This window comes from Eupeodes corollae, chromosome 3 (assembly GCF_945859685.1).
Source record: "Eupeodes corollae chromosome 3, idEupCoro1.1, whole genome shotgun sequence".
Lineage (NCBI taxonomy): Eukaryota > Metazoa > Arthropoda > Insecta > Diptera > Syrphidae > Eupeodes > Eupeodes corollae.
The window spans coordinates 58378165-58500060 of NC_079149.1; the positions used below are offsets into that span (position 1 = coordinate 58378165).

Below are 121896 nucleotides of genomic sequence, written 5' to 3' on the forward strand. Positions count from 1 at the left end.
GACTTGTAAAAATTTTATACCTGTTCTGGGCAGTTTTTTTAACATTATATTTTTCAAACCATCTAGTCCTGGACTCTTCGAATTTTTAAGTCCACCAAGTACAGTTTTTACATCCTGTACTGTAATTGTATCTTCGCTAAATTGAAATTGTTGAGATCTTATAATTTCCATTGATTGCTCTACAGCAATTTCAGTAGAACTACTGCTCGAAACGTTGTTACCTAATTGATGATTTTCAAAAAATTCATGAGCCAAAGCGTTGGCTTTTTCAAGATTTGTCAATAGAACTGAGTTTCCAGTTTTTAACGCTGGAATCTGACTGTTTTTTTTCTTAACTATTTTGACAAGGTTCCAAAATGGCTTACTGGCTTTATCTAATGTTTGTAGCCTCGCGTTCCACTTTTTATTTTTGTGCTCTTGAGTAGAAAATTTTATTAAATTATTAAGAACTTTAACTTCTGATAGATAAAAAGTATTTCTGGTTCTTATCCACAATAACCTAAATCTATTCCTTTTTTTAATAAGTTGCACAATATTTGCTGGAAGTGAGTTTGAATTATCGTTATGAACCCTTTTCTTTGGAACAGATTGTGCCACGCTTTCCAATGTAACATTTGTAAAATTTTGAATAGCGTCGTTAATTTGATCACGATTGACTTCATTGGGATCTATTATCGGTAAGTTTTCTAATTTAGTACGCATTTTATTTTTAAACCTACTCAAAAACATCTTGATTTCGAACAGTTGTTAGCTGAAAACTACACAATCTATTCGCATCCCTACTATGCAGCATTTATTAATGAACTTAAGACGAAAGGAGGAAACAGTCGTTACGTAACTCTAGGTGAATTTGAGAACTTAAGAACACATAGCAAAACTGTTAGGAAATATGCAATTTTTACCACGTTCCTAGAATTTTATAGTGCATTTTCTTCTGAGAATCATAATGATTGGATTTTTAAGACAGTCTTTGGAGAGCAAATGTGCATGTACTTCCCACAGCATTCAATTCTGGTTGCAAGAATTAATAGAAAGATTGGAAGAATCAAGAATTTTACATAAAATTACGGCGCTTCTGTAGGAGAACTTGGAGGTTAATCTTCAACCAATCAAGATATGGCGTTAAATTTTGAACGGTTTTCTTTTGCATTTTACACGTTTATTGCATTAAATGCTTTTGCATGCCTCGTTTTTCTTACCATTTTAAGGATTCAAGAATTAGCATTGTAAAAAAAGGGAGGCTTAATTCGAGTTTATGTATATTGAATAGTAAGTCAGTTTGTTATAGATTTAAGTGTTTCTATTAGTAAAGCAATTTAGTACTAAATTTGAACTTTTTGAATTTGATTTTAACTCGTTATCAAAATAGCCATACAATATAAGAAACTAAACTTAAACTTGTATGAAATTTATATTCTGTATTATTTATTTTTTTCCTTATGTTAATTAAAGTTATTTATATAAAATAAATAAACGCTGTTTTTTATATTCAGCGCTAAGGCTAAGGTCAAATAAATAGTTTCACTTAAGGTACTCAGTTGAAGTTTGCAGCTGAAAAATATTGAGGAATAAAATACAAACATTTTCCCAAACAGTGCGAAGTGAAACCAACTTTTTTCAACATCTTCTAACTCTTATAAAACTCGTCAAGCTTGTTAGTCTAACTAAATGAACTTACAAATTTCATATGTTGGAAGACTTTTTTTTGTTTATAGCTTGATTAATATTAGGTGAAAAAACTTGTCTCGAATTTAAAATGTAAAAGCACTTAACAACTGCATACCAAAAATATTTTAAAGCCAAAATTCAAAAATTGTGTACAAGTATAGAAAATTAATTTAAAAAAACGCTCTCAAATGACATTTACATTTTTGAAAAAAAAAAAACGAATTCGGAAGTACATTTTTGAATTTTGAAATATAGGAAATATTTTTAAGCAGGCTTTGCAAGTTCTAGCGATCCATTCGTGCAATTTATATTTCTTTCGAAATTCATTTTCTGTTAAAAAAAACTTTTAAGATTTTAATTTGAAGAATATAAATGTCCTAAAAATCAGACAAATTGACACATTTGTTAAACTAATAGCTAATTGAAAAAGAGAGTGCACGTTTCATATCTATTATTATAAAAGCCTTGAACCTCTTGAGAACTGAAGTGAAAAGAGATTCTGAAACGAGTAATTTGTGACTACCACACAGAAATTTCTTCCCAAATCATTTGTTTACCTTAATTCGTTTTTATTTTATGTTCTAAATTCAAGAACCAAACATTTTTCTTTCTACAATTTTTAAGTTTTGTTGACTCCTTTAAGATCAAAATATTTTCTAGCATCAGCTCCAATCTATGAGTAAGCAGACTGATAGCAATAGTAATAACAGACTCCAGACAATTCTTGGTTTCAGATTCTTTCTCATTTTCTGGGATTTTAAATTTCTGTAGTGTTTTTCGCATTAATAGAAATGGCAACAAATAAGAATACATATATACTTTTTGGAAAAAGCTAATTTTCAGAACAATTTGTTGTATTTATGCGTGAAATCAACAATGTCATATTTAGAAAATTTTTGGAAAGTCGGACAGGGCAGAATTTCGTATCGAGTCAATGCAAATTTTTAAGGTCTGGAATTTAAGTTAACAGATTATTTTATATACTAATTTTAAACAAAAGGTGACTTTTATTTCTCCATGTTTTGATAATAATTGCTATCAGAATTATAAGCATTTAAAGAGCGGCTTACGAGTACAGTGCAGTGTAATACTCACATATGAAAGACAAATTTATTTGTAACGTTTGATTATATGGCATTGTCCTCTTTGAGGTAAATACATTTTCCAACAAAAACCCTCATTTTACCATCAATACATAATGTGTAGATTCCTCTGTTTAATTTTTGTAATTATTAATCAAAAATTCAAACCATTTTCCATAAACACTAATTTTTTGACAAAAAGACCCCTACTCTTCGGGTATTTTTATGTATTTGTATTTAATATTACAAATTCTTAACAGTATTTTAAAGGCTTTACGGTAGTATCTTACCTGCTGCACTAAAACCGATATGATAAGTTTTTAAAAAAGTTTCTCTAAAAATGTTTCTACAGCAATGATTTTTAATTTATAAACTACAATGTACCAATGCAAATATTCTTTACATTTCACCTTGACTCACGTTTGCTGCAACGAATTTTGGGACACCATTGACGTTTCAAGCATTGACCCTATGAACATTGACACAGAAAATTTTTCTCGTTTTGTGACGTCAGAGTCAACGTGTTGACAGTACAATACTAGCTTGCATCTTAATAATTCTATTTCTATTTAACATACGTAGGATCTATATTTTACTTTATCATCTGCAGAAATGAATATACATACATTCATTTTAATCGACAATAATTTTAAATATGACTTCTAGATTTCTTTCCACCTGATAAACAAATAAAATCCCACAGTGATTATCCAAGCGTAAAATTCTTGGGTAATTGCAGTAAATAGCAGTAAGCTATTAACAATAATTTTAAATTATTAGCACGTTGATAGATTATCCCTTAAAGAAGTTGTTTTGGAAGAAAAAAATGAATATAAAATAATTAGTAACGTCATTCAATCGTATTTAATGGTTTGACGTTAATTAAATGTTGGTTCAAACTGACATCAACCTCAAAGTGAGGATAGTTACAATAAATAATTTATTTAAAAAGCATTTTCATGAATCAGGGCATTCTGTTTGAATATCTCTATTTATTCATTATAAAACATGGTGGCTATAACATCCATAGTTCTAACACTTCTCGTTCCTCAAGGATTCGTCGCACAAACCAAAACTATTCTACCTGAGGCAATAACCTATGCAGTTGCCAATTCCTTCAACAACACTGCTAATTTGGTTCATGTGGTCATTGAAACTAGTCTTGGTACCAGTAATAACAGCTTAGATTTCTTGGATGCACTTGACAATCTTCTGGGGGATGATAATTGGTCCTTCCGATTACAAATTGATGTTAACAACAAAAATATCAGACCCGCAAGTGATCACAATCTATGGTTTATCAATTCCTATGAAGCTTTTCGGTAAGTTTTTCTTCATTACATTAGAAATATGTATTAAAAATATTCGGTTTCAAGGCGGCTTTTTCCACTAATCGAAAACTACCACCGAGACTCACAGCTTTTCTTAATCATTGTTTTGAAATGCGCGAAAGCCGTTCAGGGGCATTTATTTGTGATGCAGAAAATCTTCTCAGATTTGCTAAGACTGATGATAGCTAACGTTAACATTTTAATTAAGGACGGCTCTAAAGGAGTTTCATTTTACACCTTCTATCCATTCCAGGAGTTTGCATGCCGTTCAGCAAAACCATTCAAAATGTACACTTTTCATCAAAACTCATTCCACAATAACAATGTTTTACTATTTCCTACAAAAACCAATAATCTGTATAAATGTTCGCTTCGATTGAAAACCAGAAATAACAATATTCTCAATTTGAAAAAGATTGAAGTCTTTGGCTTGGAAGCTTTCATCACAACTGAGTTGGCTTCCAAAATGAATTTTACATATGACATCATTAATGCGTATGATAAAGAACATTTTTTGCCGAATGAGAATTCTAGTGGGCCTCATCCATCGGTTGGTATTTCAATTTTCTTAGTTTCAATTTCGTTTTAACAATTAAATTTCTAGCTGAAAAATGGAGAAATTGATTTGATAATTGGGTTTTATGTAAATAACGCCATTATTAATCATTTTCTTTCAAAAAGCGTCACGTATTTAATGTCCCACATTGTAATCGCTTTTCGATATCAACCTGATGCTTTTCACAATTATAATTGGCTTCTATTTCCTTTTGATTCTTGGACTTGGATCTACATTTTACTGTCTATGGTTTTTATCAGTGGAGGCGTATTGTATGTTAAGAAACATGAACATGTGGGACTTCTGGAAATATTGGCTGTTTCTATTGGATCATCGGTTGGTCACTTGCCAAGGAAAAATTGTCTGCGTTTAGTTTTTTTGGTATTCAGCTTTGGAACTTTGGTATTACGGACCGCCTATTTGGGTAAACTTTTTGACGCATATCGAGGAATTACCATACCAAACCAAGATCGTGATTTTAACCAGTTGTTAGCTGAAAACTATACAATTTATTCGCACCCCTACTATGCAGCATTTATAAATGAGCTTAAGACGAAAGGAGGAAATAGTCGTTATGCTAAGCTAGCTGAAGTTGAGAACATAAGAGCACATAGCAAAACTGTCAGGAAGTATGCAATTTTCACTATGTTCTTTGAATTTTATGATGTTTTTTCTTCTGAGAATTGTAATGATTGGATTTTGAAGACAATTTTTATTGAACAAATTTGCATACTTTTCCCACAACATTCAATTCTAGTGCCAAGAATTAATCAAATTATAGAAAGACTGGAAGAATCTGGAATTTCATATCAAAAAAGGAAAAATTATGATATCATGAACTATCGTGACTCTTCTCCTGGAAAATTTGGAAGTAAATCTTCAATCAATCAAGATATGGCTTTAATTTGTGAACGGTTTTCTTTAGCATTTTACTTGTTTATTGTAATGAATGCTTTTGCATGTTTCGTTTTCATTATGGAGCTGTTTTTGAAACAAATGAAACTAAAGTAATCTACAATTTGTTTGTATTCAAAATCATCTTTTTATTCTTAAATTAAAAATATTCTCAATGGTATATGTTTAAATAAATGTCAATGCATTAAACAACTGCTGATATAAATTGTGGCCTACTTCTTTGGCTATGGCTCTTAACAATTGATTTCTAAATTTCCTTAATCAGAAAATTTAAGATTTAAGATTTATTTCCATTTCATGTTTACAATTATTGTCTTAGCAAAATAAAGTTTAATTATAATGATTGATAGCGCAATGGTAACAATAAGCATTAAATATATCTTGTACATAAAGTATTAACAAATTCATTATTTAAAGGTTAACAGTATTTAATTATGCATAATGTTTTATACAAATCATTACTAATTAAATTAAAATTATAAAAACTATAGAAGACAAAAGAGCGTTTGACCATGAATTATAAAATGAAAGGGTATCATGCACTTTGTGGTACGGATACCAGTGTAAAGTGCGTTTTCATTATATTTAGATGAAAAACCGCGTCGAAGTTATTGCTGTAAGAGAGTGAGAGAACACTACAAAAAAAAAGAGATATATTTTTGCATCAGATGAAGATTTTAGGATTGGGCAAGGAATTTGTGAGAGAGAATATGAATTTATAATGGGATATGAATTTTAAATTATGGATGACAATACATTTAAATAAAGCAAGTAAAACTATCTTTTTATGGTTTAGGTTGTCGTGGTATGTACAAGTGGTCAAGCTACTACACGCATTAAGTCTTCCACATCTGATTTAGAAAAGAGCCAAATTCTAAGATTTTTTAAGAACCTATGGCATTGGCTATTGCTGTTGCATATATATCTGCTGGAAGTTCATTATATATAAATGGAGCTATGACAGTACAGAAGCGTCTAAGATGCTCTGTTCTAGTTCTTTGGATAGTCACAGTAGACGCTGATGATCTCAACGAACGATTTATTTCATTTCTTCTTACTGTATTGTGACCACCCCGCAGATAGAACAGTCTCAATACCTTATAAACATAAAGATGACGAAGTGGTAATATATTGAGTGATTTAAACAACAAATTGGCAACTATCCGCTCTAATACTAGCTTGTCTCAGTCACTGACTTTCTACTTGTTTTAATCTAGCTAAATCAGTATTAGTAAATTAAGCTTTTACTCCACTTTCTCGATGCTAACCAAAACGTTACAATCAATTGTAGCCGTCTAGAGCGGCCATGATTTCTGACTTTTTCGTTCATCAATGGAACGACCATGAATGTGCAGGAGCTGTGGTTTTAACAAGACGGAGCAACATGTCACATACTCGTCATGTATGCCACAATTAATTTATTGAACAAAAAGTTTGGTAACTTTTGGACCCGTGAATTTGCCTCCAAGATCCTACGATTTAACATCCCTTAACTATTAACATATCTTAAATCACTAGTGTCTACGCCAATAAGTCCCAAACGATTGACCACTTGGAGGTGAAACAATCTCTACGTTTTGTTGCCGATATACGAAAAAGACGTCCAAAATTGGACCTTCAGATTAGAATACGTCATATTTAAATTGTAACACTAAACAAATATTTTTTGAATAAAATGAATTTCATGTCAAATAAAAAAAATCATCTTTTCTTATTCCACTCCTAGACCTCCAAAATCAAGACCCTTTACAAACATTTCCCCACACAGATTTGATTTACTTGAACATCCTCCGACTTTCATAAAACTCGTGACACACGTTAGGTAAACTTACAACCTTACAAGGTTTTTGCGTTACATCACCACATGACTTTATATTATTACTTATTCAATGAAAAAAAACTTTAAACTTCATTATTACATAATTTTAACATTAGCCTATCGTTTAGCTTGGGTTTTCCTTATAAAGGTTTAAAGTCAATTATACAGGGTGGGTATTTTATTTGTTGATTTTCAAATTTAAATACTTATGTCTCGTTCGAAATAGAGACAGAAAGTGAATAACATATTTTTGCAAAACGAAAGCTTGTAACAACGCTTCAGACACTTTTGATTCTTACAACGCCACATTAACACACTTTTGTTTTAACTAAAATTGAAAGAATACATTTTTACGAACTGGATTTGGCTAAGCTATGCAGGCTGATGCAAATGACAGAATTGCTTTTATCAGTTGTCTTGGTGATGTTGGAAATTGGAGTGACAGCAGTTTGTATGTGGTCCACCCTTTACTTTACATCTAACGAAAGGTTTTTCTTTTTTATATTTTATTTTCCCCTGCGGCTCGCACGATATCAATTATTTTCCTTATTTAATTATATAAGAATAATCGATGAATGATGCACTTGACATTGAGTTCTTGACAATATTTTATAATTATTTTTCGATTGGTTTCTTTCACACCTGTGTCAACCAAGTTTAGGTTAAGCCCGCACCTTACGGCTACCGAAATGAAATTTTATAAATTTCCTATGATATTTAAACCTCTGGTTTTTTTTATTAACACGAAAGTAACACGAAAATAATTATTTTTTTACATCAAAGTGAGAAATAAAAAGTGATTTAATTTGTTGTAATGCATCGAGTGTGAGAAAATATTGAATTGATTTGAAATAAAAATATCCCTTGAGGAAAGTTTTAAGAGTGTTCGGAAATTTGTTGCTCAGTCCAAATTGGCACTTGTTCTTTTAATATCAGTTATTTGTTTTTAAATCAACAATGTTACTACCAAAAGTCTTATTCTTGCTGCGGGTAGTTTGTCAAGGATTTATTGTGCAAACAAATTACATTCTACCGGAAGCTATCAAGTATGCAATTGATGGTTCATTTCGTGACTCTGCTAACTTGTTGCATGTTGTCATTGAAGCTGATTCAAATGAAACTAGGGAAAATTTCATTGATGCAGTTGATCGTATTTTGGCGGAAAAGTGGAGTTTTCGTCTACAAATCGATGTGAACAACAAGAACGGGAGAGCTGTTAGTGATCACAACTTGTGGCTTATAGACTCTTACGAAGCATTTCGGTTAGTATGTTTATCTTGAATGTGTGTAACAAAAATAGCATCAATACAATTTGACAGCTGATAGTTAAGCTTTAGTTAAAATATATCATGGCTTTTAATTCAAAGTGTCTTTATTTATTCAAATCATTCGCTAATTTTGGGACACCCTCTACCAAGTACTTATTCTCATCCTCTGATTTATACTTTTTGTCCCTTAAAGGCGTTTGCTGCTCTGGACCCGTGAAGATCATAACGACTCACAGTTATTTTATTTCATAGTTCTTGGAAAGACAAAATTCGAAGATCATTTGCTTTTCTTGGAGAAATTGTTCTCCGATTTTTTGACACTCATGATAGCCAATGTCAGTGTTATAATAGAAAGCTCATCTAGAGAGGTTTTATTTTACACGTTCTATCCGTATCAGGAAGATGCTTGCCGATCAGCTAAGCCTGTACTTACCCATCGATTTAAGAATAATTCCATGATGCCTAATTCTGGGAATTTTTTTCCTCCGAAAGCAGATAACTTTCACGGTTGTCCTCTTCGAATTCGAACTAGAAATGATCTAATCCTTACCAAGAGTAAAAATGAGATACCAAATAATCTTGCCAACTATAAGATGTCTGTTTTAGAATTCATCATGGTCAAAGAATTTGCTTATAGGATGAATTTTACACCTGGATATGACGATATCCAAATTTCAGCTCCTGTTTACGTAAACGAAACTTTTACTATTCCTCATGGCCCATATGAATTGGTAAGTAACTATAATTAATTTGTTCATTTATTAATTTCTATTTCCCTAAACATCTAGATGGCGGAAAATAGAACCGATTTAGCGGTTGGTTTTTACAAAAACAACAATTTTGAAAATCACTTCCTATCGAAAACTGTAACGTACTATTTCTCATGGCTAGTCATCTGCCTACGTCCTCGACCCAACACACTTCTCATGCACGGTTGGCTGTTTGTCCCGTTCAATACCACGACATGGATGTACACTTCCATTTCTTTTGCTCTCATTACTGGATGTTTGGTTTTAACAAGAAAAAGTAAAAAATTGCGAAGCATCTTGGGCATTAGAAGACATTTTCCTGGAGGTCTTGAGGTGCTTTCTCTTATAATTGGAACATCAGTGGGCCACTTGTCCACGAGGAATTCCATACGATTTGCATTCATAGTCTTAAGTTTGGGAACGCTGATAATTCGAGCGGTATATCTAGGGAAATTATTTGACGCTTATCGTGGCCGGACAATGTTAAAATCTCCGCAAAGTATAAAAGAACTCTTGATGGAAAATTACACTATTTATAGTCACTTGTCTTATCAATCAGCAATTAATGATTTAAATGGAGAAGAATATCCACACTTTGAAAATTTAGATCGTTTTCTACGAGACATAAACCTTTTCGATCCAGCTAAAAGAAATGCTGTAGTAACTTCGTTTATTGTCATTTACACATATTACACTGCTGAACAACTTAAGCTATTGCTATCGAAACCCATTTTCAACGAACAAATTTGTATGTTTTTGAAACAACACTCAGTTATTCAACCGAAAATCAACGAATTGATAATGCAAATGGAGGAAGCTGGTATATTGCATTATTTTCGAAAAAGCTATGAGAATATAGAAGATGTTGGATTGTATCGTGAAGAAATCGAAGATGGGCCAATACCTTTAGTTTTGGAACGATTGATTTTGACATTTTACATTTGGGCAGCGCTATGTGTGATTTCATGTTTTGTTTTTGCAGCCGAGTTGCGAAAAACTTAAAAATCATTTAAATACAATTTTTAGCCTCAAAATATACATAAGCCCATTTATTTATTTGAAGAGTAAATTATTTCGAAAACTGGAAATTGAAGTTTATTTCATATTATAAGATGAAGGCAAATGAAGGAGGTCGTAAATGACCATGTACGATGAAAAACAGATTCAATGTTTTTTTTTTCAAAATAGTTAAATTACTGTAATCGTAAAAAGAAATCCAAAGCGTTATTAAGTAGGATATTCAATGTTGACATTTAAAAATAGACTATATTTTCAAAGATCAAAAATCAGTGTTCATAGCTCATTGTAACAAGTCATTCACCATCAAATTACACCACCAGCCCAAAAACCTAACCAGTAAACGTTACTTTAACTGAACTTTAAAAGTTTTAAGATTGAAACCAAAGCATTTATGAAAAGTACCATGTAATGTTACTTATGGAGTACAAATTGTCGAATATTGAATGGGACCTCTGATTTTCGTCAACACTACGGGATCCATCAGCAATATTCTCAGTTGTTTTTGGGAATCAGACCGTGGCGTTATGGTACCCGAGGCGTGATGGTTAGTGCCTAGGCAATAAGACATTTAAATGCCGCTCTGACCAGGCCTTCGCTCTGACGAAACGGCTACTTTAAATCAGTCAGCTTGAAACCAGAGTGAAAGTAATTTTCTACATGGCCCTCATACGCCGATAATCGTCTATGGGCAGTGTTTACGAGGCTGTACTGGCTTATATCGAACACCGAATCTTCTTTTGTTCATTCCTATTCCAACGATAAAATTACTAAAAAACAGGGCTCCAATTTACAAAATTGTCAACTAAGTTTTAAAACTTGTTCGAGGTCACATTGCAAGAACAAGTCTTATCGACCAACAATTTAATTTTCGGGGCGTTCTATCCGAACGGCAAGTATTTTGAGAGTGCATGTCAGCAGCTTCATTCTTCAAGAAGCATCCCTCTGCTGAAACAGGATAGATTGGCAGTTTCTCTAATCTACCAGGTCAGACGAAGAACCGTGGATAGGGTGAAGTAGGAGAACAAGATTTGGTGGCTTTTTTTATTATAAGCACACACTCAAGGGAGTATTACTACCCTTATTATGCAGAGGCACAGTTTGAGCACTAGAAAAAGGAGAGAGGGTTTAAAAGGAGATATCGGTGCACATTGACTAACAAAGACAGAGTGTGGTAAGGCATTCCACTGCCGAAGTTGGTATACTGATGAGGATTCCTAGAAGCCCGAGTATTACGGTTGAACTGTTTAAGGGGATGAACTTATGATGATATTATCATCTATCAATTTAAATGCTCTACGTTCAGTAATATCCAAGAGGCTTAAGTAAGTAGCAGGAGCACCAGCCCAGAGTTGAGAGTCAAGCTTTAGACGTATGTATATAAGTCTTGTAGATAACAGCCAGATTAGAAGGGGTGAAATATTTCTTGCATCGCCTAAGGTAACCCAAACACCTTGCGGCATTTTTGGCCACATCTCGTATGTGATCGTTCCACAAGAGGTGGTTGGTGACACATATACCGAAAATATCGAGGTGTTCAGTCTTCTCGATGCAAGTGCCATCTATGGATAATGGCAATTAGGGTATATCTCGCTTTAACGATACAAGACAGCATTGCGTTTTTGAAGCATTAAATTCCAAGTGGTTTTTTAATCCCCATTGAGCAATGCTGTTTAGGTCGGAATTCGTCGTTGCAGTTCCACATCCGAAGAAGAGGGATGTGAGTCTGAAAACGAATATGAAAAGCTAAGAGTACTATCGTCAGCGAAACAATGCATTGAATTAGATGTTGCAGACAGGAGATAATTAATAAAAATGAGAAAGAGTGTTGGAGATAGAACAGAGCCCTGGGCACACCAGCATTTATTTTGTAGTTTTCTGACTTGAACCCATCCCATACAACTTGTACAACTTGTATTGAACGATTCGAAAGGTAAATTACTAATCCAATGAAGGAGGAATTCATGAAAATCGAAAGCACGCATTTTTGATAAGAGAACCTGACGCCAACCCCTAGCAAATGCTTTTAAAAGATCAAGTGCAATAATCTTACTTTCTCCAAAGTGCGATGTAAAGATTTGCTCCACTGTTCGGTGAGATGAACCATGAGATCACTAGTGGACCTATTGCTTCGAAAGCCGTCATTAAGAAGCTTTCCATCATCGTGATATTTCTTGACCTGATAACTAATCAGCGTTTCCATGACCTTATGGAAAGGAGGAAATTCAGTTTCCGGCTTTCCTCAGTACGGATGGCTTTATAGCAACGGAAATTTACCTCTTTGACCCTGATAACCTCTTTACAGCTCGCATCAAACCATGCGTTTTAATTAGGTCTGATACTTTTAACCTGTTAGGTATAAAAGTGCTCATTCCCAGGAGAATTAAACTTGTGATCATATTGGAGCAATCGGCACTTGGTAGGGATAAGAGAATAGAATTGTCACGCCAGAGGGCTTGGGTTCAACCCCTGCCTGTGCCACCTACACAAGTACTGCCTCTTACGAGGAATTGACAAATCTTCCAAGAGTTATTTTTGTCATGAAAAGTGCTTTCGCAAATAAGCCTTTCCGCTTTTGCATACAAACTGTAGGTAACCACCATCAATATCATGGAGCACACAGGGACGGTTGAGGGTTGTAAGTCACTAGGCCCTTGTTATTTTTATTTTTATGGTCACACACGATTTCTATTCTTCATATAACTACTGTGTTCCAAGATTTCAAGTTTTTCGACCAGTTTCACTACTGCCTTCCGGAAAGCAACTTCATGACAAACTAACATTTCTTCAGTTTTTTGAACTATTTTTGTAGTGAATTTTTCCTCACTTTTTATTGTCTTATATGGTTTTCCTTCTGTACCACTCAAGCAAAAGTTAATCTACTAGCATTTACCCCAGCTTCTGGCTTGATTTTATTAATGGAAAGCCTTGAATTTGCAGCAGCTCTCACTATCCTGAAATGATGTGGCTTTCTTGACTCTTCCTTTTTGGTTTTCCATGTGTACAACATTTGAACTTCTTCTTATTTTGCTGGCTATAAAACAGATCGTTTTGCCGGGATCCCTAAAAGCTCGAATTTGGCTTATTTCCTCCTTGGTTAGACCCTTACCTCTTTATATACTTCTTGATTCTAATTAATTAATACTTGTACTAAGCTCTCAAGCAATCGGAGTATCCTTTAATCTGGTTTAAAAAACGCAAAAGCTTAATTTAGACATTGTCCCCATCCATGTGACAAAAAAAAGGTACTTTTTTATTTGTATTTATCAACTTAATCCAAAATATGTTTTGAAATAAAAACTTAATACATACCTCACTCATTCCACATTAGGGTTTATTCAAAATAACCTTAGTTCCGTTTTTCCAAGGTGTTTCCTTAAGTTTTTCTTTTACTTTGATTATATTGTTGAGAAACCGTTCCTCTGTCTTTTTGTCTGCTTGTATCTATGATAAAAATAACAAATTTATCGTCAAAGTCGTTGTAAGTAATTTATGTCATTTCAATCAATTTCAATGATTAGAGTGATAATTTCATTCTTAACGACCGCGGTCAAACAAAAATAACAATTTATTACATGAAATGATTTAAATTTTAAAATCATGTGCACTAGCTTTTCTATTCAATATGTTGCTTTTAAGCTTAATAGTTACAACTACTGTGCTTCAAGTGTTTGTCATTCATGCGGAAACTGTCCTGCCTGAAGCAATTACATATGCCGTTTCCAATTCTTTTAACAAATCAGCTGATTTGGTTCATGTGGTCATTGAAACTGATTTCAACGAGAAACCCTTAGAGTTTCAAGATGCACTTGACAGGCTTCTGGTGGATAATCGTTGGTCTTTCCGATTACAAATCGATGTTAATAATAAAAATGGCGGGTCTGTAAGTGACTACAATCTTTGGTTCATAGATTCAATGGAAGCCTTTCGGTGAGTTTTGTTTTTTTTTTTTAAGTTCTCGGGCTACAACTTTTTTATTTAAGGCGAATTTGTTCGTGGGTCGAAACCTATCACAGAGATTCACAACTTTTCTTTATCGTTGTTTTAAAGCGTTCGAAAATTGACAATGAGCCTTTTTTTGTGATGGAAAAAATCTTCACACATTTCTTGAAGTTGATGATCGCTAACGTTAACCTTTTGCTTGAGGACGGCTCTGGAGAAGTTTCATTTTATACCTTCTATCCGTACCAGGAATTTGCTTGCCGATCATCAAAACCATTCAAAACTTTCCACTTTCATAAAAACTCATATCAAAATAGCAATATTTCACTATTTCCTGCCAAGGCCAATAATTTGCATCGGTGTCTAATTCGATTAAAAACCAGAAACACCAATATGCTTAACTTGGAAAAGTATGAGATTTTCTCTCTAGAACTTGTAATTTCAACTGAGTTGGCATTAAGAATGAATTTTACTTATGAAATCCACCAAGCCTTAGACGATGAGAATGCTATGCTCAATGAGAATTTTAGTGGACCCCATCCATCGGTTAGTATTTGGAAATTCTTCACAACAAATCATTTTTCAATTTCACATATACTTTTACAATTACCCCATTTGCAGCTGAAAAACGGAGAAATTGATTTGATTTTTGGCATGTATTCAAATGACGCCAAAATTAACCATTTTCTTTCAAAAAGCATCACGTATTTAATATCCCACACTGTGATTGCTTTTCGGTATCGACCTAATGCTCTTCACAGCTATGTTTGGCTTCTGTTTCCATTTGATTTTGGGACTTGGATCTACACATTATTTTCCGTAGTAGTTATCAGTGGAGGCATATTTTATGTGAAGAAAAAGAAATTTCTTCCTTTGAATGTGGTCCAGCTTGATCATGTGGGACTTCTGGACATATTGGCTGTTTCTATTGGAACATCTGTTGGACACTTGCCAAGGAAAAATTGTCTTCGGTTAGTTTTCTTTGTATTCAGCTTTGGAACCTTGGTATTACGGACGGCTTATTTGGGTAAACTTTTTGATGCATATCGAGGAATGACAAAGGAAAAACACCATCGTGATTTTGAACAATTATTGGCCGAAAACTACACAATTTGTTCCCACGGATACTATGCATCATTTGTAAGTGAGCTAACAGAATTTGGAAACAATAGTTTTCAAGAAATAACAATCAAGGACTTAAGTATTCTCTCTCATTATGGCAATGCTGTTTTTACAACATTCGTTTATATTTATAGCCTTTCCACTGAAGAAGAACGAAGGAATTGGATTTTTGAAACGATTTTTGGAGAACAATTTTGTATGTTCTTTCAACAACACTCGATTATTCAAACAAGAGTTAATGAAATTATTGAGAGATTGGAAGAATCTGGAATTTTGCATCATTTAAGAAAAGATTATGAAAATATAAATAGTGTTACATCTTTGGAAGAGCCAGATCAAAGACCTTTAGGTTTTAAACGTTTTTCTGTAACTTTTTATTGGTTCTGTGTGTTGAATGCATTCGCATTCTTAGTTTTTGTATCAGAATTGCTTTGGGTTAAATTTATCAGGATAGCTAACTAAAATTTTGTAATTTTAATTTGGTTGAGGCTATGAGAATCATGTATTTTTAAAATATACACGCACACAGTAAAAGGAGAGTTTTCGTTTATTATTTATTAAGTTGTACACAGGATTCATCTTTGAAACGTTAATTCAATAGCTAAAAATTTTCAAAGAAAGTTTTATTCTCTTATAAATCAGTCAAACATTTTTCAAAACGACGATAAAATAGTAATACCCTTTTGAGTTTACGTTTCGAGTATGTTCTCTTGATTTAATACGCCATTACTAAAAATAAAAATGCAACCATACACTCTTACATTCTATACATTTGGTGAAAGTTTTACTGTCACAATAGTTATTTAGTTTAGCAAGAAAAGCTTCCTGACGTTGTTATTCTTCGAAGAGGTGATTCCTTGTGATTTAACACCTTTAGAATTTCTTCTTCGAAGACGCTTTAAAAGTAAGGTTTTTTCGTTGTTAATAGCATAATTTCCTCTCACAATGAAATAAATTTTTTAAATATAATTGTTTTAATTATAAAATATTACATAGTATATTATAGCAATTATCATTGAAGGCAATAACAGATAGTGAATAATTGATTCCCAAAGTATTGTTTTTTAAAGAATAAGGTGTCTATTTTCAATTGAAAAAAATAATAAGTTACATTTTTCCATCAGTTTTAATTATGTAATTAATGTTTGTTTAATCTTAATTAATAAAACTCTAATATGTACTTATAATTTAATGTTTTTTCAAATGCATTTCCACATATAAGTGGTTTTCATTTCCTCATAATATTCTCTCTGATATTCTTCATTTGTTTGGTATTCAAAATGATTGTGTTAAGTTTGATAGTTGCAACTTTTATACTTCAAAACCTTGTCGTACGAGCCAAATCAGTTCTACCTGAAGCAGTTACATATGCAGTTGCCAATTCGTTCAACAACACTGCTGATTTTGTTCACGTGGTCATTGAAACTGACTTTGATGAGAACACCTTAGAGTTTCTTGAAGCACTTGACGGCCTTCTAGTAGACAATCGTTGGAACTTCCGATTGCAAATTGATGTCAACAATAAAAACGGCAGGTCTGTAAGTGACTACAATATTTGGTTCATTGACTCGATTGAAAATTTTCGGTAAGTGATGAACTTACAAGTCAATATCACAGACAATTGAAATATTTCTTTTTCAAGGCGGCTTCTTTTATGGATCGGAAGCTATCACAGAGATTCGCAACTCTTCTTTATCATTGTTCTTAATACTGAATGGCATTTATCTGCGATAGAGAAAGTTTTCTCAGGTTTCTTAAGGCTGATGATCTCTAACGTGAACCTCTTGGCTCAGACAACCTCTAAAGAAGTTTCGTTTTATACATTCTATCCATATCTGGAATTCGCATGCCGATCAGCTAAACCATTCAAAATTTACCAGTTTCAACAAAAAACGATCCAGAATAGTAACATTTCACTTTTTCCTTCTAAGGCTAATAATTTGTATGGATGTCCCCTCCGATTAAAAACAAGAAACACCCTTATTCTCAATTTGGATAAGTTTGATGTTTATCACGCCGAATATGTAATTGCCCAGGAGTTGGCTTCAAAACTAAATTTTATTTATGATATCTTCAAAAGTGCAGATGGTGACAATGTTTTGCTCAATCAGAATTCAAGCGGACCTCATCCATCGGTTGGTTGTTTTTATAAATAAATTTCAAACATTTTTTTATCAATTTTCATTTATACTTTACGCAGTTGGTAAACGGGGAAACTGATATAATTTTCGGTATGTATTCAAACAACGTTAATCCAAATAAGTTTCTTTCAAAAAGCTATCCCTATCTGTTGACCTATACTGTAATTGGTTTTCGGTGTTATTACAATACGCTTCAAAGATATGTTTGGCTTTTAATTCCATTCGATTTGAAAACATGGGCTTGTGTCTTGTTGTCTTTGGCAATATTCTATGGATGTATAGTTTACGTTGAGAAAACCAGAAGGCAGTTGGACGTTCCGAAACTTAAACACTTGGGATGTTTGGAAATATTAGCCGTTACCATAGGAGTTCCTGTCGGATGTTTTCCAAAGGAAAAACATCTGCGGTTTATTTTCCTAACAATCAGTCTTGGAACACTTGTTCTTCGAACAGTATATTTGGCTAAACTATTTAACGCATATCGTGGAAATTACTTTAAACAACTTATTTTTATTTGGAAAGACTTATTCGCTGAGAATTACACAATTTATTCACATGACTACTATGCATCTGTTTTAGATGAATTAACAAAACTCGAAAACATTAATTTTCAATTTCTACAGCTTTCAGACCTCGAAAGTATTTTACATAATGAAAATGAGCAAAAAACCGCTATTTTTACACAATTCCTATACATTTATACCTTTTCCCAAAGAGAGGAACGAAGAAATTGGATTTTTAAAACAGTTTATGGTGAACAAATTTGCATGTTCTTCCAAAAACACTCAATGCTTGTGCCTCGAGTCAATGAAGTTATTGAGAGATTAGAAGAATCTGGGATTTTACATCACTTTAGAGAAAATTATGAAAACGTAAATTCTATTCTATCATTCAAAGAACAAAATCAAAAAGCTTTGGATTTTAAACGCTTTTCTTTAGCATTTTACTTGTTTGTTGGATTGAATGGAATTGCCTGCTTGATTTTTTCAGCAGAATTACTTTGGCATAAATTAATAAGAATTGTTAAGTAAACCTTTGTATTAATTTTGTTTTTTATTTTTTTCTTATCTTTATGTATTTATCTATTTTGAAAATTAAAACGCATTCAGTAAAAGTTGTGTGTATTTTATTAACTTATAAGTGTTTTGTATTATTCATTTCAAATTTTATACTTAATGTAAAGGAAATGTGGCTACAATAGGAGTTTTATGCGATAGAATGAAATTTTTGAATTTCAACATTTTCTTATCTTAAAATTTTATTATTGTTGGTTTGGTAAACTCCAATAATATAATCTTATTTAGAGAAAAATTAAGAATGAAAAAGACAAATTATACAAAACAAATTTCAATTTGTTACAATCAAATTATAATTTTAATTTTATCAGTTCACAAATTAGTAATAAGCAAACAAAGATTAATTTAGCTTTACATTTTTTATCTCAATAAATAAATATTTACAATTAAAAACATAAATTAATAAAATTTCGTTTTAGGTGTAGCTACTTTAATAATAGTGAAATTAATTAGTATTAAGTTTAAATACGATGTTTTTAAAGAAGGATTCTTCCAAGACCCTTTGTCATGATATCAGCAACTTGGTTGTTAGTAGTGATGTATTAAAGCTTGATCTCGAATAAAGTTGTATTCCACATCCGTTATGTTTGCTTCAACCCATTTAGTGATACATATGTTTACAAAGTATGGGTTTATCTTTCTAACACCTTCGTTTATGTCTTCAATTAAGTTTCTATTTAAAAAAGAACATTAAACGTCCATCTAATGTATATCGTTATCACAAGTAAAATTCAACAATTCTATATATTGCTGAAAAACACTTAATTGTTAACGATATGATGAGCAGCACCAAAATCAAGTGACCCACACTGATAACTTCCCATCCCGTCTGTCGATTTGTCTTGCTTAAAAGGTTGTCTATATGTACTCGTATTATTTTTTCAAAATTTGCGTACTTTTTTTTCATATTTTGTTTTTTATGAAAAAACGGACTGTTGGATTTTTATATAAAAATTACTGCCAATATTTTTAATTTTCGTAAAGCATTTTTACCAAGTTTTAGTATTGTTTTTTTGTCAAAAAAAAATAAAATTAGTTGAAATAGTTTTTGAATATAAATGCCAACTTTTTTTTTATTTTACATACAATTTTGTTATTGTAAAGCTTTTAAATACAATACTGATCTCTCATTTAAACTAAATTTCTATGAAATAAATCTTGTAGTGCTACAGCTTGAGTGTGGTATCAGTATTTTTCCATTACAATTAAGAATTCCAAGCCAGCACCGGTAAAAGAACCTTTAAGGTGCATTGATTTTATGTACACTGACTTCTGGCATGATAGTCCTAAGAACCACTCATCAAGATACGGATACAAAAACTGTATAATCTAAACCTAAAATGAAGAATTTTGTAATACCGTACTATTCGTTGTGATTCGCAAAGACTAAGCTAAAATGGATTTAGGAAAATTAATAACTTAAAAAAAAAACATCTAAAAGCCTTATTTTGACGTCCAAAAGCATCTTTCCAGTACCTTAACCAAACAAAAAAAAAAACAAAAATTCAATCAGCTTATTCCGTCCGTTTTGAACGCGCTTTTGAATTCAATTAATATTTTTGTACGAAACGATAGCCGAGGTGATGCCGTTAGCCATAACACCACACCACTGTCTGTCAAAAACATACCTCTACGTATATTAACATGTTTTGCTCATACCTGAATGTATGAACGATTTAATCGCCTTGGGCGAAGAACTAAAAGTCTGAACGATATTTTGCCTTATTACATACATCTTACAATCCTGTCCCGAAATTGGCTATAAAAAAGTTTCTTATTTCATACTCTTGTACTCCCAACCCCTGAGGCATGTTTTTATATTTCTTCTGCTAGGTATATGTATTCCTCGACGCGGCGCGGCGTGTTTCCTTAACAATTAGGATTCGCAACAGTTCCTGATTGTCATGGTTTTTGTGAGAATTGGATTTTCCTTTTTTTTTGTTGTTGTGGTAAGTGGCAATGGTGACCAACCGAAGCATGGCAACAAAAAAATATATAAAAACATTAAGAGGTCCTTGATGGTAGGACATAGGAGTATTTTTTATAGCTTGTTGGATTTTTTGTTTTCTTTTATCTGTCCATCAGGAAGGCGTTTGTTGATTGTTTTGATTGAGCCAGAATCGTTTTTGCCAAAATAAAAAGGAACGTGCTTTGGTTTGAAAAATTCATGAGAACGAAAAACTTTTGCAGGTAAAATGATATTAGTTTTATATATTATGTTGGTAAAGGAATCAGATACCCACACCAAGATCTATCTTAAATGCTTAAACTCAAGCATCACAGGTACATAATACGATGTGTGGCTTTAATTCCCAAGGAATCAATTTGGTATTGAATAATTGCTCTATGGAGTCACATGCATTAGCTTTCCAAAAACGAAAAACAAAACAACTGAGGTTTCAAGTTTACCTTAAATTGGATTTTTTGAAACAAAATATATTTAGTGTTGAGGTGTTTAGTAATTTAAAACACACAAGGAAATATACCAACATACAAAAAATATGTTTACATTTACATTAACGTGTATCAAGCTTTTAAAATGTTTGAGCTAATATGAGCTCGGAATGTAAATTACTAAAGGATCACGCTCTAGTTTTTGATTTAACTTGAAGGTAAATAATATCGTATTCTAGGAATACTTTAAAACGTTTTAAGTAATATAAAGAACAAAACGAGTATTTTTAAAGAGAAATCAATGGATATCCAGGCAAAATAGACACCTCTCTTTGGAACAATTCACCTATCGGTATAAATTGTTACAGACAATAAGAATATCATTATTAAAAAGTCAAAACGTCCCAAAAATCAAACGTTAACCTACAAGGTTATTGAAGTTTTTTTTGTTGTTTTGAAAAATGATGCAGGTCAAGCAGTTACTATGATTTGTGTTATTTATCGTGACATTATAACTAATTTTGCTTGGACTGAATAGGAAGATATGAATGTGGACGATATGTGGCTGCAACAGCAAGGTTGTGGCTAATTGCCACAGAGCTGTCAAAACTATGGCTTTTTTGGCGGACAAATTTTGATGGTGGTGGTGATAATTGGCCTCTAAGATCATGCGATTTAACACCGTTAAACTTGTTCAGAGCTGAATGTGGTTCGTCACTTGATTTTAATATTACCAACATTTTTTGATAGCATAATTACCGCATTGAAAACGATGGATACAACCAAATTAACAATCGAATTTGTTAAAAGCCGACTTTTGGATGAATGTCTCCAGCTGGTAATAGTGGATGCACCGTTAAACCAATTGACTCAATACCTAAGCAAGCAGATCAATTAAAAATAATGTGTCACAGAGGCAAAAGGCCAGGCAGCATCAAATAAAAATGCAAGGTTGGTTTGTTAAAGAAAAGTGATTCAAATGCTAAGAAAATGCAGGTGAAAATTGTACTATAACAAATGAATATCCTAAATTCTTACTTTGTGAAGAACAAATACAGCGTTTTTCAACAGAAACACTACAGAAGAAGAGCGACACGGCGCCATATTTCTTGCCGATCTTTCGACATTTGTCTTCAGTAAGGTTTGCCATTTCATGATGGAAAGATATACTAGTAGGACCCAACAACGAGTCGAAATTATAAAAATACACTACCGAAATTCGGAGTCAGTGGCCTCAACGTTAAGAACATTACGTTCTATCAGATCAACAATTGAGCGTCTAGTGGAAAAATTTTAAGCCACAGACTAAGTACAAAATGTCTCCGTGCCCGTAGTGTTGAGAATATTGCTGCCGCTGACGCTTCAGTTGCACAAAGCCCAGATGTGTCTCTTACACGTCGTTCTCAAGCATTGGGCATCTCTGTGATGTCGTTGTGGTGAATTTTGTGAAAAGATCTTGGCCTACACCCTTACAAGATTAAGTTGGCGCAAAAACTGAAGCTCCATGAGTCATGATAGCATTCCGAAAAAATTACGTTACTGTGAATGGGGATCGCTACCGCACAAAGCTAACGGAATGATTTTGGCCCCGATTGGATGGTATGGACCGCCATAAGCCACACAGCTAATTTATTGGTAACTAAGTTTGGAGAACGTGTCATCTTACGAAATCGTCTGATAACCGTCGAAAATTGAGTTCAGCGTCTGGACATCTGCAAGCGTGCCATGCAAAAGAAATCGATTACAATACATAATGGCATCGAACGTACTTTCACAGGAATAAAGAATTTCATTGATATCCAAAACCGTTTTTGTTTTATTAACTTCCCATAGGAAGTTATTGTAATGGGTCCGATTTGTCAAATGGAAAATTTTGACATTTCTCGACGTTTCAAGGCCCCTAGAGTCGAAATAAAAGATTTTAAGAAAGATGTCTGTGCGTGCGGGTGTACGTATGTACGTACGTTTGTATGTTTGCGACGTTTTTTTCGTCGTCCATAGCTTAAGAACCAGAAGAGATATCGATTTCAAATAAATTTTGTTATACAGATAATAATTCAGAAAGATGCAGAAAGGGCTCTCAAGAAAATTGCGTGGGTGGTTTTTTTTACCATAGTAGTTTGAAAAAAGGGTGAACATTATGGTTAACCCTAAATATCTTACGAACCAAAAACTTTAGAGACTTAAATTAAATTTTATATAATATATTGTAACTTGATACCAAACAGGTATATTTTTTGAAAAAAAATCAATATATCCGTTTTTTTATAAATCAATAAAACTGAAAAAAAAAATGTGTCACCTCCAAAATTTCACGACTGAAATATGATTCTATCTCTAAAACAATTTTGTGCAACGGAGAATAATGTTTTTGACATCTGATAAAATTTTGAGACAAATCTAATTGACAGTTTTTCTTACAAAAAATAAAAACCTAAAAAAATGTATAAAAGTTGGTAAAAATTGATTTTCGACTCAAATATCTTTTCAAAAATTGTAGATATTGGCTTTAAACTACTTTTATCTTTCAAAAAATATTGTTGTTAACATTCAGTAAAATTTTGAAAAAAATCGAATTGACAGTTTTTGTACAAAAAATTGAAAACCTAAAAAAAAATTTAATAAAAGTTGGTAAACACTGATTTTCGACTCAAATATCTTTTCAAAAATTTAAAATATTGGCTTCAAACTAATTTTATCTTATAAGAAATATTTTTCTCAACATTCGATAAAATTTTGAGAAAAATCGAATTAACAGTTTAAAGTTTTTTTTTTCTAAAAAAATAACCTAAAGTTAGCAAAAATATTTTACATATTATGATAACATAAGTTTAATTTCAATATTCCTAGATATTTAAGTCGAAATACAATTTTCAGTTGCATTTTTTCAAGTTTTTTATTTCTTATAAAAAAAATATCAGTTGGATTTTTCTAAAAAAAAATACTTACAATTCTTTGTATGGAATAAAATAATTTTGAAATAAATCCTTATTTAATCTCAATTCACAATTATTAATAAAATGTCTAAACAGTGACAGTTCATAAAAATAAAGAAAGCAAAAACGTTTAACGGGTCTTTTAATTGGAATTCCCAACTGGACGATTCCATCCACGGCCCCCATATGTGAATAATTTTACAGATGTCATATGAATTAAGCAAATTGCAAGAAATTAAAGAAACCATTTAATGATTTCAAATTTAACAAATTGTTAAGAGAAAGTAAGATGGTGAAATCTTTTAAGATTAGGTAAATTATTTTTGAGGCTTAATAAATTGATAAAAACGGCCTTAAAATTTTACTAAGTCGTTTAAAATTTTGCGCCGAAGTCTTTTATCGTTTCAAAGATATTCGAGTCGAAACTTAGTTTTTACCAACATTTTAGTTGTAGGTACTTTGTAAGTTTTTATTTTTCTATAGACGTTTAAAAATTATTTTGGACGTAATTTATTTGTTAACGACTCAAATATTTGGTAACAAATTAATTTTTTTTCATAAGACTGTGTAAAATTTTAAGTAAAATCCCAAATGGCAGTTTTTCTTATAATAAATTAAAACCTAAAAAAAAAATCTACTAAAATTGATTTTCAACCCAAATAAATCTATAAGGAATTAAACTATAGACTTCAAAATTATTTAATTATATTTTGAGAAAAATCTAATTGAATTTTTTCGTTTTAAGAAATAAAAAATATGAATTGGTCAACATTATCTTACGAAAAATATTGTTGTTAATTTTGTTTTTACAAAAAAACAAAAACATACATTCAAACCATTTTTACATCCCATATAAATATTGTTTTTAATATAAAATTTAAATATAGTGTTATTATACAAAATTTAAAACCTATCCAAAAAGTCTAATAAATTTATTTAGGTTCTCTAATAAATACCATTTAATCATTTTTATCCGGCTCCAGTGGGTGATATTACTTTCCAAGAAAAAACAACCACCTCCTCCCTCCCAAATATGATATAAAACCAGCAAAAAATTGCATAAGAATTTTCGGGTATTTAATTCATGATTTTTTGGGACTAATTTAATTTTTAATTTGAGGAGTTATTTCATACCCAATAAACTCGCAAATTTTTTAAAAGTTGGTCATATTTCACTACACTTACTTACTTAAGGTGGCGCTAAAGTCCGGGCGGACGTGGGCCTTAACCAACATGCGTCTCCAGCCAGCTCGGTCCCTAGCTAGCTGTCTCCAGTTTCGCACGCCAAGTTGGTTGAGGCCCTCTCCCATCTGGGTGTGCCACCTGAGTCGCGGTCTTCCTCTACTGCGCCGTCCCTCGGGATTGGATTCGAAGACCTTCCGGGCTGGAGCGTTGATGTCTATCTGCTCTCATGACCTAGCCATCTAAGCCGTTGGACTTTAATTCTGCTAACTAGGTCAGTGTCGCTGTACAGCCCGTACAGTTCGTCGTTATATCTTCTCCTCCATTCTCCATCTTTTTTTTTCTCTCGAAGCATCCTTAGACGATCTCATCTTTCTATGACAGGGTCCAGGCCTCAGCGCCATAAATGAGAACCGGGATGATGTGTGTCTTATAGATGGTGATTTTAGATACTCGAGAGAGGACTTTACTTCTCAATTGCCTTCTAAGTCCATAGAAGCAGCGATTTGCAAGGGTTATTCTTGGTTTGATTTCAGCGCTGGTGTCGTTGTCTGTATAAATAGCGGTGCCTAGGTAGACAAAGTCCTTAACTACCTCAAAGTTATAGCTGTCCATGGTGACGTTTTGTCCAAGACGTCGTCGTTCAGTGTCCTTTTTTGGTGACAGCATATACTTGGTCTTGCCCTCATTGACCACTAAACGCATCTTCTTCGCTTCCGTCGCAATGCTCAAAAACGCTCCACTGACATCACGCTTTGATCTTCCAATTATGTCAATATCATCTGCGTATCCGAGTAATTGGATGGACCTTTGGAAGATTGTGTCTCTAGTGTTGACGGTTGAGTTTTGAACGATGTTGAAGAAGTCGCATGACAGTGCATCGCCTTGTCTAAAACCTTTTTTGACATAAAATGCATCGGTAGGTCTTTTCCGACCTTGATAGAGCAGCGTGCATTCTCCATCGTCATTCTGCACAAACGGATAAGCTTGACACTGATGCCAAAACTAGACATTGCTCGGTAGAGCTCTTCCTTATAGATGCTGTCATACGCGGCCTTAAAATCGATAAAGAGATGGTGGGTATCGATTTGAAGCTCCTGGGTTTTTTCCCAGATCTGCCGTAGTGTGAATATTTGGTCGATAGTGGACTTTCCTGGTCTGAAGCCACACTAATAAGGACCAATCAGGTTGTTGACGAATTGCTTCAGACGTTCACATAATACGGCAGAGAGGATCTTATACGCAATGTTACTGTATGCTTACTGTTTCGCTGCGTGCGCTGCGGGCATTCGTCGTCAAACCAGGTGTTTCGCTGTGGTGGCCGTGTGAAACCTAGCACTTCAGAGGCGGCATCTCTGATGGCTGCAAAGCAATGTTGCCACTGGTTATCAATGCTTAATGCAGGAAGCATAGGACTCCTTAAGAGGTAATTAGAGACTCGATCGGAAAAAGGGCATGGCAGTCTCTTGCGATTGTAGCCGTCTAACGTCGAATCTTCTCACAGTACTTCCTTGTTTTGGCTTGGATCGGCATATCCGTAGCCGTACCTTGGCTACAACGAGGTAGCGGTCAGAGTCAATGTTGGCCGCTCGGAATGTTCGGATATCCTGGATACTGGACAAGTGTCGTGCGTCGATCGCAATGTGGTCAATCTGGTTGGCGATATTAAGATGCGTGAACTGCGTACTAGCTACCAGAACGTCTCGCCCCGCACCGAAATCGACCTGCCTGAAGTCGGAGGTAGTGTCGTGCAGGCTGTGTCTCCCGATTGTGCCACCAAAGATGTCTTCTATTCCTAGCTTGGCATTAAAATCTCCTAAGGTAATTTTAATGTCATATCCAGGGCACTGCTCATATATGTCTTGTCCAAGAGCTCGAAGAATATGTCTTTGGTGTCTTCATCTTCCTGCTCTGTTGGGGCATGCGCGCATATTAGGCTTATGTTGGCGAATTTAGCCTTGATGCGGATTGTCGTGATGCGCTCGTTCACACTGTTGAAACTCAAGACTTTTTGCCTGCGCCTAGTTCCAACAACAAATCCACACCCAAATAGAGTCTTTGTTCTCGGTAGCAGTCGCCGTAGTAGATATCGCAGTCTTTTAGTTTGCGTTTGCCCGGTCCATCCCATCGCACTTCTTGGATGGTGGTAATATCTGCCTTGCAGCAGTTTAGGGCTTCCGCTAATTGTTCGGCTGCACTTGGTCTGTTAAGGGAATTAACATTCCAGGTACATATCCGAAGTTCGTTGTCCTTATTTCGTTTGCGTGGGTTTTCAACAGTGAATTCACTACAACAAGGTGAAAAAAGTTCAAATTGGTTTTATTTCACTTTCTACAATTTGGTTTGTTTATATGCAGAATTACGGCGGCGAATAAACAGTGAGGTGAATTATCTTAAGTGGTGTGTTCTACTTCGGCACAGCGCAAGCGCCAGAGTAGGATTAATGGTTGATGTAAGTTTCGGTACATTTCCATAACCTGGCATTAAAGAACATTATATAGTACCGAAAATTTGCACTAACTAGGTACAACTGTACGAAGTAGGACTGTAGCAAATTTATATAATTTAAAAACAGATTTTGCACCTACCCCAAATTCTATAATATGCCCAAGCAGGGTCATTGCAGGTGTACAGCATGCCCCCATGTATACCTCACTGCTTTACTCACCACAATGTTGGATGCTTTTCCTTTGGTAAAATAAATTGGTCGTGTTTATACAAATAAATTGGCCTTAATTTTTTGTCAAGGCGCGTGGTATACGTATTTACGTGGACGTATTTCAAGCCTTTTTGGAATGTTATTTATTTCTGTGGTTATTCTTGGGGAGTTTTTTTTACAGAGTCACCAATAGCAAGTCTATACCCTTAAAAAAAATGTTACGGTAGTTGAGTAACTTTGGGTCTTCTATTGAAGCAATTTATCAACCACAAGTCGAAAGATAAATGATTATGCTGACACTGAAATCTCTTTCTTGCTCAAAGTTTTGAAAGAAATTCTGAAACAGCGTTTTTTTTAAAAGAACTCACCTTGGAAAATTAAAATGTGCCAGCGTGAAGCAAGCTTTACCGAGGCAGCCACTTGCACGATTTTGTGTTAGGTACATAATTATTGAGAATATTTTTTTAATAATAAAGCCAAAGCACTGTCAAATTGACGTATTATTTAATAGGTTTTGAATGTTATGACAAAAAATTGTTACATAATGTTTAGCTGCTTAAATTTTGACATGCTAAGTGTTCAATTGCATACCTAAATTAAAACTCGCAAAAGTTGAGACTTTGAATTTTCAAAGTTTGTTTACACATCATTATCTAAAATTTTTCAAAATACTTCAATTATCTGAAACGTTGATTTCTTACTTTATTTACACCACAAGGCCTTAGTTTGTGCGTTTTACAATATCGAGAAGAGATTCATAATTTATATTATTAAATTGAAAGTTTTTTTAGCGTTGCATTTTCAGGTTAAGTAAATATTTAAAAATTTGACTAAGTTAAGTAACGTAGACCGTGGTCTATCAATATAATTCAAGAAAATAAAATAATATAAATTCCTCCCGCAAATTCAGCAATAACATTCTGCAAAATGCAGTTATACTTTGAAAATATTAATAAACACTTTCCACCAGTGTATAAGTTTATTAATACATTTTAAAATAAATACACGAAATTAATTTCTCTTCTCTAGCATTATAACAAACTATCTTAATAAAAATGGACTTAAGATCATCATAAATTTCATAAGGATATAAGCATATAAAAGTACGTTTACCAAAAAAGTGCCTTAAAAATAATAAATTCTATCCTAAGACTGCATTAGTTGAATAAACTTATGAGTTAAATGAAACTCCCACAACTTAAATTTTCCATCGGAAGAATACGTCTTTGCAGCTTTATAGTGCAAGTAATACCTTCCTCATCATTTCGGAATAATATTCCCCCATATAATAACTACGTGACAGCTAAAATGTGTTTGCACTTTTAAGCAGTGATGTCGTTCAAAAATTCACCTCGTCCCGAATGCATGCACACATTTTTATTTAAAAAAAAATTATGTTTTTCTAAGTGATGAAATAAATACATATTTTCTTTTAGAAACTTCTTTTTTTTTAAAAAGGTACATTGTTAAAATCTGGATAAAAAGATGCAACCCCTACCAAAAACATTTTCATAGCAAATAAAATAGTTATTTAAATATATCAATAGGCAAAAAATGCTACAATGTGCCAAAGGTAGTACAAATTTCTGGTCATTTGTAAAAAAACCTACGAAACACCACGTCATCCTCGGTTCCAACGCTCGTCAACATTGACACTCACTTAAAGAGAGCAAAGAGTTTGCTGTAAATACTACGCTACCGGAAAGTGTCATGAGTCTTCCTGTTCTTGAGAGCATAAACGATTTTATGGAACAAATATACTTTCGCACTCGTGTAGTTGCAAGAGTACTGAAATACTTGACATACACAAATCCGCTGGCCCGGATAGTATATTCCCAATTGTTCTGAAGAGGTATTCTTGAAAGCTGGCAAAACCACTGCGTAAACTTTTCCATCTTTCCAACTCTACAGGTCTCTTTCCGAGCGGATGGAAAATAGCATTTATCCAGCCTGTCCCTAAAAAAGGCGACAAATCGAATCGGCGAATCGTTTTGAAGAAAGTAAGATTATTGCACTTGATATTTCAAAAGCATTTGTTAGAATTTGGCATCAAGCTCTCTTATCGAAAACGCGTGCTTTTGGTATTGATGAATCTCTTCTTCGTTAGAAATTACTTTTCTAATCGTTCAATAAAAGTTGTATTGGATGGTTTAAAATTTGAAATTCATAAAATAAATGCTCATTAAATTCTGATCTTGACTGCATTGTTCAATGGGAAATAGAAAACCGTGTAGAATTTAATGCTTCGAAAATTCAATGATGTCTCCTGTCATTGAAGCGTAACACATTCCCCCTATGAGTGGCACTTCCATCCAGGAAATTAATCAACTGTCAGTACTCGGTATTTGTATCACAGATCACCTTTTATGGAATGATCACATATTTGACATAACCAAAAATGCTGACAGGTGCTTAGGATTTCTCCGACGGTGCAAGAAAGTTTTTACCCCTTTCTGATGTGGCTGTAATTTACACAGCCTTCATCCGTCCAAATCTTGAATATAATTTGCATATCTGCAGGGCAGGTGCCCCTAAAACAAGTTTAAATCTCTTGGATAGAATTAAAAAAGGGCCTTAAAAATGATAGGCGACAGAACTATAATCGAAACATTTCCATCGCTAGAACACCACCGTAGCAATGTCTAATGCCTTTCGTTGTTTTACCGATATTTTTACAAACAATGTTCTGTCGAATTAGCTTGTTGTATTCCACCCCTTAAACGATTCAGTAGTAATATTCGCACTTCCAGGAATGCTTATCAGTTTACCCTTCAGCTCAATTTCGGGCGTACTGTCAAGCATAGAGATTCTTCCTTAAATCGCACATCGAGAATGTGGAATGCTTTGACCAACTCTGTTTTTCTTAAACCAATTTCCTGTAAGAAATCTGATATTTTGTGCATAATGAAATAAGTTTGAAGTTCTCCGAACAATTGAATCAAAGGTTTTTTTTCAGATTTTTCAAAAAAATTCAGTAGTTATCAAAAATGTCATTGAACATTTAAAAATTTAAAATAATAGACCTGATTGTTATTTATCCTTTTTTTAGTGTCTTCATCGACAGCACTGATTTTTGAAATATAAATTTGATTTCGAAAAACCAACTTGCTCGCTTATATATGCGGTTGCAATCTACAAGAAGGAGAAGCTAAATTTATGGGAATTTGTGGTAAAATGCAAACGAAAACTATTTTTGCGCAGAGCACGATTTCCTTTGGCGGAATTATTTGCTTTTAATTTCCGTCATCTTCTTATATATACGTTAAGCAAGAAACTATTTGCGGATTTACATTTTGCTGGTGTTTGCTTTTACTTGATGATGAAAGGATAAAAAGACAGTTTCGAAAACAAACTATGATGATATAAAATATAAAGCTTACGCAGGTACATACAGCTAACTAGCTGTAAAAATCCTTTTTTACTTATGGTTTGGTTTTTATATCTTCTACTCGTAGGATGGTTAAATAAATAAGAACCTATAGGCTAGGGGTATGTTAAAAACGTTTTTGCAAAATATTGATCATATGATGTTTATTTTTAAAGGTATTGCTCAAAATGAACATTTTAACATAGAGAGAATTTTTGATAGAAAACATTGTTTAACACAATAATTTAAGTTGTCACAATAAATTCAGAATTAAGACTTAAAACCTGTTTTCTGTAATCAAAGAGTTTGTCTAAAAAAAGAGGCTATATCTAAGTTTCTTTTTTAAAAATGTGGGGTTTTCAAGAAGAAATAAAACGCATGTAGTTTAATGGATGGGCCACGACTCTTGCTTTATTATAGAGATAAGGATTTGTTATTATGTCACAAGGGATTTTGGGCAAGAGGCCGCTGCAGCTAGCTTGAATAAATTCCAGATGAAATCCCAAATTTTCAACCAATTTTAGTAGCGGTTATGGCCGTATTTCAGCAATAACGGGCCGACTAGTCTGTTATAAGCGTCAATCATCTTGGGCTTATCTGTGTAGACAAGCGATTTCACATATCCCGACAAAATAGTCCAGCGGTGTTAAATCGACATTATGAGCCCAGAAAAAAGGTTCCTTCAATAAATTGGTTGTTTCGATGCGTCTAAAAAAAACACATGCTAACTTCAAACATTAAAAAGCAGTGTAGTTTCACAAGAAAGTTAATTTTTTAATTTTTATTTATAATATCGTTAAATCAAAATACGTTCGGTATTCAGTTATTAAAGGCGCAGAAATATTCCTTTTATATTTGAATTTTAGTAAAAATGTTGACGCGTTTTTAAGGTATCGAATTGGTGGAAAAAATATTTTTGGAAAATCAAAACCCATCTGGATGTAACGACGAGCAGGATGCAGCAGGAACATTTGAGAACGAAATCACAAAATATCCAATCGAGACTCGTATATCTTTAACTTTTATCGGTAGTATTCATACTGCTGATATTGCTTTTGTTATTAGTGTCAAACCCTACTTTACTATTGATAGATTTTCTATCAAAACACGGGTGTTGATTTCCAAATATTTTGTCTTACACAAAATTTTGTTATTAATATTTTGTAAGGCTTTTGTAAATAACAACAGACAGTCAGGAATTTGAAGTTATCAGTGAGTGTATTAAAAATAAAAAAGAGGCTGGGATGCTACCCACACTGATAACTTCCCATCCCGTATGTCGATTTGTCTTGCTTCAAAGTTTGTTTATATGTACTCGTATCAATTTTACCAAATTTGCGTAGGTACTATTTTTTGTAGATTTTGTTTTTTATGAAAAAACGGACTGTTGGATTTTTATATAAAAATCACTGAATATCGAAAACAATATTTTCTGTAAAATAAAATAATTTTTTAGCCAGTATTTTTATTTTTTTTTTACAAAAACTATCAATTCGAATTTTTTCAAAATATTACTAAATGTTGACAACAAAGTCTTTTGAAAGATGAAAGTAAAGTAAAGCCAATATCTCAAAGTTTTGAGAAGTTATTTGAGTCGAAAATTAATTTTTACCAACTTTTATACATTTTTTTTAGGTTTTTATTTTTTGTAAAAAAAAACTGTCAATTCGAATTTTTTCAAACTTTAACTGAATGTTGACAACAAGATTTTTTGAAAGATAAAAGTAAATTAAGGCCAATATCTCAAAGTTTTGAAAAGATATTTGAGTCGAAAATCAATTTTTACCAACTTTTATAAATTTTTTTTAAGTTTTTATTTTTTGTAAGAAAACTGTCAGTTCGATTTTTTTCAAACTTTAACTGCATGTTGACAACAAGATTTTTTAAAAGATAAAAGTAAATTAAAGCCAATATCTCAAAGTTTTGAAAAGATATTCGAGTCGAAAATCAATTTTTACCAACTTTTATAAATTTTTTTTTAGGTTTTTATTTTTTGTAAAAAAAACTGTCAATTCGATTTTTTTCAAAATTTTATCAGATGTCGAAAACATTATTCTTCGTTGCACAAAATTGTTTTAGAGATGAAATCATATTTCAGTCGTAAAATTTTGGAGGTGAAAATTTTTTTTTTTTTCAGTTTTATTGATTTAAAAAAAAAAACCGTTATATTGATTTTTTTCAAAAAATATACCTGTTTGGTATCACGTTACAATATATTATATAAAATTTAATTCAAGTCTCTAGGGTTTTTGGTTCGTAAGATATTTAGGGTTAACCAAAATTTTCACCTTTTTTTCAAACTGCTATGGTACAAAAACCACCCACGCAATTTTCTCGAAAGCCCTTTCTGCATCTTTCTTCCTTATTATCTGTATAACAAAATTTATTTGAAGTCGATATCTCTTCTGGTTCTTGAGCTATGGACGACGAAAAAAACGTCGCGAACGTACGGACGTACGGACGTACGGACGTACAAACGTACGTACACACGCACGCACAGACATCTTTCTAAAAATCTTTTATTTCGACTCTAGGGACCTTGAAACGTAGAGAAATGTCAAAATTTTCAATTTGACAAATCGGACCCATTACAATAACTTCCTATGGGAAGTTAATAATTTCAGTATGGGGTACCCTAGCCCCAAAGCAAAAATCCCCAACACGAAATCCCCAAATTAATATCTCCAAAATTAAAATATCAAGAACCAAAACCCCCAAGTTCAGAATCTACAAAATTAAAAATTCTTAAGTGCCACAATATTTCGAATATTACTACAAAATTATGTTTATATTTTTTACAAAGTTAATTTATTTCGTTAAAATTAAAATTATTTTTAAGAAAATGCACCGCATAGTAACAAGACTTACATACAAATAATTAAAACCCACAGTCATTGACGGCGATTAAAAATTTTCGATTTGGGGATTTCGTTTGTGGATAATGTTCATGGGGATTTAGATCCTGGGGATTTTGTACTTGGGGATAACGAATTTGTGGATATTTAAAAGCGTGGGGATTTTGTTTTTGGAAATTTTGAACTTGGGAATTATGTCGGTATCCCTTCAGTATGACATTATTTTATTTTTTAAGCCCTTTCAATAGCGTCATCAGCTCTTTGAAAGTAGAAGCTACGCTCATCTTCCTCTCTTGGTCTGAATACCTACACTGTGGGAGTTATTTTGTGAATTGTTAAAAGCTCAGTAAATACTCGCAAAAAAGTGAATATTGTATTTTTATTCAAATCTATGCTAAATTGATTTTCAATCCACTCCTACTATATCTAAGGTATAAGTTGATACTTTGGTCTTATTCAGAAGCACGTATACAAAAACATATAAAAGGGTTCGCATAGTCAGAATCAGAGGAAGCACATGTAATACATAAAACGTAAGGTATATGCAATAAGTTATCAACTGTCATTTGCAACGTTGTTTTCCTAGAAATCGGAATAATTTTAAATCTAAACCTCAGCTGAATCTCTATACTTAAAAAAAAGAACAAACGAAACTACTGATGTATAGTTACATAGGTATGAAGTTGTTTTATGTAGAGTTCGTTACGTCCACAAACCTTAAATTATTGATTTTGGATACGCTTTTCTCCTACAATTCTACATACATATATAAACTTTAAATAATTGATTTAAATACGCTCTAGATTTTGTTTTTAAACCTTTGGGCATCTTATATTGATTTACGAGTAAATAGCAAATTTGTAGTCATATCTTGGATTAAAATTAAATATTGCCCTGAAAACGTTGGAAGATGTGGAAATACTACCATGCTAACTTCTGGGAACAAAAAAAAAACAATTTTCCGTTTTAATAAATATAAACTATAAATTTTTTTTACCGCTTACTCCTTCGAAGATGGAGTTTCTATACAGTTTTTACAGAATGCAAAGTTTTATAGATTTTCTTTCTTACTTGCTTACAATGAATTAACTATTAACATCCTAAGTTTCTGGATAGAGCCCGATATCCGCATAAATGAGATACTTAAAATCTAGAAAAATACTTCAAAGAGATTTGATAGAAATAACTGTCGAACAGACAAAAATATATATAATACCAGTCTATATAAACTGCAACAAAGGGGCGCAAGACTTTAGCAGCTTATACAATTTTCTCTTAGAATTCGAAAAAGAAGACCTAATGATCATTGGCGCTTTTAACGGGAGAGTTGAAAACTCACAAATACTGAATGAAGAGCCGGAATTTTCGACTGATTCAATAAAAAATGTAAGAAGTGCAACAGATGAAGTCTTGGATGGCAATGGAAAGAAACTAGTTGAAATGTGTGAATCCATCGGCTTAACGTTACTTAATGGACGAAAAAAAGGCGATACAAATGGTAATTTCACATTTATCAGGGGTACTGCTTGCTCAACGATAGATTATTGTCTTGCAAAGGGAATATGGCTAAAATATATTGCTGACTTCATAGTGAATGAGCTTACCTACTCAAACCATTTACCCATATCTGTTCAAGTTGATATTAAGCTTCAGCAGGATTCTCAGCCTAAACAACAGTATTTATTACCTAAACTACGGTGGTATGAAAGAGATTTACAGAAGTATACAGCGAATCTAAACCTCAATGTTAGCCTTATAAACGAAACTGACCTTCAGTCTATATGGGGCTCAGATATTCTTACTTCGTGTATTATGGAATCAGCGAAGCCTTTGCAGAAAAAAACAGTTAAAATAGGCAAGCAACCATGGTATGACTGGGAATGCGAATCTGCAAGGAAAAAATCATTTGCCTTTCTCCTCCTGTTAAGAAGATGCAATTCCAATTACGCTAAAATCATGTATCGCGAGGCTAACAAAAACTACAAAATTTTATGCGCTCAAAAACAAAAGCGTTATTCACAAAGTTTATCCTCAGCCCTGGTTAACATCAAAGACAGCCGTTCCTTCTGGAAAACTGCCAAAGTGCTAAAAGGAGCCCTGTTCTCGCAAAATATCAAAGTGGAAGCTGGAGAGTTAGCTACACATTTCAAAAAACTCCTAAATCCGTCACCAAATCCAAAACCCATGGAGTATGAACTCCCATATCAACAGGACATTTTCTTAGACCGATCTATACTGCTCGAAGATGTTACAAGTGTCATACACCGATGTGGATTGAATAAAGCCCCTGGAGAAAATCGCATATCGTATGAGTTCTTCAAGAACGCTTCAACAGATTTTTTAGTAAAACTAACATCGGCATTCAATTTATTTGGTCCACGGGAGAAGTCCCTGAGAGTTTTAAGAAAAGTGTAATACTACCGATTTTAAAAAAGGAGATTCAAAAAATCCCAGTAACTACAGAGGTATATCGTTTTTAAACACTGTCATGAAAATCTTCACAGGCATCCTACTTCAACGTTTAACAGACTGGATAAACGAAAATGACCTGTTAAGCGAATTTCAAGCCGGCTTCCGCAAGGGGTACTCAACAGTATATAATATCTTCTCTCTAATAATTATTGCTCGTATGTATGTGGAAAAAGGAAAAAAATGTATGCGTTCTTCGTAGACTTCAAGGCAGCTTTCGATTGCATAGACAGAAGATCTCTATTTCTCAACTAAGCAACCTTGGAGTTTCAACAAAAATGTTAAGAATCTTTCAAAAGCTCTACGAAGAAAATAAGTCGGCTGTTTGGGATGGAAATATTCTTTTAAATTGGTTCGAACTAACAACTGGTGTAAAGCAGGGATGTCTCTTGAGTCCACTCCTCTTCTCAATTTATTTAGACGATCTAGTTACGGTTCTTCCGGAAGGAGTTCTTTTTGATGGAATGTCATTAAAAATATTGCTCTACGCTGATGACATTGTAGTTCTCTCTGAATCTCCCAACATGCTCCAGATCATGATAAATAAACTTTATTGTTACTGCAAGCTGTGGAACCTAAAAATTAATACAGCTAAATCAAAAGTAATGGTGTTTCGAAACGGGGCGGGTCGTCTTGCAAGGAATGAAAGTTGGACTTGGGGAAATGAAAAACTGAAAACTGTTAAGGAATATTAATACCTCGGTGTTTGGATTACTCAAACGCTATCATTCAAAAAGCATTTACAAGAAAAACTTAAAGAATCCAAACGCGCGATAAACTGTAATTGGAAAACAGTATTCTGCAATCGAAATATAGCTTCAAGTGCAAAATACAGAATTTTTGAGGCAGTAGTCAGATCAATTAAGTGTTATGCGGCACAAGTTTGGGGTATTCTCGAGTTTGAAGAAGTAGAAAAACTCTTACGTTTTTTCTTAAAAAGAATATTCAGACTTCCAGAAAATTCACCAACGTACATGTTGCACCTCGAAACTTGTCTACCTCTATTGTATTTGTACACTCTTGATTTACACTTTTCATATATAATAAAGACCTTGAAACACCCTAATTATCGCCTCACAAACAAAATCGCTTTGCATCTCAAAAACAGAAATGAAAAATTTTTTTCGGAATGGAGAAGACTGAGCCTAGAGCATGATGTTCCACTCCAACTAGAAAATGAAGATTGTTTAAGAATAAAACTGCAAACCCTTTTAAGTAAAATTGAAGACTCAGCTAGAAATGCTTTCATCGAACATTGTCATCAAAGTCAAACAAGAAGCTCGTATAAGATTTTAAACCATTTCCTGGGAGAAAATAATTACTTTAATGACCACAATAGTCTAGATGTTATCAGTACTATCTTTAAAGCAAGAGGCGAACTCCTCAGACTTAATTATGTACCCTACATAAGCGAGCAAAATACGGAATGCACCTTGTGCAATATGAGAACTAGAGAAGACATATGTCATTTCATTGGTATATGTCCTATTTTAAACTCAATCAGAAGATCAATCTGGAGAAAAAATACTCTTAATGAAGATGAAATTCAGGGTATTCTTAATGCCAAAAATTGGACACTTCTTTACTGCTACATCAAAACTGCCTATAAATATCGAAATCAAATCATAAACGAATCTTTTTGATTCTGCCTTTAATTTTATAATCAAAAAATAAATTTTTATATTTATTGTATTAGTTTATCTATTTGTTATTAATGTAAACTTTTCGTTAAATTAACTCATACTTTGTATTAAGAAATATTATTGCTCTCTTTTCCGCTGACGGCACATGCCAATGCTCTTTTGTGATAACTACCAAACTATGTAATTACTTCTTATAAATGTAAATAAAAATCACACTTACTACTACTACTTAAAATTAACATGTTATGTGGCTCCTGCTAATTGCACCAGAAGAGGTTTTGTTGAAAATCGTTTGAAATTTCTTCTAATTCATCATTTTTTAGGAAAAAGACCCTAACTTTCCCGTCAAGATTAACAATAATCAATAATTTTTTGAATTTTCTAAGCTTTAGGCTTTAACTTTTGGAACGTAAATACTTCAAAAAAGTTTTTCACCAAATTTTGTAGATCGTAAGATATAATTCCTACAAAATAACTTCAGTAAAAACCTAAAAACAAGCAAGCGTTTAAAAGCTACAGTGTTTTCACAATGTGTCAACTGTCGAAAATATCAAAAACGATGGTAATAAATGTACTTTTATTGTATACATATCAGAAAACATGCATTTTATTAGCATACTTTTGTGAAGCTTAAATATTTTTTCCTTTTTTATACTTTCAGTAATATAAATAATGCACTTGAATTCAATGATATCGTAAAACAATTTAATTTTTTTTTTGGATAGAATCCAGAATAGATCCTTGAAAATGATAGGTGATAGAATTATAACCGAAACATTTACATCACTCAAACACCGCCGCAATGTGTCTTGCCTTCACCGACAAACAACGTTCTTTCAAATTGCATTCCCCCTCCACCCTCAAACAATTCATTCGCACTTCCATGAATGCTCATCAGTTTACACTTGAGTTCAATTTCGGTCGTTCTACCAAGTAAAGATAATCTATTCTTCACCGCACATTGAGAATGTGGAATGCTTTATCCAATTATTTTTTTTTGATATTTATAACTTTAAGTTCAGTATTTTCCTAAACTCTCACTGTGCTTAAACCTCAAACATGCTAAGTTGAACAAGGCATTTAAGCTCATTTTACATTTATAAACCTTTAATTGATTTTAGTATAAATTAATTAATTTCAACGACTTATTTTTCAATAACGTTCAAAACATTTTTAAGGAACTTTAAAAATTCCCCACTAATTACAAGTGAGCTCATACAAGTATTGTTATTTGATAGTGACCAATATTTTATGAAAGCTATTAAATGGAAAAACAATTTGCCTCTAAGTTTTCTATTTTTTTCTAAATATTACAAAATAAGAGTGTATTTTTGAGTTCAATTATACCCTTATCTGTTATTTACAAAAATCAGATATATGATAAAAGTCCATGACCTAAAGATGAAAAAAATCTAAGGTTCACCCAATTGAAAGGTTTCCTGGCTTAGAGAGGTTAATCCGAATATACCGTCATTAGTTATTAAATTATACTTAAATTCAAATTTTAAAATTTAAAACTTTTTTTTTACTGTTCAAAAGTTATCCTCTAAAAGTTGATTTTTTTTAAATATACCCCTAACCTAACCTAACCTAAATATACCCCGCTAGGCCCTAGCATAAAAGTTATAATAAGAACAACTATAACTAACTTTAATGAAATTAATCCGCTACGTCAAATATTTTGATTTTAAACCAAAATAAAAAGTTAAAATAAATTCTTTGTATAATGCGAAGTGAATTTTCTAAAAGGTCAATCCTTGAATGTCCGTAATGATGGTGCTAAAAGCTTTGTAACTTCTGTTTTTATAACACACAAAAAAAATACCCTTTCGCTTTGCTTTAGTTTTTTTTTTCAAAATATAAAATTTAAAAAGAAAACACCATCAGCATTTTTAGTGCGACCAACTTTTACTTTACTTTTTCCAAAAACAAAGGACATTTAAGGGAGGTACAATATGTATAAACCAGAAGCTAGCTCTTCTCAATTTAGCTGCTGCATGCAATAAAAACAAACAAAATAAAACAAATGTCTTTTTAAAAGATATAAAGTATTATTTTTCATTTCGAATTTTTGTGTCTGCCTTACAAAAATAAACAACAACAACAATAATACTCAAAAAGTTATTTTTGTTTGTATGTGTTCTTGAGGTTGTGTGAGAAGTATATACTTAAAAAGTTTAAATAGTTTTTTTCTGGTTGAAAACATTTGTTTCTTTATTTTCGTATAAAACTTAACTTTGCTATGAAATTCCACGCCAGCACTTTACAACATTTTGCTCTTGGGGGTCGTTATTCTGTCTGAAGTCTAAAGAGAAAGTACCTATACAAATCCATGTGGAAATTATTTACTTAGGAAGTAAGTCTAGGGGATGTTTTTTTTCATTCATTTGTAGTTCTTTTTATTTAGGGTAAGTATTGGTTCCATATTAGAAAATTAACTTGAAAAACCTAAAATATTTTTTTTAATCATTGAAAAGTAATTGCTTAAATGCATATTTTTAATTTTTTAATATTTGCTCAATAGATTAGAAAAATTAAATTTTGAAAAATAGAGTTTAGGTAAAGTCATAAGTTTAATGTTTGAATTTCAACAAAATGTAATATTTAATCAATTTTAAGGTAAAAGTGAAAACTTACTCAACAACCTTAATAAAAAGTTTATACACAAGCCTTTACATTAACCAAGCACGAAACAAGTGGTCATTTGTATGATCTTTTATAAAAGAATTGAGTTCATATTCTCGACATTTCAAATGTAAATTTTTTGTTCTACTTTAAATGCAAACATAAGCAAATTCATGCGACAGAGAAAAAACAAACCAAAAATATAATCAACTTTTGGACTGTACAATGTACATTCTCCATGAAAATATGAAACAAAACAAAACGACCGCATGTTAAGTGTTCTTATTTAATTATGTGAATAAGTTATTTAAATTAATTTCAGTTAAAATTGAATATAAAAAGTTTTTGAAGTTGTTTTTTTTTTCCTTTCTTCAACAAAAAAAGAACGAAAACAAAATAACAAAACTTTATTATATTTATGGTGTAAGAGAACCAAGCATAGGAAGAAGGTGTTATTTTCAGACTTTACCACAAAATAAGGATACAATTTTAAATTTTAAACTCGTGTTTTAAAAATAGAAAATAGAAACAAAAATGAAGGTACATATAGAATTTCGAAATCAGTTCAAAAAAGAAGTAAACATAGCTAAAAGTGATTTTATTAAAAATAAAATAAGTAATTCAGTATACAGAAGTCAATGTGGAAAACTATAAAACAATTTGTGTTAAAACAAAAAACAAGCTGAAATAACCGAAATTGTTTTCGAAAATATAACTTACAGTGAAAATACCGTTTTAGCAACAAGTTGAACGAGTATTTCGTAGACAGAATAACTGAAATAAGTGCCCCGATCCCATTTGTCTCTTTTAATAAGCAGGTCGTAAGAAATCCTGTTTCCTTCCTTTTCAGGAAATTGAGTGTGCTTATTTAAAGAAAGTTGTTGATAATATAAAAAAACATGATCCGAACTACCTTAATATACAAATTTTCAAACATGTGTTTGATGTCATAGCACCCTTTTTAACTAATATAATAAATAAATCCTTTTGTGACGGTATTTTCTCCAGTTCATGGAAAGTGTCTCAAATTACTTCGATCCCCAAAGTTAAAAAATCAATTAAGTGTGAAGATTTTAGACCAATTAATGACATCCCTCTCTATGAGAAGGTAGTTGAAAATGTTGCTCACTTCAAACTGGAATCTTTTTTCGATTGTCATAAGTTGATAATTAATAACCAGTCGGGTTTAGAAAGAAGTATTGTGTGAAGGTACACTTAATATGGTCATTGCAAAACTGGAAACAACAACTTGAAGGCTTTTGAGACAATAGACAGATCAATATTATTTGAAAAACTTGAAAGTTATGGAGATGCACTCCATAAATAAGAGATGCACTATCTTGGATGATTTCCTATCTATAAGGTCGAACGCAAAGGACTAAAGCGAACAACATTTTATCGGATGCAATCATAAATGATATTGGTGTACCACAGGGGACCATCCTTGGCACTTTTCTGTTTAACGTTTATATCAATTACATCGGCGGTGTAATACAAAACACTGAATATGCTTTATTTGCCTATGATGGGTTGTTGTATGTTTGTGGTGATAATTTAAAAGAAGGTGTCGCTAAAATGCGGGAAGATTTGAGTAATCTAAATGTTTGGCTTAAAGCAAACAAGCTAAAATAAAATGTATCGATGATTATTGGTAATAATACAAGTAAAAGTGCGACTAACATTAAAATTGACAATAAAAACTTAGAAATAAAAACAGAAGTAAAGTACCTTGGTTTTTATAGACAACAAACTTTAATTTAATAAACACATACATAGACTATGTAGTGAAAAAAATATCAAAAAGAAACTAACTTATTGAAAAGAATTCAAAAAAATAATTTAACCATCAGTGCAATAAATATCTTTAATGCGATAATAAAACCATACTTTGCCATCAATTCTGTTTTTGTGCTATCAAGAAATGATTAATAAGCTTCAACTTCTTCAAAATAAAGCAATGCGAAAAATTTCAAAGTGCAATATTTATACTCCAATTGCTTATACACTACCGGTCAAAAGTTTGAGACCACCTTCAAAAGGTACCTGGCACTTGGGTTTGTGAATGAATATAGGATTTTTGTACCTGCATTGTTAACTTAGACCATTCATAAAAGGTGCAAGTGAAAAAACCCCATATATTAATCCCTTTCCGTAAATTATGAGGAATTTTGTGAAAAAAGGTAAAAAAAAACAGTATTGGGTTTTTGGCTTCTATTTGTATTGCCCATTTTTATTTTTTATGACTTTTTACATTTGATTTGGAATTTTTTTTGACTGGGGTAATATTAGAGGGTAAAATGTAAAGTTTGAATACCTGCATATTATATAATGCTGGAGAAGGGGATCTAACACGAGTGATCGGAAGAATGGATAAAGACCTCTATAAAACGATATTGAAATACTACGTTTTTGTATCTGGACCCCGATTAATCGGTGAAGGTTTTGTATTCCAGCAAGACAATGAACCGAAACACAAACTTTTACTGGGGATACCTTAAACAAAAAGAAGATGAGGAAATTCTAAAAGTATTGGTATGGCGACCGCAGTCTTCAGATATTAACCCCATTGAGCTCTTAAGGGAAGAACTTGACAAAAATGTCCGGAATCACCACATAACATCGGAATCTGTTTTTTGGGAAACTCTACAAAATTGCTGGAATAATATTCCACAAGAAAAAATACAAAACCTTGTAAGAAGATTGCCCAGAATTGTAAAACAAATTAATGAATTTAAAGGAGGTTTTTTTGATGAAAACTCAATTTAGAGCTTTTATTGGGTTTTTAAATAAATAATTTATGTTGAGTACAAAACTAGCTTATATTTTTCTATCGTTTACAACTAGACATGCTCTTCACTTTTTTCACGTATTAACTTTTTTCCTAAAACTTCAGTTTAGGGGTTAATATTTCTCAAATTTCAGAGGTTCGAGTAGTCTCAAACTTTTGACCGGTAGTGTATGTTAGATATGTTAACGTGGCTTAATGTTAAAAAAAAAATAAATTTTATTGAATTTTTTACTGTTTATCTTTAAAATAAAACATAATTTAATGCCTGCTTATCTTTCTCGCTTCCTCAACTAAGTAGGTAATGTTCAACCATTCTCTCTGAGAAATAAGACTTCCAACTTCCATTTGCAAGAACAAGTGCAGCCCAGAATAGTGTTTTCTTTAAAGGACTTCGAATTTTCAACAATTTGCCAAAAGATTTAAAATCCGAAACCAATAACAACAGCTTTAAAAGGAACATTATAAATGTTGTTAAACTCCAAAATTAGTAATAGCATATCTTAGTTAATGTTTAAATTATTTATTCATTATTTATTTTTAATTATTATTAAATAATATATTTGTTGTAAAATGCTTTATTTGCTGTTAACTTATTTACATCTAGCTCTTTTTCAACACGTACAAACAAGAATGTATTTTGTAAAATTTGTGGAAAAACTAAATAAACAAAACATTCTTGGATACATACACAATTACACATATGTATTTGTTTTCACTTTTGTTGCTTTATAAAAAAAATCGTAAATTGCATTTATTACAGTTTATACCAATGTGGTTACGTCCCAATGTATAACATACAGCTGTGGACAACTAATTAGAAACATTACTTGCTTCTCATTTCCACATTCACTTTGTCATATGTGACTAGAATAGCGGTATACTAACTGTTGTCACGCAAGCGTTGTAAGATAATTGTTTGAAAAACATCATTTTTGCAAAAGTCTTTGCATAGTACACAACAAAATCAAGGTAGAGTGTAAAAAGTGTTCATTTCTACTGGTCAACTAATTAGAAAAAGGTAAATTAAATTTGATTTGAGTGAAATAAAAATAATATTTTTATTTTGCATTTGTACACTATATCAAAAAATTGTTCGTATAGGTGATTCTTCAAAATAATAGCCAATGTATTTTAAAAAAGCTGATTTTCAACCATTCTTTTTTCAATTTTGGTATTGTTTATTATATGAGGATTAAAAAACAACACAAAATAAATTAGTACAAACTTCATGAAGAAAAAAAATGCAACAACTTAGGCAAAGTAGGAAATCAAAGGTCAAAAAATTGCACGTACAGTGATAAAAAACTTAAATATGTGTATATATATAAGTTTTAGTGGCGAGTGTGATAATCTTTCGCTTTTATAACATCCTGAAGGCGATTCTTCATAGAGATAACTAGTTTTGAAATGACTTCCGGCGATTCCGGTGACTTCTGGTATATTGGAAGAATGGAACATCTTCAATATACCGGCTTTTAGCTGGTTTTTTTACTTGCTTTTACTCAAACCTTTCTTCATAAATAGTCCCAAAAATGCTCAATGGGGTTAAGTTCTGGGGATTAGGGAGGATGAGACAATTTAACATTACTATCCTTGATGAATGTTTAGGATCGTTGTCTTGCACAAGTAAAAAGTCGTCTTTAAGGCCAATTTTTAAAGCGCTTGCTTTCTTTTAAAATTTTTAAATATTGTTGTTTCTATAAGAAATAAATTTCCCACACCATTGGACCCCATAGCTTCCCAGACCATAACATTTCCGCCTCCATGTTTCCCCGTAGATTGCAAATTCTTCACATCTAATGCTGTGCTTGGTTTCCTCCACACAAATCTGCGACCGTCCGACCCAAAGACATTAAATTTGCTTTCGTCAAGGTATAACACATTCTTCCAAAAATCATCTGCTTTCGAAACGTATTCATTCGCATAATTCAACGTTTCCTTTTGAAATATAGGTTTTTTATTGTACCGTGCGCCCATTATATCCCTTTGAATGCAGAAAGTTCTGAGCAGTTTGAGGGTTAAGCGATATTCCATCATTTGCTTGAATATCAGCAGCTATTTTAAGAGCACTTAACTTGGGATCAGCCTTTACCATTCTTTCAATTTTTTTTTCCATATAATCGTTTAGAATTTTTTTTGTCGACCTCTTCCTAGGGCCACTTCAAAGCTTTTATTTTTCAAATTATTATTTAATATATATTGAGCTGTAGACCGTGATTGACCAATAGTTGACGATATCTCAGCATAACTTTTACCGTCGTTTCTTAGTTTAAAAATCAGTTTTCTTACTTCAAGATGTACTTTTTTATGAGAAGCCTACATTTTCAAAATAAACTTTGCAAAATTAAAAAAACTATTGAAAAGATCAATACACCACTGCATACTGAGCCTAGATCTCTCAATATCATTACAGTACACAATTTACATTTCAAAAAGAACCGTTATTTCCATTTTGTTAGAGAATAGAACATTGTACGAACATTTGATTGATGTACAAGCTATGTTTTGACATTCCTGGCAAAATTCGACTGACAGTAAAAAAAAACCATGAGGCAAAGCTCGAACATTTTGTTGCAGTTTTGTTGCATTTCCTATTATACATTATAATTTTATCAAATAAAGTCAATAATCTCAGATTTGTGGTAGGAAGTTCATAGTGCAAGGGAAACCCATTTATATTGAATTGCTGTACGTGCAATTTTTTGATGTAGTGTAAGTAAAAAAATCTGAATTGTCTGCAAACCTTTTCAAAGAATAATTTTTAAATTTTGAAAGTAATTGCAATGGGAAAATTAAAGAGTTGTGATCCTCCTTCAAGGAAAGCGATTCTTGAGCTTTGGAAGCTTAAAATGTTCTATAGAGCAATTGCATCTCAAATGAACTGTTCTGTAAAGATATTTTTCAATGCAATTAAGCATTTTCCAAACTTCGGAACTGCTGAAAATGTACCTAGTAAAAAAAGGGCCCGTAAGGCTGAACAAAAAAATAAGCTCCACAGACATACATAGCCAACTAACGGTTGCATTAGATGTCCCGATAGGCCCACGTACAATAAGAAACCATTAGTAACCGCAACGTAGACTAAGAATAGAGTTTGCAAGATCACACACAAACTGGACATAGTGTAGAGTGACGAAACTAAAATAAATAGGATGGGCCAAGAACGCGAAAAGGAACAGCGTTCCACCTTAAATATGTATTGCCAGTAATTAAGTATGGTGGCGGCTCGTTTAACGTTTAGGATTGTTTCTCGTGGTGTGGAGTTGGCCCAATCCATAGAATCGATGGAACGCTGACAGCCGTTAAATACATTGTCATTCTTAAGGAACGATTAGTGGATTTGGGCTGATGAAAACATGACAGTGATATGGAAGTTTCAGCAAGACAATGACCCCAAGCACACTTCTGGAATTACGAAACAGTTCTTTAGAGACCAATCGATAACAGTTCTAGAATGGGCATAAGTAAGTGCAGACCTAGGTCCGACAGAGCATATTTGGGCCAATGTTAAAAAAGCTGTTGCTCTCAAAAATAACACCAACAATGATGTTTTTTTACGAACATCGAAGCTGCTGGGAAGGCTATACCCCAATTAGCTGTATGTATATAAAATGATATTGAAGCCTCTAGTATCACTTTTTTTTAATTCAATATTTGGGGCAACCAAAGTTTTCACTTTTTTATATTGCTATTGTTGAGGGAAAACAACCGGTTTTGTTCCTCTGTTGTTGAAAATCAAAGCAAAATCAAGTTTTTCTTGATTTAAAAGTTTAAGATTAAATTTTAGACACGCACTTTAATAAATCACAACTTTATTGATGTGATGGTTACTCCATAGAACTTTAATGCAAGAGTGCTTGTGTTCAATCTTTACCTGTGCCACCTTAAAGTTTTTCACTGGCACTCCATTCTGCGAAGAATTGACAAATATTCGAAGAGTATTCTTAAATTAACATTCCACTTAAAAACTTTAGGTCGCCTCCCTCCCTAAAATGGCTCACACAAATTGTTTTGCCACCTTATTTTATTTAAATTTATTGGGAAGAAGAAATTACATTTTTGTGACAAATTAAAAGTTTTGGGGCGACTTTCCATTACCGCAGCACGAATTCCCTTCTGAATTTCTTGTACAGTTAGGTAGGGGTCTCAAAAGAACATGTTTCAAATATGAAGGCGAGGAAACACCTTTAAGTCATAGAAACAAATATTGTCTATTTCGGACTTAACCCTACTTTTTTGAGCCTACTAACAGCTTGGGATCAATATAGGATTTGGGGTGGGTGCGACTTTGGGTATATGCAAAGTACTTTTTGCATTTCAGCACTAAAATCAAAGAAACCCCAACAAAAAAAGCCAATATGGCAGCACTGAACAAAAAACAGGGAAGAAATATCAAAATCTACAATTTTTGCGTGTTTTGTATGTAAAAAAGTGAACTTTGAAAATTAATTTAAAATAGAAATACATTTTTCCTCGCTCTAAAATTGCTATAGTTATTATTGATATCAAATATCTATCAAATAAAAAAAAACTGCGAGTCAGAATTTGTTCTGCGGTAATGGAAAGTTGAGCCAAAGTGTTTAAAAAAGTTTTGTTTGACAAAAAATGTTATTTACAAAGTTGTTAAGTATTTAAGACTCAATGGTTATAGTTAGAAAACCACTGAACGCGCATGGAAACGTTTAGATGGAAAAATTCAAACGCTTCTTGTATCTTAACGCTATTTTGTATTATCGTCACTAAGGAACAGTGTCTTTTCTTGATACTATATACAAAAAGAAAAACAAAATGTACTTACTTTTTTGCAAAATATCATATAAATAGTTATTTCACATTTTTTTACTTTGGTTTCATGTCATTTATTCACTTTTTATGTCACTTTAATGTACTCTTTTATGTATTTAAATTATGTTCTTATATTAAGCAAAACACCTTTTTAAAATAACAACACCCGGAAATATCACGTAACTGAATAACTATATAATCAACATCTTAAACCTCTACTATTGTGGCAAGTACTTAATGAAGATCACTACCATCTGATATCAAAAAATGGCATTAATTTTTACGCCTGAAGCTTAAAACAGATTGAAAAGAAGACAAAACTTAAGCCGCTGTTGACATCCAGACGATTGTCGTAATCGTGTATTTATTTTTAATGCACACACTTTTACTTTTTTTAAAATTTTATACTCAGGTTATTATTTTCTATATAATTAATTGTTTTTGATTATTTTTTGTTAATGCAACATTTCTAAGTATTTTCATAATTCATTTTAATGCAAGAAATTTAATTTTAATTTGTGTTGATTTTTTTTAAAGCAGATAAATTTTGCTTTTGCATTGAAAATTATTCACAATAATTATTAATGCATTGAAAAATATGTGGTTCAACTTTCCCTTACCGCAGCACGAATTTCGACTCGTTTTTTTATTTGATAGATATGTGCAAATAAATAATAAGTATAACAATTTTAGAGCGAGGAAAAATTTATTTCTATTATTAATTTTTAAAGTTTGATTTAAAAAAAATGGTTTATTTTGACATTTCTTCTCTGTTTTTTGTTCAGTGCTGCCAAATACGCTTTTTTGTTGGGGATTTCTTTCATTTATTGCTGAAATGCAAAGAATACTCGCATATACCCAAACTCGCACCCATCCCATATCCTACAGTGATCCCAAGCAGGGGGTCTGTAAGCACGCCGGCCGGCCGCCGCCGCCGTGCTATCAATTTAAAAAAAAAAACTAGTTTTAGGCTCAAAAAAAGAAATATAAAAAAGTGGGATTAAGTCCCAAAAAGAAAATATTTTTTAATATTTAAAACATGTTCTATTAAGACCACTACCTAACTTTAAAAAAATAATTAGAAGGAAATTCCTTCTGCGGTAATGGAAAGGGCCCCCCAAATATGTATTTTTCCAACCCCGCGAGATACTTTCAAACGTAGATAAATGTCAAATTTTTCAATATGACGAATAAGACTGATTACAAGTATGTACTTCCTATCATGATAAGTTAAACAATTTTTGTTTCAAGAGAAATTGTGAGATAGTTTTGCTTTAATTTAAGCCATCACCGTCCATACCATCGTGACTTTTCCAATTAGTCCGGTGTTACATAGCGCATGTATTTAATGCGCATTAATAGGTTATTTTGTTCTGAAGTGTCATTCGGTGATGCGCGCGTTATAACACACAATGACCTTTCGGATTTTTGAGTCTGTGCAATATTTTGACAGATATCTTTTATTTCTACATTCGTTGGTCGATCGGTGTACCCAATCCACGGTTGCCACATTCACTTAGTCAAATTGTCAATGGTCGAATTACAGCAACAGAGACCACATATTAAAGCCGACTTAACACCAGAAAGAATAGTAGTAAGATTATTCTATAACACTTACTGAACACAATGGTGTCGTTGTCGTGCAGCTTTAGCTCTGCGTAGTTTTCTCAATGTTAAAAGTTAAATATACGAAAATACATATCTCTTCAAAGCGAAGTTAATGCTACATCGTCTACAGTAGCTACATTTTCTATGTTTAGTTTTTCTTTTCAAAGAAGTAATTCAGTGCAGTGATCTTTTCGCCTTTCCCTTTGGTAATATGACAAAAAAAAACAGCTCCTGCTGCGTACAAGTATATTTACATATGTATAATCTATATGCCAGACAAGAAAGGGAACAATTTGCGAGCTCAAAAGCACAAAGGTTTATTTACAAACTCTCTAAGCCTTGAAGCGGGTGTCACGAAGAAGCATCTGTAAAAGTTCCTTAAGAAGTATGCACATACAACCATAATTCTTCTGGCAGTTAAGTTGTGCATATTATGTAAGTATGTACATATATTGGTGGCAAAGACGAAGAAAGACAGGGCAGGGGTTTGGATTCAGGTTGTAGAGGTTAATCGAATCTCTGACGTTAAGGAAAATGGAGAGGAAAATGTTGATAGACATAAGGATAACTAATAAATTTATGTGCGTCAGTTTTTTTGAAAAGAAAGAACCATTACCATGACTAGGTCAGATATGTTCTTGATATTAATGGTACTTATGTGGTTTTTAGTTGCATATACATACATACTAAAATATGTATATTTCTATAGGTCAAGTATCTATTGGTTTCGGCATTTTAATCAAATTGTAAATTAAATTATACGAGGATAATTTAGGAACTAAACAGTATATGACAATCTACATGTATACATAATATTTAGTTGATTGCCCAGAGAAATGTTGGGGCATAATAAAAGTACATATGTAAATAACAGGTTATTTATTTTACGATTTCAAAAGCAAAGGGCTGGAATTCGACATCTGTGAAACTAAGTTGTAAAATCAATTTTTTTTTGTCAGTTGAAAGTCTAAAATTTTCGAAAATGGATCGCTGAACTATAGCTCAACGCATACAAATTGTTAAAACCTACTAAAAAAAAAACAGCCACATCGTGCTTTTAGAAATTTGAACACCCTGGGTAGGTTACAGTATTGTAAGACCTGTGCATTTTAGTTTCGTTCGTACTACTGAACATATCGGTGCTGTAAGTGAAAGTGTTGCCGAATGTTGAAAGTTGAGATTTGATACTTTGTTTTTAAATACTTAGTTTATTTTATCGTTATCAAATTGTACTATTTTAATATGTTTGATGTATTGAAAATAAATGTTATTACTGTTCAGAATCTTAAAACATCAGGTTATGGGCCTTATCACGATCTAAATACAAAATAATAAGAAAATTTTTACTGAGAAAAGATGTCTGAAACGAAATTCAGTATTGAAAAGCTTCGCGGAAGCGAAATCTTCGAAGAATGGAAATTTTCCGTTGAAGTTTATTTTCAATTAAAAGGACTTTGGAAGGCTGTTTCTGATGGTAGTGAGACGGAGAAGGATGTAACGAAGCTCTTAAACGCAAAATTGCAGCTTATATTGTTGAAAGATACATTTATCCTCATATGTAAGACATTGCAAAAGCGCTAAGGAGATTCGGGATTCTCTTTTTCAAGATTCTGGTCTTGTGAGGAGAGTTGGATTCATGCAAAAGTTTTGTTCTACAAAATTGAAAGACTTCTCTACCGTAGATGCGTACGTTAGCGAGGTTTTAAATACATCGTACAAGCTCAGGTCTTTTGGTCTTAACCTAGATGAAGAATGGATAGGATCAATGCTTTTAGCTGGTATTCCCGAAGAATAAAAGTCAATGATAATGGGTATCCAAAGCTCTGGGATTCTTATTACAAGAGACAGTATTAAAACCAAACTTCTTTAAGACGTTAATTTGGATGCAAGTCAAGATACTGATTTTGTTAGCAAGAACAAGAAAAACTTTGGGAATAAGAACTTTAAGGGTCCTAAATGTTACAACTGCAACGAATTTTGGCAATATTGCTGCTAAATGTCCAAAAAAGAATAAGAACCATCAAGAAAAGAAGAATGCGATTTTAGGATGTTTTTTCCGTCACGGCTCTTGAAAAAAGAAGAATGGTATTTCGACTCGGGAGCGTCAGCTCACATGTGCTCAAATAGTGCATGCTTTTCAAGTAAGATGGAAAATCTTAACTCTGAGGTAATTGTTGCAAATAATTCAAAAATGCAAGTCCAAGGTATGGGTATAGTCGATATAAAGGTATCTATTGGAAAATTCAAAGAAAGTGAGGTTGAATTTTTAGAAGTCCTTCACGTTCCTGACTTATGCATAAATCCATCATATCTATCTCGAAAATTGTTCAGAAGGGTTTTTCAATGATTTTTTCCAAGAATGGATGTTTAGTGAAAGATCAAAGAGGTAATGTTGTTGCAACTGCAAGCTTGGTGAACAATATGTTCCGACTCAACCAAATTGCATATGTTACAAAAAATGTAGCTTCACACTTTGAACTTTGGCACAAGCGTGTTTGACATCCAAGTATTGAAACCACACAAGCTATGATTCCAAAAGTGGTGCAGAATATTGATTGCGATAGTTCAAAAATCAATTGCATCACATGTATCAAATAAGGTAAAATGGCACGCTTGCCGTGTAACTCAATTGGTACTTGAGCAGAATCAATATTAGAACTAGTACACACAGATCTTTGTGGTCCGATTGAACAAAAATCAATTGGAGGTTCAGAGTACATGCTACTATTCATTGATGATTTTTCAAGAAAAGTCTTTGCGTTTTTAATTAAAAGCAAGAATAAGGTAGAGGAAAAGTTCCTTGAGTTAAAAAATTTTGTAGAAAATCAGACTGGTAACAAAACAAAGGCCATTAGAAGCGAGAATGGAGAGGAATATTGCAATTTTAAGATGAAGAAGATTATAGCAGATGCAGGCATTCAACATCAAACAACGGTTCCATATTGTCCACAACAAAACGGGTTCGCAGAAAGAATGAACAATCGAAAAAGCGCGTTGTCTTCTCATTGAGTCTAGTTTACCCAAACGTTTTTGGGCTGAAGCTGCAAATATGGCAGTTTATTTAACGAACACAACACCTTGCAAAGGTACAAAAGATAAAACACCTGAAGAAATCGGGAGTGGAAGAAGAAAGAATCTACAGCATCTTAAAATTTTCGGTTGTCAAGCAGTTATTCATATTCCAAAAGAAAAGCGGAAGAAACTCCATGCTAAAGGAAAAGAATTAATTTTATCGGATACTGCACACACTAAAAATCATATCGCTTCTATGACGTTAAGAAAAAAGAAGTCATAATAAGTCGAGACGCAGTTTTCCATGAGCAAATTTTTCCAAAAGATGGTGAGACAAACGGTACATCTTATTGTGAAATAAGTGACGAAACGGCAAGTGAAAACAGTTTTTAGGATGCCCAAGTTCATGGTTGAAGAATCTTCAGAAGGAATCATATCGGAGAGAGGAATAAGCCAATCTACCAGAATAAGAAATCCACCTGAAAGATACGGTTATCTATCGTACGTGGCCAGCAACAATGATGAAGATCCAATCACAGTCGCTGAGGCAATGAAGAGCGAACATATTGGAAAAAAGCAATTAACGATGAATTTTTTTAATTTAGTTTATTTGTTGACCAATTTGTGTAATAATTGCGATTAGTGGAAGCATAGTTTCCCGTGGGCTTTTTTGGTCACTGTAATTTTTGCAATGGAACAATTAAGTTACATTAACTTTCCCAACGTTTCGGCAGGAGTTACTGCCTTCTTCAGGGGAACTTTATTAACACAAAAAATATACAAATAATCTTAATTATTTCAATGGGAACAAATACAATAAAGTTAACTCACTCAAGAAAAATAAAACTGCACGGTCTCAAACAAGCTGGCAGAGTTTGAAATAAGAAATTAGATGAAACTTCAAAGAAAATTGGACGTAAACAATCAAAAACCGATCCGTGTATTTATTACAAGACAAACAGTACAGATAAAACTTTCGTCGCTATTTACGTAGACGACATACTGCTTTTTACAAATAACAAAGATGAAAAAAGAATTATCAAAGAAAATTTGGCTAAGTCATTCGAGATGAAAGATTTTGGAGAAGCTAAATTTGTGCTTGGTATGCAAATAACTCGCGATCGAGAAAAAGGAAAGTTATGGATAGATCAACATACATACTTAAAGAATATTCTCAAGCGATTCAACATGGAGGATTGTAATCCGGTATCCACACCCTTTGATACTAACCAAAGGCTTATAAAAGAAACACATCAACAAAGCAAACACGAAACTGATTACATGAAAACCGTTCCATATCAAGAAGCTATTGGAAGCATTTTATATGCAGCACAAGTAAGTCGACCAGATTTTTCCTTTGCAGTGGGGTCTTTATCAAGATTTAATAATAATCCTTCAAAATCTCATTGGATAGCGGTTAAACGACTTTTCCGTTATATAAAAGAAACAATAAATTACAAGCTAGAATACACTCGAGGCATTGAACGATGTTTAGAAGGATTTTCGGATGCTAGTGACTCAGATGACAGAAAATCAACTACAGTTTATCTTTTTAAATACCAAGGAGGACCTATTTCGCTCTCTCCACCACAGAGGCTGAGTATATGGCCTTAGCCTCAACATCTCAAGAAGCACTTTGGTTTTAATCTTTATTGCGAGAACTAACTAATTAGAATCAAGAACTTATAATGCAATGCGATAACAAGAGTGCAATAAACATATCTAAAAACAACGTTTATCACGCATGTTCAAAGCACATCGATATAAGGCATCATTTCATTCGAGATCTTATAGAAGATAATAAATTAAAAGTAGAATATTTGAAAACTAAAGAGATGCCTGCTGATGTTTTAACCAAACGACTCCCTGCTACAAAACATAACAACTTTTGTACTCTCATTGGTATAAAAGTATAAAAATCTAGTGGGGGTGTTGAAAGTTGAGATTTGATACTTTGTTTTAAAATATTTAGTTTATTGTATCTTTATCAAATTGTACTAATTTTTATATGTTTGATGTATTGAAAATAAATATTATTACTGTTCAGAATCTTAAAACATCACCGAAGACCAAAATGTGTCGATTCCTCGTCGTTCTTAGGAATTAGGACTGTCTTACGGCACATTATGGCTTATTTTGCAGTTGGATCTACACCTACATCCATATAAAGTCCAGCTGACAAAACAACCACTCACAACGTCGAAGATACGTTGGACGGTGGACGGCGATTTTTCGAACCACATTTTCTCACCGACATTTTTTTCAGTGCCATATACCACACAACTCAAACGAATATTTCTTATTGCAAGAGGCATTACCTTGCAGAGTAATTCCTCGTCATAGCTATTTGACAACGATGGAGTTTTTTGTGGGGCTACCCAAAAGATTGCAGATTAACCTTCTAATTTTGAGCTTCGTCAAGTTTTGGCCGAGATCCCACCCAATATGTTTCAAAAAATGGTCGAAAATTAAAAAAAAAAACTGACAATGTCGACGTTTAAGCTTTATAACAAAAAAAATATTATGAAAAAAAAAATAATTTGTATGTATTTTATTTACGTTAACTTTTAAAACCGCAAAATGGAGAGTATGGTATAGTACAGTATATTATTTTATTTTATGCCTGTCTGGCACAAAAATGTTTGCATAAAATGAACCCGAAAACATTATGTTATTTTAATGTTGTAAGCCTCCTTTACAGAATATTAAAGAACCCCCTTGATTAAAATTCTTGATCCGCCCTTGGTATGGTTTACGTTACGCCTATCCTGTTAGTATATATTTATACAGGGTGTACGTTAAAGAATGTATGATCCTAAAACGTCATAAATCCTACATTATAATTGCTCTTAGATCGGAAATAAAAACTCCCTACCTTAAAGGGTATACTCAACATAATATGGAATTGTTCGTTAAGTTAGGAAGCTATAGTAATGGGTCCGATTTGTCGAATTAAAAATTTGGACATTTCTCGGCGTTTCAAGGTCCCTAGAGTCGAAATATAAGATTTTAAGAAAGATGTCTGCGCGTGCGTGTGTTGTGTACGTACGTTTGAATTTTGAGAAAAATCGAAAATTTAACAAAAGTTGGCTAAAATTGATTTTCGACACAAATATCTTTTCAAAAAGGTTAGATTATGGCTTCAAATTAATTTTAACTTATAAGAAATATTATTTTCAACATCCGAAACAATTTTGAGAACAAATTAATTGTCATTTTCTTACAATAAACAAAAACCTAAAAAAAAAACAATAATAGAACTTTATAAAAATGTACTTTCGTCTTAAATAGCTTTTCAAAAATTAAAAATACTGTTTTCAAACTTTTTCATTTCACAGGGAATATTTTTTTCGATATTCAGTAGATTTTTTTTATAAAAATCCAACAGTCCGTTTTTTCATAAGAAAATAAAATCTACAAAAAATAGCAAATTTTTTAAAAATTGATGTTCGGTTCTTGATATGTCTAATTTAACTCGTCCAATTTGTAAAAATTTAAGAAATGCTACTTCAATTGGTAAAAATTAGTTTTCAACTAAAAATCTATTTAACAAAACTAGTTTTTCAAACTAAACTATTTCTTTATATACAAAATATTGTTGGTAATTTAAAAATTTATAAGAATAATTCAATTGATAACTTTTTTTTAGCCCAACACGAAAACCTACAAACTTTTAAGCAAGACAATAATCGACAGACGGGATGGGAAGTTATCAGTGTGGGTCGCATCCCAGCCTCTTTTTTACTTTCAGTTTCAGAGCTTTCATAAAGTGGGCTATAAGCCGTTTCGGGATTATCGATTCTTTACAGTACACCCTAAATAATTAGTCAGTCAATTAAGCTTGCACCGCGGTGCACCGGAACGACGTTTACAAATTTTGGAAATATATTTTCTAAATTTACTTCAAACTTACAGATAAATTCGTCAAGTTTACTCTCTTATCCAACTAAAAACAACTAAGACTTAATTACGTTCTGAAAAAAATCCATTTTTCGTGGGGTTTAGAAGTCGACGACAACGACATCGACCTATTTGTCTTTAAATCCTAACCCAGTGCCGACCTTGAATATCGAGGGCTACAGGCAAATGATTAAATGGTTTTTATTTCTTATCTTATGTCACTGTTGTTCGTTTTTCCCAAATCTATTTTCTGCCTTTATGTAACTTGTCGTACATATCTACAAATGTTCATACAGTCCTGTGCAAAACATTCGAAACTAGAACTTTCTTTAAAACAAATTGTTTAGAAAACAAAACAGCAATATTCTTTCTTTAGTTTTCTAAACTTGATATTATATTAAACGTTATAATTGTTGAAAAAAACACTCTTTACTTAAACAAAAAATAAATACCTAATACTTTAATAGTTGGTAAAATTGCTGTGCAAAACATTTTCAATTTAGATCTCACAACCAAATTTCAAACTATCCTATACTTCAAATCAAGACAATGTTAATAAATTCAACTGCCTCTGAATAGGTCACTTTTGTACTTAAAAATGTTGCTCCCAATTCTTCTCTTCACAATTTCCAACAGGTTTTCTATTGCGTTTAGGTCGGGAGAATAGCCTGGCCATGGTAAAACCTCAATCTTCAATGCACTTTGTGACCAACTTCGACTTATTTTTGGGATCATTGTCGTGTTGGAACGTCCATTTTCCATTGGGCGTAAGGCAGTATGGTGTTACAAAAGATGTCTACACAGTCTTCAGACTTTATTATGCCCTCCACTTGTCGAATTGGCTAGATTCCTTGGCCAAAAAAGCAACCCAAGACCAAAATTGAACCACCTCCATGTTTTACCGTCCCTTTAGTGTATTTTGAAATTAGCCTCTCATCTCTTGGCCTCCTGACATGTTGTTTTCTACCCGATCCGTGCATATTGATCATTAATTCGTCAGAAAACAAGATTGTTTCCCATATTTGGGGACTCCAATTTAGATGATTTTTTTTAAATAAATGGCTCTTTTGCTATCTGAAAACCACGCATTCCGGCCTGCAGTGCGCTGCGTCTGATAGTTGATAGGTCAATGCAATGGGTAACCTAAGTTCAATTTATGCTTTCGTGGATAATGGGGTTTCTTCGGAAAAAATTTGTTATTTTTCAATCATCTTTTGCTTTGGTGCTTCGAGGCCTTCCTGCTCTATGATGGCATAACACCTTTCAACTTTTAATTATTCTATACATATTTGTACATGATTTGTAAATGAAATAATTCTTTGAAAATTCTTTTTTGAAATCACTCAAAATTCTGGAGTTTTTATCCGATGAATATTTGTTTCTCGCCATTTTTAAAACTAAATCTTTTCTTTTTATTTAAAAGGAATTTATCTTAAAAACCGTTTTATCGGTTTTAAGAATAATTTGATTGGATCAACTTTTATATATACGAATGTTCGTTTTTGATAGGCGATGATAGTTGCAAATGTTTTGCACAGTACTGTATGTATGTGGAATTATTTAAATAAATGTGAAGAACCTTTTAATATTAGTCATGAAAGATATTATCAAAAGAGACATAGAACATCTTTTTTTTTAACCGAATGTTCTGTTTTTATTACTATTTAAATTATTATATTTACGATTTGAAAATTATTCAAATTTGTATTTTTCTTTCAAACTGTTAAATCGATAGACACATTAGGTGGTTAAAATTGCCTTAAAGCTATAAAACCAAACAATTTCATAAAAACTTCACATACCCATCAAAAATAACTTCACATGTTGTATGTTGATGATTAAAATTTTCAAGGACATAAATAGAAAGTTCTTAGTTTGAGTCATAGTCTCTTGTTAATCTTCTCATACAAGATTCTTATGTTAATTTACTTAACCAATTCCACCAATAAGTAAATAGTATAATTTAACTTTTAGTTAACCCTCAAAAGTATTTCTATGATTTCCTAATGCACAAATTATGGTCTTATTGTTCGTACTTCGTTTGTCCCGTCCACGTGTCGTGGCATAAAAGGCTAACAGATAAGTTGAGTGTTTCACTTTTAGTCAAAATAAAACAGAAAAAAGAAGGTTCAAATTTTCTTAGATGCGATTGAATTGTCACTTTTTAAGATTAATGAAAGCTCCTTTTGATTTAACTTGAATAATTTAGAGAAGTATTTAAAAACAATGGAAATATATAACACTAGAAACTAATTTAATAATTTTTTCAAATTGGATTTCCCTTAATTTCGAGAGCCTAGCTATAAGATATTATTTTTTGAAATGCATTTTTGGCTTAACCAAACGATTTAACCAATCAACGATTACATCAATGAAAGTATTATCCAACTAATCATTTAATTGAAACTTCTTCAAATTTCTTAACGGCACCGCTCTTCTATTAAGCTGAATATTTTATTTATTTTAAAAAAATATATCTTTAATAAATTTTATGAAAAATACAAGAAGTGGTCAACAACAATTATAATCTTAGTAATATTTTTTTTGTAAGGCAAATTAGCGTAGCTCATGTTTTTTCAAAGTTGCCATTTGGGTTGCTTTAGAAGCAAATTATTGGTTAAAATAAGTAAAAAAGAAAAACAACGAAAATAGAATTGAATTGGAATGTATAGAGTGTAAGTTATAGAAGCACCTAAGCAGGAGTAGATGTTAATCTCTTCTTAAGCCAGTTTTTCTTTTGTTTTGGCTTTGCAACAGATTCAAATGACATCGACGCTGGCAAATCGGTTTTTGAGGAAGCATTTTTCAATGGAAACCATTTCCACCATTTGGGTTTTTTACTTCCACTGCTTCCCACCGATGACAAATCACATTCACTGCGATAACTATTATTGACTTCGCTTGAAGCCAATTGCTTCATTGACAATGCTTTACGTAGCGGAGGCTCTGGTGCGTTGATATTAATTGGTTCAGGTACTTTGATTGCCTTTTTTCGAGGTATTTTAACGGGAATACTTGTGGTTGTGTCTTTTTGTGTTCGTTCCTCTTTAACTTCTTCGATGTGAATACTACAAAAAAAGGACATTAATTAAAATGGTTTGAGCTTCGGATTGAACTCGCTTACCTAGGCAGAACATTTGACCGGACAGCATTCATGTCGCCATAAAATTGTGGAGTTCTTATGGAATCACTAAGTTTATCCCAGAAATTGAAGAGTCTTCCAGTTTTAAAATACTTTAGGTTAAAGTAGAATCTCAAAGTCGCTGGCAATTCACAATCCTCATAGAGGCATGAAATGATTTTTCGACGGCGTTGTTCTTAAATTAAATAAATTATTTTTAATAATTACTTGATTTTATTTTATGTTTTTAATGTTTTAAATGTTTTTACCTATTTGAAGAGCAGCAGCAAAATTTACAAAAAATGTGTTAGCTGGACTCTTTAGAAAAGCAGAAGAAACTATCACAATTAGCCGATCACAGCGTTCACTTATAATACGCATTATTGCTTCATGTTCGATTGGAATGCCTCCGATAAGATCACGGTCTTTAACGCAGATCTAAGGAAAACAGTAAAAGATAGAAGTAACTTTCAGCCCCTTAAGAATTTAACACACAATTAATTTTCTACCTTAAATCCAAACTTTGGTGTATCCTCTTCCAAACGCGAAATGAGTTCCGTTGCAAACTCGTAGTCTTCATCTGCAAACAGAACGAAAGCATCGTACTTTTGTGGTGGCAGACCTATTTGGGCATTCTGAACATCTTCGGAGGTGAGAATGTCTGCGTCTGGATTGAAATTTCCACAAATGTCGTTGTTGAAGTCACTGCAAGCTGTTGATGCTTCCTTCCTGGCAATAATTAACTGTTCCTGATATTTCTTTGATTTAAACGCCTTAGCGTCTTCAGCTGTTGAGAGAAGAAAAAACACACTTAGCCGCCGGCAATTTAAATTGTTTACGAATCTTACCCAAACTCTCAGTCAAATCGTCCGCAACATCCCACCTGTCGATAACACCTAAGAATTTCAATAGATTTTCAAAGTTTGCAGTTTTGCTGTCGCCCTCCTTTCGCCAAAGTAAAAGCACTTTGGCCATGGGATCTTTCTCGGTCGACATGTACGAGTCATACAAACTACAGAGGCCAGCCAGAAACGCAATTCCCCTCCAATCCCTGCAGTAACCTTCCTCCGATAGGAACAACTTCTTTGGATTGAGTGATCTAGATAGTATGGTACATGATGTTTGACGCAAAGCGTCTATGGGCACATTTGCGTAGTCAATTTGACTCGAATCTTCATTCGCGTTTATATCCATTTTTGTTCGTTGATTTTTTTCGTTTGTGCGAGAATTTGACTTTATTGATTAAATAATTTTTGTGTCGCAGAGATTAGACGCCTAATCGTGTTAAGCTGACTAAGACAATCCATAAGTAATTATCAGAAGTTTTATTGCCTACGATAAGATGGTATAAATGCTCTACGTCTATATAAAAATTCTTTGTGTATAAATTAAAGTTCTATGTAAAACGTTTGAAAATTAGTTAACTCTGAGGTCAACAACAACTTATAGATATTCGTATATCAAGTAATGATCTACAAATAAACAAATAAATAGCAATTAACACCAAAAAAAATAAAAATTGTACTGAGATCTAAAATCTAATTTATAAATTCCACTTTTTTTGAAAGAAATGTCAGATATGACATTAACCTTTGACAATAAGAATAAGTGATGCCAAGAGTTATCGAATGGGTGCGTTTAGTAACTGGATACACTAACACTTCGGGGACGTTCATATTTATATGTTCCTTTGATTAAATCACCGAAGTCTAAGGGGCCGGCTATAGTTATCAGTAAAATCCATCAGTAATATTTTTGTTTTTAGTTTTTGAACACGTTACAGATTTATTTTTAGCAAAAGATTGATGCGATAAGATGCATCCTATATTCTAGTATTTAAAAAAAAAACAATGCATTTAAATTTGTATTTAATGTATAAATCCATTTTAATTTTTGTAATGATGAAATTTCATTTTACCAAACAGCTGACTGCCAAAAGCCAAAAAAAAATTCATTTCGTTTTTGGTGTTTCGATCACATCACTAAAAATTTTACTGATGAAAGCAACAGTAAAAAATTTGTCTCAGCCGCGAAGCTCGATATTATGATCGAAAAAAACAACGTTTAATGAATTAAATTTCCTGATTGCTATAAACGCTCATCAGTAAAACATTTAAGATTCCTCCTGTTTACTGATAGCTATAACTGACCCCTAAAAGACTTACCAATAAACACACGCTTAGGTATCGGCGGGTTAAATTGCAGTACATATACTTATTTAACTAAAATGAGCATTCTATTACATTTTCTACTACATTCGCTGTTAAAAAGGCAGCATTAAAGTGACATTAGTAATAAGTTGCTGATCCAATCCTTATCAAATTTTGTGTTTCGGCCATTTTTAAAATGAAAAAATTTTTTAAAAACAAAAACACAATTAAATTTTAAAACAAGGATTTTCTATTTTTTATAAAATATCACCAACAACAATTTGGGATACTGGTTTCTATCTGGGTCAGTTTCAAAAACGAAAACAAATAGTTTTCTTTATGACGGCAAAATGGCTACTTTGTATTTCAAATAAACGGTGATTTTTTAAAAGCTTGAAAACATAAAAAAAAATCTCATCGATTCTTTATTTGAAACGTTAGATTGGTCCATGACATTTACTTTTTGAAGATAATTTCATTTAAATGATGACCGCGGCTGCGTCTTAGGTGGTCCATTCGGAAAGTCCAATTTTGGGTAACTTTTTCGAGCATTTCGGCCGGAATAGCCCGAATTTCTTCGGAAATGTTGTCTTCCAAAGCTGGAATAGTTGCTGGCTTATTTGTGTAGACTTTAGACTTGACGTAGCCCCACAAAAAATAGTCTAAAGGCGTCAATTCGCATGATCTTGGTGGCCAACTTACCGGTTCATTCCTTGAGATGAATTGTTCTCCGAAGTTTTCCCTCAAAATGACCATAGAATCGCGAGCTGTGTGGCATGTAGCGCCATCTTGTTGAAACCACATGTCAACCAAGTTCAGTTTTTCCATTTTTGGCAACAAAAAGTTTGTTAGCATTGAACGATAGCGATCGCCATTCACCGTAACGTTGCGTCCAACAGCATCTTTGAAAAAATACGGTCCAATGATTCCACCAGCGTACAAACCACACCAAACAGTGCATTTTTCGGGATGCATGGGCAGTTCTTGAACGGCTTCTGGTTGCTCTTCACTCCAAATGCGGCAATTTTGCTTATTTACGTAGCCATTCAACCAGAAATGAGCCTCATCGTTGAACAAAATTTGTCGATAAAAAAGCGGATTTTCTGCCAACTTTTCTAGGGCCCATTCACTGAAAATTCGACGTTGTGGCAGATCGTTCGGCTTCAGTTCTTGCACGAGCTGTATTTTATACGGTTTTACACCAAGATCTTTGCGTAAAATCTTCCATGTGGTCGAATAACACAAACCCAATTGCTGCGAACGGCGACGAATCGACATTTCACGGTCTTCAGCAACACTCTCAGAAACAGACGCAATATTCTCTTCTGTACACACTGTACGTATTCGTGTGGTTGGTTTAATGTCCAATAAAGTAAACTGAGTGCGAAACTTGGTCACAATCGCATTAATTGTTTGCTCACTTGGTCGATTATGTAGACCATAAATCGGACGTAAAGCGCGAAACACATTTCGAACCGAACACTGATTTTGGTAATAAAATTCAATGATTTGCAAGCGTTGCTCGTTAGTAAGTCTATTCATGATGAAATGTCAAAGCATACTGAGCATCTTTCTCTTTGACACCATGTCTGAAATCCCGCGTGATCTGTCAAATACTAATGCATGAAAATCCTAACCTCAAAAAAATCACCCTTTATAAACAAAACAACACTTAACCTAAGATTTTTTCAACATTTAAGTCAACTTTTTGGATTAGCTGATCAATTAAACCATTTTTGACTACAACTATCGTTAATTCTGCAAATTCAGCTTTTGGAAAATTCAACGAACCTGTCACACAGAAAAACATAAAAACATCTAAGATCCCAACTTAGTCAAATTATCTTGGATCTGGTATCTTCTGTCTTTTATGTCATTTTTTTGTTTATAAACGAAAAAATAAAAATAAAAACAATTGGTCTTATTTTTCATAAATAACTTTTTTTGGTATTTTTATTATTTTTTTTTAGTTTTTATCGTTTTCATTTTTTTGTAATTTTTTGTTTGTTTATTTTTTGTCATTTTAAATAAATTAATACTTATTCAATAATAATAGAAGAAATAACAAAATAAATAATATTGTTCATAATAATTATAATAATAATAATAAAAACATCCATTTGTTCACCTTCTGCATTCCACTTATCATGTTATGTAGTAATAACTGATTGCATATACACCAAAAATAAAATATCACTTACTAACTATTTAAATTAATGCTGTAATAATGTTTTACTTGGATTTCTTTTTGTTTTCTGTCAATTAATCATTATTTTCATTTAAATACTTTTTGTTTTGTTTTTAATTTTATAATTATATGTGGTTTTTTTCTCATTTATATATTTTTTGTTGTTTTGTGTATATAATTGTTTATTTTTAATTCTCATTCCATTTTTGTTTATTATGTTTTGTGTTATCAATTTAAATGTTTAAGTTATGTTTGCCTTTTTCTTTTTGGTTTATCATAATAAATTTCCTAAATTTTATAGTTTTATTTTTCTTTTCTTTTTTAATTTAATTTTAATTTCACTTAAAATTTCATACCTATATAATATAATATGGCATCTTTGGATGTTGGTTTGTTTTTAACTTCTTTATTATATCCATTTGTGTTTTTATTATTATTTTTATTTAAAATTATATATTTGTCCATACAATTTGGTTGTTGATCATATTTTTTTTAAATATAGGTAGGTAAGCAATATGCCAAAGTAATTGAGTTTTCTCATTCTTCATTTATTAAAGAATGAGTTGCTATTTTTTCGTATATATTTTAATCATATTATAACCAAAACCTTACAAAAACAAATAAAATTAAATCAAATAAAAATTAATTTTTGTATTTATTTTTGTTTTGTTTTCTTTTTTAGGGGAAGTTCTTGGAAGTAGGATTTTTGTTGTTATTTTATTTTTATTTTTTTATTTTCTAAAGATGTATAAATTTATTTATGTCATTTTTAGTTTGTAACTTTTCTATCAATGGTTGTGTGTGTATGTATGTGTGTGTCTTTTGTATGTGGTTTACAATTAGTAATTTAAATTGTTTAAATTTTCCTAAATTTCTAGATTTATTTGAAAAACTTAACAACTCAAAAGTTTCGTATTATGTTTAAGATTATTTATTTATGTATGTGTTAAATTTGTTTATATTATTATAATATTAAATTATTTATTGATGTGGTGAAAGAAATTCGTTTCGTCTCCTCCTCCCATTTTAATTTTACATCATGAGTGTTTGTTTTTAATTTTCATTTTTATATTTTATTTTAAATTATTTTCATACATAAATTTAAACTAAACAAAAAATTTAATAATTTTGTTGCTTTTAGTAAATAAAAGCGATTTCATTCGCCGTTTTTTTGTTTTGTTTTTATTTGTGTTTTGTTTATTATGCATTACGTAATATATTTTTAACAGTTCTAAGTATAAGTTTATATTAATATTAGTTTTCAGTTTTTTTCTTTTTCTTGTTTTTGTTTACTCAATTTTATTATTATTTGCCTTTTTTGAATATTTTTATTTTGTGCATTATGACAAATATTACATGGTAATTTATTTTCATTTACTATATGATTTGTTTTATATTAAATTTTTTAGCGAGTTCCAATTCGTTTAAGTTTATGGTTTATTATGTAATGTTTTTTGTTTTTGTGCATAATACGTAGCGATTTGATTTTCCTTAAATAAATAATAATAATAGTTCTAATAGCCACCTTTAAAAACCAGTTTAATTCGCTGTTAAAATATTGAAACTTATTTTTCCAAAGCAGGTTCAAATTCAAAAAAAAAATCCCATTATGAATTCGTTTTTAGGGTGGTGTTTACATAAGACACTTTTGAAGGAACACATTTTTCAATTTTATTTTAATTAAAAAATAGGGCTTCCTCACTTACATATCTGTCACTTTTTTGTCGCCCTTCAAGTGGAAGGGAGTTAAAACGATATAATATGAAAAAGAGTCATCTCATGAGAGTCCAAATTAATCACGGTTTAGCAAAATTAATTTTAAAATGAAGCAGCATAAAGTAAATGTTATTTTCTAGTTTCATAAATGTTTTAATTTGTATTTACCACAAAAAAAATAAAATTTTTTCTCAATTTGTATAGTTTGTGGTTTCAAACAAAATGGTTGACTTCTGTATTACTATATTTCTGACAAAAAAATACAATTTTCGAAAACAATTCCATTTTTCTATAATTTATGCATAAATGCATGTTTGTATTCTTACAATTTTTTGCAATAATTTATTATACCCGCAATGTCAAATTACTGTAGCCGAATTTGTTAAAAAGGTTTTTTCTCATAAAACAAACAACAATTTAACCATATCCTTATTAGACTTCCTGGAAGCGATATTCAAGACCACAAACTACATTTTTCGTATTCCATTGCCTTTCATTGTTAAGCCAATAAATTTTGACGTTACCCGTTTTTAAGCTTTATCTCTCAGAAATTTTCCATAGATTGCCCCAAAATGATCTTAATCTGATCTGATCCATTTTTTACTTAAAAACAAACAAGATAAATGTGACAGTAATGACATATACGCATTTTCTGTTCTTATACATTTTAAAGTCTATATTTTGCAATCTTTTCTCACTACAACTTTTATTATTCACGATAGATAGACGGCACCTGTTCACACTAATTTGTTTAGAATCTAGCTGATTAATTTTAAATTCCTATAATGTTATAACTTACAATTAACAACTGAAATGTTTTGACAATTAATACAATTAGTAAGCTGTTTAGTTAAAACGTCAACAAAACAACAACAAAAATTCAACAATCAGCACACGAAAATAATTCAATTAGAAATTAGAATCGGCCAGAGGTATGAACACAATAATTGGCAAGCTTATATTTCTAAGTGAATGAAATGAAAAAATTAGGTTTTGGTATTTCTGAGAATAAAGATATCTTCGAGGCCTTAGGAACATAAACTGGCCAAATAGAAGAATTGAAATGCCGTTGGTGAAAAAAATGTCACTACTTTAAACGACCACAAACTTCACAATCGATTAGATCTTTTTGAAACTTTCATTTGACATTGGGTACGTTCAGACGACAACAGGGATTCAAAGAGAGGTAAGTTTCTAGAATCTGATTGGCCAGCTGCTAAAAAATTGTTTTTCAATTAACACGACTTCATTAGAAAGTTAGCCAGGAAAAATATATCACCCTTATAATCAAGTTACGTCTACTGCTTTCAAAATGACAGCTGATTACATATTTTCATTCGACTGAAGGCTGAACTCCGTATCTGAGTAAGGTATTTATTTACTGTGAAATTGTGTTTTTTAAGTTTAGTGTAAAAAGGTTCTTCGTTATATTCGAAATAGAAAAAAGACCTTTTCTTTGGAATGAAAAACACAACTTTTGATAGACTTTTAACCTGTGTAAAGATTTTTTCTTGTGGATAATAATGTTGCCGAAAATGTTTACAAGTTAAAGACACTGAAGTTAAGTTGCAAGTGAAAACTGACAATAATGACATTTAAAATATGCATTTTGCGTTTAAAGAATGCGGTTGACTGGAAATAAAATCAGAACGTTGTCTGAACCTGTCCCTTTCTTCTTCTGGATGACTGCAATTACTACTTTTGATGTTGCTGTCATTAACATTGCAATTGTCAAATACAAATTTTATGATTTATTTTAAAAGTTGCTTCGCAAAAATATACTGCTTATTTTGGGACCGGATAACCAATAAGCAAATCTTAAACCAAAATAATTTTACACAAATAATCAGTATTAATAACTTTATTATTTATGCATGTCATTCAGTCAGATTAATGCGCCATTTTATGTTAAATGATTAAATTCTCAGTGTTTCCTATAGTCTGAACGTTCCCTAAATTTAATTTGGGGTTACGGAAATTGTTAAGTATTTTTATAAGGAGTGAAGAAAGTTGCAAAATAATTCCAATGTTACTTTAAGCAAAAATTAAAAAATCTCATCGCTACGACACAAAACATTTTTCCATTTACAATACACTACAAACTCGATTGTTTTTTTATTTTTTAAACTTTTGTTAAACATTTTTTCTTGCTGTTTTCATTTCAATTTAAGAATAATATATACAGATGAACATACATTAATGTATATATGTCGTTAAGGTTTTTATAAATTTTTGTTTATCGAACCAATTGTTCTAATTTTACCTCATTATTTATGCGTTCCTTTTTAAACTACTATTTTTATAACATGATTTCAATATTTTTGGTTTGTTTAATTTTTCAATTGTATTTAATTTTATTTTATTTTTGAATCATTTGATCGTTTTATTTTATTTTTAATCTTTTTTGTTTCCATTCGTAAAATTGTTATTTGATATCTTTTTTTTACTAAATGTGTGCGATAGGACCCTTAAGATCTGACAATATAAGGTACCTTACCTACTTAAAAAGGAAACGCAATATTTTTTTTTGTTTTTCCTAAATTAATTTGATTTTTTTTTAATATAAAATAAATTCTTTATTATTGCTGCATATTTGTTTTATATAAACATTTATTTTTTTTTTGTATGCAATGTTTTGTTTTTAATTCGTTGAAACAATACATTTTAGTGTTTTTGTGCTATTTATAAAAAATAAAAATAAAATTAAAAGAGAATACAAACTTAAAAATATGAAGAATTGTAATTGCTCTCGGATTATAATTTGTTGATTTAGTTTTTATATTGTTTAAATCCCATTGTTTTTGTTATTCATAATATATGTACTAATATTTTCAATGGCAGTTTATTTTTTTCATTTTTGTTGGTTAAAAGTTCTTATAATATGAATTAAAATGTATGTACGTATGATTCAAAGTTGTTTATAGACATTTTGTTGTTTTTAATTATAACGATTTTTTCTCGTTTTGTTTTAATTTAATTGTTGTTATAATGCTCTTAAATATATATATATTTTTAATGGCAGTTTTACTCGATAAAATGTTGGTAAAAATTATTTTTAAAACGTGTATGATTGGTGTTAAACTTTCAGACATTAACTATTGAAAACACAAATTAGAATAGGTATATAACGATGGTAAAATATTTACTATCATAAATTTAACACTATGAATATGACATCAGAAACAAACATTGACACTTGATAATTGTACAATCAGAAATTGAGAAAAAGATGCAGACTTAATATTCTTTCCTAAAACTTCAATAAAACACGCTGAATTGTTTTACTTGCATGGATCACAATAAACTGTGACCCAACTTTTATAAATTAAGACTTGATATATAATCTTCTGCTACTCCAAAGATATCGATGTCAAGAAAATTGGTGAGGGCTGTCTGTTCCGACATGTTTCCATGCACAGAACTCAGTAGCTTTCTGTTTTAGGGTCAACTTTGTAACTTTATCTGAGGTCAATATTGAATATCGAAGATAAACGAGTCCTGCTACTGGAATTAAAACTGCAGCCGCTTTCGCAATCAAAAATTGTTAATTTCAATGCTCACAGTGAAGCTTAACAGCTCTGAATTAAAGTATCTGATATGAACAGCTGATTTAGTTATATCAGGCTTAAAACAAATCGAACCCAAAATAATCTTCCAGTAAATTCATATTTAAGAATTTGGCATTGGTTTCGATCCCAAAAACATTCTTTCAAGAGATAATATTCAAAAAAAAACTATAAGCGATTTTCTCCTCTAAGTTCTGAACAAAGCTTAAACTGTCAAACTCTAAAAAGAGCATTTCGATTCCCAGAATAATCTTACAATTATTTCATATTCAAGAGTTTGACATTGATTTTGGTTCCAAAATAATCTTCAAAGAAGTTGATATTAAAAAATGAATAAATTCGTTTTTCCTTCCTAAGTTCTTAACAGAGCTTGATCTGTCAAACGCGAAAGTGTGATTTTTTTGTTTAATGCTTTTAAAGCTTCAAAGTTGTTTTCTGTTTGGAGAATGGTTTCCAAATATTCACAGAGCAGTCATTGAACACAACCATTGTCTGTCAAGAAAATGATTTAAGGGAAAATGTATAACCACGTCTCAAAACAACCAACTATAGCGGATGAACTTTGTTGTTATTTTATGTTAATACTAACTTCAGTATTTTAATTTACAAGGTCCAAAATTTTACTTTGGATTTTTAAAAAAAGTTTAGCAAAAATGTAACAATTCTGTTTTCTTTGTATATCACAAATGTCAGTTTACTTGATTAAATTAATTTTAAATGAAGATCTAAACTTTTAAACAGACTGTAACCCTGTTAGAAACTGCAATTGCGAATTGCAATTTCCGTTTTGACAGGAATTAGGCGACTACACTGACTATATGCCAGCTGTCAATATCAAACCTTTAGTATTATCATGGAGCAGTTGGTGTTAACGTTCGCCGTAGCCACAATGTGGCGTTAATGTCGTTAGTTTTTCTTTTAAATGTCAAAGTAAATTCAATAGAATTTAAAAACCGTAAAAGAGTACATGTTTGTATCTTATGTCCCAAGCTGTAAAATATTCTGATTAGCCATTGTTTGTTTCTATAAATAAACATATTATTAATTTTTACAAAAACTAAATTATTATTTTTTTGGCTTATGGGAATCGAATTGTTTTTTTTTACCAATATTATTTTGTGTTTTGTTTTGTTTAATATTTTGTTTGGGTGTGGTTGGTAAAAATGAATTTGGCACTGAATAAAGGGTGTGACAAGTTTTTAAAATTTAAAAATAAATATCTCGTTTGATTTTAATACTATCTCGTGTTATACAATATAATTTTTGGTTTTTATCATTTCAACTTTGGCACTTTTTTTGTGTTTTATGTTTCTTAATTTGTTTTTGTTTGCTATAAGCCATTATTATATTATTTTTGTTTTGTTTTAATTCATTTTTGAGCACTTGTGTTTTTTCTATCGTTCTCTTATCAACAGATGATGCAATCACTCTTGTTTAACAAATAAAATTAAATTAATTTAAATAAAATCACAGAATTTGAATTGAAAACGTAATACTTCATATATTTTCAAAATATATATAAAAATTTAATTTAATATTTTTTTTAATACTAAGACAAATATTTTTAATAACAATGTACAACTATAAAACCAAAAAATTAAAAATGGCAGCGAAGAGATACAAACAATCACTCATTTCTGTCCTTCAAACTTTTCCCATTATTTAATCACTTTTTTTTTAATAAACAGACATTTTTGTTTTTGAAATATGTTGTGATTAAATATAAAATAATAAAATTAATTTCTTTTATACATTGCACTATTGTCCGTTGGCCCATCAAGAACTAACTTTGACTGCCTTATATAAGAACTTAATTACTAACAAAATGGAACCAAATTTTGGGACCGAAAACGTAACAAGACGTCAGAATGAGATACTGTTTTTTTATTTTTTAATTAATTTTTTACTTTTTTACTTTTCTAACACCTACAACTGCTCAAACAAATTATATTTTCTTTTATATATAAATACGTTTAACTAATAAGACTCTACCTAGTATTAACCTCAATTGGTATTTTTGTTTTTACTTTTTTAAATATTTTTACGAGTAATTATTATTTTTTAATTTTTTTTATACAATTTATTAAAGCCTATCCTCTTCCTCCTCTTCGGGCTCTTCACCATTCTCTTCGATCTCTTCCTTGTAGCCAGGATGCTCGGAGATCGCATAATAATTACCATTATAAATTACACCTAGCTCCCGTAACGCATCACCACGAATTGTGGCCTTTATCGTCCAGTTGTAGCAGTCGTCCGACTCTGATTCCCGGTCCAGGCGTTCGACATCTAGGATTTTTGAATTTAAACGCTCTAAGATAATACCAATATCCTTAATACTTAAATGACGTTTCTGATCAACGGACAGCTGATCAATTAACAATAGGAATTTCTCTGTTGTCGTCTTGTCGTCTTCCATGACTGTGTTTTCGGTCTCACTCTCTGAGCTGTCCCGTTCGGGAGCGATGTCCAGAAATCGAACATGTCCCTTAGCACCAGACGATCGTCGTTGCATACTGCCCGTTGGATCGATACCACTACCGACACCAACCGGTCCCCCACTGCCCGTCGATATTGATATTGACGACTGAGGTTGAGGACTTGTTGTGCCATCCTGGATGGGTGAGGTTGCAACGCTTTTGTGTACGGCTATTTTGCGACCTTCCTCGTGTAGGGCACAACAATGGAAGTCGCATTCGGTTGTACTAGGACTGCCGGCACGGCTGGGCGTGTGCGCGTGATGGGCACATTCGGGCGTATGCACGTGCACAGCACCAACGGCACTGTCAAAGGAACCGCCCTGCTTGGATAGGCGTCGTCCACCTGGATGGTAGATGCTCGCCGGTCCTTCATCACTGATAACGGTTATTTGTGGGCTCGAATAACGCTGAGGTGCTGGTGATGATTTATCGAGTGAGCTCTGTGCCGAAAGTCCTTTTTTCGATGGTGAATATTTTTCCGATGACATAAGACCATTGCTGCTAACACCTGGTCCGCCACCACTGGCGCCCAAGCCACCGGCATTACTACTGCCTGGCCCGCCACCACCGCCTCCCCCTCCTCCACCTCCCTGACGCTGGTCCCAGTGTAGGACCACCGTGACGCGACCCTTGTTATCCATAATCTTCCAAGATGGCGTCTCATCGTGGAGCTCTAAAGCATGGATCGTCTCACAGACGATTTTCGGAATAGCTGATATCGCTAAAATACAATAAGGCTCTTAATCTTTAAACAAACACACAAAAAATGGTAAAGATACTAACCAGCTTTTATAACATCGACGCCAGTTGGATACCAACGTTCGCCTTGCCTCAGTAGCAGCAGAACCGTGTTATTTGCCAAAGTTCGAAAATATTCACCATCCTCGATTTGGGTCCCATCGCACTCTAGAACAACACGTACTGGTTCTGAGGCAGGAACCCCAAGCTTATCCTTGCCTGCAATAATATGAAATTATAACTATGTAGATTCGTAAATTTAAAGACTAATAGGAGTGAATCTATAGAAGCTTCATAGTTTGAAGAAGAATGTCACTGCCACATGTGTGTAGAATTGTGAAAGCTTTAATGTTTTTTTTTTCGTGTTAACTTTTTATTTGTCCCTAAATAAGTGAACATAGGGCAGATTCAGACGACATAAGGGACTGAAAAGTAAGGTAAGTTTTTCTTATCTGATTGGCCAACTGCCAAAAAATTGCCTTCCAATTAAGCAACTTTATTGAAAGTTGGTTAGAAAGTTAGTCAATAAAAATGTCCCTAACTAACAAGTAAAGCCTACTCATGTCAAAATGACAGTTGATCATATGTTTTCATTTAACTGAAAGCTGAACTTAATTACTCCATGAATTGTTAATTTTCTGCACAATTCCATCGAATGTTTTGTGTAATAGAGTTCCTTGTCAAATTGGAAATTGTTATAATAAGTAATATTCCATAACAATACAAAATACAAATCATGATGGGCTTGTAGCTTGACTGGGGAGTGTTTTGTAGACGGTAATGTTTTTGGTACCTTGAAATTTGTGACACTTTAAAAAACTAACTAGTTGGTTTGGTCAAAATATACGTTCAAAGAATGCAGCTGGTGAATAAATTTGCCATGCGTAAATTTTGTCTGTCTAAAACTGTATGCGGACTTTTGGATATGTACACTTCGACAACACGTACCTACATAAAATTAAATGTCAAGTTAAAAAATATAATGTTTTTCGTAAAAGTTTACGTCCAGCTTTTTGTCATGTACAATTTAAGTGACATGGAAAGTTTTGTGTTTGTATTAAATAGATGGATCTCAAATTCAAATTCTTACTTACCTCTTACGATAAGTTCCTCAAAACTTCCAACTACTACGCCTTTGCGTACATTCCGCCAACTATCCCAAATTTTAAGGGGTCTCTTGCCTCGAGACTCCTGAAAAAATAAATTAAAAAAAGTATTTAGTTATAGGAGAAACTTTTATAATTAGTAACATTTGTTAATATTTTTACGTTTAAATTTATAAATGGAATATGGTTTTTAAATTGGTTCATTGTAATGCATTCATATAAAAACAGTTAGCGTTTTCTGTTTCAAGGCATCATCTGCCAGTTTTTTTAATTGTTGGCTTATCAATTTTTAAATTGACAGTTTCATCAACACCTTATATCTTATTTTATGCGCCCATAAATATGCTTATGACTACTCTAAATACGTTTGTAGTTTAAGCACAGTACAGAAGATCAGGAAAATAAGGAAGCATTTAAGAGGAGAAACAAAAATCCGGTTGCATTCGACATTCTCGATGTTCAGATAAAATAAAACCACAAATATACAGCCCATTATTTCCTAAGCTTTTATTGGCTTCTGTTGAAAAGACTTTAGTTTGTTAAAACCTCTCTAATTATGCGAGAGCTACTGTTAGAAGTTGTATTCTTGCATCATCGGAGAAAACCTAAACACCATTTGGAACTTTGATAAACAATCTTCTGTTCAAGTGACACTCGTAAACAGCGAAATTGAAGGTGGATTAAGCTTTAACGAAATAAGACAGTATTGAGTTTTTAAAGCAATTAATTTTACTCGGTTATTAACTTCTACTGCATATCATACGCTGTCTTTGAAGTTCTACATACGATCATCAGCAAAACAATTAAATAAACATTTATTAGCTGGATAGCGTATTAAGAAGTTTTTAGTGCTATCAAATAATAAAATTCAAACCAAATCGCTCCAAGCATCTACAATTATAAAATTTTGGCATTGATATGTCAAATCCAAATTTTAAGTTTAATTCATCATTGCCTTTTATTTCCAGCTCTACAGAACACTTTTTTTCGGTAACAAGCACAATTGTCGTTTTTGAGACTCTATTACATTTCGAAAAAATTATTGTTTAATTCTGTGAACTTTCCAAAGTCGTCATTTCTTCTTAAATCGGAAAGCGTAAATTCCGAGAGGAGATATTGTTACAATAAGACGTATTTAGTGGAATATGCTAAACATTGCGGGCATCCACCACTTTGTTCCAAACCATTTCTGATGTCCGTATCATCTCAGGTAATGAAACTGTGAATTACTCACTTTAAAAGACTTCTTGTGGGATTACGAAAAAACTCTGATCTATGTAAATAAACAAGCAATATTTTTTTGAATATGCATCATTTGTGTCTTGGAAAACCAGCAATCTATGTCATTCCACTACTTTTGAAAAAAAAGAGGCTGGGATGCGACCCACACTGATAACTTCCCATCCCGTCTGTCGATTTGTCTCGCTTAAAAGTTTGTCTTTATGTACTCGTATCAATTTTTACCAAATTTGCGTACTCTTTTTGTAGATTTTATTTTTTATATGAAAAAACGGACTGTTGGATTTTTATATAAAAATTACTGAATATCGAAAACAATATTTTCTGTGAAATAAAATAAGTTTCAAGCCAATATTTTTAAGTTTTGAAAAGCTATTTGAGTCGAAAGTAAATTTTTACGAAGTTTTAGTATTGTTTTTATTTTAGAGTTTTATTTTGTGTAAAAAAAACTGTCAATTCGATTTTTTTTAAATTTTACCAACAATATTTCTTATGAGATAAAATTACTTTAAAGCCAATACTTAAAATTTTTAAAGAGATATTTGAGTCGAAAATCAATTTTTACCAACTTTTATACATTTTTTTTAGGTTTTATTTTTTGTAAAAAAACTGTCAATTCGATTTTTTTCAAATTTTAACTGAATGTTGACAGCAAGATTTTTTGAAAGATAAAAGTAAATTAAAGCCAATATCTCAAAGTTTTGAAAAAAAATTTGAGTCGAAAATCAATTTTTACCAACTTTTATAAATTCTTTTTTTTAGGTTTTTATTTTTTGTAAAAAAACTGTCAATTCGATTTTTTTCAAACTTTAATTGTATGTTGACAACAAGATTTTTTGAGAGATAAAAGTTAATTAAAGCCAATATCTCAAAGTTTTGAAAAGATATTTGAGTCGAAAATCAATTTTTACCATCTTTTATAAATTATTTTTTTTTAGGTTTTTATTTTTTGTAAAAAAAACTGTCAATTCGATTTTTTTCAAACTTAAATTGTATGTTGACAACAAGATTATTTGAAAGATAAAAGTAAATAAAAGCCAATATCTCAAAGTTTTGAAAAGATATTTGAGTCGAAAATCAATTTTTACCAACTTTTATACATTTTTTTTTATGTTTTTATTTTATGTAAAAAAACTGTCAATTCGATTTTTTTCAAACTTTAATTGAATGTTGACAACAAGATTTTTTGAAAGACAAAAGTAAATAAAAGCCAATATCTCAAAGTTTTGAAAAGATATTTGAGTCGAAAATCAATTTTTACCAACTTTTATAAATTTTTTGTTTAGGTTTTTATTTTTGTAAAAAAAACTGTCAATTCGATTTTTTTCAAACTTCAATTGTATGTTGACAACATGATTTTTTGAAAGATAAAACTAAATTAAAGCCAATATCTCAAAGTTTTGAAAAGATATTCGAGTCGAAAATCAATTTTTACCAACTTTTATAAATTTTTTTTTTAGGTTTTTATTTTTTGTAAAAAAAACTGTCAATTCGATTTTTCTCAAAATTTTTCAGAATGTTGAAAACAATATTTCTTATAAGATAAAATAAAATTGAAGCCTTAATTTCAAGTTTTTGAAATGATATTTGAATCGATATTCAATTTTTACGAACTTTGAGTAATGTTTTTTTTTAGATTTTTATTTTTTATAAAAAAAACTGTCAATTAGATTTTTCTCAAAATTTTATCAGATGCCAAAAACATTATTCTTCGTTGCACAAAATTGTTTTAGAGATAAAATCATATTTCAGTCGTAAAATTTTGGAGGTTGACAAATTTTTTTTTTTCAGTTTTATTGATTTAAAAAAAAACGTTATATTGATTTTTTTCAAAAAATATACCTGTTTGGTATCACGTTACAATCTATTATATAAAATTTAATTCAAGTCTCTAGCGTTTTTGGTTCGTAAGATATTTAGGGTTAACCAAAATTTTCACCTTTTTTTCAAACTGCTATAGTAAAAAAAACCACTTACGCAATTTTCTTGAGAGCCCTTTCTGCATCTTTCTGCCTTATTATCTGTATAACAAAATTTATTTGAAGTCGATATCTCTTCTGGTTCTTAAGCTATGGACGACGAAAAAAACGTCGCGAACGTACGGACGTACAAACGTACGTACACACGCACGCACAGACATCTTTCTAAAAATCTTTTATTTCGACTCTAGGGACCTTGAAACGTCGAGAAATGTCAAAATTTTCAATTTGACAAATCTGACCCATCACAATAACTTCCTATGGGAAGTTAAAAATAAATATTAGTGTTATCGAATTACTAGTATTCCTGGTTAGTGCGTAGGATCCTCATGCCAGAGGTCTTGGGTTCAATCCCTGCTTGTACCATCAAACGTTTTTTTACGGGTAGTGCCTCTTGCGATTAATTGAAAAACCCTCCAAGAGTAATTTTTGTCATGAAATGTGCTTTCTCAAATTAGCCGTTCGGATTCGACTTAAAACTGTAGGTCCTCTCCAACCCTGACAATATTACTCGCGTACAGGAATGGTTGAGAGTTCTCAACGGAGCACCACATAATTTGTTTAATTTAATGTTATTGAATTTAAAACACAATGTTTCCTAATTGTATTTTGTATAAACTATTTTGTTTTATTATCATTCTGCTTGACAATTGTTGAGAACGAAGATACTCGGTTTCTTTATAACTTTTGGATTTGTCATAAAAAATGACTTACTTCCTGAACACAAAAGGCAACTTCAACTTAAACTGCATATTGCAGCTGAAAAAACTGTCAAAAATGCCATACGTACTATTTTCTAAGTGCCACTTATTTTGTAAGTGCCCACAATGAAACATGCAACTTTTTGACATTTCATGTTTTGTTTGTTGAACTCTTTGAACTAAGTTATTGGTAGATTCATTCTCTTAATAAACAGTATTTCAATATTTTGTCGGTAATCAGCTGTCACTTTTTTCTATGCATGCGCAGTTTGCATCCATTTCCAATGTTGGTTTGTCACTTGAAAATACAAAAATCTTCACTTCATAATTTTCCCTAAATATATTTCTATGCAAAAATTCTAACAACTGTCAAAATCAACGGAAGTTATCGTCTGGCATTTTAAAGGGTTGAGGGCAAGGCTATTTTTCCCACACCAAAATATGAAACTATCAATGTCAGATTGTAAAAGGATACGATCATGGGTGGACTTTATAATCTTAAAAATGTTCATGTCATCAGCAAAAATGAGAACTTCACTTGAACGTAGACATGACGATACGTCGTTAATAGACAGGATGAATAGAAAAGGGCCAAGATGGCTTCCCTGGGGAACACCAGATTGAGCAACAAAAGGTTCTGAAAGACAGTTTCTAAATTTTACCTTATAGGATCTGTTTTCAAGGTATGATTTGATCCAATCTATGAAAAATAGTAGAAAACCAAGAGCTTTGAGTTTTAATAAAATAATTCCGTGGCTTAGTTGGCCCAAAGCTTTACAAAAGTCATAATTCCGTGGTTTAGGTGGCCCAAAGCTTTACAAAAGTCAGTGTATACACAGTCAACTTCATAACCTTGTTCTAAAGCTTTTGAACAATTGTTTGAGAATGTAATGAGATAAGTAACAGTTGATCTTTTTTCACAAAACCATGTTGCTGTTCGCAAATGAAATTTTTACTAAAAAATGTGACACTTCCACAAACAACTTGTTTAAACAATTTAGGAATGCAAGAAAGCTTTGCAATGGGCCTGTAGTTTGTTATATCCGCCTTGTTAGCTTTCTTGAAAATTGGTGTTAGAAATGACTTCTTCCATATACTGGGAAATTTGCCTGTTTTTAGAGAAAGTTTGAATAAGAACGTAAGGGTTTCAACTAAAGCATTACTAAACTTTGTTAGTACTATCGGGGGAATACCATCGGGACCGGCTGAGCAGTCATCATTCAATGCAGATAAAAGATCAAGGACCGTACTCTGTAGCACAGGTATGTGACTACAGCTAGTTTGTGAAAAAGAGTGAAGATTATGAAAATATACTTCATCAACTTCTTGAGGGCTATTAACAAATGACTCACGGAAAGCGAGTCAGATATCAACTGATTTACCTAACGAAAGGTTCTTGTAAGTAAAGTTAACTGGAAACCATCAGATTTTTTCTTTAAGTTTACAAGTTTCCAAAATTTTTTAGGAATCTTTTTCAAAGAGGTGCCCATTAATGTTAGTATTTCTTGATTTCTTAAAAAATTATTAAGGATCTTATAAAAAATTGAAACTGCTTGGTCAATATTAGAAAATGTTAAAGTAACAGTAATTCCAGAAATGGTTAAATCTTCAGACAACTGGAAATTAGCTCTTCTGGGGTCAAAATTATATAAGCAATCAAAGGGATTACTTTGTTCAGTAAGATGATTACTTAAGTCAAGAAAAATGTCCAAGAAGGGGCGATATTTATCAGCATTAGTAATTGCTGATCTAGATTCTAGTACAAGAGTACTAATAGCGTCAAAAGAACATACTAAATCGAGAATTCAATTTGTTGAGTTTTTAATACAACTTATTGGACTAAAGTCTTAGCTTTAAGTTTGAAATAATCCAAACTTCTGAGTTAAACTACAAATTTTATTGTACTGAAACCTAGGTCAAGAATCCATAGAAACATTTTGAGAATATGCTTAAATCAAAAGAGTTCAAACGGAGGAGGTCAAAGGTCAAGTTATAATATGAAATTTTCCGAGGAACATAATATTAGTATGTAGGTTTTTGCATACGAAAAAAGCGAAAAACAATAAAACCTCCTTAAAAAAATATAATATGAAAAATATATCGTAACGTATAATGACAAGCTTATGACCGGATTCGTTTTGACTGCTTCGCCCTTTTTAAAATAATATACTATATCCATTTGTTATATTTTTATGCATACATATCGTACGTATGTAAGTATGCAATAATAAGAGTTCATAAGGCGGGGTGATTTGGCCTTTTTTTAAGCAATAAAATCTAGGAGTCTTAGTGCATGTGTATCTATAGAGGTATACATACATATATGCACATTCATCCATACAACCATACGTTACATACATACATACGTACGTACAAACAGTATTCATGGATGCACTTGTGGCAGTAGTAGCATTGTGCAGAAACAGACATCGAAATTGAAAACAGCAAGGACATGAGAGTCCTAGTGACCTACTTATCTATCACTGCACACTCGGGTGTAGGTACATACATGTGATTCGGATGCTGATAATGATGATAAGAAAAAGCTCTCTTATACATATAGGAAAAATTACGTATATCTACCACATACTCACACACGCACAGACATTGAATGTAAAAGGAGGATAAGGACTTTTTTCATCCTTTGCAGCTTTGTTTTCGCCTGGACGAACAAGTGTGTGTAGCTAATTCATATCTACACTCCCTAATAGTTCATTCTGAAGCTGGAGCAGGACGAGAAAAATAAAAAAAAATACAAGAAAACAATTTCTAGCAAAAGTAGCATGTGATTACTTGTGTGGGCATTTACAAACTGTACAGATACTAACCTAATAGCTTATAAAATGTGTTTTATGATATTCTTAGCATCAGGAGCAGGATGGGTTTTGAACGAAACGAGGAATGTTTTCGAAAATTTTGATATCGAAATGTTTGGTAGGTATTCAATTATGTATATTATCAAAGTTACTAATTTTAAGTTTGCAGATAAGTTTAAAGTTTGAAATTTGAAGTTATGCAGCTTAAACAGAAACATAAGGAATTTCTCGATTTCGAATTTGAAACTATAGGAAAAGTTGGAAATTATATTATTTTCAATATTTTAAATGTCAAATAGAAATATGGAGTGGCCATAACTACATATGAAGATACATTTCCTTAATTTAAGGTAATAATCTGAGTATTGTTTAATCTGCGTTTTATTTTTAATGCGATTTATTTTTCGATGAAATAGAAACTATTTTAACTTTTTGAGCTGGAGCGTTTTTTTTAGTGAATTTTAAAAACTAAAAACAAAAGTTGCTATTTTTTATTACAATCCACTGGATAATTTTAACACTTTATTAACGTGTGTTTTCATAATGTGGGCGTGGCCCTACAAACTGTCATAAGTCATTAACAATTCAATGTCTTTAATTTGATGCTAAAGTGTATTTTCTTTTGCGAATCGCAATTCACAACTTACCTATAAAAACAAGGCTATGAGCTAGTAATCTAGGTGCTCCTTTTTGGGGAAGCTGTCACTTTCGAAGCTATTTTATTTTGACACTTGACAAGTCAAATTGGAAATTTAACAACATTAAAACAACTGAGAATAGTGTTTAAGACCCATATTTGAATTATATTTTCCATAAACGAAATTGCACCTTATTTTGCATATGGATTTATTACTTAATGCTATTAATTAAAATAAGAACTCAAGCCAATTGGTCCTTGAAATACATCGAAATCATGTGGATTTTCGTTGAAAAAAAATCATCTTCACTAATGAGCTCGATTGTTATCTCTCAGAAGCTAATAAATAAATAAGCAAAATTTTAGTATTTGGTGCTTGGGAAATCCAAGACTGATTGTTGAAGAGTCTCTCCATCCTCAACGTGTTAATGTAAGGTGTGGTAGAGGGCTTATAAACTGATTGAACATGACTGATTCAAGTGTGGTCATTTTTAACAAATGACCTACTCCAACAATACGAATCAATTGCAATTTTGCAAGAAAAAAGAAATCGCATAGAACTTGTAGTAAAACATTTTTAGAATTTTGTCTTTGGGATCAAGAAAAGAATTAAGTCAATGCCAATATTTCGCAAACAATTCAAGGCTTTTAAGATGAAACTCGGGAAGTTATCCACTAATAGAGCTGTAAATGTGAGAACTGCTTAAACAAATTTCGTGATACTAGATTTTTTTTTGATTACTCGCGATTAGACAAATTTTACAACTAAGAATATTTGTATGTTCTCGTTAAAAAAAATCTGATTTACACTAAAAAGATTTTGAAAATTAAATTTCCAAAAAGTAATTTCGTCTTCAGATGTTAAAATGCAACTACAAAATATGATTAGTTCAATTTCAACAGGGCATTGTTTAATAGGGAATCGAAAACCCAAAGAAACACACGCGATGTCACCAATAATTCCGCAAGTTGTTTATATTCTCAAAAGGTATGTCGACAACAAATAAATATTTCAGAAAACATTGGTTAAAAAATGGTTCTGAATGTTTCTCATTCCTAAAAAAAAATAAAACATTTTAAAAAACTTTGCAGAAATGTTTCTGATTTCTTTTTGTGGTGAGTACAATTTAGAAACATTTCTTCTTCCTATAATTTATATTTTAGGAAATTTGAGACAAATGATCGGCTTATTCTATTTTATTTTTAGTTTAGTTTTCTTTATCTCCTTCTGGTCTAACTTCACAATCTACAAAAGCCTGTATGACCCCAAAGATTTAGAATAACTTAAAACTCTTAGATAACGTTTTAAAAAAGCTTTTTTCAATTATTATACATCTTTGACTATAGTGAATTAGCCAGTTGCATTCTTCCCCTTCAATCGTTATGCTCGCACTTGCTGGAATGTCCACAAGTAAACCATGCGGTTGTATTGTAAGTTACAGAAATTCGCTCTTTAGCCGTACTTCGTGAATGTGCAATACCTTGACGCACTATACTTCACTATGATTGGAATGTTCAAGAATTCAAAACAAATGTGCACCGGTATCTCTTTTCTAACCCCTCCCTTTGTTGTTAATTTGTATTGATTTAATAAAAAAAAACCTTTCAATGTGCGCTAAATGATTTTCAAAAACACTTGTTTTTATATTTCAGGATTCAAAATTAACTTTGTACCTATTTAGGTGTTGGATTGAACAATTTTAAGCTAAGACCATAGCAAAAACTCTAACACTTTTAAAATATTCGAAGATTGATTAAAAAGTTGCAAATCTCAAAAATTCACTATCAAAAAGTGACCTTAGTAAATTATTGTAAATTAAGTTAAAAAGAACACTTAAAACAAATCAATAAAATTCATTATTACCACAGCAGCTGCAGCAGCAACTGCTCCTTGAGCCGCCTGTCGGAAGCTCAGACAATTGCATATTGGTTTCGTCACGCCCAATGTGCACAAAGCAGCGGACCACATTCTATCACTTTTGAAATCCACTTTAACGCCGTTTCCTTGTTTCCGGTTTCAGCAGGAAAAATTTATTTAGAAAATTACTAAAGTATATTTTTTTTATGTTTAATGTTAAATTACATTAATTGTTGTTTTATTTAAAACTTTATCATAATTTTATCAACATTTTGATTAAATTTATTTGTTTTTACTAAATTATTTGCAGTATTTTGTTATGTTATATTAATTTTTGGCAGTGATTTGTTTATTTATTTATTAATTATTTTTTGTTAAAGAACAAATTTTTAATAGTTGATTGTTAAAATATAATCTTAGGGCAGTATCAGCTTGGCAGTAAGATTTTTTTAGTGACGATTTTAATTTTATGTAGTTATGGTTAAATTTATTATTAATTTGTTTATCCAATACACAACACACGTTTTCAATTATTATTATTATTATTTTGTATTAAGTTATATAAATATTTTATTTTGTTGTTGATTTTTGTGAACACAGAAGTATAGGTATACGTTTTAGTATAGTAAGTAGATATTTATTATTTTACTACTTTATTTTTGATAAAATATAAATTTGTTGTATTTGTTTTGTTTAAAATTATAAAAAAAAAACAACACACTTAAAAAGATCTCCAAAAAATAAATACAAATCAATTTTAATTGTCATTTATCATCAGTCGTTCAGTTATAGGTATTCTTTTATATTATATTGATATACATGTTTATTTTGTGTGTTTTTTAATTAAAAACATATAAATATGTCTATACAACTCTCATATGGAAATGAAATCGAAATTTATTTTTGCAAACTACACTTTGATTGAATGAGAAGAGAGACAGAGAGAGAGGAGAGATAGTGAGAGAGAGCGAGAGAGAGAGAGAGAAGGAATGTGTGCGTTTCGAAACTGAAACTTTTCTCAAAACAGCAGGCCACCCACAAAAAAGTAAAATCGCAACAACAATAACAACAACAGCTACATACACAACCCGAAGTTATTGTAGAAATATATATTTTTTAATACTAGTTTTTTTTTTATTTTTAATACAACACTCTTTAATTTTTGTTGCTTGGTTATTTGAAATTTAAAATATACCCCACTTTTGAAAATACCGTATACAATAATTTAGATGGAAGTGTTCAGCGGGTTGCATGATTTCTGTGAGGGGGATGTTCAATAATACTCGATTTCGAATGAAAGTGACATTTTATTGTTTTGCCAGTCATCGTGTGTTTCTTAATAAATATTTTTTTTTTAAGTTGTGTCAAAATTTTACCACACACACACACATAAAAAAAGGATGTTCGTTATCACAATCATCGTTATAATTCTTTTATTTTTAGTTTTAATATTAAAATTTATAAAAAAGTTTTGTACAAAAAACTAGAAAAATTATGAAAAAAACCCGATTGTTCAAATTTTTTTTATAATTTGAATTAGATTTTATTTGTTAATTTTTGTTACGATTATTTTTTTTTTATTAAATCAGCTGTTTCAGTGAAACCACGCGCACATTGAACACATTTTTGTAACTTTTTTTTTCTTTTTCTTCTAATTTTTCAGGCTCAAGAAAAAGGAACCCTTGTAAAAAATGAGATACAAAAAAATTATGTTTAATTTAGTTTTAGGTAAATTATTTTATATTATTTTAATTTTTAATTTTAAGCTTTTGAGAGATTAGATTAGATTAATTTTTGTATAGTATATAATTTTTTTCTTCTTCTCCTTCTGTGTTTTTTACATATCTCTGGTTGAGGTCGTTTGGGCACAATGCTACTGCTACTGCTGCTGCTCCTGCACATAGAAAGATTGTATGTAACTGTGGCCTACATTCGAATGATATAATCAGGGCAGTGCACAGAAGATTGTTGGACACGAAATATATTCACGAGGATTAATTTTATACATAGTGTATCCTGCTATTCCAATATTTCATAATGATGGAACGGAGGGTAGGATCTTTTTATAAAAATACTCCTATTTTGTATAAACCGCAGTAGAAGTAGCAGCATAGCATCATAGTCTCCCCCTGATGTCCTGTATTTGTTGTTGCTCTTTATTTCTGATGTAGTGTGTTTATTTTAAAAGTTATATCGGGATGCAGCTGGAGCTGAAGGAGTAGCAAGATGATGATGATGATGACGGCTACGACGACTATACGACGACGATGACGGCGACGGCGACAAACGGCGACAACGACAAAAAGGACACGATGGTTATGATTCAGCTCCTGCTAGTGCTACTGATGCTGCTTCTGGTTGTTGCTGATTCCGATGATGATGATGGCAATGTTGAATGATTATGGTTGCTCGCTCGACGTTCGTTCGTTGAGCTGAGAATCCTCGTCGTTCTTTTTTCTGTTCCTTCCCTTCAGTTTTTGTCCTCGGATTTTGTTTCTAGAGAAGCAAAAATGCACCAGAGACTTGCGATGTTGATGATGAGGATGACTTGCAAGTTGAATCCTTTCGTTTTGCAGTGCAAACTGAAATGCATATTACAAACATACACATTTTGAAGTGATTATATTTCTTCTATACAACAACAACAACACTTGTTTTTCCTTTTGCAGAAGAAGGGTGTTGGTAAATGTGTATATGTGTTTGAGGGGCTTAGATATGCGGGTGCAAAGGAGAAATGTATTCCAAATTAAGTGAAAGGACACAGACACACATACACTGGCACTTTATATTATATTCACAAGGCATGGACTTCTTTTTTCTGGTATTGTAACACTTTTCTTTCGATAAATTTACTTCATGTTACACATGATTTTGTTGGTTTTTATTTTTCAAAACTATTCTTTTTTTTTCTTTCTCAACTTTCAAAAATTTACTGAAGGAAACCTTAGAAATGGTTGGTTTTTGAAAAATATGTAAGAAAATATAAAAATGATTTGCACGACGTTTATTATTCGTATAAGTATTGACCGTTTTCAAGAAATATACACACAAAATTTACACGAAGAAGAACTTCACTTTTCTTGAATTTTTAAATGGAGTTTTCTTTAACATTTATGCATCTGATTAATTACAATAGACAAAAATAAAACTCAGTTACGAGTACATGTTGTACAAAAATTCCAAAACTAAAAAATTAACTTTCCAAAAAATTGTGTATGAATTTTTGAGGAATAAAATTGAGAGTTCCTTTCGGTTGCAATGAACATCTCAAAGTGCAGTGCCCTCCTGACCGATAGACAAAATCGGAACCGAATCGGGTAGTATAGTATCGGTTGACCTCGTTTTTCCCATATTCAAGCAGCCATATCGGCAGGACTTTAGTTTAACTTAACTTCTATATATATTTTTGTTGTTTCTTCTCGAAAATGTGTGGCTTTTTTTTGTTTTTGTTGTTGAAAAATTATTCTCTTTGGGATTATTTCTGCTCTCAGCAGCACAGGACACAGAATAACATCACCAGCAATAACGACTCCGTGTATCCTTTTTCGTGCATCAGCATCACTCGATGTTATAGGTACATTTTAAAATTCACAAAATGCAATATAACACAGATTTTGATCCTGTGAGCTGTGACTGTGACTGTGACTATGATGTGCTGTGCAGTGCAGTGCATATTTAGGAGTGTCAGCCACATCCTTTTGAACTTTCTCTCTCACATAAATTCGTTTTCGTATGTGTTTGTGAGAGTACTCTCCCTCTTGACTGAGGCTCTCACTCTCTTTTATTGCATTTGCAATACACTAACACATCTACAGAATATTTTATGCAATTGCTCCTGCATATTCAACAGTGGCTGCAATAGGAATCAGGAGCAGAAAGAAGCAGCTTTAAGTCATTTTTAGCCATAGAAGATTTGATATGCAAGTTGCATTTTTTTTCTTAACAGTACTCAGGGGAGAATAACTGTTTGCAGTTTATATTTTATATCAACTGTTATAGTTGTTGTTGGTATTTGTATGTTATTTTTGAATATGTATTCTATGGTGTGTGTCCCGAAAAAGGGTGTGTAAAAGTTTACTTTAAATCTATTCTTCCTGTGAATTTTTCTGTTCGTTTTTCATTTTGAACTCTCACACACCCTCCTAAATTTTTGAAAACTTATAACGTTCCCCTCAAAAAAGGGGCTTGTGAAACACGTAAAATATTATGATGATGGTAAATTTGTATTGATGAAGTTTTTGAAGTATAGAATGCATAAATAGTGTGTATACAAAACATAGAAAAAAAAGAGGCCAAGAATAGGTGGAAATGCCAAAATTGATTTGAGGACACCTGTTTAATTGGCAATAAATATGCCATATTTTTTTTAGATGTTTTTTCTTGATTATTTTGAAAATGATAATAATATATGACGTTAGATAGGTACATAAAGATTAAGAGGAAACAGGAAAACCTATTAGCAAAACGATGGCAGCCTTGATGTGGTTTTGTCGTAATTTTGATTGTGAATAAGGCAAACTAGGTGAAGCTCTGAGAATTATTTCCAAATTTTTTGTTTGCTATATTTCATATGTTATTGAATGTAGATTAAGAATTTTGACTTATGAAAAGAGTACATAATTAAGGGTTTTCTATACTAATTTAGAAAGCTGTGAAAGTCTCAGCGCCTAGGGGTCAATTTTTTCATCCCATATCGAGTTGACATATAAATATTTTAATGGGACAGAGGCTTGGCTACGGTCGAATGAAACTAATTTATGTGATATCCCGTGTTTAGAAGGTATAACTTTTTCTAATGAAAGATATTAATCTTTCTTGCTTCTGAAAGTTGTGCTAATCTACTTAAAAGGAAATATTTCTTACTAGTAAATAAGAAAGAATTTCATTTTTCAGAATATATTTATGGATTTCAATCACTGGTCAACATTCTTTTCTCTGCCCCAGAAACCAAACCACACTTTTTCTGAATTAAAATCTTCCATTATTATTATGTGATATGTCAGATTAGTGAAATATACCACATTAAAAACTCAAGAAAAAAATGATACGATGTATAGTCCTTAACAAATAGTTGATACAGTCTTAACCATTTGAGTAACGAGCCTTGCTTATTTTTTTGAAATTCTATTTTTTATAAAATGACTAATGAGGCTTCATTTGAAGTTTTGAAATAGCTTGAATGTTATGCGTTTATGGTTTTAAAAATACGTTAGAAATAATTTTTGGTACATTAATACTGCAGGATTTCTTTAAAGTTGTTTAAGACAAGTTTTGAATATCATATGAACGGGATTTTTTTAAAGTAAGTTAAGAAAAACTACTTTCATTATTGCAAAGGGCAATTTTAAAACTAAAACTATTTCCTCATATTTCATTCGGTCACTATGGGGTACACGTATTATTTCTGCGAAGAAGCAACTTTATATGTAAAAAAGATCTACAATGAAATGCTTGTTAGCTAATACAAATTTGCTCCAGCGTTATATTCGTACTAGATTAAGTTCGACAGTCAGCATTTTAAAAACCTATAGCATTTATCATTACAAATTTATTTTTGTACCAAGAAATAAAAATGTTAAAGTTCAAATAAGTGAACTTACAACTTTTTATTGCAGTGCAACTTTAATTGTAAAACATAATGTAATATTTTTTTATACGGCCTATATTCATACTTTCTAAGAATTTGTGTGGCAAACCCTCAGAGGTAAGACGTCATTCCATTTTCATTTTTTTTTTCACTTAATTAATTTATTCGTAAATAATTAATAACTGTAAGATACAATATCTTATAAAATAGTTACAAGCTAGTAATACAAATTGATAGAGCAAGCTAATAATTCAGTATCTAATATTATAATACACGATTGAAGCTAAGTAATGCGAAAAAAGAACAAGTTAGAGTATCAGAAATATACATTTGCAAAAAATAATTCAAGTATTTAAATGCTATGTGAAAAATGATCTTTAAGAGCCTTTTTAATACTTTTTGCGTTTTGGATTTCCGTAATAGCGCGAGGAAGAGAGTTCCAGAGTCGGACTGAGTTTATAAAGAATTGACGTTCGGATGTTAAACATGTGAAGCGAGGATGAATCAATTGACGAGATCTACTAGAGGTTGGGAAATTTATCTTGTCAAAACAGTATTGTGGTTGGTGTGTTAGCATTACTTCAGCGAATAGCAACAAACTACGAAGTTTAAAATAGTTATCAAAGGTCATATCAAGCAGCAGGGTAGCAAAAAACCAAAGACCAAAGACATAGCGAACATTTTAAAGAAGCTTATTAAAGAGATTGAGTAAAATTCAGACAACCTTGATTTTATTAGGAAACTGATCCTGGAATTTTAAAAAAAAATATCTGACTCAAGAAATATCCTGGGGCCTGATTATGAGGTTTGTGGTGGATCGTTCTCAACTCGACCTTTCAAATTCAATTCGCGTCGTATTTCCTTATTAACGAAAATAATAAGCGAAAATAGTTTTTCCTGTATTCCAGTGATTTGACACTTTTGGTTTCCTATATTCCAATGATTTAAAAGCTTTCCACACATTTTGTTTTGTTTTGATTGAATTTGTGAAATTTGCTGTGATTTATTCAATTAACAATATTAATTTTAAAAATGGAATCAATTTTGGAGTCCTCATGATTACGGGTGTCACATTTTTATATAATTACAGTCAAGAAAGAATCCACGAAATCAAACAATGAATAATAATAAACACTCTTTCGCCTGTGAATCCGCCAAAAAAAAAATCTATCGAATTTCAATCGCCACCAAACATTATGACATTTCAAAATCGTCTTCGAATTCGTTGATTGGTCGAATTCAAAACGAAGAAACCGAAATCAAAAGCAATAATTAAAAAATATCAAACACGCTAGCAAAACAATTACCGTGAATCCCATATTCAGGCCCCTGACTTTAGATCGTAGTTACACGAACGAGCTTGCTCCAGCCAATCTCCATTATAACCAAATTTACTTGTCACTGTTTTCACCATGATTCTCTGTCCTAATTTTTTTGAATTTTACTTAACAGAGGTGGTGATAATCCAGTCTCTAAGTTCAAGGAACAGTTCGGTGTGTTTGACGGTACTCTGAATGTGCGTTTTAAGTAGAAGTTTTAAGTAGAAGCTTAACAGTTTTTCCTCTTTATCATACCATATGAATTCCCCAAACCTGGGCTTAGTTAAGCATGACTGCTTTTTCAACGAACCCGAACAAAAAGTTAAGTTTATTGCAGTTTTTCCTTTGTTGATACTGTTGATTTCAGTTCAACCAGGCAATAATTCAGTTTTTCAACATCGATGTAAGACTCATAGAACCTCCTTGTCTAACTCTCATCTCAGTTTTTAACGATTCAGATATAACTTCACTGTCCAAAACAGTAGCCCACGTAGCTTCTAGAAGGTTTTCTATAACTGTTCTAAATTTATGTGTCAATCCTTTGCAATATAATTTGTACAACAACGACTTTTTATCTACAGTATCAAAAGCAGCCTTAAAATTCACAGAGATAGCATGAAACAGATACTGCAGTTGTGTTCATAAAAATAGCAGTGCCCTCCAAATAAAACAAAAAAGCGTTCCACGAATCACGCACTGCTTCCAACAAATTTTTCGAATTCTTGGGTTTTGCTTTATGAACTGCGTTCTTAACATCCCCCTCACAAATTAACGGATAACTTCTTCTGCGAAAACCATGATTTAGATTTTTTTGACGTATGCTTTGGGTCATAATCTTGTTAGTATACCCAAATCAACGGCATTTCCTCTTCAGCATCGGGTAACATAACCTCCTCGAGAATTTTCACATACTCGGTTGCATCCCTTATAACCTCCATTGGATAAATAGGCCCGACCCCGTAATATGAAAAGCAATCCCATATCATAATTTTTCCTCCACCATGCTTCACTGTTTATAGTGTACCGTGGATCGTATGCTGCATTTTAGGGTCTTCTGACATATTCTCGACGACCCTTGGACCCAAAAAGGACGACTTTCACATTCCTCCATTTCTCTTTTGCCCAATCTCTATGCGGTTTAACAACTTGCCACATGTCTCTTCGTCAAGAATGGTACCTTGAGTGGACTTCGGGCTGGTAACTTCGCTTATAAAAGACGTCTTCGTATTGGAACAGCGTTAACAGACAGTTAAAGTCCCTTTCTTATTTTCCTAGAGCCTATGGAAGCGTTCTGTTTTGCTAACTGAACAATTTTTCAGTCAGTTCTTTCAGTAGCCATCCTTTTTGGGAATTGCGTTTTCTGTTTATTTTGCCATTTTAAGACGTTAATGACCATTTTTGCTGAGCAGCCCTCCAAATTTCTGTTATTTAAATAATTGACAATCTTATAAAATTTGACCAGCACTGCTATTTTTATGAACACAACTGTACATTGCGAATTACAAATATGTGATCTACTGTTGAGTATCCAACTCGGAACTCTTTCAGTAAACGTGTATTGTTGATCGAGGTTTAAAGCAACTGACACACGTTTTAAAATGGTGGTAAAAATTGTATAAGCCACATTTTAAAAGAAGACTAACTTATAATAGTTTGAATCAGTTTTATAACCCTTTTTGTGCATCAGAAATATCAAAGCTTTCTTATTTACACTCTATGAAATAATGATAAGGACAAACACAAAATACGGTTTTTTGTCATTTTTTATTGGATTTCAACAAACTAATTTTATTTTTAGTATCCTAACAACTAAACCTAAAACGAAAAACAAAAACATCAAAAATTAGACTTTACTTTATAATTTTGAAATCGGTTATTTTTTTCAGAACGAAATAATGGGTCAATTTTGAAAAGCTCAATTTTTTAAAACTTCAAGTTTTTAAAAAGTCGTTCAATATTTGGTATTGAAATTGTTAATGATTCTTTTTGACACATATACATTTTGGCTTACTCTCCTTGAACAACTCTTGTCAAATAATGTATAGTTGAAGCCTTATTGTTGTACGCAACAGTGTGTATGTGTGTGTAAGTGCACAGCGGATAGTTTGAGCACGAAAGTGTTCCAGAGCCAGGCGACCAAAGGAGTTCAGCCTGTCTACTTGTTCGAAGAAAGAACGACAAATGGGGATCTCTAGTCCAAAAAGCTGTATCAGAGCCAAGCGACCAAAGGAGTTCAGCTTGTTCAGAAAAAATTAAGGAGAAAGCAAAATTGGAAAGAAAAGAAAGTAAAAGCAACTCCAACTAACGTTGTATGTTAACTAAACAACTTTATTCCAACGAATGCTTGGTGTTACAATTTTTGCTTCGCCTTTTATACTCTTAGCTGGAGTCTTTTACTGTTACAATTTTATTTATAGTGGCGTGAAAAAAAAATATACTACGTTACATACATTGGTGTGCAAAAAAATGTTTATGCATGTTACAAAATTATTAATGCTGTTAAAAAAAATAAATGTAAGGATGTTGATGTAAGATGGGTGTTACATAGTGTAAAATAAATGTCATTTTTTAAAAAACGTTTTGTATAAAAATTGCCCAAACGACTTCAATCGGGTTCGGGTTTTGAAACATAAAAAGCAACGTTATCCTTGTGAAAGTTGCATTCCGCAGCAAATATTTCATCTGTATATTTTTGGGAATTTATTTTGGTAATAACAGAAGCTTATGGCACCCCAAATGGTCAACGTACCACGTTAAAAAATTCGAGCATTTCAATGCTGCTCTTCGGGTCGTTTATCATACCGATATTATTGACATCCGTCTGAGGCCTCCTCAATTTTATCTTGTTCAAAAAATTGTTAATTTTTAAGCTAAAGTCAATCTGTTTGATTTTTGATGAGATTTAAGTTTTGGTTTTGGCATGTGTTTCACATATTCAATATTTTTACCCCTTTCAAAACATGTTGCCTTGGTGACACATTGAGGTTTAACGGTTAGGTGTTTGATTTCACCTTAGGTTAATTTAGGTTTTTGCCTGAACTTTGCTTAACTCCATAACTAAACCCAGCTTTAAAAAAAAGTCTTTAACAGATTTGCCTCTTGAAAGTATGCCACCAAGTGTCTTCTTTTGTTCTTGGTAATCAGCAACAAGACCTCGTTCTTCTTCGGATAATGGCTTTCAGGAGGAATTAAAATTATGAAATCATAACGAAGTGTCTTATTCTAATAAATTGAAACCACATATTTACGTGATTTACAAAGTATTTATAACGAACAATCCTTTGTTAGCTGAAGATTTTCTTATTTTTGATCCTTTTTAATAACGATTCTTAAATACAATCACTTGGCCTTATACATTTTTCGTATCGCAATAGAGATCAATAAATTATTGTAAGACTAACAGTATATGAGAAAGAAATATAAAATCAAATATAATTATTGAAAGACGGACCAGCAGTGTTTTTTTTGTTCTCATCATTTTTTCGCAGAGTGTATAAGGACAACGCCATTCATTGTCATTGCTTTGGGTTATTACTTCTGGTATGAGCTCTAGGGAACTATACTTATAAAAATCCCTCGGATCATTGCGTAAGTTTCTGCTTTTTTTATCCGTGCATCCGAAATTTCGTCTTCGAAGCAAGGAGAAGCAGAATGGACCGAATCCGAAGAACTAAGTGGGTTAAAAAATCATGGTTTTTGCTTAAGGTAGGCTTCGTCCAGATGCATCTGCAATGTAGTTTATAAAATTTCTTCCTGTTTCTTCAGATTGAGCCTTCTTCTTACTCCAACATGTTGGTTTATAAAGTTTAAATGATTTATTAAATTGTATGAAGCTGTCCACCAAAAGAAATTTAGGAATTGCCACTATGGCGTATACGTAATATTTTTGAACGAATTAAATTTTCTATATGCAACTAAAAAGAATTTTACAATTTCGGCATTGAATAGATACATTTACATCCGATCTTTAGATTATAAAATAACTTTGGCTTTCACTGCAATGTAGTAAAAATTAAAGCTAGAAGAATTTGCGACTATTAACAATTTTAGTCGATTAGAAAAATTGTGAAAAATATTCCTTTCGTTTAAAGTTAAGTATAACCCAATGCAATATCGACTTCAAATACGTTTGCAAAATTGTTTTCTTTTATAATGAACAAATAAAAAACAAAACAAAAATCAACCAAATGTCTTGCCCAAACTGCATTAACTCATCAACCCCATTGATGCGGCCTTCAACATATTTTACAACTCAATAATCGTCTCCCATCAGAATTCACCCCTAAATTGGTCATGGACTACTTAAATTAAATGCCAATTAAAAATAAGTAACCAAAATGCAAAAATGGAAAAAAATGAAGAAAAAAGAAAAATCATAGTTTCCTCTTATATTTCGGTATCTACAATAATTTAAATGCTAATTACACGAAAAAGAAGCTACTAAATCTGCTTCTGCTCCATATCATGTATTTGGTTTCCTTTTTCATGTGCTCCTCGCTGTTCCTCTTTTTGTAACATTATTACATTTTTTTTTTATATGTAGAAAACGTCAAAAACATTTTCCATTTTCCTGTGCTGCAATTGTAATTCCGCAACGTTAACGTTAAATAAGTGAAACTTACTCGCACATAACTTCTGTGATATGAGTTGAGTATGCGGTAAGATTCTTTATTACGAATTCCTGATTCGTTTTTTTTTTACTTTTTTCGGATCCTTTTCTTTTTTGGTTGTGGTTTTTCCACAATTTCCCATATTTTGGCTCAGGCTGCACTACTCTCACTAACCCCTCTCTTAAACTCTTTCTCTCTCTCGCTCATGCTCTGTCTATGTATGGTTTTTCGTAAATACAAATATTTGGGTCAAAGCTAGTCACTCACTTCTAAGTACCTAGGATAAAAGTGCCATAGTTATTATTTTTATTATTTTGTTGCATTTTCTTTTTTAATTTTGTTGCAATAAAATTACTGGGAGTTTCACGAAACGGTTCATTCTGTAAATTTTGTTCTAGATCCAAGAGCTGAGAAAAATCTGCTAAAATATGGATATCGCAATAGGGATGGGGATATGGGGATGGACTGGTGGGTGGGTTAGGTTGAGCTGAGCTTTTGGACTTGCTTAGTAGAGATATGGATATTGTGTTGAGCTTTTTATTTGATTTATTCATGTAGAACTGGAAGGTAAATTGCAATCCACAAAATTATTTGATAGGATGTAAATGTGTATTATTTGTGTTGGAATGTTGGAATTGGAAACCCTAAAGAATTGAGGTGTTTATATTGTGGTAGGTAAGTAGCCAGATATTGGCATTGTACTTTTGATTATATTATTAAACATCAGTAATGGAATGGCTATTAGTTATGGGGTTAAGAAATACTTGCAGCTGTTTTCAATTTCTGATTTAAATTATTTCTACAAAATATTGAATTAAATGCTCAGAGAAAATTAAAATGGTTGCAATTACGGAAAAGAAAATCATTATCATTGATAGAAAAAGTGTTTTTTTTCAAATTGTAATAAACAGTATTTAATACCGCAAACTTAAATACATTTTTTGAACATTTTTCAGATATATCTTATCTTCAAAATTATAAAATAGCTATAAATATCTATTTTTGTATCGTCATATTGAACAAGATATTAAATAATACGTATGTTATGGTATAAGTATTTAAATATCAGTTTAAACATTAATTGTGTGGAGCAAAGTTGTCCAAAGGACGAGGTTAGTTTTTTCTACTCGGTTAACACTGATCCAAGGATCATAGCTATGAAAAAGACCCTGGTCCTTGAATGCAACCTCAAAAATGGCTCCAGAGATAACATAAATCATTCCTCTGAGGCGGCCATTTCCACAGTTTAGAGATTTCGTCGTATGAAACAATTTCTGGGGGTATTTTTCTTCATTATATAAAAGCAACAAACTTGCTTACCTTCAAAAAATCGACAAATTGGTTTTTACCTTCGTCCTCTTTAACAAAATCGGCGTAATTCATACCATCCACAGAATCATCATCAATTGTATTCTTTTGCTCCGGAGCAAAGAAAACCCAAAAACAGATAGAATTTTCTTAATTTTATTTACAAATTGTAATTAAGTAATAATAGATCATTGTTTTAACTAAAAAATTTAACTTACTATACACAAATCTAGTGACTCCCTTCCACGCAAAAATTGTTTGCCTTAAAAAACACGAATGTACTGCCTGAACTTTGATCGAGCTGCTTTTCACCAAAAACTAGCAAACGAGCCTTAGCAATTCGTGTGGACAATACGATAGTTTTGATTCAAAGACCGTAATACGTCTGAACGTGAACCAAGAAACCAACTCTTAAAAAGGTTACAATTGTGGAGACAAAGGAACCCTGGTTTACGATACTTCAAAAGTTGGTTTTGAAAAGTCTATAGAACCTGAATAGATATTTTTCGAATAAATCTTGTGTGGCAGAAGGGCAGAAATCTTTTTAAAACGGTGCGGCGGTAGCAGCAAAAATAATAACCATTCGTTAATTTCGAAAGAACAAAAGTCAAATGCGATTTTCATCAAGTTTTTCGATCATTTTCGGTACAGGAAATTTATATCAATTTATGTAATTTGGTTAAAATATTTCTCTTTCAAAATAATGGTTGTCGTAATGACATTTTCAAGTAGTTTCAATACTTCAAATACAAAATAAATTAGGTGGCGCAACAGTCCGTGGAAAACCAAGGCCTAGTGACTTACAACTCTCAACCATTCCCGCAGTGTGCGAGTAATTGCAAGGACCTACAGTTTATATATTTATAATCCGAACGACTAATTTGAGAAACCACTTTTTCATGGCCAGAAATACTCTTGGAGAATTTGTCAATTCCTTGCAAGAGGCAGTACCCGTGAAAAAAAACTTTAGGTGGCGCAGGCAGGAATCAAACCCAATACCCCTCGCTTGACCTCTCTCGCATGACAGTCCAACGAATTAACCATCATGCCACGGGTACTACTTCAATTATCAAAGTAAAATTAGTAAATCAGCTACCAGTCCTAATATTGCTACTAATTTTTTCTTTAGAAAATTATATGCTTCTTCGGTTTCAAGAAAAAAAGATAACCGAGAAAAAAAACAGCCTTTACAAATCAAGATGACAGTTGCAAGACTTGTTCATGTAAGCAATTTTTCTTGTAGTGCTCTCAAACATATTTATAATAATGAGCCATATAGACAAATCAACCATTTCTTCTTAAATTATAAATTAAAGCGAGTGGAGAGATCTGGAGCTTCGCGGTACTTTGTCCGATATTCACGATAAAGCTTTGATTTTTGTTAAAATGTAAAATATACAATCAAAATTGCTGTTGATCAATGTTTTGGTCAGAGTTCTTTTAAAATAGTTTTTAAACAACTTCCTTAGTAATATAATTTTTTAAATACATACTCATTCCGGGTTAAAACAAAATTGTGGTGAGATCTGTTTCTAACAATATACGTCGTAATTTTAATGTTCTAAAAAAATTTATCGAGGGACCTATGATTGATGATAACGGACTTTTCAAATGTAAGTTTATATAGAAATAGGTGTATATAGCAACATTTTCTGATAGTTATAAACTTTTGAGTTTTGGATCTTTGTGGTAGACAATTTAAAATCACTCTACATCATTACAAATAAAAATGTTTGGATGTGGGACTTGGTGTTAACACTACAAAATTAAATATATTAGGTGGCGCAACAGTCCTTTGAGAACTACGTTCAAATGAATTATAACTCCCAACCATTCCTGTGTACGAGAATTGTTGTCAGGGACTGGAGGGGTGTTAAAAATACGACTTTTAAATAAAGACGTCTGTGTGGTTGCCGAGGAAGTCATATTTATCCAAACCGAATAATATTGAATGTTAAAGAAATAATTATTTGATAAATATAATCGACTTCAAAATTTCGGATAATTTTTTAAAAATTCTTGTACTCGTATTATTTGTGCCAAAAAATTTCAAATTTTGAAAAATTGATTTATTTTTTTGAAGGCCCTGATATTTCACAAAAAAATACTTACATTAATTGATATTCGATTATCTCGTGTAGATTTTGGCACTCCGTAACGGCCATTTTGTTTTGGTGACATCTGTCAAATATTTTGTTTATATACATGATGTGGTTTAACTTGTCTCCAAGTTGTAGTTGTAGTGTAACTTGCAATGATGATTTGGCATAAACAACTGAATAATAAAAAAGAGGATGGGATGCGACCCACACTGATAACTTCCCATTCCGTCAGTCGATTTGCCTCGCTTAAAATTTATCTATATGTACTCGTATCAATTTTTACCAAATTTGCGTACTATTTTTTGTAGATTTTATTTTTTGTGAAAAAAACGGACGGTTGGATTTTTATATAAAAATTACTGAATATCAAAAACAATATTTTCTGTGAAATAAAATAAGTTTGAAGCCAATATTTTTAAATTTTGAAAAGCTATTTTAGTCGAAAGTAAATTTTAACCAAGTTTAAGTGTGGTTTTTTTTAGAGTTTAATTTTTTGCAAAAAAAATTGTCAATTCGATTTTTTTCAAAATTTTACTGAATGTTAACGACAATATTTTTTGAAAGATACAAATAGTTAAAAGCCAATATCTAAAAAGATATTTGAGTCGAAAATCAATTTTTACCAACTTTTGTTAACTTTTTTTAGGTTTTTAATTTGTTGTACAAAAACTGTCAATAAGATTTTTTTCAAAATTTTACTGAATGTTAACAACAATAGTTTTGAAAGATAAAAGTAGTAAAAAGCCAATATCTACAATTTTTGAAAAGATATTTGAGGCGAAAATCAATTTTTACCAACTTTTATAAATCGTCAATTCGATTTTTCTCAAAATTTGTTCTAATGTTGAAAACAATATTTCTTATAAGCAAAAATTAGTTCAAAGCTATTCTCTAAAATTTTTGAAAAGATATTTGAGTCGAAAATCATTTTTTACCAACTTTTGTTAATTTTTTTCGGTTTTTAATTTTTTGTAAAAAAAACTGTCGATTCGATTTTTCTCAAAATTTTACTGAATGTTGACAACAATATTTTTTGAAAGATAAAAGTAACTAAAGCCAATATCTCGAAGTTTTGAAAAGATATTTGAGTCGAAAATCAATTTTTTTAGGTTTTTATTTTTTGTAAGAAAACTGTCAATTCGATTTTTCTCAAAATTTGTCCTAATGTTGAAAACAATATTTTTGATAAGTAAAAATTAATAGAAAGCTATTATCTCAAAGTTTTTAAAAGATATTTGAGTCGAAAATCAATTTTTACCAACTTGTATTAATTTTTTTTTTAGGTTTTTATTTTTTGTAAAAAAAACTGTCAATTCGATTTTTCTCAATTTTTTTTCAAAATGTTGAAAACAATATTTCTTATAAGATAAAATAAGTTTGAAGTCTAAATTTCAAGTTTTTGAAAAGATATTTGAATCGATATTCAATTTGTACCAACTTTGAGTAATGTTTTTTTTTTAGATTTTTATTTTTTATAAAAAAAAACTGTCAAATCGATTTTTCTCAAATTTTTATCAGATGTCAAAAACATTATTCTTCGTTGCACAAAATTGTTTTGGAGATAAAATCATATTTAAGTCGCAAAATTTTGTATTCATTTTTTTTTATTTATAAAAAAACCGTTAAATGGATTTTTTTCATATCACGTTACAATATATTATATAAAATTTAATTCAAGTCTCTAGCGTTTTTGGTTCGTAAGATATTTAAAGTTAACCAAAATAGTCACCTTTTTTTCAAACTGCTATGGTAAAAAAACCACCCACGCAATTATCTTAAGAGCCCTTTCTGCCTTATTATCTGTATAGCACAATTTATTTGAAATCGATATCTCTTCTGGTTCTTGAGCTTTGGACGACGAAAAAACGTCACGAACGTACGAACACACGCACGCACAGACATCTCTCTAAAAATCATTTATTTCGACTCTAGGGACCTTGAAACGTCGAGAAATGTCAAAATTTTCAATTTGACAAATCGGACCCATTACAATAACTTCCTATGGGAAGTTAACAAAAGTTTATGAACAATAAATGAATACAAGTTCTATAATTTTGAAATTGTAATATTATAACTTATTTGCGACGCGTAGTATTTCCCTCGATGATAGAGAAGCATCTCCAAGACCCGTCGCTAATATAAAAATATAATATTAAAAATTGTAATATTAAAAATTAAATAACTTGTATTTATTTATTTATATAAAATATAAAATGTTTGTTTATTATTCAGTTGTTTATGCCAAATCATGATGGCAAGTTACACGATTGAACAGCACGTTCAAATGATATAATTGCGCGCATGGCGCCCATTTTACGGTAGATTTGGTGGCCCTTCACAGTCGACTCTTCAAAGTTTGGTGCCCAAGTATGAGACGACCGGTTCAGTAAACAATCAGCCAACACCCGTACGTTCAAGGAACGCAAGATCGGACGAAAACATCGTCGCGGTCCGTGAAACTGTACAGCAGAAACCGACGCAGTCTATTCCTCGCCGTGCACATGAACTCAGTCTTTCCCAGACTTAAACTTGGCCAATTTTGCGTCAGGACTTGGACCTACACACGTAGAAGATCCAACTGACCCAGGAGCTCAAAGTTCATGACCATTGACAACGCCACGGCCGCCCTTGGTTTGCTGACTGGGCTTCGAATCTTTTGAAAGAGGACCCCAATTTTGGCATCTTTAAACAGTTACAGTTTGCTGTGGATTTGGAGCTGGGCGGCGTAATCGGTTCGTACTTTTTTAAACACGACGTTAGTGAGGCGGTCACTGTTAACAGCGAGCGCTTCATAACGATGATAACTAATTTCTTATGGCCCAAATCGAACCATATGGACCCAGACGACATGTGGTTCCAGCAGGACGGCCGCGGCGGCGCTACGTCCTACACAACAAACGCCATTCCATTTTTTTCTATTATTTTAATAATACTTTATGAATTGTGAGTCTAAGACAATAGATAAGTTAAAAAAAAAATATCTTCTTCTATACTTCAACCGATTATATGATGAGTCTCATGTTCCAAACAATCTAGACAAAGCAGTTATTTTTGCAATTTATAAGAGTGGAGATGTGAACCAGCCAGAGAACTATAGAGGCATATCTATTCTTAACTCATTAAGGAAGGTCTTCACTTCAATACTCTACAAACGGCTGACCAATTGATAAAAAGAAAAAATTATACGCTTGTTTCGTTGACTTCAAAGCTGCATTTGACAAGGTGAATAGACAAGTATTGTTGTACAAGCTCTCAATGTTTGGAATCTCTCGGAAATTCTTGCAGCTATACTTCAATTTCCTTATCTCGTCGACTGCTTCGGTATGGGATGGGCCGCATCTATCAGATTGATTTGAAACGATAACAGGTGTCCCACAAGGCTGCATTTCAAGCCCAATCCTCTTCGCTTTATTTATTGATGATATTTCCGATGTTCTTCCAGGAGGAATATCTTTTGCCGACATACAAGTAAAAGTCTTACTCTATGCTGATGTTTTAGTATTGCTGGCGGAAAACCCTTTCACTCTACAGCTGCAAATAAACTGGTTAAATACATTCTGCGAGAAATGGGGGTTAGCTATCAATTATAGCAAAACTAAGGTGATGATTTTTGTGACTCGTCAAAGAAGAAGGCTTCCTGAAGAGAATTGGCAACTAAATAATATTGCTATTGAAGTAGTGCAGGAATTTAAGTATCTGGGAGTTTTAATCACACACAACCTTCACTTCGCAAAGCATGTTAAGAATAAAAGTAATGAGGCTAAATTAGCTTTGAGCATAATGTGGCCCAAGTTCTTTGCGAACCAAGAAATTGATCTGTTGTCAAAATATCGTGTGTTTCGCGCGACTGTGAATACATGCATGTGCTATGGTACCCCGGTTTTCGGACTTACTTATATAGAGGCGTTCGAAGCAGTACAAAGATATTTCTTCAAGCGCTTATTTAGATTGCCAAATTCAACGCCAAATTATGCCATCTACGTTGAATCTGGATTATCGCCTCTTTACATTGAAAATCTAAAATCAAACTCCGACTATTTAATAAGAGTTATGAGAAGAAGCGGAAGAAGTCTTCATAAATCAATCATGGTAAGATTGTTACAAACGAGGGCTTCACCATTCAAGGATTTTAACGAGTTAGCCCTAGCCCACGGAACTAATCTTCCCCTAAGTGAAACAAACGTTGATGAATGGCCGGGGCTTTTTGCTAATGTCATCGCTAAAATAGATGAAAAAATTTACACCCAGCATCTATCTAGAGCAAATGAAACTACATCTAAAAATATGTATAAGAATCTCAATCACCAGTTACCCTCGGAAGCGAATTATTTCTGTACTGAATTTTCGGCCGAAGCTATAAGCTACATATTCAGAGCTCGTGTCGAATTGTTAAACTTAAACTTTATGCCCCACCGAGCTGACTTGTCACAAATTTGCGAGCTTTGCAACAGAAGAGAGAATGAAGATACAATCCATTTTATTGCGATCTGTCCAATGCTGCAGGAAATCCGACGATTGTATTTCGAATCAAGTCATCTCACCCTAAACTGATTCTATGAAATACTCAATGGAGCGATAGGATGGTCTACCCTCTATAAGTACTGCAAACACGCCTTAGCATATCGCAATAGTTATGTAACTTAAAACAGCAGTTGTTGAAGTTCAAGCACCAACATTTTTGTTGATATTGTTGGGAATATTCAACAATATTAACACGTCTTATTGTAAGATCATTGATATACATATCTCATCTCTCTTACTTTTCTCTTTTGTAAGCTATTAGAATCATGTTATTGTAAACCTAATCAATTCTATTTAATGCAATAAACACTCACTCTAGTTTTGTACTCCACAGTGATCGGTCGTTCTTATTCTAACAGGTTATGGGCCCAGACCCAAGTCTACTGTGTTAACGGTTCCTTTTTTTTAGTCAGTATACTAAAGTGTAGGTTTTTTTTTGCATGATTGCTTTTGCATGTGATTTTGAAGCACATTTTTTTTTGTATACCTAAGTACATATTATTAAAATATTGGGAAAATGGATAGTGTCGATTTAATGAAAATTGACAAGCTTTTAAGTTCAGACCAGTGGAGTACATGGAAATTCCAAATGAGAGTCATGCTAAGTGCCAGTGATATGTATGATATTGTAACTGGTGTGATGAAGAGCCCTGCTCAGACTGAGGCTGCAAAGTTAGTGGAATGGCAAAAGCTTGATAGAAAGGCGCAAAAGGTTATAGTCATGGGTGTAGGTTCGCAAGCACTCGTTCATCTCATGAATTGTTCTACATCGCATGCCATGTGGCAGAAATTAGAATCGGTTTACGAGCAAAAAGCTTCTACCAATATACACTTGCTACAGCAAAAGTTTTATAGCTTTTCGAAAGATGCATCTGACGATGTTGCAACTCACATTTCTAAGCTTGAGTCGATTGCACATCAATTAAAAGATTGCGGTGAATCGATTTCCGAGAACATGCTCATTACAAAAATAATCATGACACTTCCAAAAGAATACAACCATTTTTTTACTGCTTGGGAGTCAACAGTACAAAATGAGAAGACAATAGACAATCTTACGGCTCGTCTGCTAATGGAAGAGTCACGCTTGAGTTTACAGGTGCATAATGAAATTGCAACATCGACAACAAGTGCATTGGTTGCAAAAAGGGGAGCACATTTTTCAAGCGGTCTTCATAAATCCAAGGGGAAGCCAGGAAAGTGTTTTCTCTGCAAAAAGCCAGGCCATTGGAAAAAAGATTGCCCATCTAGGCAAGGAAATGGGAGTCGGCATAGGCATGGACATGTTGCTCAGCAGGAGTTCCAAAGTGATGCTTTTGTATGCACATCTATGGTGGTTGCGTCATCTGAAAGCAAGAGCAGTGAATGGTTTTTGGACTCCGGGGCCAGTGATCACATGACGTTTCGCCTAGATTGGTTTCAAGAATATGTGCCCTTCAAGAATCCACAGTTTGTTCGCGTAGGTAACGGGGAAATTATCAATGCAGTAGGTAGCGGTAAAATCAGCATTCTATCGTATAACGGTGAAATCTGGCTACCTAAATTCCTCACAAACGTGCTGTATGTACCCAATATTCATATGAATTTATTCTCGTCAAATGCAGCCATGGACAAAAACCTCCGATTGAAATCAACTAAGTCCGAATGTCACCTTTTGCAAAATGGACGCACTGTTGCAGTGGGAGTGAGGGAGTCCACGCTATTTAAGATGATGTTTAAGATTGTGGTACCTGCAATTGCCAATGTAAGCGATAAAATTGATGATATTAAGATTTGGCATGAACGCTTAGGGCACCAAAATGTGAATTATGTTCGTAGTTTTTTGAAAGAGCGTGGTATAGTTTTTCGTGACTCAACTAACCTCTTTTGTGATGCATGCGCATTAGGAAAAATGCATCGGTTTCCTTTTGAAAGAAGTAATAGTAGAGCAAGCTCTGTAGGGGAGCTGGTGCACGCTGATTTGTGTGGCCCTATGCAAAACATTTCAGTTGGTGGTTCTAAATATTTCCTTTTACTCAAAGACGATTTTTCCAGGTACAGGGTATTATATTTTATAAAAGAAAAAAATGAGGTTCTCGAATGCTTGAAATCATTTGTAAGTAAATTGAAATTAGAAACTGGGATGGTACTTAAAACAATTCGGACGGACAATGGACTAGAGTTTGTTAATTCAGGTGTGAAAGATTTTCTTAATAAAGAATGCGTTCGCCATCAGACATCTGTGCCCTATTCACCACAGCAAAATGGCAGGGCTGAGAGAGATTTAAGAACAATCGTTGAGGCAGCCAGGACTATGATTTATGCCAAAGGTTTAACTTTAAGACTATGGGCAGAAGCAGTGAGTTACGCATGTTTTCTATTAAATCGGACGGGACCGACAGATTCTAACAAAAAAAGTCCAATAGATTTATGGATGGGAACTGATCAGCAACAAGACTATACAAGTTTTAAGGTTTTTGGGGATGAATGTTATGCTCACATTCCATCGCAAAAACGTCGAAAGTGGGATCCAAAGTCTCAGCGCGGGTTTTTTGTGGGATATCCAGAGAACACCAAAGGATACCGCATTTACTTTCCAGCCAGTGATACGATTAAGGTGAATCGAGATGTTGCGTTTAAGAACTTGGTAGAAAATACGGTTATTCTGCATGAAAACACAAAATATCCTGAAGTCAACAGAATTGAAAACGTAAAAGATGAAATGGCATATCAACCAGAAAACAAAGCTGATGATTTCCCTGATTTATCAAATGAGCCTGATGAAGAGTTAGCCACTGAAAAGGTAAATAAAGTTAAACAAATTAAAAAATTAATGCAAACTAAACAAAAAGAACCTACTGAACCAACTGAACCTATAAGCAGTCGTTTGAGAAATTCTCAGAAAGAAAATGGAAATTCCCTAGTTTCTATTTTGGAAGCAGGAGCTTTTGTGGACAAAGCTTGTGAACCAAGAAGTTATGAAGAGGCTATTGAATCAAAAGAAAAGGAAAAGTGGCAGGCGGCAATGGAGGAAGAAGTCGAGGCTCTGAAAAGAAACAAAACCTGGGAGCTGGTCGAACTTCCATCTGGCAAAAAGGTCATCGATAATCGTTGGGTTTTTAAGATTAAACATGAAACAAGCAATGAACCAGAACGATACAAAGCCAGGCTAGTTGTTAGAGGGTTTTCACAACAGCAAGGGGTAGATTACAAGGAGACGTTTAGCCCTGTAGCTAGGTTTGGTTCCATTCGTTTGATTCTTGCTATTGCGGCAAGCAAAAACTTGTCTTTAAAGCAATTTGACATAAAAACAGCTTTTCTTAATGGAGATCTTCAAGACGAAGTTTATATGCGACAACCCTGTGGCTTCCAAGATGACACGGATCGAGTTTGTTTATTGAAGAAAAGCCTTTATGGCTTGAAACAAGCTTCAAGATGTTGGAACATAAAGTTTACAAAATTCCTAACGTCGTTTCAACTTAAAGCTACTGAAGCTGATCCATGCGTGTTCGTTGGGAAAAATATCATCATGGCTATATACATCGATGATGGTTTGATCGCAGGTAACGAGGACGATATAAATGAACTCATTCGACAAATGAAGGTGATTTTTGAGGTGAAAGTGTTCGAGGCTCGATGTTTCTTGGGATTAGACATATGCCGGCAGACAGATGGTTCAATTTTTCTTCAGCAATCTGCTTATGCGGATAGAATCGTGTTGAAGTGCAATATGAATGAGGCAAAACCTGTTTCAACACCGGCTGATTCCATAACCTACAAGGACACTGACAAAATAAAAGACGAGGTACAACATTTTCCCTATAGAGAGGCGGTAGGGAGCCTAATGTATTTGGCAATTGGCAGCAGACCCGACATTTCCTATGCTCTTGGGGTTGCAAGTCGGCACCTGGATAAGCCAACTACACAAGACATTACTGCAGTTAAGCGTATTATTCGATACGTGAAAGGAACACGTCTACTTGGTATATGTTTTAAATCAAATAATAAATTAATCGTTAGTTGTTTCAGCGATGCCGATTATGGTGGTGATACTGAGACAAGACGGTCAACAAGTGGCTTTGTGTTCCTACTGGGTCATTCACCAATATCATGGTCTTCACAACGCCAACAATGTGTTGCTCTATCGACCATGGAGGCCGAATATATGGCAGGTGCAAACGCAGTAAAGGAAATCGTATGGTTGTTACGATTAATGAACGATCTACTGAAGGAAGGATGTGGCAAACCAAGTCTTTATCTGGATAATCAAAGTGCCATCAAACTAGTACATAATCCAGAATACCACAAACGAAGCAAACACATTGATGTAAGGTTCCATTTCATCCGGGAGAAGTTCGCTGAAGGTATTTTTGAGCTCACATATGTACCAACCGACGATCAACTGGCAGATATTTTTACTAAGCCTTTGCCAAAGACAAGATTCGAATTATTAAGAAAAAAAATTGGAATTATTAATTTATAATTTTTTTTTATTGAGATTTCTAAAATTTTATAATTTCTATAAAAAAATGAATTTAAAAAACTAATTGAATTATATTATACCTATATTGAAGTTAAAAGTTATAAATTATTTAATAATGTTGAAAGTGGGAGTGTTGGGAATATTCAACAATATTAACACGTCTTATTGTAAGATCATTGATATACATATCTCATCTCTCTTACTTTTCTCTTTTGTAAGCTATTAGAATCATGTTATTGTAAACCTAATCAATTCTATTTAATGCAATAAACACTCACTCTAGTTTTGTACTCCACAGTGATCGGTCGTTCTTATTCTAACAGATATCTTTTGTGTTTCAAATCACTTTTAAATTGAAAACGTATAAATATATTTGTGTTTCAAATCATTTCAAAATTGGTATCTTTTTGTGTTTCAAATCATATTAAAATTGTTAAATTTCTCAATTGAATTGTGTAAATCTAATTTTGAGTTACTTTATGCTTTTTTGAATTTGTATACTCTAAAAAAAAAAAAACTTGTTAATTTTATTAATTTTATTTCATTTTTATTCTTTATAACACTAAATGAAATGTCATAACAGGCAGACGGCAGAATAAACCATGTCATTATTCTTAAGAAAAGAAATATTGTTAATCAAAAATTTGTGTTAATAAAGAAGTTATCTATCTATCTAGATAAGTTAATCAACAAATTTAAAATCATGCAAATGGTTTAAGATTCTATATTTCACTTAATTTTTAATTTTGTATTCTTTTTTTTTGAGAAATAAAAAAGAGACATTGATAGAAATATAACACATTTTGTTTTATTAACAATTGTCATAATTGATTAATTAAACCAACTATACTACAGTACCCAACTTTACTTGACTGTGCCCCAGACGTAAATTTAAAAGTTCATATAGTGTCTTTTTAGTTTATATTTTTGAGGAATGTCAAAAATCTTGAACAAAGTGTCAATCATTGTAAAATAAAACTTCAAGGAATGTTCAAATTTGTGCATATTGTACATTGTACATTGAACATAGTATGTATATGTTTTATGTGTTTATTTAGACTATTGTATGGTTTTCTATAAGGATACACTTAAAAAAAATTGTATTCATTGTATAAAAACCAAACCATGCTTTATAGACCATACAGTGCACATGTTAAGAACATCTTAGCCTGTCATCAACCAGTTGATGCTGACTTTAAATTAAGATAAAGGAAGAAAGAAAATTCCCACAGATCCTTCAAGTTTGACCTTCAGCTCAAATAATAAAACATATATTTTTTATTGTTTGTTGTTTCATACGCGAACTTACATATAAAAATATATATGTACATGCTTATTTTTTCTATGCAAGACAAATATTGTATATAGACATGTACATACTTTATTTACATATGAAAATATAGGTATATATATAATTTTGTACAACTTTACGTCTTATGTCATAAATAGCGCATACAATTCTAAGTATGCCGCACGGATGTGAATACTTTGACATATGGAAATATACTACTCCCATCCCTCATCTCTTCTCATCTCCTGCCTTTTGTTTTTGTTTAACTATCCTTGGAAGGATTTCTTTTTCCTGCCTGACTTTTCCGCCTCATCCTCATTCAACCCAACCCAGTCCCTCCATCAGTCCAACCCGCGGCACGGCGCACGGCATGCATACCTACCTTCCAACCTACCCACCTACCTAACTACTACTTGGCAGAGCAAATATGCAGTTTAACAACAACAACGACAACAGAAAAAATTTCAGATGACAATGTATTTATTTCATAGAATGTCCTTGCAGGAATTAATATCGAAACAATAATGACTACTCACTCAGGAAAGCAAAAGACAAAAACCAAAAACAAAACAATACGAAAAAAGCAGAATCCTTGTCGAGAGTGGATAAACATCTCATAATGCATGCAATTTTGATAGTAATTTGTTAAAATCACATTCAATTGCAAAAGATTGCATCTACCTTCCACAAAGTGCCTTGGTGCATCTGTACCTACCAACATTTAAAAGATGTATGCCAGGAGCGGATTCTATCTAAGCGAAAATATTACTTCTTTATTATTTCAAATTCTGTTTTATAGAATCTAACTTGGGCGATTTTATTTGTAAATTTTTTATTTTTGAATTCTTGTGTTTTCGGACTTCTGTCATTTCGAAACTATCGGTTTTTTTAACATTTAGTTTTCCAAAGCACCCAAATGCCAAAAGTCAAAACACAGTAATTCATTTGGTTTAGTTCAGTGATTTTTACAGAGAATTTCTGAAAATGAAGACAATGTTGAAACTAGTTGAAACAAATGAGCTTATTGGACACTTTAAGGACTATTCTCATAAGAGCAACCAATGACCGACGAATGAATGAATAAATGTGATTTTATACAAATTGTAAACCTAAACTCCGAACAAATTGTGAACGAAATGTTAGAAATTTACCTTAAGTTAATGTTAAGGGCCTTGCACATGAGAGCGGACAAGGAATGAACGAATAGACGAACAATCGTGATTTTACACATTTCAAAAAGTCAATTTCAAACAAAAACACATTTAAATTATAAGAAACCAATTGGAACTATTGTAAGGATAATACAATTTGCATTTTATTCTTTAAAACAGGTCAATTTTATCAAAACAGATTGGTAGTAACGAATCGCAGTGTGGTTGCTACGAGCTGTCAAACTTTATTCGCGTTCCACATACCATCCACACTGCAACGAATAAATTTTTCACGTGCAACATAACGTCAATATTATGCCACTATAGTTTTGTTTTTGTGCTTAAGATCATGGTTTAGAAAAATATAGAGAAAAGGGACGAAAGCCAACAATCCTGCCCTCCCGACTTAGACAAAGTAAAGGTTGCCATATCTAACTTGAAGTCGAATAAAGCCGCTGGAGCGGATGGCTTGAATGCCGAGCTCTTTAAAGCAGCTGGAGATAAGTTGGTTAGGAGCATGCACCAACTTATCTGTAAGATATGGTCGGAAGAAAGCATGCCCGATGAATGGAACCTTAGTATTGTTTGCCCGATCCTGATCCTGAAAAAAGGAGACCCTCTAAACTGCACCAACTATAGAGGAATCAATCTACTTAACATCGCCTATAAAATCTTCTCTGCCGTAATATGTGAACATCTAAAGCCCATCGTCAACAACCGGATAAGTCCTTATCAGCGTGGTTTTAGACCAGGAAAGTCCACAGTTGATCAAATATTCACATTACGGCAGATCCTGGAAAAAACCCAAGAACACCAAATCGACACCCACCATCTTTTCATCGATTTCAAGGCCGCATATGACAGCATCTACAGGGACGAGCTGTATAGAGCCATGTCTAGTTTTGGCATCCCTGCCAATCTCGTCCGTTTGTGCAGGATGACCATGGAGAATTCACGCTGCTCCATAAAGGTTGGAAACAACTTAACAGAACCTTTCGATGTCAAAAAAGGTTTTAGACAAGGTGGTGCGCTGTCATGCGATTTTTTTAACATCGTGCTTGAAAGAATAGTGCAGAGCTCACACGTCAACACTAGAGGCACTATCTTTCAAAAGTCTGTCCAATTACTGGCATATGCTGATGACATTGACATAATCGGAAGAACTCAGCGTGATGTCAATGGGGCTTTTGTGAGTATTGAGGCAGAGGCGGCAAAAATGGGTTTAACGGTTAATGAGGTCAAAACAAAGTACATGCTGTCGTCTAGAAACGACATACAAAACCGACATCTTGGTCAAAACGTCACAATCGACAGACGTAACTTTGAGGTAGTCAAGGACTTCATCTACCTAGGCTCCGCTGTAAACGCAGAAAACAACACCAGCGCTGAGATCAAACGCAGAATAACTCTTGCTAACCGCTGTTTCTTTGGACTAAGAAAACAATTGAGTGGTAGAGTCCTCTCTCGAGGGACCAAAGTGTTGCTATATAAGACCCTTATCATCCCCGTCCTGCTATACGGTGCAGAAGCATGGACCATGACAAAAGCGGATGAAAGCACGTTGGGTCGCTTCGAGAGAAAAGTTCTTCGTGTGATCTATGGTTCCGTATGCATCGAAGGGGAGTTGAGGAAAAGATGGAACGACGAGCTGTATGAGCTTTACAGCGACGTAGACTTAGCCAGAAGGGTAAAAGTCCAACGACTAAGATGGCTGGGTCACGTAGAGCGCATGGAAACCAATCCTCCGGCCCGGAAAGTCTTCCATCCGCACCCACAGGGCAGCGCAGTAGAGGAAGACCGCGGATCAGGTGGCGTGCACAAGTGGAAGGTGACCTCACCCAACTTGGAGCGCGAAACTGGAGACATCTAGCTAGGAACCGAGCTAGATGGAGGAAAGGACTGTAGCACCACCTTAAGTAAGTAAGTAAGTTTTTTCTACGAATAACGTATGTTGAGCGTTTTATATGACAGCAATGTTTAATCTTTGTTGTGTTTTCTTTTAAACATATAATACATTTTAAATTTAAATTTTAAATTAAACAAAAAGGGGACCCATTTACTTAAAAGTGACAGCTAAAATATACAATTATAGAGTTCTGAAATTCCAAAGTTCGCACTGAGTTCCAGAAAATGAACAGATAGAGTAATTTGAGCTTAGCTGTTAAAACAACGCAACCCCAATCGTTTCGTACATCAATATCAACAGATTTGTTGCCACAACTCATACGATGGGTTCTAAGGGTCGACCCCTTTCATTCTTGTTTCTGCAGAAGGAAATAACAAGTGAATTGACAAATATTAAGTGGTGACAGCTAAGTGTCCGGGTGTGTTTCAAAAATTATTTGAGCTCAGAAGAAATCTTGTATGTTGAATTATTTGGAGCTCGGAAAATTCAAGAATGATTCTTATCTGCAGTAACTGATTAGTGATATTTTGACTTATTCGACAATTTGGAAAAAATGTTTGATGGTCCTGTTATTTTTCGAAGAAGTGAGAGATCTTGTGATTAAACACCCTTAGACTTTTTTCTTTTTTACCCCGTTAAAGATTGCTTCACAATCGATACAAGACCAAAGTTGGAATTTGATTTAATGAAGTTATCGAGAATAAATAGCCGCAAATTTGCCAAAAAGGTCATTGAGAAATTTGTAAAAAGAATACTAAGAGCTGAAAACGTGGCCATTTTTTTCATATTGTTTTCCATATTTTAGAGTGTAATAAACTTCCACTTATTTTTCTTAATATCAAATCAAAATAGAACCTCTTATTATTGTAATTATCATATCATATGGTACCCGTGGCATGATGGTTAGTGCGTTGGACTGTCATGCTAGAGGTCTTGGGTTCGATCCCTGCCTATGCCATCTAAAGTCTTTTCACGGGTACTGCCTCTTGCGAGGAATTGACAAATTCTCCAAGAGTAACTCAAAATTAGCCGTTCGGAGTTGGCATATAAACTGTAGGTCCCCTCCATTCCTGACAATATTACTCGCACACAGGAATGGTTGAGAGTTGTAAGTCACTAGGCCTTGGTTCTTAACGGACTGTCGCGCCACCCAATTTATTTATTTTTTTATCAATTTCAAAGGTGTAGTTTTATCATGTTCTTTTAAACTTAAGGGAATACCAACAATATTTTCAAAAACAAATCTCAAGAAACTGAAAGAATTTTCAACAATAACTAGAAGTCTAAATAGATTCGAGATCTAACAGAGATCAAAGTGGCGGATATTCCATGAACTTATAATACAGTGAGAACCTACGCCCCAAAATATCGCCCGGCTTTTTTTCAGCATTGAATATTTCGCTTACGAAATTGCAAAGTCCGTTCTTGAGCGAAATAGTTAATAATGCACAAGCTTTTTTCATGAATTGAAGGTTTTTAAAATCAATTCCGCAAAAGCTGTTGTGAAAGAAAGATTCTTTTTTTTTTTAATATACTCATCCGCATGTATATGTATAGAAAACGATTCAAATAATTTAATTTATTCACGTAAATCATGGATAAAGTGCTCGGTCAATATGTGTGCTCTTTAGATGAATGCCTTGAGCTTGCTTGCTCGTCCAAGGTGACCTTAAGTGGATAATTGAAAATTAATAGGGTTTTCAGTTTTTCCTTTTAATATTCTGGGAAAAAATTAAATTGCATGAGTAGAAAAATATGCATGTACTTGTGTACGTACATATGCACATATAGATAGGTACTACCACATTAAATTCATATACGACTAGAATAAGGAAAATATAAACCGTTAAGAACGTATTAATCAGATTTTTGGCTTGGGAGCTTGGTATTCAAAATTTATGAAAAATGATGATGATGTTTTGTTTACTTTTAACTGAAAAAGAAACTTGAAACAAATTCTTCAAGTTTTTGTGTCATAAAAAGTACATTCAATTTTGGAATATTATAATGTGTCAGAAGATGTTTATTTGTCATGACGTTTGAATCTTGTTCCAAGATTGTCTAAATTGTTTTAAAGGACTGTTCGCATGAGAGCGATCAACGACCGACGAATAAATGAATATATTTGATTTTATCCAAATTATAAAAAAAACCTAAAAATTGTAAAGAAAATACCATAAATATAGTTTAAGCTAATCTAATAAGCTAATAAAATACGAGAAATTTTCGAAAACAAATTGGTAATCGCGAATTACAATCTGATTGTAATGAACTGTCAAACTTAGTTAGCGTTCCCCATACAATCCACATTTCAACGAATAAAATGTTTGCATGTGACTAATCCTAAAAATGTCATTTTAGTCTTTGTTGGTGAATAATGGTGAATAAAAACAAGCTAAGTGAAAGAAATGTCATAATGGATAAATATTCGTTCGTTCTTCAGTCGCTCCCATACACAATTTAGGCGCTATCTATTTAAATATTGTAAAGAAAGATACATTTTTAAAAACTATGCAATCAAGTTTAAAAAGAATAGCAACACAAAGTATCTACACAAATTCAAACTCATACATTTGGCTGGTTGTCAAAATTAAAAATAAAATGCATGACTGGGTCGAACGAACTTGCTCATATATACAAAGAGTCTGTTTAAAATATTTCCTGTATTTTAATTTTTAAAAAAGTACTTAATATTTCAAATTTTTATTTAAAATCGTTAGAGCCGTTTGAATTTATTTTGAATAGATAACATTTTTCAATTTTAGATTGAAAATATTTTTGGTATGCAGTCAATTTCTAGAAAAAGTGATGACCCATTTCCAAGATATCGAATACAATTTAAATTGTTTTTAAAAATCAAAAATAAAAAAATAACGGAAATTCTTACAAAAAAAAAATTACCATGTTACTTGCATCTAACGGTCTTTCGTTTTCATATTAGAGACTTTTAGCTTGTAGTTTTACTCTACTTTTCCCGGTGAACGCCCATTATTTCAAACTCTCTGGATATAGAGTGTTCATAAAAACAGCAGTGCTTTTGATTTTATAATTAAAAAGTTTAAAAAATTCATTTTCTTTTATTTTTCGGTAAGTAAATATTTTACTATATAAAGTTTTAAGTATTTTTAACAACTAGAATATAAAAAAATTAATAAATGTAAGCTCAAAAATAAAGAATCGGACGGTCAAGACACTGCACCGAAAAAATTCGAAAACTTATTTGAAAACTGCGTTTGGAGGGAAAAACCCACCAAAATATTCAAGACATCCTAGGCTGCTCAGCAAAAATGGCCAGTAATGCCTTAAAATGTCAAAATAAACCGAAAACGCGATTCCCAAAAAGGATGGCTACTAAAAGAACTGACAGAAAAATTGTTCAGTTAGCAAAACAGAACCCTTCCATAGGCTCTAGGAAAATAAGAAATGGACTTCAACTGTCTGTTAGCGCGGTCACAATACGAAGGCGTCTTTTATAATCGAAGTTACCAGCCTGAAGTCCACGCAAGGTACCATTCTTGACGAAAAGGCATGTGGCATAGAGAATAGAGTTTGTTTAAGCGCATAGAAATTGGGCAAAAGAGAAATGGAGGAATGTTCTGTGGAGCGATTTAAGCAAAGTCGTCCTTTTTGGGTTCAAGGGTCGTTGAGAATATGTGAGAAGACCCTAAAAAGCAGCATACGATCCACGGTACACTATAAAAAAAAGTGAAGCATCGTGGAGGAATAATTATGATATGGGCTTGTTTTTCATATTACGGGGTCGGGCCTGTTTATCCCATGGGGGGTATAAGGGATGAAACCGAACTATGTGATAATTCTCGAGGAGGTTCTGTTACCCTATGCTGAAGATAAAATGCCGTTGGTTTGGGTATACCAACAAAACTATGACCAAAGCATACGTCAAATAGGCTGAATCATGGTTTGCGCAGAAGAAGTTATCCGCAGTGGAGTGGCCCGCTTAATCCCCCGACCCAAACCCCATCGCATATTTGTGGGGGATGTTAAGAACGCAGTTTATAAAGCACAACCCAAGAATTCCAAAGAATTGTGGGAAGCAGTGCGTGATTCGTGGAACGCAATACCAGTCGAGAGGTGTCAACTTTTTAGTGGACTCGATGCCACTTAGATGCGAAGCATCATAAAAAACAATGGTTATGCAACAAACTACTAATTGTAAGCTAAAATTTATTGTTATACTTTCATATAAGTTATTACAGTTTTTATTATTTTTTACGTAATAGATACAGTACTTCGTCATGCACTGCTACTTTTATGAACAGCCATATATTTAAAAAGCGGTTTTTACTGTGACAAAGCTAACGTTAAAAAATCAATAATACTTATTTTCTGTTATTATGAACAAAATATTTTAGTTTGTTATTAGAAGTTTAATGAAATATATTATAACGTTGATATTGAAGGCCCTTTTTGTTTTATTTGGAGAGCACTGCTATTTTTATGAACACCACTGTATTTAAAGAATCCAAATTTAAAAAATTTAAGCGAAAATTAAAAAAAAATTGTTTTTTGGGGACTAATGTTATTTTTATCCGTAAAAAAAATTAAACGCGAATCGGCCCAAAACCTTAATTATCATATTTGAAATCAATCAACGCAATGGTTTGATTGCACCGCTTGATAAAAATTTTGGGTTCGAAATTTTTTACGAATGAAAAACTTTCTATATAAAAAATAGTTCATATATGTCACAAGTAAAAACAGAAGATAGAAAAAATTTCTCTTTAATCAAATTTGAAATCAAACTTGAGTTTTTCCTAATTTTGCGTAGTTTTTTTGTAAACTCATATTTTTATAAAAAAAACTGTCAACTACATTTTTCTAAACATTTTACCAAATATTGAAAACAATATTTTTCTTAATTTAAGTTTGAAGCACAAATTTTTAATTTTTGCTAAGATATTAGATTCAAAGTTATTTTTTTCCAACTTTTAGTAGTATTTTAGTTAAACTGTGACTGCTTCTAAAAATGTTATCAGATACCAATAACGTTATTATTTGATACCTATAATTATTTTTTTGATGTTATATCACTTTCTGCTGGCCAACATTTTGTGTCAGTTTTTTTTCGACATAAAGAAACCGTTATTTTTTTTGAACTTATAACAATTTGTTTTCAAGGCACAATGTATAATATAAAATTTCACGGAAGTCTTTAGGTCTCTCATTCGAGAGATATTTATGTTCAGCCAAATTTGTCTTATTAACTTCCCATAGGAACTTATTGTAATGAGTCCGATTTGTCAAATTGAAAATTTTGACATTTATCGACTGTTCAAGGTCCCTAGAGTCGAAATAAAAGATTTTTACGTACGTTCGCGACGTTTTTTTCGTCGTCCACAGCTCAAGGACTAGAAGAGATATCGATTTCAAATAAATTTTGTTATACAGACAATAAGGCAGAAAGATGCAAAAAGGGCTCTCAAGAGAATTCCGTGGGTGGTTTTTTTACCTTAGCAGTTTGAAAAAAAGGTGAACATTTTGGTTAACCCTAAATATCTTACGAACCAAAAACGCTAGAGACTTGAATTAAATTTTATATAATATATTGTAACGTGATATCAAAGAAGTGTATTTTTTGAAAAATATCCATTTAATGTTTTTTTTTATAAATCAAAAAAACTGAAAAAAAATGTCACCTCCAAAATTTTACGACTTAAATATGATTTCATCTCCAAAACTATTTTGTGCAAAGGAGAATAATGTTTTTGACATCTGATAAAATTTTGAGAAAAATCGAATTGACAGTTTTTTTACAAAAAATAATAATCTAAAAAAATGTATACAAGTTGGTAAAAATTGATTTTCGACACAAATATCTTTTAAAAAATTTAAAATATTGGCTTCAAACTTATGTTATTTCACAGAAAATATCCGTTTTTTCATAAAAAATAAAATCTACAAAAAATAGTACGCAAATTTGGTACAAATTGATACGAGTACATATAGAAAAACTTTTAAGCAAGACAAATCGGCAGACGGGATGGAAAGTTATCAGTGTGGATCGCATCCCAACCTCTTTTTTTCTTTTTAAATTGCTATAGTAAACAAGACCACCCACTTAATTTTTTGAAAGTCCTTTCTACATATTTTGGTGTTATTATCTATAAAACAAAACATTTTAAAGACGACATCTTTGCCGGTTGTAAAGCTATAACCGCTGAAAAAAGGTATTCCGTACAGGCGTACGATCGAACGTACACATGCACACACAGAGATCTCTTTAAAAATCATTTGACATTTTCATTTCGATCTTGAAGTGTCGAGAAATGTCAACATTTTCAATTTGACAAATCGGACCGATTACAATAACTTCCTATGGAAATTTAATAAATATTAGGCGAAATTGCAGCAAAACGTCAAAAAAATTCATCCAAAAGGTTAAAGTTGCTCAACCCGATCTTACCTCATTTGAGATGTATTGCATTGTGTGTTGTGATTGCATTATAAAGATTTTGGCTATTCAATATTTTGACAGCTATGTATTTAAACAATGACAGCTGTGCTTCCATTATTCAATAAATGTTTATTAGTGGACGATGTTAAATCCTTATCAAATGATGTGTTTGGTTGCAGTACGAAACCTTATTCAGTTCACAATTCTAATACATAACTATAACAGGTTTTGAAAAACAAATTTTTACTTAGGTAATTGAAGTTTGAGGTGAGAATTTTGTTTTTGAATGTTTGGAATCTCTAAATGGGCAAAAAAGATTTAAAGTAAAAACTAACATTTAACTTTTTGGGCGCCATTTCTGTATTATTAATAATTACTTTGTAAAATACCAGCACAATTTTTTCACGTCAAACATCTTTTAATTTGCCATACATTTGACTTAACTTCAATCATTTTAGTTTTGAACAGAATAAATTTAATGTATGTATAGACATGTTTGTAGGTTGCAGGTAACTTAAATAAAATCTTAACTCACCTCTCTTGCCATTACGACATGTCTCAACAGAAACCAGTTGGAGGCTCTGCCCTCTGCCTCCTGTCTTCATTAAAATGCTCCGCAATTATTCGAAATATCGGCATTTATACCACAAAATAATATAATTATAATAATAGCACAATTATTGTATTAAAACACAACACCAAGATAGATTTTTGGTTCAAGAGTCCTTTCTTTCAATTTTATACTCGTATATGTATGTGGCTATTTCCTTCTATATTTTTAATAAATAAAAAACGATCTCGATTAACGATTAAATTTAATATTTCTTATATTAATTGCTTTTAAATATTATTGTTTTTATTGCACTTGTGATTTTATAATAATAATATATCATATTCAACCCTTTCTTTCACAAAATGTTTTCTCGCTTTCGCTGATTCTTCTTTGCTTGCCTTATTTCTTACATTCGCACTTTTCACATATACATAACACAAACACTGTCAAGAAAAGCTTCAAAATGACAACCACCAACACATTTTGATAACAATTTCGAATCGAACTTTATTCTTTCACTTTTTATGTTCGAATTTCGAATTGGGAATTCCGAAACATTTGCAAATCTTACTTACATTCGAATTTGGGTTTTTGAGTGTACGGGAGGATTTTAAGAGGATATTTTTCTTCTGTCCGCGCACATTTTTTAAACCTTTTTTTGTTTCTACGTTGTTTTGTAAGTGTGCGTATTGTTTGTATGTAGGCAGAAACACAAAAGCAGAAGATAAAGAAGAAGGTGATGATGAAGTGTGAAAAAGAGACAGCGAGCAGGGCACACGAAAAAGAAGAAAAAAACAACGTTTTATAGATGAAATGGATATCCTCTCATATCGCCTTGTCAACGAGCTTATATCACGAACGAAAATGTGTCGAAGAAGTTTTTTGTTTATTTTGTTAATGTTTGTTCCTTTTGTTCTTATCACGTTCCACAACGGAGTTGTTTGCAATAAATTTAGGTCAGACAGCAGCACAGTATTGCAGTATTTAAACAGCAACGATATTTAGAGCGGATATTACCGACGGCGACGAATTCGGCGACAACCACGACAGCGACAACAACGACGATGATGAAGACAACGAAAACGAAGATGAAGACGAACCCGAAGACGAAGGCGAGGACGAGGACGATAACCAAGACGAAGACGTAAACGAAGACGAAGAGGACATAAACTCAAATTCTCTCAGCTTCAACATCATTACCGTTACCAGTTCTATCATTATCATCATCGTTTTACAATCACACCTAGCGCCACCACCATTTACCGTTTCGTTTAACGTTCCACGCACATTTTCGCTACCGATATAGCATTTTTACCCTTTTGTGCTTGCTCCACGAATTCAAAATCACCCACCACCCCACACGTTCGTGTCGGGTACTCCCTTTTTTGTTTACTTTTTCTTTTTTTTTCTTAAGTTAATATTTCTTAATTTAATTTAAGAACTTTTTTAATTTTATAATTTAATAAAAAGTCTTAAATCCAAACTTAAATCGGTCTTTGTCGATTTTATTCTTCCTTTCCAACGAATTGCTTTCTTTTCTGATTCAGATTTATCGTATAGTAAGATGTCAAAATTAAAACGGAAACGGAGTGGAAAGGCAAAGATGAAAATGGATACGCGAATACATATATAAATATATTTATATGTATTTAAATGTATGTAGGTACTCCAGACAATTGACTATATTTTCTAATTTTCTAACTAAAAAGGAACAAAGTTTTAAGTTAAAAAAGAAAATATCATTGAGCTTATTAATACAAAAAAACAACAATTAGATATATTTTATGTATGCGAAAAGAAAAACCACGTTTTGCAAGAACTGTGAAATATTTTTTCTTTTCACGAAAACGAAACACGGTTAACGTTCTCACGTCCACCCGAAATGGAAGAATAAACAGGAAATACAAGCGAGAGGGCGAAACAATAACGAAGAAAAGAAAAAAGTAACGAAAAAAAAATTAAGGGAAATTCTAAGAACCGCACCAAAATATTGTGTCGAAGAAAAAAAGAAATTAATAAATTTTCTTTTCTAAAAACTAAAATGTAAGTCCTTAATTTATTGCTTTTCCATTTCCACAAAACGCTCGAAAAGAAGAACAAAATATGAACCGGATTTTCCGATGATGAAAATATAGCCTCTTTAATATTTCGAAGTAGATTTTTTCTCGTTGTAAATATTACAACATGTTAGTACCGTTAGTATTTTAATTTTCTATTTAATTAAAGCAGACTATTTTCAAATAATTTTTTAGTTTAAGTTTCAATTTAATTAGTATTTACTTTCTTGTCACCAATATTTTTGTTGAATTTTTCTACGAAAAAAAGCACCCTCCATATCGCGTAGATGGAAAATTGACTTTTCCCGAAATATAGACGTACGTTATGGGTTCTCTTCTTTCGGTTCTTTTTTTTTGTGTAGCTAGACTATTTTGGGGTGGAGGAACCTTGGTTAGAAAACTTATATCTGAGAGAAAGATATAGGGAGAAAAAATAATCTACAATTTTCATTTAATATCCACCCTGAGAGAATTTTATTATAAAAAAATAGTCTATATGCGCTTATACCTTAAACAAAAGTATATCGAGTTCGGTTATCGGAGTTCAGGAAAATCTAAGAGTAGATAGAGAAAGAGAAAAACTTTTGAGTGGGTGGTTTTCGTTTCCCTGAGAGCGAAGTGTCTCTATCGGTATGGTAGTTATTGGGAAATTTATTTCCTTCTTTTGTGCTTAGGTGCATGTTAGACTTCATCTGTATAAGAGTAAATATTATCATGAGTTTTTCATTGGCCAAGCGTCAATAATTTTCTGTGAAAACTTTGTATTCTGCTTCAAAATATCTATGAACAAGTTTTGAAGTCACTAAGTGACAACCAAAAGGACAATACTTTACCATAACATTATCATACTTCGCCAAAGCTACAAAATGGCTTGAAAACTCCTAACACCTGTCTATCCGGCCTACTAACGGTCAGGAAATCGCTCCCTTAACCAAACGTCAAATAATGATACAGGATGGGGAGGGGTAATCGTCCACCCTGTTTGTGTAAAGTAAACCTCTCCTCATCCGATAAAATATGCCGACTGACATTTACAAACAATTTTGGGATACAGCACGCAAAAGCTTCACCCACACCATTGGCGGCCTCTGTCATGGGAGTCTTACCATAGGTAGGGTATTACCATAGATCTCCATTGACCTAAGTGAGCCAACCGTAAACCCATTAACCTAAAATATCCTCATCTACCTATACACAGCCTATTTTGAAAATGACAGCTGCTTCCTCAGCGGAAGGAGCATAAGGTTACAGAACTTTGGAAATATTTGAAGCTTATATATTTTAGTTCAAAAAATGTGTTTGGCCAATATAAAGCACCCTCTACACCTGAACAATCCGATTTTGGGTCCAATTGGTCCAGTATTTGAAGAAGCGTGACCATGCGCTTCGTTAGCGATTCGTAGTTTGGGTCTT

The 121896-nt window shown here is 32.3% G+C and overlaps 4 protein-coding genes across 4 annotated transcripts; 2 read left to right on the forward strand and 2 right to left on the reverse strand.

The window, feature by feature from the left end:
- Positions 1-3758: 3758 nt before the first annotated feature.
- LOC129950488 (uncharacterized) lies at positions 3759-4670 on the forward strand. Its single transcript, XM_056062426.1, has 2 exons — positions 3759-4072; positions 4127-4670. The coding sequence occupies exons 1-2, from the start codon at positions 3759-3761 to the stop codon at positions 4668-4670; spliced, it is 858 nt and encodes a 285-aa protein (XP_055918401.1).
- A 49407-nt stretch (positions 4671-54077) lies between these two features.
- Positions 54078-54623, forward strand: LOC129950490 (uncharacterized). Its single transcript, XM_056062427.1, has one exon. It carries the CDS (start codon positions 54078-54080, stop codon positions 54621-54623), a length of 546 nt encoding a protein of 181 aa, XP_055918402.1.
- Positions 54624-59324: 4701 nt separating this feature from the next.
- Positions 59325-61598, reverse strand: LOC129952015 (myeloid differentiation primary response protein MyD88). Its single transcript, XM_056064437.1, has 5 exons — positions 60879-61598; positions 60540-60817; positions 60300-60468; positions 60034-60226; positions 59325-59977 (listed from the first exon to the last, which is right to left on the reverse strand). Exons 1-5 carry the CDS (start codon positions 61222-61224, stop codon positions 59602-59604), a joined length of 1362 nt encoding a protein of 453 aa, XP_055920412.1. The 5' UTR covers positions 61225-61598; the 3' UTR covers positions 59325-59601.
- A 2503-nt stretch (positions 61599-64101) lies between these two features.
- Positions 64102-120825, reverse strand: LOC129949752 (uncharacterized). The gene is made up of 5 exons (XM_056061388.1): positions 120707-120825; positions 118409-120127; positions 73960-74056; positions 72911-73084; positions 64102-72848 (listed from the first exon to the last, which is right to left on the reverse strand). The coding sequence occupies exons 2-5, from the start codon at positions 118418-118420 to the stop codon at positions 71734-71736; spliced, it is 1398 nt and encodes a 465-aa protein (XP_055917363.1). The 5' UTR covers positions 118421-120127; positions 120707-120825; the 3' UTR covers positions 64102-71733.
- Positions 120826-121896: the final 1071 nt, after the last annotated feature.

Excerpts from the sequence above, each read along its gene's own strand:
- LOC129949752 (XM_056061388.1), bottom strand. Across the intron at positions 73,085-73,959 it reads TGAGGAACTTATCGTAAGAG|GCAAGGATAAGCTTGGGGTT; the intron begins GTAAGTAAGAAT and ends ATATTATTGCAG. Across the intron at positions 72,849-72,910 it reads CGTCGATGTTATAAAAGCTG|CGATATCAGCTATTCCGAAA; the intron begins GTTAGTATCTTT and ends ATTGTATTTTAG.
- LOC129952015 (XM_056064437.1), bottom strand. The coding sequence starts at position 61,224 with ATGGATATAAACGCGAATGAAGATTCGAGTCAAATTGACTACGCAAAT. Across the intron at positions 60,818-60,878 it reads CGATTTGACTGAGAGTTTGG|CTGAAGACGCTAAGGCGTTT; the intron begins GTAAGATTCGTA and ends TTCTCTCAACAG. Across the intron at positions 60,227-60,299 it reads TGCTGCTGCTCTTCAAATAG|AACAACGCCGTCGAAAAATC; the intron begins GTAAAAACATTT and ends ATTTAATTTAAG.
- LOC129950490 (XM_056062427.1), top strand. The coding sequence starts at position 54,078 with ATGAAAGATTTTGGAGAAGCTAAATTTGTGCTTGGTATGCAAATAACT.
- LOC129950488 (XM_056062426.1), top strand. The coding sequence starts at position 3,759 with ATGGTGGCTATAACATCCATAGTTCTAACACTTCTCGTTCCTCAAGGA. Across the intron at positions 4,073-4,126 it reads AATTCCTATGAAGCTTTTCG|GCGGCTTTTTCCACTAATCG; the intron begins GTAAGTTTTTCT and ends TTCGGTTTCAAG.